Genomic DNA, 134949 nt, shown 5'->3' with positions numbered 1-134949 from the left:
TCAGTACTGCTTAAAAACAAGCTGTTAAATTACAACTTGAACATAAAGCTGTTTTGCCATGGTAACTTTCTAATAGAATTCCCATGTGGAAGTTCAGAAACGTTGTTTTGGGTATCAAACATGTAACCATCTAGATGCCAGTGGATGCTAGTATTTGTACTGTTCATGACATTAAAGGAATTGTTCAGTGTAAAAATAAAAACTGGGTAAATAGGCTGTGCAAAATAATAAAAATTCTAATATAGTTAGTTAGCCAAAAATGTATAAAGGCTGGAGTGACTGGATGTCTAACATAATAGCCAGAACACTACTTCCTGCTTTGCAGCTCTCTTGGTTTCCACTGATTGGTTACCAGGTAGTAACCAATCAGAGACTTGAGGGGGAGCCACATGCCCCATAACTTTTGCTTTTGAATCTAAGCTGCATGCTGAGGATCAATTGTAAACTCACTGCAGTTATGTCCCATGTGGCCCCCTTCAAGTCACTGACTAGCTCAGAGTTAGAGAGCTGAAAAGCAAGAAGTAGTGTTATGTTAGACAAAAAATTAATTTATAAAGACTGGAGTGACTGGATGTCTAACTATATTAGAAATTTTTTTTATTTTGCACAACCTATCTATTTACCTAGTTTTTATTTTTACACTGAACTGTTCCTTTAAAGGGATACTGTCATGGGAAAAAATAAATGAATCCGTTAATAGTGCTGCTCCAGCAGAATGCTGCACTGAAATCCATTTCTCAAACGAGCAAACAGATATTTTTTATATTCAATTTTGAAATCTGACATGGGGCGAGACATATTGTTAATTTCCAAGCTGCCCCAAGTCATGTGACTTGTGCTCTGATAAACTTCAATCACTCTTTACTGCTGTACTGCAAGTTGGAGTGATATCACCTCCCTCCCTTTCCCCCCCCAGCAGCCAAACAAAAGAACAATGGGAAGGTAACCAGATAACGGCTCCCTAACACAAGATAACAGCTGCCTGGTAGATCTGAGAACAACACTCTATAGTAAAAACCCATGTCCCACTGAGACACATTCAGTTACATTGAGAAGGAAAAACAGCAGCCTGCCATAAAGCATTTCTCTTTTAAAGTGCAGGCACAAGTCACATGACCAGGGGCAGCTGGGAAATTGACAAAATGTCTAGCCCCATGTCAGATTTCAAAATTGAATATAAAAAAATATGTTTGCTCTTTTGAGAAATGGATTTCAGTGCAGAAGTCTGCTGGAGTAGCAATATTAACTGATGCGTTTTGAAAAAAACATGTTTTCTGATGACAGGATCCCTTTAAGTTTACCAGCCTTTGGAACAGATTTGCTAAAAAGTCTATCTGGCATATCATCTACATTGCAGGTTAGTTGTGCAATCTATAATACAACTACCACCATTTAAAAAAAACAAAAAACTTTGGTTATATGTTGACGCATGTTGGGAATTGTTGTCCAGCAACATCTGGGAACCCACGATTAAGAAAAAGCGAATGAAAGAGACATTGCTTAAAAGAAGATAACTACATTTTACTAGAAGTAGACACTAACCCATCCCCAAAAGCTATGTATTGCTTTCCATCTGAGGACAGCCTTGTCCTATGCATTTAGATAAAAATTGTGCGCTTGTCTAAACCGATCACCGAGACCTCCAGGCTGGGTGCTGCTTTTGCTTCAGGAGTGTCTCGCCCCTTGAAATGGCTGGCCATTGAACATAGGAGCATCATTCTACAGTGATCCAGGTGACTTCACACACCACCTAGCAATAATGTCTGGGAGGCGCAGGTATACAGAATGGCTTATTGACGCAATTAACTTTCCTGGAGATCTTGGTAGGCAGTTTAACAGAGGCATATTTTTCAATTAAAAATCCAAAAAAAGGCAACCCTGTGTGCCTGGTTGTAAGTCATGCCCTGTGTTTGGCCACAGGAGCAAATAACCAAATTTCTTCCAGGGGTGAAAGTATGTTTATTTTCCATATTTGTGTCACACTGTGCTTTTAATGTGCAATGCTTGTTTTGCTCAGTTCAGTAATGTTTTGATAAGTTTAATCACTGTGCCTACAAAGTAAAATTGTGGATTTATCTTTTGTATATATAGTTGATAATGCATTTAAACACGGCAAATAGTAACAATGTTTTGAAGCAATAATATCCGTTTGAGAACTGGCAATTTAAGGCTATGGCACACTGGATGTTAAGATATGTGAATTTCTGCAGTTAAGATCACCTTCCACTGACTGTAATGGGAAATAAAGTGAGTAGTCCATTGTCTACAATAATGGCTCAAAAAAAGCACCAGTGTGTGCCGATGTGGGTCACTTAAGATACTGGACTAAAGTCATGCAATTTACATTGTACATATGTGAAGTCATTCTATAGAACAACTTGTTTTTAAGCATTACTAGCCCCTATTTAAGGGCTATCCATTTCCTCACCACGTGGATAAAAACATCTCAACAAAAACACTCAAAACATAAATTTATACAAGTCACAGAGGCCTTATTATATAGTCCCCGTCTGACCATAACTGCTGAAGAGGTATGACCGAGAACTAGTCTCAAAATTGTGTGTACCTTAATAAGGAGAGAGGGTGCGTCGTGTAGGGACTGTAACTCTCAGGGTGTGCGCTGCCCTACTTTCTCTCATGTTCTCGCTGCTTTTCTGTCCGTGCCCTAAAACTGGGTTTGGGATAGTAAAATAAAAAGAAATATTCTCTATAATATATAAATATATATATAAAAATATAATATAGTGTGTATATAGTGACTTGCTCTGCATGGGTTTATGGAGGGGCCAGATTATAACTCAGGGGAATAGATTGTTTTATCTGGCTTCACCTTTCATACTGCAGGAATGGGATTGTGTCTGCTGCTTAAATGGAACTTTCGCATCTGACATTTGATGGATTAGATATTAGCACATGCACATCATTGTTGTTTAATTTTTTAAGAAGGATGAGGAGTATGTAGTTCTTAGGACAGGCAAGCTTTAGAACTTCAGCTCTGGTAGAGCTAGAGTTTACCCAGCTTTCCATTACTTGGGCTTCTGGAAAAACTGGTGTGCCAAAGGTTGCCTGTGACTTGACTAGCATAGGCATTTGGAGGATTTTGTCTTGTAGGGATTATTTTAAAAACAAAATATCCCGCATTTGAATAAAGAAAAACAGACCTTTGCAGATTTAAATGGAATAAAGCTGGTACAGGTATAGGACCTGTTATTTAGAATGCTCGGGACCTGGGGTTTTCTGGATAATGGATCTTTCTGTTATTTGGATCTTCATACCATGGCTACTAGAAAATCATTTAAACAATTAATAAACCCAATAGGCTGGTTTTGCTTCCAATAAGAATTAATCATATTGTAGTTTGGATCAAGTACAAGGTACTGTTTTATTATTACAGAGAAAAATTAAATCATTTTTAAAATGTGGATTATTTGATTATTATGGCGTATGGGAGCCGGGCATTCCTTAGGTTTCCAGATAATGGATTCTATACCTGTACTGTAAAAATGCTGGCTTGAAGAGAAGTGCTATATTATTAGAGCTGGTTACACAGCGATGGGTGGTGCAAACGTGTTTTTCCCTGCTTTTTATAACTATTTTTTAAATATGTCCCTTAAAGTAGTTGCTTGTTTGTGCTACCTGTTTGCGAGGCAAGCCTCTGTTAAGATTGCTTTTCCTACAGTGAGAAGTCATTTTTTTAACCCTATGAGTGTCACTAAGTTCTGGAGTTTGGCACTAACCTTGTGATCTGTGTAATAGAACTCTGAGCAAATCAAATAGCCGACATATATATTTCAGTTTCATAATGTCGCCAGTCCATTCATGTCCACCCAAAATAATGCCTTCAAATAAATGACATCATTAATCAATGTGCATACTGGTCACATTTTTAATTACTCTCTTCCTGTCAGTGCCAACATGGATTCAAGTGGATGTTGTAGTTTTTTTTAAAAGAAATTTATGCTATAAACTATTTCATCTACTACTTAACTGAACAATATAAAAGAGTGTTAGGCATTTGGATGTGATTCTATGAAGTATGATGTATTCTATGTCACATACAAAATATGCACAGTATCTGTATTAGGGATGCACAGAATCCACAATTTCAATCTTTTGAAAGATTCGGCCAAATCCAAACCCTAATTTGCATATGTAAATTATGAGAAAATGAGGGATAAAGAACTGTGCATGCAGAAGTGCAAGCATTCCTTGTTTGTCTGAGGAAAAGTCACATCTGTATTTAGTGAAACAGCGCTGCAAGCCATTATAAAGGACACCTATCACAAAAATATTGCTTATCCTTAATAGGAACTGAAATGTTTAGAACAAATATTTATATGTTTAGAAGGCCGGTGAAGATTTTCTTTTTTTTTTTTTTTTTTTTGTAATGGTTTAAAACTGCCCGCTTATATTACACTGTTTTAATACTCTAGGTGTGTTTTACTACAGACCAGTGCATGGTATTAAATGGCATAAGAGCACAATTCTTACCCTGGCTGGCTGCAGTCTGCACTTTCACAGTGGATAAAGTCCATAGCGAGGTGCAGACTGTAACTTCTGGGGGAGCAGTCCTGCCTGGTCCTTGCCACTTTCCATAAGGAAGGTGGTAAGGACAGCCTGTTATGACATGCACACTCTGCTGCTCCCTAACTAACACATCGCTGTATTTAAAGGAACAGTAACACCAAAAAAATTGTGTTTTAAATAGAATGGCAAAGAATCCGTTTTCTGCACATTGCCTTCCTCTTTTGCAGAACTTCAGAAAGCAAGGACCTGCGGCTATCCCCTTAAAGGAACGGTAATGTATTAAAGTAATGAAAATATAATGTACTATTGCCCTGCACTGGTAAAACTGGTGTATATGTGTATCAGAAAACACAACTATAGTTTATATAAACAAGCTGCTATGTGGCCATGGGGGCAGTCATTCAAGTACAGGATACACCGTAGATAACAGATAACTTCTGAAGATTCCCATTGTATACTACACAGCTGCTGTGTATCCTGTGCCTTATCTCCTTTTTCAGCTTTGAATGGCTGCCCCCATGGCTACACGGCAGCTGTTTATATAAACTATTGTAGTCTTTCTGAAGCAAACACACCAGTTTTAACAGTGCAGAGCATCAGTACATTATATTTTCATTACTTTAATACATTACCGTTCCTTTAAGGCAGTGATCCCCAACCAGTAGCTTGCTAGCAACATGTTTCTCACCAACCCTTTGAATGTTGCTCCCTGTGGCCTCAAAGCAGGTGCTTAGTTTTGAATTTCAGGCTTGGAGGCAAGTTTTAGTTAAAAATCATGTGTACTGCCAAACAGAGCCTCCTGTAGACTGACAGTCCACATAGGGCTACCAACTAGCCAACCACAGCCCTTATTTGCCACCCCAGGAAGTTTTTGCATGCCTGTGTTGCTCCCCAACTATTTTTATTTTTGAATGTGGCTCATGGGTAAAAAAAGGTTGGGGACACCTGCTTAAAGGGGATAGCCGCAGGTCCTTGCTTTCTGAAGTTCTGCAAAAGAGGAAGGCAAAGTGCAGAAAACTGATAAATTGTACCCAGCTTTTGCACACTGCCTTTGGCAGTCATAAATGACCTCTTATATCTGACCTTTGGAAAATATGTAAAGTACAGTATCCGTGCATATTCATGACTTTGGCCTTAAACATTAAATGTTGACTTAAGAATCCAAAATATTAGTTTACATAAATTACTTTTTTAGCACCTGTTAAAAGCATGTTGGGCATTTCTTATTGGTCATTAACCACTGAATGTATTTCCCTATGAAAACACTCCTGGCAAAGAAAAGTCAATGGTAAATAATTACATGCAAACAAGATCTCTGAATTAAATCCTTGAATACGATTACTCTTAGGGGGTTACTAACCCATTATAGGAGCTCTGGTTTGGATGATTGATAAACATAAAAAATATACAAATATATAATAATAATAAAGCTATGATGATGCAGTTTTGCAAGTTGTGGCATATGGCCTTTTTTCATTACTTTATTATTGTCATAAATAGCTTAGGTCTAGGCAAGAACATCCCTTTATTACTAAGGGCATAAGCACCTATTGTAATCCTTCGTTGGTCAGTTCTAACAGTTCACAAGAATAACAGAAGGGAAGGAAGGTAGGTGACGTGTGTTCAGTCAGCAGTTAATGAGGCCACAAGTCAGGCACCAATCAGAAGGAACATGTAAAACACACTTCTGCATGGGACTGTTCACTCATCCAACCTGTTCCTTTATGTCAAGTAATTGAATGCATGATAGCACTGACAGGAAGTAAGCTGAGCTGAGTTCTGTGATTTCATAAGGCTTTCTCATTTCTTTAATTCTAGTAATGGAAAGATTTTCATTCTTTGGCCTTGCAAACCAATCTGCTTTTCTTTGTGTATAGCCACCCACTGCTCTGATACAATCAAGCTAAACCACCCTACATAGATTTAACTCTATATACACAGTAAAGAAATGAGTCCTCTGTGAAGAAGGTGCAACTTTTTGTTGTATCCATTTACACCGGTGTCCAATGTTTTACCTGCATTGTAAGCCTTATTTCTCATGTATCGGTGCTTTGCATGAATCATGCTATTATTGTCCTGCATGCCTTCTGGCAGGCAGCTGAGTTCTGTATCAGCTCATTGTGAATTTCAATTCACTTGCTGGTTGGGATGATTAAAGGGGCAATATAGATCCTGTGTTCAATGTATTAAGAGATTTCCATAGTTTACTTGCACCAATCTGTTCAGAGATGTAACATAGTATGTTTTTTGAGTAGTTTTTTTCAGAATTGACCTGCAAACCTACTGGCAACAATTCTCATAAAGGGGGGGGGGGTAATTCTATATAGCCTCATTATCTATGGGGATGTAGCATCCATGCTTTATTTTATATGAAAAAGGGATTTTATTTTTTTAGCACAAGAAATAGTAAGAACTTATTTTTTTCAGTTTTTACACAATCCCTATTTATATTTCTTGTGTTAAGAAACTGACAATAGTGGCTATGGTTACCATGAATGCTCTTTAATAAGGGATGCAATAAGTGTATTGTTTGTGCCTAGCTGCTTTGAAATAGATAAAGCACTGGCTCATACTGCATTTTATGTGTCCCATAGTAAAGGCAGCTAACTGCAACACCATGGGGCAGATTTATCGGTGTGAATTTAGAACTTGCCACAGAAAAATTCACTTTCTATTCATTCCTATGGGATTTTTAAAAGCATATTTATCAACGGTGAACTCCATTTATATATACGATTCTAAAAATCCCATAGGACTGAACAGAAAGAGAGATGAGTTTTTCTGTGGTGAGTTCTAATCCCATATTTTCATAAATCTGGAAATTTTGAAAGGTTAATTTATGGGCAACTTTGGGGATTTGTGTACCCTAAAGCTGGCCATAGACGCAAAGATCTTATTGTACGAATCGAGGATTCGTATGATTTTCAGACCGCGTGTGGAGAGTCCCAACATTTTTAGTCCGGCGGAGATCGGTCGTTTGGTCGATCGGACAGGTTAAAAGATTTCTGTTGGCTGCCGATAATATCTCTGCATTTATTGCCGATCGTACCATTTTCAGAGGGAGACTGTCACTAGCTTTTGGCGGACATAACGTTCATACGATTGCGGTCAGGGGCAGAACATCGGCTGATCTGTTCTTTTGTACTTTATTTGTTCTGAATGTTTAATGGCAGGTCGGGAGATGTGAAAGTACGATCAGATCTTTGCGTCTATGGCCAGCTTAAGCCTTATAACTCTGTTGGAGAGTAATGCAAAAGGCTCTGTTGGTTTATTACTATGACTTTTCCCACAGACAAGGCTCTACTATTATATGCCATGTGTGCCATAGCCCTAATATTACTAGTACTTGTGATGAACTGCTATTCAGCATCCATTCATATTACAAAGGAACTGTTGACTAGTAAATTTGATTTGTTTGGGCTGGGCTCAGTTTTTCTTAAACTGAGGACCCATTTTCAATTTTCATCTTTAGGGTTGCCTAAGGGAACTTCTGATCCCTTAAAAGAACTGCATTCTGCCTTCATACCGCCATAGTTAGCACACAGCTATATTTGTTACGCATACAATGCCTTTCTACTGCAATTCAGTGCTAAAGCAGCATTTTGTATCTTGGCTAGGAAAAGCGACATTACATGTGCACGTCTTTCCTGGTTTCCTAGTTTGTATTTTGTTTGTATTTTAAGGGCTTAAAAGGGCTGATTTCATTAGTTTAGTAATGTGTTATGTAATTATTTTGTTTGGGTGAGGGAGAATTCTGCTGAATTAAATAAAAAGAAAAAATCCTATGTAGGAGACTTTTCACCACCTCATCCTGTAGCCTAGTTAATGTCAAACCCGGTTTAATGGAAGTAGGGGAGGGGGGAATGGGGTATTCTCTTGTTCTGCATACATCAGGGCTATAGAATTTTGTGGTGAAGAAAACAAACTGCAAATCATTTAGTTACCCCTTCTGCGCGAGAAGTACCTGGAACACTTTGTGCAGCAATATGTTGCAGCCCCTTCTGGAGCAGAAAGGGTTACACTCAGGAATGTCATATTTCTACCTCAATACTCCGTGTGGGTATCAACACTCACAAAGCTGGAATTGTATTTCACAGGTTTTCTTTGTTTTTTTTCTTCTTCAAATCCTTCAGGTATTAAAGCCTTGTGATTATAAATATATTATAATGTTGTAAAAAAAAAAATGGAAAAAAAACCCCCTGAAAGTTTACATTTTATAACATTATGCAGATTGTATTTAAACTTCAGAATATTTAAAGAGGCAAAAAAATGTTGTAACTTTGAGCTGGATGGAAACATTAAACAAATTTCTTTTAATGCGGCTTGTTTGTGTCTTTGGAATGGAGGATTATCCCAAACAAAATATACCCCATCACCGACATCTGTGTATTTTACAGAGGCATTGCATCAGCATTTGAAACTTGATTATGCCATCAATGGCAGGATCCATGAATTTCTCTGTGAAAGAGCAATGCAGCACCTTGTAAGTGACTTCATGCACACAGACCCCAATAATAATAATAAGCCTAACATACAATACACATGGACCTATTAGGGCTAGCTTTACTCCATGTTTGACTATTCTTGCTTTTTAATATTTCCATTTATTAAATATTGAGCACCAAAAACAGCCCTGTGTGCCATTACACTTAAGGGGTTAAGGTAGCAAGCCTTAGTGGTGTACTTTTTACTAACACCAACTACTTAAAGCCTGTAGACAACTAGACAGAAAAGACAGTGTACAAGGGGCCTTACATGCTTTCTTTCTATTATTCCGCTTGTTTTGGCAAAAGATCAGAACAACAGTTCACGGCTGTAGCTCTTCTTCGCCTCCTAATCTGCTAATGCACTGTGCCATGGCTGTCTGACAAGGGGGTATAGACATGACATTTTCAAACCTACCCATTACCCTGTACCAGCCAATATCCATATTACATATATATGTCAAGATGCAGCACCCTCCATACACACAAGCATACAAAACAAATAGATCTCAAACAATACACAAACAATAGTTAAAAAGTTTTATTTTTAGTTACATTATCAACATATATTGGTTAAAAAATATCTGCATTAAAATGTTAAAGCAAATTATGGAGGTGGTTTTATTTAACTCTGGTGACCCCATGTCCATGGTCACAGTAATCTGTGTTGCCATGATATGTTTTATTAAATTGCTGGCTGAATCAAATAGAAAAAGATGTTTTTAATCCTTGTGAGCTTGGCTTTCCCCATCTGAAAATAACCGTTGCTGTAACCCTGGCCAGTATGCAAAGGCACCTGATCAAAATTAAATCTTAATATATATTAAAATATAAATCTTGGCCGATCGACAAGTCAAACCAATATCCAAGTTTTTTGCCAATATTGGTCGTCTCGTCTCCCATCATACATGCACTGAATATCATGTGAAAACTTTGTTTTGTACGATATCTGTGCATGTACTGTACGGCCACCTTTACTAACTCCCTTGTAATCCGCTGAGTTTAGAGACTAGGTTCTGTACAATCATCCCACTGCTTTGTGGTTTACAGATCAATCAAGTACATTATGCAGGGGGTTTATCTACATACTGGTAATCTAATTATCTACTTTACAAGGACCAAACATGTAGTCACTTTAGTTTCTCTGTTAGCTCAAGAAATTAAAAAAAAATCGGTTAAAACCGACATATGTTCAGCACAAGCCCTGTTCAAGGGGGTATACAGCCCCTTTAAAAAAAAAAACCTAAGGGGGCAAAGCTTCATTTCTACAGATTTTCTGGTCTCCACCCCACTGGCTCACCCTGCCTTTTTTTTTTTTAATTAAGTTTTGTTTTTGCAGGCTATGGATTGCATGAAGGAAAAGTGGTCATAATTCAATCTCACAATGGCTAAGGCCAGCCTTACATAAACCCTCCTGTTTTGGGGTTCAGGGCAGACTAGACGTTCTCTCAGTACATGATGTTTCTTTAATCGCTGTGTTATAGATAGTTACGTTACACAATTTATATTTTGCTTTTGGTCCTTGTAAGCTCCTTCCAACACACACATAAATATCTTCTACAACATGTTTCCAAATTAAACACAGCTGTGGATTTTACTGCTCCTAGTAGCTGCAGTTTAAGACTAAAGACTTTATAACAGCAACACTATTTCAATGTAATCTCTTTGTTGTGCCCCAGAGATGGCTAGTTAGAAAAGACATGTTGAAACCAGCTGCCGTTCCATGCGCCTGCTGCAGCCTCAATGGTGTTTACAACCTGATAGAGAATGTTGAAACATAAGACCTTATTCACACAAGACATGAAGCTTTGATCAGAAGCAGATGCGAGCATTTTTAATATAGCTATGTCTAGCTGCTGTAAAGTGTCAGTATGTACTAAGGGCTCATAGTTGGGAAATTATCTCCATCATGCTGTTCGTGAGGGCTGTCCTGACGTGGAACCATAGGAAATCAGAACTATGAGCTGTAATTCATACACAGTTTGTTTTTAGGTATGTTTGACAAAGACGTCATTCACTAAAGAAATGAACTACTTATTGACTTACACTGGCCAGCTATATGTTCACTCAGACATGCAGTATACAAATGGCATCATTCTGTCTGGATGCTTGCCATGTTTCCTAAAGCTTCGGAACCTCTCTGCTCATCTGCTATAGAATGGCACCATGTTACAAATTGTGCATTCTTATTGGTTTGCAGATGTAATAAGGAAAATTTAAATACACTACCAAAACGTTTTAATCCGTTTACTAGTTCATATACATGTGAATTTAATCTGAATAATCATACTTGCCTGATGTCACAGAAAGTAAAGGAAAGGGGAATTCATTGTAAAGAACTTCAGCTTAAAATAATTTAAAGCCCCTTCACAGGGTTTATTTACTGCTATAGTAGTAGCAGTTGTGATATCAATGGCATATGCAACAGGAGATCACCAGTCCAGATGGTGACAAAGTGCCAGAAAATACCTTTATGGGGGAATCAGAGTTGGCTTTTTGAACACTTTCAACGTAGAAGATTTAAGTGCAAAAATGTACAGGAAATTTTGGTCAGATGAAGGTGCAACATACAGCGTTCCAATCCGAAAAGTGTGTGCATTAGATGGCACACCTTCCGTGTAGTTTACACATCCAATTTTTGTACCATTCCCATTATATTGTGATCCATGTGACTACATTTGATTTGTAGGATGCGTTCTGTCCATCCAACAAAACCTCTCATGTCTTGTTACAATTGCCCTGAATTCAAGCACTATACCAAGGAACGAAGGAATTCAATATTGCTCTTAGAAGATCAGGGACACATTACTATTGCAGTAAAATCAAGTTGTAGAACATGAAGGGGCAAAACTCTACCCATTAGGGCACATGCATAAAACGTGTGTGTGTGGCATTGGTCTATAACTGTTGTGCTCTGCATCTTGCAATGGATCAAAAGGTGCAGTGCATAGCGCGGTTGTTCACAAGGAAACCTTGTACATAATGCCTGCCATGGGCAGTTGGTAAGTACAGGGCTCCACAGTAGCTAGTGCCCACTGACAAGCAAGCTAGGGGCATTCAGGGTGGAACCCTTGTCCTGCAATCCCGATCACCTACCAGCTGCATAGCCTGCATTTATATCCCTGTATCCCGAGTGAGACAGAACTCGTTTTGCTCCATTCTAGAAACACGAGGAAGCTGTAGAGCTAGGTGCAAAAAAAAAATCTAGGGTGCTTTGCACCTTGCACAAGGCTACACAGGTCTTTAAATGAGTTGCCCAGGGTCACAAACACTTGCTACAGAAACTATTCTTAGCCACAGCCTTAATGCTATGGGAGTTCTGACTATGCAATCCAACTGTTTGGCCCGCATCACTGCTGAGTTTAGGGTTGCCATCTGAATGGTATTTTACTGACCTGGCCGGTAAAAAAGATGCTTGATCCCAATGTTATTAATAGAGAATAAAAATAAATATATAGTGAGATTGGGCTGCCATATGTTGCCCCTTCTCCTTATTCTTACCTTGAAGCCACTACAAAGAAACTGACTACATTATTTTACCTTAAAGATTTGCTTATGCTTCAACCAGCTTTTCTTTATCTTTAATCAAGCAATCTCCCACTCCAGTTTATTTATGGAATTTGAAAACATTAAACGGGCAATATACCCCCTTGTTCAACGAATATGGCTTGTACCAAACATACTTTTTTTTTCAACTTTGTGTTTATTCAGGTTTAACATCTTATACAAAATGCCACTGAATAGTTGTAATTTGCAAACCTGTATCACAACATACAATAAAATAATATTAAAGTAAGGAAAATAAAATAAAAAATAAAAAAAAACATACATGTTGCATACATACTCTGTTGTCACCGTGTCATCAAGTCAAATTTCCTACATGAGCAGAGAGTAGAGTTATATCACATACAGTGGCAAACATACTTTTATCCTATTAATTTAAAAACAAAAAAAGCCCTATGGTTTTTGTTATTTCTTGAGTTAAACAGGGAAACTGATGCTTCTCCATGTTTGACCTTGCAAGGACCATAGGATTTTCCTCTCTTGCTTTACTACCTCCATAATGGGAGGCACAGCAACTTTTTTATATTGCCTAAGAACCATATAAAAGATTAATGTTTCCTATGCTGCCAGAATGCTAAGACATAGAAAGATCAACTCAAATTCCAACCACCATAGATTATCTACTTAAAATGTCCAAAGATACAAATTTAAAAAGTGTAAAATACAAACCGGGGAGAAAAAAAGTGTAGCACCTATGACTTTATTGGCTTAGTTTGATAGATTCACACGAATACAAATATATAATAGGATGTGAGACCACTGGGAGACCCACCAATAAAACACACAGAAAACGATGTCTTAAAGGAAAACTATACCCCCCAAACAATGTAGGTCTCTATAAAAAGATATTGCATAAAACAGCTCATATGTAAAATGCTGCTTCATGTAAATAAACCATTTTCATAATAAAATACTTTTCTAGTAGTATGTGCCATTGGGTAATCATAAATAGAAAATTGCCATTTTAAAAAAATCGTATGGGATCGTAGGATTCACTGTACTCACAAACATACCAACAAACCATACATGTTAGGTCACATGAGCCAATTAACAGACAGAGTTGTGTCTTTTGCTTCCTCACTTCTTCCTGTTACAGTTAGAGTTGTAGTATTTCTGGTCAGGTGATCTCTGAGACAGCACACAGACCATCACAAAATGGTGGCTCAAGGCAAGAGATGTAAAAGGGCAATATTTACGTAAATATTCCAGTTTGGTAAGATTCTTTAATATGCCACTTAATATGATATGAACTATCTGTTGCTTAAGTGTTCATTTTGGGGGTATAGTTTTCCTTTAAGAACCTGATTCTAAATCATGACAGAACCGACTTGGTAAATGCTGCAGGGTATGATTATGATGCAATTTATTCTGGTTGCAGAACAAACTAAACATAAGAAGCGTGCAAGAAGCATATCGTTTTACTTCTAACCCTGTTTTCCATCCTTACAGCTTTCTTAGTGCGGAACAATCTATTTGACCTATGCTAAATTAAGTCCTATATGAAACATTGTATCTGGTAACTTGACAAATGTAGAATCACACTCAGACAATGTTTTTTTTGCTGTCTTTCCCTTCTGTTAAAGTCACATTAAATATTCTATGTATAATACCCTTCACGGTTAAGTAACAATTGTATGTAAAATACCTCCTAAAACACCTTGCAGGATAAATGTAGTCACAGGTTCATATATAATACCCCAAAGTAAATGATATACAGTATATATATATATATGTATGTATATATATATATATATATATATATATATATATATATATATATATATAGCAAAAGGTAAAGAATGGCACACTCGAGTTTGTATATTATGCAAAAAAGGAGAGTTTATTTAACATGTGCTTTTAGAAACAGCTAGCACTTAAGGATGGAACTACTTTCTGGCAGGCTGTTGTTTCTCCTACTTAATATAACTGAATGTGATGCAGTGGGACCTGGATTTTACTATTGAGTGTTGTTCTTAGATCTACCAGGCAGCTGTTATCTTGTGTTAAGGAGCTGCTGTCTGGTTACCTTCCCATTGTTCTGTTGTTAGGCTTCTGGGGGGATGGGGGATGGGAGGGGGTGATACCACTTCAATTTGCAGTACAGCAGTAAAGAGTGACTGAAGTTTATCAGAGCACAAGTTACATGACTGGGGGCAGCTGGGAAAATGATAATATGTCCCCATGTTAGATTTCAAAATTAAATATAAAAAAAATCTGTTTGCTCTTTTGAGAAACTTGTTGGGTTAGGAATTAAATTTTACATGGTAGAGTCAATTATTTGCAGTGTAAATAGTGACATTTATATATAAAAACTACACCATAAAGAATCCCTTTAATGAATCAGATGAAAACTGGCGAGATATGGGATGACTTTGACGTAGTTGGCCAGCTTAAATATATTGCAATTGCAATATATGGACAGAGAATCCCTGTTTTGTTTAAAGGGTAAGGCATTTTTTTAGTAGATTAAGGCACAAATTGTCTCAATGTCCTAAATATATTTATAATGGGTTAAGTGCAGAGGACCTCTTATATTTGTCTACATATATATAAGAAATCCCACCCAAAATGAGGAGACCTTTACTAGGACTTCCTATCTTCAACAGGGTGTAAGAATGCCACACCTGCCTTATAACCCTGCCCCTTAATCCTCCTTTTGTATCCTTTTATTTAAAAAAAGGGGGGAAGTTTTGGTATACCCATCTGAGTTATTTACAGTTTAATTAGTGGTATGTTGATCAGATGGCAGGAAAGAGTTGTGTGTGCACAGGATGTATGTTTATTGCTGGGAGGGGTAGAAACCCAAAACCTATTAAAGTTTCTTATTTCGGCCTGTTCATCCCCCACCACCACCCAAACATTAACTCTATAATGCCTCAATGCTTACAATATGTTGAAAGAAATGCACATTTGCTGCATATCATTTGAAAATGTTTAAATTGGATGAAAAGTCATGCCCCCTCCCCAAAAATACATTTAACTTTATATTCATTGCTTAGAGTGCCTTGCTGAGCATTTTTGCAGTTTAATTTTATTTTTACTTAAATATTAGCAGTTTTCCAGCTAATATATGGTTGTGTTAGCACAAAAGCCAACTGCTTCAGAAACATCTAATTTATAGGGACTATGGGGCAGATTGCCTAAAGGGTGAAGTGACTAACGCTGGCAACTTTTACTTTTTTCAGCGTTAATTTTTTTTTTTTTGGGTACCCGGGTCCCCCCCATACATTTCCTAACATATGGCACCAAATCTATACACTGGGCTCACGTGTAGGGCATTATAACAACTTTATTTTATAAAATAATTGTGTAATGTATTTGCTGCAACAAATATGTCCATTCAACTTCCACTTCTCGCCGTATGCAAATTAGCCAATGCTAGCGCAACTTTGCCAGCGTTAGGCACCCTGGACACAACTTCCCATTTTAGAGAATTAGCGTTATCCTATCGAATTTACGCCTTGTTGCGAAGTGGGCAAAGTGGTCACTAGCGAATTTGCGCCGCTTAGGGAATTTGTCCCTATCACTTAGATGAATACAGGTAAAAGTGTATTTGATATTATTAAAACTTTACAATATCTTTAGCAAAACTGTTTCCTCCGTGTTGTAACATAATGGAAACTTGCATAAATAGCTGCAAATGGAATGGTATAGTGACACTAGAAAAACGAATGACACACCGCTGCTGCCCAGCAGTCAAAAGGATCACCTGTCACCACAGCTACAGCTCAATGAGAAGTGCCTTGTGAAACACACAGAGCAGTGACATGCATACTTCTGCTCAAACATTCTTATTTGAATATTTTTGAGTGGAGGACAGACTGTGACCACAGCATGTGTCTCCTATACAACGCTACTCATTCAGAAATATTAGCAGCAGTGGTGGACAGACAAAAGCATTCTAACAGTTGCCATGTGGCAGTGGTCAAATGCCTCATGTACCATAAGCCTAAAAAGGCAAAATGCTGTTCTCCGCAAGTAGTAGTTTTTATTTTTTTATATTGGGTTGATTTAGTCCACATCCACAGAGAATTCCAGAGACTATATATCATTTGTATCCCCAGTGGAGCTTACAATAACATTGCTATCACATTCCCACACACTGGTTAATTTGATCAGTAGTCAATTATCCTTTCTGTATGTTTTTGGAGTGTGAGAGGAAACCCAGGCATGTACGGGAAGAACATATAAATGACCACCTTTCTAATGCTTGCTCCACTTTCCCTACCCCATGCCACTTTCTTATGTACTCTCACCATCTCTTCGTGAATTTTCTGCTCCCCCCAAAATTCTGTCCTGCTGTAGCTAATTCCTTTTTGGTGTGTTTATAAGCTATTTATTTTTAAAAACAAACTCTTGGATGCTAGCAGATTGCTTCCTCTGCACAAACTGTCTACATTAGCAGAGAATATACAACAAGTAATCAGATATATCCTTAACCTTTGCCCAGTTTTGATGTGGCTGATTTGTGCAGGGCAACCAGGCAATGTCATTCATTTACAGAGAAGCAGGCAAAAGGGCTGCAGCATGTCAAACCTATCACAAGTACATGTTGGAAACAGGCTTGGAAGGTCGGGGGGGGGCTGATTGGGCTGCTATATTTGAGTAATCCTTGCAAATAATTATTAGTGTTGGAAAGTGGAATAATGTAACAGTAAGTATTTATATATATATAATACACAAAAGTCATGAATATCTTGTAAATTATATCCTTATAAACGGTGAGTTCTGATGTCATCAGTTATAAACGGTGAGTTCTGATGTAATTTCTGTCACATGACTCCCTAAAACATGTGTATTATAATAAATAAAGTACCCCCAGTTGCAAAATATGAGGATATTAGAAGTTACCTCGGAGTTCCATGACCTGTATAAAAACACTCGGCCTTCGGCCTCGTGTTTTTATATGGTCATGAAACTCCTCGGTAACTTATAATATCCTTATATTTTACAAGAGGGGGTACTTTATTCACTATATAAAGAGAGAGATATATTTTATATACATAATACCCAAGAGTGATTAATATCCTTATAAACAGTGAATAATGATGTCATCGGTTATATCTGATCTTAGTGATTTCATTTCTGTCACATGACTCACTGAAACTTGTGTATTAAAATAAAGTACCCCCTGTGGCAAAATTTGAGGATGTTAGAAGTCACCTTGGAGTTCCATGACCTGTATAAAAACACTTGGTAATTTATAATATCCTTATCTTACAAAAGGGGGTACTTTATTCACTATACACACACACACACACACGTATGGGATCCTTTATCAAGAAAACCCCTTAACCAGAAAGCTCCAAATTACGGAAAGGCCCATCTCCCATAGACATTTTATAAAAATAATCCAGATTTGTAACATCTATAACATCGACACAATCCAAGAGGGTACCTGACCAAAATGTAGGTTTCCTTTGTGGGGGTGGGTTGCTTGCAGATGAAAAGCCTAAAACCCTGTGATGCTAGATAAACATTACTTATAGTTCTCCAATATTTGCCTTCAGTTATTGCAACAGGGGTTAGGTTACTGGTTAGTGCCCTGGAATCTCTAGTTCTGCTTTGTTTCTGGTTTTGCCCTGATTGATTATTTCCTAATGCTAGCATTTAGCTAATAATAACAGCAATTTTCCTAAATAATTATGGATTATCCAGTGCGCTCATTTAGAATATCTTTCCAGAAAGGCAAATATGACTATATGCAGTTGCAAGTATAAAGGTATTTCAAAACATGTTGGGGGGATAAAAGCAATATTAAAATAAAATCAAACTACACCCTGATGTTCCCACAGCCAGCCACTTGTGAGAATTTGTAGCTAGTTCTGTGTAATGTGGTGTAGGATAAGCGCTCCTTTGAGAATGATCTAGGACTTAACAAGAGATTTGGAAGCATAACATATGCTGCGGCTGATAAAACCTTGTAAACGGCTTCTGTTTGGTAGCTATGTGCAATTTAGCTAAAGGAGAGAGGGGCAGGGAGTGGAGCAGAATGAGAACGAGTTTGTCAGCAGGAAGTATTCATTGGGGCCTCTTTATTCTGGGGCATAAAAATGTGAAATATGCTAAGTTTATTGTAGCTTCTATTTAACTTAATGATCTCAACAACACCACTTCAAAGGCACAGAGAGAAAACCCACCTGAAAATCTCCCAACCCCTTGCCATTAACTCCCCCCATCTGTGTATCTCACACTCAAAAGGACTCAGCACAAAAGTTAAAGGAACATAAACAGAGGTGGTGGGGAAGCATTCAAGATTTCACCCAGCCCTGACTTTCCAAGAACATTATAGTAACAGGGAGGGGCAGTGAGGACTCCCAGGAACCACAAACAACATTTTCCTAAAGTATCAGTACACCCAAGAGTAAATACCAGCAATGAAAACAGTTCCACTGCAGTTCTAGGAATTGCTAGACACACACAGGGAATATGAGACAACGGTGGGGTGATGAGCACTCCTCCTATACTATTGTTTAACCACTGTGCTCACAGCCTTTTCTGCTATGGGTAATTTAGAGTAATCCAATACTGGCATGCAAATGCTCTCTACTCCAATTATTTTCTTACCTTATGAAAAAATAAAAGGACTAAGACACACAATAATACACTCCTATCAATGTCCCTTAATGTTGATATGACACCTGTTTTATCACACACACCCTGCCCTAAATCATTATAACAAATGCACTCATAGTACCTCAGCAGTGATTTACAGTAGCATTTTTTCCTCACTACGACTTTTTCATTCACAAAGAAGCAAAAAGAATTTGCCTGTTTTTACAAAGATAGTACACAATGTATGAGGGGTGGAGAGAATTTGTGAACGTAGAACTCTGTTGGTTTTACAGAAGCATTCCAGACAATAACCCTGAAGGGAATTAGCACAACTCAGCAACATGCTGCTAAGGCTAAGGTTGTACTTGGGGTTTTCTCTGCAAAGAAAACATCAGTACCCCAGATACTCCATGTGCCTGTTGCCATGGATTTAAATTGCATCAGGTGGTCATTGTTGACACAGGAGGATTTAAAATCAAAACACTTCTGTACATTATTTCCAAACCAAAATCCACACCATGTGTGCAGTAACAGGTAGATGCCTTTGAAGTTAGTGACATCAGGAATTGGAGGGTGTTGGTGCAAGGTGTGATATTAGCCTTAAACTGGCCATACACAACAAAATCTACTTGTTCGGTAAGCTTTTACAAAGTGTCTCTTTGCCTGATCTTGCCACCCATACGATGTCAATCACCCAGATTGATCTGCCATTGTAGTAGCCTAGGCAGGCCTGTTGTGCACACCTTCAACAACCCAATGCAGTTGGGTCCAATGGAATTTCTCAACCTGCCCAATAGATATTTGACTGGTTCCATCAAGATATTTCTTTGGGCATGCCATCGGTTTCCCACCAAACATAGGCCAATAAGCTAATAAATTGGTCTGACTGAGCCAGTAGCTATTATCCACTCATGTGTGGCCAGCTTTTGACTACACCTGCAATGAGAGACACTGAGAGTTTGTGGTACAGGTATGCCATCTGTTATCTGGAAACCCGTTATCCAGAAAGCTCCGAATTGATGAAAGGCTGTGTCCCATAGACTCCATTTTATCCAAATTTTTAAAAATGATTTTTTTTCCTCTGTAATAATGAAACAGTACCCTTTATTTGATTCAAACTAAGATATAATCAATCCTTATTAATGATATTCTAGTAGACTTAAGGTATGACGATCCAAATTACAGAAAGATCCATTATCCAGAAAACCACAGGTCCCAAGCATTCTGGATAATAGGTCCCATACCGGTACCAGTAACCAAGCACTAAATCAAATTCAGCAAATGTGTGTATATGCCAAAGACATGGCACTGGAAATGGTGCTTAACATCAAGGTTCATACTATAGGTAACCCACAGGAGGATCTCCTTGGCCATCTGGACTGCACCTTAAAGTAATGGAGGTAAGTCAAGTCTGTCCCTTCCACAAGGTCCATCCCATTAGGCCTCATAATGATCATCTTGTACTTTTTTTGTAAGATCTTTAATCATTTCCATAATCTTATAACATAGGGACTAATGTTGTCCCACCTGGCAATTTCTCCAACAGTAAATATTCATGGACATCCAAACATATCCGCTAGCAGCGCAGGAAGACGTATCCACGGGAGACGGTAGGATTAATATCAATATCTGGCTTTATTTAAACATACATTGTGGTATAATAGTAGTGGGAGTGCCAAAAACTAACGCGTTTCGTGCCCCACACACACTGGGCACTTCTTCAGAGTAGTGCCCAGTGTGTGGGGCACGAAACGCGTTAGTTTTTGGCACTCCCACTACTATTATACCACAATGTATGTTTAAATAAAGCCAGATATTGATATTAATCCTACCGTCTCCCGTGGATACGTCTTCCTGCGCTGCTAGCGGATATGTTTGGATGTATAGGAGTGCTCGGTTGAGTGTTGCCGGGATCCCGCGATAGCTGCGGAGGACGTGGGAGAGAGGAAGGAGTGGGGAGAGCTCCGCCATCAACTCCTCTTTTTGTTATCGGAGTAAATATTCATGGGCAGAGAAATTCCAAAAAAAAAAACAAACAAAAGTCAGAGCAAATAAGTTGTAGATACGAAGAGATAACTGTGGTGGGTGAAGCCAGAATTGAGGAAAGAAGAGTGAGAAGAAAAGACCACTCTCCCCCCAGTGAGACAAGAAAAAGTATATTAGAGGTGAATTTTGCATTTTCCAGACAAGCATCTTTGGCTGTAATTGAAGCTTGTTTATTGTCTAGTACAAATGGGTATTTGTGGTTTCCCAAATTAGGAAAAAAATGCAGGCTGTGGTCTGATAAGGGTGCATCTTAACACATTCCTTGCCTGTCATCAGAATGTTTAGCAATGTTTTGTTTGACTGGTGGCCATTTTTTGAAAGGTTGCAGAGTACAAACCAGCCACAATCCAAGCTTCATTTTGATTCAGTAACTAGCTCATTGACCACCAGGCAGGTGATAATTACAGTATTTTCCATACATCTGAAGTCAACTAGAAAGAATACATGCTTTGCCAGTGTGAAATGGTTATCTTTGGGGCAGCGTTTCCGTTCCTAATGATCCTACTGCCTGATGTTAAAACTTCAACTAATTCAGATAAAAGGCTTTGCAATTAACCCCAGTAACTAGATCTAATTAGAAGAGTAGCTTACATAGTATAGGAAAATAGCATTTGCACACCCACTACCAGTACAGAAACATTCCCTCCTCCTGTAATTTGGGCAGAGACACACGCTGCGATTCAGGGAGATTAATCGCCCTGCGACAAATCTCCTCTTTTTGAGGCGACTAATCCCTTCCGAAAATGAAGCGTTCCGAGTGCCAGCCGGCGGGAAGGCAGTTCGGGGAGATTAGTCGCCCCAAAGAAGAGGAAATTTTACTCCGGGCGACTAATCTCTGCGAATCGCAGCTTGTGTCTCTGCCCTAATACATAGCCACGTACTTAGAGTTTCATATGTGTACAAAAACATTACAGAAGGCGTGCTTCACATGGAAATCAAAACATTAGGGAAATGGGTGGCTGTTTATACTTTTCAGGCCAGTTCCATTAGTATTGTCTGTAATCCAGTACTAACCCAGTATTATATGTTCTGTCAACACACAGGTAAAGTAAATCACTGCTTTAACTACGCAAATATTGTGATTGATGTATGGTTTTCCACTTTACAGCAAGGTAAGGCATATCCTGGATGATATGCTTTTTGACAAAACATATGTTGCAAGTAAATACAACTGTGGCAACCATTCCGTTCCTTTTATATGGTAAGATGAAAGCATCATCTTCTAAATCTAAGAATAAGGGTTAGCAAGATATTAGGTTGATTTTATTAACCACCATTTAAATTCTTACCTGTTTAAAGTGCTGATTATGCACTTTGCACTTAATTCCCTAGAAAGAGGGAGTTGTATTGAATTGTACACATTTGCCTTCTACATTGCATAAATATAAATAGTAACATAATAAGCTCAGGTTCTGTAGTAGTGTATAAGATGTTGACTATGCTGATTTGTAATCTATACAGAATGCAGATTTCCGATGACCTCAAGCACAGCATTTTCTTTTCTTGTATCTCATTTTGCATCCTTGAACCTGGCAACACTGCAAAAAAGCAAGAAAAAAAGTTAAAAGTGGAACTGTCTTTATTAAGAAAAAAATCGATTAAACTTCAATTGAAATTGAATAACACTTCATAAATTATTATGTAATTTCAGAGTTGTCATTTATATATTTAGCAATTTATATGTGAGTTCTATTACCTAACCCTTTTTTTTCCAGATTGCAGACAACACATTGTCGTTGTGAGTTGCTGACAGATATTACCTGCCACGAGTGGCTGAATCCATCACGAGTTGTTTGCAGTAGAAGACAGGGTGCTTTGTTGAGGATGCACATTTATATCTCAAATGTCATAGCTAAGCATAATGAAAAGGAACAAATAACAGTCCATTTATGACATCCATCATTAAGCTAAAGTGGGGAACACATTTTCCCCTTAAAACTGAATTTCCAGTGTTGGATGTATGCATTATTTTATTTATATAGTGCTATAAGTATATTCAGAGCTGTACATTTTTATAAAACCATAATAGTAGAAACAAGGTGGATAAACATTGCAATGCATACATATAATTATAAACAGTTACAAGACATAGGCAGGGACATAATTACAGAGGAAGCAGACCCTGCAGCTTCAGTGGGTACCAACAGATATAGGAGTCCCATGAAGCATTTTCCCATGAGCATTTTCAATACATACAGTATATTGGTAAAACCAGTGATGTAACTACCAGGTGTGCGGGGGTTGCAACTGCACCAAGGCTTGCCAGCGGTACGCACGTGAGCTGCAAAATTCGCTTTTGATGGGGGAGCATGCTGTACGGCCTGCACCCGGCCCCTGCGGGGGGTAGCTGATGCATGCTGTTTCTGGGTTTGACGTGCACGTTAGTCTTTTCACTTTGGCACATCTCATGAAGTCATGGCGGTTGAGGGAAAACAAAATGATATTTAAAGGGACTACGTATAATAACTCATTGCCCAGCGTAGGTCTATTTTCATAGTTCCTGGTTGCGTTTATATATTGTCTGATTCTTGTTCTTGACCCTGCCTGTCCCTAACCTTCTCTTGACTTGACCCTAGCCTGTTGTTGACCACTTCTTTTCCTGACTGATAACAGCAATTTCCGTGTAATTTCGCGCACGCGTAGTTGTCGCAGACTGCTCCAACTGCGCATGGGCAGAAATACCGATCTCTTGAAAGATGATCTCGGAAGATGGATTTGTGCAACTCCGCTGGAAGAATCTGCGCCGTGGGGTAAGTGTGGAGTATGGGGCATTTCCCCGGGGGGTTGTTAGCCTGGAGGGAGGGGGGGTCTACCAGGGGTGGGGGGTACGGGATTTTTCTCAACAGGTTGAATTCTCCTTTAAGACCTGGTTGCATCCAACTGAAGTGAAAGGCGGCTGTTATAAGAGTGAGCCTTGACGGGACCTTGGTGTTAGTTCTAGTTCTGGGTTTGGGATTCCTTCTGTAACACCCTAGTTTAAAGTATTTTCAATCAAGGAAGCCTAATTTGATTCTACAGTACTAAGTCACTTTATACCATTTTTACTGTTGTCTATTTCCACCCCTTTATTTGAGTTCATGCTTTGCCAGTAGATCCGACAGTCAAATAAGGTGCAAGCACAATATGTTTGGGCCAGGAATTCATAACTGTGCACAGAACAATAGTGTTCCTACAGTTTCCTATATTTTATCATTTTGAAGTTTGAAAATGTAGAATCTATATTGCTGCCACCTAATGGGTTAAGGGTACTAGGGCTAACTTTTTAATCATGTGCAAGGGCAGTTTGTAAGCAAAGATATCACTCTGATAGTTACATAGTTAAATTGGGTTGAAAAAAAGACAAAGTCCATCAAGTTCAACCCCTCCAAATAAAACCCAGCATCCATACACACACCTCTCCATACCTTTACATAAATTACATGAACCCATATCTATACTAACTATAGAGTTTAGTATAATAGCTTTTGATATTATGTCTGTCCAAGAAATCATCCAAGCCATTCTTAAAGGCATTAACAGAATCAGCCATCACAACATCAGCCGGCAGTGTATTCCACAACCTCACTGTCCTCACTGTGAAGAACCACCAACATTGCTTCAAATGAAATGTATTTTCTTCTAGTCTGAAGGGGTTGCCTCTGGTGCGGTGATCCTCTTTATGGGTAAAAAGGTCCCCTGCTATTTGTCTATAAAGTCCTCTAATGTACTTGTAAAGTGTAATCATGTCCCCTCGCAAGTGATGGTGAGCCTGGATCAACAGCTTTGAGCCTAGTGTATTTGTCTGTTGGCTGGTAGGGATTTTGATCAATTAAAGACAGTGGTTTAGAAAGCAAGAATGTACTTAATCAAAAATCACCCATAATTAGGCAATATTTATTCTTCATTATCTTGAATTTCCCTTTTAATGTTGCTTGTTGTTATTATTAATAATGTACATTGACTTGTCTCTAAAGCATGTGTGTATGCCCCTTCCTTAATTCGTGATATCTGCATGCATAAACTGTACTAAGGCCCTCAGTCAATCTGGAGCTATGCTGCCCCTCAGTGGTGAACTTTACCACCACACAAACAAGTCAATTAATGTGAAAAAACTAATAGTAAATATACATTTGTCCAGGGGTTGCAGTTTTGAGGATGTTTTGTTAGATAACATTAATGTGTTGATCAGTTCCATCATTACCTCACGTATTTATTTCATCATATAAAATTATGCATATAATTACTAACATTTCAAATGCTTTGCTTCTGGACCAGATTTACTCTACAGCTGTACAGTTTGCCAGTCTCACTATAAAAGACATGCCAAATGGACATCATTATTATCATTTTATGAATCAATTGCCCAAAATGATGAGTTTAGTTTTGTTTCTTCTCCTGGGGACGATCTCCCTCTCCTTTCACTTGTAGGGGCAGAAGTGAAAATGTGAATTTGAATTTTCTGCTGGGTGAAATTATTTTCCCCAACCAAAGGTGTGGCTCTTATTCTCTTATTCAATTCAGTGCTTGGTTGCTAGGGCAATTTGGACCATAACAACCAGATTTCTGAAACTGGAGAGCTGCTGAATAAAAAGAGAAACAACTCAAAAACACAAATAATAAAAAATGAAAACCAATTGCAAATTGTCTCAAAAGAGCACTCTCTACATCACACTGATACTATAGGTGTGTGTACACTTGTCAGTTTGTGTGCTGTGTCTGCTGTGAGTTTGAAACCCCCCTCCCAAAAGAAATTGTTTGCGTCATTTACCTGTGTGCAGTAGACATATAACTGCCACAGGTAGTGATGGAATAACTCCATATGGTCCAAGTTCCCAAGATAATGGGGGTGGCATGAGGCAGATACATGGTTTCCATGCCCAGTTATTCATAACTGATAGTGGTCAGGCAGATCAGGGATGCAGTGCAGTGCAAGGCACCCTCAGCTTTGTTAGGCCCAGGATTTCAGGGTAGCAACTGGAGTCGTGAATACATTTATATATCTTTTATTCATAATTTTTTCTCAGAAATGTATGTATGTGTTTGGTCTCAGTAGATGAAAAACATTTGGAATGGGTTAACTGTCTGAAGCCTTAAAGGAATTGTTCAGTGTAAAAAAAAAAAACTGTGTAAAAAGATAGGCTGTGCAAAATAAAAAATGTTTCTAATATAGTTAGTAACGTATAAAGGCTGGAGTGACTGGATGTCTAACATAATATTCACAACACTACTTCCTACTTTGCAGATCTCTTGGTTTCCACTGATTGGTTACCAGGCAGTAACCAATCAGAGACTTGGGGGGGCATAGGCCATAACACTTTGCTTTTGAATCCGACCTGCATGCTGAGGATCAATTGCAAACTTACTGAACAGTTATGTTCCATGTGGCCCCCCTTCAAGTCACTGACTAACTCAGAGTTAGAGAGCTGAAAAGCAGTTATGTTATGTTCTTTTCTGCTAGACCTCCAGTCACTCCAGCCTTTATAGATTACATTTTTGGCTAACTAACTATATTAGAAACATTTTTATTTTGCACAGCCTATTTATCCAGTTTTTATTTTAATACTGAACTGTTCCTTTAATACACCTTATTAATTACTGCATAGGCTTCAAGTAGCACAAACTGTACGTCAGTAGATATGCTTATGTAACTTCAACAAACACATGTTTAGATAACTTTAATTCTCTATAGACAGAACAAACTTCCCTTCCAGGAGTGCTACATTTATCATCTAAAACATGCACCCAATCAACCTGAACTGAGAGTTGTCTAACACGTGGAAATATAAAGGTGATATACTTGCAGCAACACATGATCAGGGTCAATATTATTAAAGAGAATTTACATATTAGACAGAGAAAATGTACTGTAAACCTCTCACAAAGTATTAGGTGCTGTTTGCTATACACACTACAGCTTAAAGGGCATCTATAATTACAAAACATTTTTCCCACAAGAGGTTTGTGTCTCTGGCATAGGTAAAGCTGAGCCAAGTAGTATCTGCACCCAAGGTGTTTGGCGCAACCCCCAGCTGTTGCACCCTACCATGCTTTCATTCTATTAAATAATATTGGGCTGGGGTGGTAGAATTTCTGGGGAAGTGTTTGTGCAATAGTATTATCCAGCATATATAAAGTATATATATATATATATATATATATATATATATATACACATATATTCCACAGAGCTATACAATACAAGGGTATATACAGAGCTGTCATCAGGGATAAAGGGGCCCCACACTACCAAGTTTGCAGGACCCTTCCCCCGCAAGGTATACCACAACTAACGTATTTTCACCTGGGCCACTGGACAGGGCCATGTCTATGAGATGAATTGTGCCCCAATGAAAACAAAACCCCTTGTCATGTCCCATTTGCTGAACCCATGCCCACAATCTACATAAACCCCACCAGTCCTCCTGCAAGACCCACCCCCTTTGTGCCCTTTTTTACATCTCTCTGGGCCCAGCCGACCAGGGGGCCCCCAACTGCAGTGTCTCCTGTACCCCCCCCTGATAGTGGCCCTGGGTGTATACTGTACATCAAACATACAGATTACATACAAATATTGACTAATCCAAGAGGTAAAGCTTTTTTCCAGGTTTATCTCCCAGGTGTATACACCAAACATACAGTTTATATACAAATATTGACTGATACAAGAGTAAGAGTTTGAATAGAGCTACATTTTTCCCAGTTTCATCTCCCACTTCCTCATGTACAGTGACCCTAAGAGGGTTCATTTCACTGGGTAATTGCACCTGGGTGAGAGAGTTTAGAACTGAAAGCTGTGAGCTGTAAAATAATAGCAGTAAAGAGTGCTGCTAATTTCCAAATATCAAAAGGCATCTGAAAAGAAATCTTTGGGTCTAGAAACTCCAAATACCCTTTTTTTACAGCCATTAATCCCAGTAGGAGGGGGGCAGTCATAGTAAGGGATCCATCTCCTATATTAGTTAGTTAGTAGCAAGAGGTTTTTTTTTTTGTGCACCTGAGATGGTCTCAAAAGCTAGATTTTCACAAAGTGGACATTTTCTCTTTTTCACAAGAACTGCCTGGCCATCTGATCCCGTGCACACCCTCCAAAACTGTATAACTAGCTAATACTTGTTAACAATATATTGCCCCTGATAACATTTATGGCCATGAGCACCACACAATTATTCAATAACATATGGGCTGCATGGTGGGAGGCTGAATTGGGGACTGAAAGGCAAAAAAAACTCCCTATTTCATGAGCTAAACCTCACTAATGTTATGTAAGTCATGACTCCATCGGGGCGTACTGGTAGAAGTGGCCTCAAAAGCAGGGCTGTATTTAGCTTTGGTGCCACCCAGCACCCCCCAACATATGCTTATGACGTAATTTCCAGCTACATGACTTCCGGTCAAGAATATGCTGAGGCCCTTTACCACTCAGACCCTCAGCTCTGCCAGCGGATTTAGAAAGTACGTATATGTTCTGCAGTGGCTCTTTCAAAAATGTATATAGACAACTGAGGGTTGCCCCCCCAAAAGTTGCTGCCCTAGGAACAGGCCCTTGAGTGCCTCTATATATAAATACACTTCTGCACAAGAGACTTAAAAATGTAATTTCAGGTTGTGAATGGAAAGCTTGCAAAAGAGTGGGCAGGGTTTGTGGATGGGGTTTAGTATGATGGGTTTGTCTTGCATGGATCAGCAGTGTTTTTTTTTATCATTGTGGCCCTATTGTATTTTATTCAAGAGACAAGAAACAAAAGACAACATTACACGAGAAGCAGGGGAAACAACAACACAATGGTAAATGGAGGATACAATGCAACATTTTTGGGCAAGGATTGAATTACGGATAAGCCACATTTCACCCACCATTTTGTTATAAAGAATCGTTACACAATTAATTTGGTTGAAAAATTACAAAAGTCCATCAAGTTCAACCCTTAGAAGTGTGTGTGTGTATACTACTTATACAGATCTATATACTCACTTATATAAACTCTATACACGGACACCTATACTAACTGTGGATATTAAGATATTATGCTTGTCCCTGAAGTCATAAACAAGTAGAAAAGCTTTTTTACCACTGATGTCAAACTAACAGGCCTATAATTTTCAGGCTGGGATCCTGCTCCCAGCACCACATTGGATACTGGCCAATCTCTTGGCACCATGCCAAACTACAAAGAGTCCTGGAAAATTAAGTAAAGTTGTTTGGCAATCACAGAGCGAAGCTCTTTTAGTACCCTTGGGTGAATACCATCAGGTCCTGAAGTTTTGTTTAGTTTCACATGTTCTTGTATCTTTTGAACTTTCTCCTGAGTCACACATCCATCATTAGTTATATTATTACTATTGGGTCTATGAAAAAGGAATCATTCTATCATGGCGTACCTCTCTACACACCTGGCTCTCTCCTTCCTGCTGTCCCCCCACTGCTACATAGCCTGTGTTTTTGATGGAGCTACAATGGGCAAATTCCAGAGCCTTCTTGTCTCAACTTTGCTTTACTATGCAAAAAATGTATAATTTTTCTATAAATGGGCCCTAAATTATCCACAAAGAGGATTCAGCTAAAACTGGTGAATGGGATGCTTCCAGTAATTAAACTCACCTGCATATATATAAACCCTAAACCCGAGCCAACAACTTTTCTTTATATTTTACTCCCTTATCTATTTATTTCTGGAGAGCAGCTCTCCCCAAACCCAATCTTATCCACAAAAAAATCACCTACCACCCTCAGGAAATGCTCAGAATTTTTGGTGATGGCTAATTCTTAATATATATGTGGTTCTAACTACAATCTTAAAGTGAGTCCTTGTTCAAAGGCTATTATTTTCCACAAAGATTTCTAAATCTAGGAACGCTATTTTTTGATTACTCAATTAATATGGAAAATCGAATCCCTCTGTAGTCATATTTATTCTTTCAAAGAAAGGTTTTATTGGTGAAATATTTGTATCCCATATAATCAGCAGGTTGTCTATATATCGACAGTATACTTTCAGGTCTGAGGGGGACAGGCGGCACCCCAGATGTTATAGTCCTTCCACTACCCAAATTTAAATTTGAGTAGCTGGGAGCAAATCAGGAGCCCATAGCAGTCCCCAGGGTCTGAAGATAAAACCTATTGCCAAATTTTAAGGCGTGTTTCACCTTTAAGTTAATTGTTAGTATGTTATAGAATGGCCAATTCTAAGCAAATATTCAAATGGTCTTCATTCATTATTAATTTCTTAACATTTATTTAAGTATTTTCTTCTGCTTCTGACTCTTTACAGCTTTCACTTGGGGGTCACTGACCCCCATCTTAACACAAATACTCTGAAAGGCTACACATTTTCTTCTATTGCTACTTTGTTTTACTCATCTTTCTATTCAGGCCCTCTCCTATTCATATTCCCGTCTCTTATTTAAATCAATGCATGGTTGCTAGGGTAATTTGGACCATAGCAACCAAATTGCTGAAATTGCAAACTGGTGAGCTGCTGAATAAAAAGAAAAAATAACTCAGAAAGCACAAATAATTAAAAATGAAAACCAACTTGTCTCAAATTGTCTCAGAATATCACTCTCTGCGTCATACTAAAAGTTAATTTAAAGGTGAACAACCCCTTTAAAATAATTATGTTGTAAAGTAAACATCATACTATCTGGCCAGTTTTCTTTGTTCACTGATTGTACTGATAAAACATACTTGTCATCTGACTTAAGCCCTTCTTCTAAGATCATCAATAGAAGTATAACGAGCAGATACTAATATCCAACCTAATTCCCAACTGCATTTGAATCTTTTAAGTAAGATGGTATACAGGGGACAACAGACTGTAGAAGTAAATCTGTATATAATGACAACCAATGAAGTTAAGATATCGATCCAGGGTCGGACTGGGAGGCGTGGGGCCCACCGGGGCTATTGCCCCATGGCCCCCCTCCGGCCGCTGCTGCCGCTCCGGAGTGCTGCAGGTGTGCTAGTGCGCAAGCGTGCGGCACGCGCGCGGTGCCGCGTTTGTGCGCGGTGCCGCGTTTGTGCGCATGCGCAGATATTTTATTCTTCCGCGACCCCGAACAAAGTGGGGTCGCGCCGCCCCACTAAGTAGCGGATCTGGGCCGGCGGGGCCCACAAGAGCCCGGGCCCACCGGGGTTTTTCCCGGTGTCCCGCCGGCCCAGTCCGACACTGTATCGATCCCAGATATTATTAGTCAACCTACTGGGTTTATTAAGCCCTTGTATATCTTCGGCAAGCGATCTTCTGTGAAGCAGGTAAATTTAAACCTGTAAACCTTTTATTGACTTTTAATATTAAAGAGGTGAATTTTTAACAAAGTATCTAAGTATTTGTAGATAAGCGCTAACCCAATTGGTGACAAACTCTCCAGCCAAAGCAAGTTCGAGAAAATATGGCAACATTGGTTTAGAAGGATTGATTCTCTCATATGAATACAATGCAATGTGATTTTATTGTGGCTTAATATGCCTTACCCTCATAGGCGGTGGAAAATTCTCTCCCCCATCTTTTTCCTATTTATGACCCTCCCCATACTACTAGGGTTGGCACCTGGCCGGCATTTTAGCGGCCTGGCCGGTACAAAATGATGGATGATCCCAATGTTAATAGGGAAAAATATAAAGGAAAGCTGGTATTTTTTTCCAGAAAAGGTGGCAACCCTAGTTGCAGGCAGGGCAGCCATCAGGGGGGGTTGTAGGGGGCCCCGAGGGTAAGGGGGGCCAGGCCACGTCGCACTTTCTTGATTAGTCGGACCCCCTGCTTTCTGAGAGCTGCTGACTTCGGGAAGGCAGGAGCACAAGGGGAGGTATCTTCTGTCCATTACTTCCCCATATTGGTCACTGAGTTTAAGTCCCGTTTGAGCTGCTCAAGGATTGGATAGCCGAGGTTTGAACTTCTCCTTCAGCTCATCCAATCACCATGCAGCTTTTCCAGGACTTGAAATTCTGTGACCAATAAATGAAGAAAATGCTGTCACTGGAAGAAGATGCAGCCACCTGTGCTCCCCTCCTCCCTTCTGTAGTTGGCAGCTCACTGACAGCAGGTGGGTCACACTAATCAAGTAAGTGTAACATGGCAGGGCCCCACTAAAGGTAACCCTTTGTGGTCCCTGTTGTGTGGTGGGGCCCTGGGCACCAAATTTTTTTAAACTTCTGGGGGGGGCAAGTTTAAGGGGGGCCCTGGGCACCAATTTTCTTATAACGTGGGGGGGGCCCTGGCCACCAATTTTTTTTTTAATGGGGGGCCCTGACCACAAATGTTTTTTTTAATGGGGGGGCCCTGACCACAAATGCTTTTTTCAAGGGATACTGTCATGGGAATTTTTTTTTTTTTCAAAATGAATCAGTTAATAGTGCTGCTCCAGCAGAATTCTGCATTGAAATCCATTTCTCAAAAGAGCAAACAGATTTTTTTATATTCAATTTTGAAATCTGACATGGGGCTAGACATATTGTCAATTTCCCAGCTGCCCCAAGTCATGTGACTTGTGCTCTGATAAACTTCAATCACTCTTTACTGCTGTACTGCAAGTTAGAGTGATATCACCCCCCTCCCTTTTTTCCCCCAGCAGCCAAACAAAAGAACAATGGGAAGGTAACCAGATAACGGCTCCCTAACACAAGATAACAGCTGCCTGGTAGATCTAAGAACAACACTCAATATTAAAAACCCATGTCCCACTGAGACACATTCAGTTACATTGAGAAGGACAAACAGCAGCCTGCCAGAAAGAATTTCTCTCCTAAAGTGAAGGCACAAGTCACATGACTGGGGGCAGCTGGGAAATTGACAAAATGTCTAGCCCCATGTAAGATTTCAAAATTGAATATAAAAAAATCTGTTTGCCCTTTTGAGAAATGGATTTCAGTGCAGAATTCTGCTGGAGCAGCACTATTAACTGATGCGTTTTGAAAAAAACATGTTTTCCAATGAGAGTATCCCTTTAAGGTCGAATATTGATGGTTAATTAACCCTCGATATTCGACTGTTGAAGTTAATTTCTTCGACTTTGAATATCGAAGGATTTAGCGATATTCGTTCGATCGAAAAATCGTTCGATCGATTAAATCCTTCGATTCGAAGGATTTTAATCCATCGATCAAACGATTTTTGTTTGACCCAAAAAAACTTAGAAAGCCTATGGGGACCTTCCCCATAGGCTAACATTGACTTTGGTAGCTTTAAGGTGGCGAACTAGGGGGTCGAAGTTTTTTCTTAAAGAGACAGTACTTCGACTATCGAATGGTCGAATAGTCAAACTATTTTTAGTTCGAATCCTTCGATTCGAAGTCTTAGTCGAAGGTCGAAGTAGCCCATTCAATGGTCGAAGTAGCCAAAAAAAAAACATTCAAATTTGAAGTTTTTTTCCCTTTATTCCTTCACTCAAGCTAAGTAAATGGGCCCCATAATGTCAGATTTATCAAGGGTCGAATTTCGAAGTTAAAAATACTTCAAAATTCAACCATCGAATTAAAATACTTTGACTTCAAATATCGAATTCGAATTTTTTTTTCATCGAATTTGGGTATCCTGCAGTCGAAGTAAAATCGTTCGAACGAATGATCAAATCCTTTGAATCGAACGATTCGAAGGATTTCATCGATCGAACGAACGATTTTACTACGACTTCCAAAAACTTAGAAAAATGCTCTAGAAGGTCCCCATAGGCTAACATAGCACTTCGGCAGGTTTAATTTGGCGATGTATTGAAGTCTAAGTTTTTTTTAAAGAGACAGTACTTTGATTATCGAATGGTCGAATATTCAAACTATTTTACTTCAAATCGAATTCTAAGTCGTAGTATCCTATTCGATGGTCGAAGTATCCAAAAAATTACTTTGAATTTCGAATTTATTTACTTCGAAAATTCCCTCAAATTCACTTCGAAAATTCCCTCTAATTCATTTTGGCCCTTGATAAATCTGCCCCTATAAGTAAGTATAAGAGAATTAAGAACAATGTGGCACATTTTCAGGCAAAGTACAAATAAAGGATCAGCCACGTGTGGGCACCATTTTGGTGAGCAAATCCGGAAAAACTAGATATCTCGTTTGGCATTCTATCCACGTATACGCAGCTTTACTCGATATTACTGTTTATACAAAGTAACACAAACAATGACTATGCAACTCTAGCCCACGCTTGCATAAGATAACCGGCATCGTAAGAGCTGTTTACTGAATAGAAGAACCCATAGCTTTACGGTCACGTGGTGTGAAAGACGCTCATCCCTTGTTAGCACGTGACTTTCCGTTCCGACTAAACATGGCGGCGCCCTTGGAGCTAGTGCTTAGCGCTGACGCTGCAGGACAAGTTGCGAACTGCACGGTTTGGGAGCCGGTGACAGGCTCTGTGCTTCTGACTTATAGAGGGGGTAATACTTCACATCGGGGATTGGCTGTACTCGGCGGTCAGTACTTGCTGGGCGGACAGCTTGGAAAGAACTACATCAATGTGTGGGAACTGCAGAGAAGGGTAATGAGCCAACCTGGGCTTCTGGTTGGAGGATGCTGCAAATAATTGTATCCTCTTTTACTGATTGAGTCATTAACTTTAGAGCTGTTTGTTGAATGGCTATATTCTGATATACAGATTACAAGCCTGTGCTACTTGTGACTCCCCATTCCAGCTATGGCTAAACTGCATCCCTTCAGAGGCAAAGGTTAACTGTTATATATGTGTGTGTTGCAGCAACTTGGTCCTGGGGACTGCAATATATTATAGGAAATTAACCCTGTATGTCCGAAATACAAAACTGTAGAAAACAAACTATGCATTGCTTTAAAGTAGTGGCTCACCTTTAAGTTAGCTCTTCGTATGTTATATGCCATTTTCTTCTGAAAAAAAAATCTTTTTAAATGGGGGTAGGGTTGCCACCTTTTCTGGAAAAAAATACCGGCCTTACTATATATTTATCTTTTTTCCCTATTAATAACATTGGGATCAACCAGCATTTTTACCAGCCAGGTGGCAACCCTAAATGGGGGCACTAACCCCATCTAAATAAAAAATTCTCTGTAAGGCTACAATATATTGTTATTGCTCAATTATTACCCCTCTTTCTATTCAGGCCCTCTCCTATTATATCCTCCTACTGATTCGTATCAGTGCATGGTTGCTAGGGTATATTGGACCCCAGCAACAAGATTGCCTAAATTGCAAACTGGAGAGCTGCTGAATAAAAAAGCCAAATAACTCAAAAACCACAATTAATTCAAAATTAAAACCTACTGAAAATTGTCTCAGGATGTCACAATCCGCATCATATTAAAAGTTAATTTAAAGGCGAACAACCCCTTTAACAACAGGCTTGTCAAAAACGCCACATTTGTAAAGGGACCATATACCCCCTTGTTCAACATTAGATCAATGAATAGGGCTTGTGCCGACCATACGTTTATACTTATTGTTTTTATTATGACATTTCTTGCTTCAAACAATCAAAATCAATCAAAAAATTTTGAAAATTAAGCTTTTCTTTAGACTTTTCTTTCATTTTCAAATAATGCCCCATTTAGAGCATGAAATCACAAACTGTAGATATTACCTGATTAAAACATGATCCCTCAATACTGTGAAATGACTTCTTACAACAGAAAATAGTAATTAACACAAGGAGCACGACTGGTTCTAATACAATGGGACTTACCTTGGTTTCCGCAACTTAATATGTGTTCTCCAAGAACAAAGGATAAAAAACTCTGCACTATAGAAATATTCACTCATCTAGAAATGTCTGTGGGCCACTTTTGCATTAATGGACTCTTCAAAAATCTGATTGAAACTTTGAGGCATTAAAGGGGAAGTGAAGTCTAAAATAGAATAAGGCTAGAAATGCTGTATTTTGTATACTAAACATAAACATGAACTTACTGCACTACAAGCCTAATCAAACAAATGATTTATGCTTTCAAAGTTGGCCACAGCACATGCTGTGTACATGCCATTTAAATAGCCAGGGTAATGGTAATAGAAAACTGACTCTAATGTGGTAGTGGTGGGAACTATGTATATCACCACCTATGAGCAGACTGAAGATTTATAGTCATAGTAGATCATGTACATCTTTTCCTGTCTTAATAGTGCCCTAGTTTTGCTTACTACAGCGTGATGGAAATGTCATCGGGCTTCAGTAGTCATGGATCATGTTATGGGGATGCCTGAGATTGTTATTCATCAACGGCTTCAGTGTACCAGTGTCTTATTTCAAGATAATTGAGTTTCTAGGGGCCCCATGGTGTCTATACTAGCTTCTTCTAATATTTTTATGTTGTCTTCCTTCTGATGTTTATATGAGATCATTTAGCACCCTCCATCATTGTTTTACCCTTTTCTATATATTTAGGACCAGCTGCAGCAGAAGATTGTATGCCCAGGTCCTGTTAACTGCTTGTCTGCTTCTCCCAATGGACTTTACCTAGTGGCTGGCATTGCAGAAAGTATTTACCTTTGGGAGGTGAGTTGCTTTTCTGTAAAGCCCAGTTTCTACAAGCATTAAACAATTAGATAATTAGAGGCTCCATAGCTCTTATTTTTTTTAATTGTACACATATGTTTATAGGTAATGGCAGTATGTCCATACAATTCTATATTGCTTGTCTTTACTGTCTCTGTCAGGTCTCCACTGGACACCTCCTTGCTATACTAAACAGTCATTACCAAGATGTCACGTGCTTGACTTTCACAGATGACAGCAGTCATATCATATCTGGAGCCAAGGACAGCTTAGTTCTGGTGTGGGGTCTTTACAGGTAACCAAACTCCTTTCTTATTAGATTGTGTGTCTTCAGCAGCGTGTACAGTTGCCAAAATAAAGTATATAAGGACTATGAAGATGCAGCGTTAAGGCATACAAAGGTAACACTAATAACCAGTGATAGGGTACTGCAGCTTCAGGAGATAAAGCTTCCAATATATTGGGGGATAGAGGCAGATACCTAGTTTGCTCTGCACATTACAAAATGTGATAAATGTTTTAGCCAGCTTCTTGTAAGAAGATTGGAAGCAAACTTTGATTTTCATGAGATACTTCCCAGCTGCAAATTCACCCAGTGCTAATAACTGAGCCCCACATATTCATGTTCACATATCTCTTCTAAATGAAACGTGTTAGTCCGTTATCTAATACAGCTGCAGCTGTGTGCAGTATAGGTCATGAGTGTCATTTCCACATAGAAATATATTTTATAAATAAGTATTTAAATGACAATGCCACAATGAATATGTCATGAAGTCTGGGACTTGCAGCTTTTCAAGCAATGGTCTTTTCTATTGTGCTAGTACAATTGTTTGTGTTCTTTTAGTGTTTTGCAGGTGGAGACTTCCCGAGGGCCTGAACCTCGCTATGTATGGTCTCGTCACAGCTTACCTATCACAGATGTGCAATGTGGTATCGGAGGTCCACAGGCCCGAGTAGCCACATCTTCTCTAGATCAGACGATCAAGGTTAGTGTGCATGCATGTATTGTGCAGTACACATTTTCAACATCTGGGTGGCATAAGTATCATAGAAATTCAACCTTGCAATTACTATGGCTAAACCGTTCTAAACCACGGTTTATAAGGTAGTACAGGTATGAGCGCCCTTATCCTGAAACCCATTATCCAGAAAGCTCAGAATTGTGGGAAGGCACATTGACTGCATTTGCAAATAATTCTAATTTCTAAAAATAATTTCCTTTTCTCTGTAATAATAAAGCAGTACCTTTTACCTGATTCTAACGCTGCATGAAACTATATTGGGAGCAATAAAATCCTATTGGGTTTATTTAATCTCTAATGATTTTTAGCAGACAAAGGTATGGTGATCAAATTATGAAAAAATCCCTTATCTGGAAAATACTAGGGCCCAAGCATTCTGGATAATAAATCATTTACCTGTGTTGCCCTAAAGAGAATGTCTACCTTAAACATGTAGTCTGTTGTATTCTAAGGACAAATGCAAATGATTATTATGTTTTATTATTTTTTTAATAAACTTTGTTCTGCAGCTGTCCAGTCAGGTTGCTAGGGTATGTGGGCCCCAAACAAAGATTTTTTTTTCCCAACTTTCCTCACTGTATTATTAGTGGAAGCAAGCAGAAAATGTTGTGTCTTTTATAAACTAGTGATTATCATATAGAAGCACTGAATGCCTGTGGCACATTACCCAATGTATTTCTGGCTCATAGTGTTTGCATTGAGTATTGGAATCTTCAAACTGCTTTCAAAGCTTTCTAGGTGGTAAACTATTATCAACCCTTTAAGTGCCACAGAGGTTCTTCAGCACTTTTGGGTGGAGGAGTGGCTTTTAAAGATGCTCTCAGAAGCCCCTAGGCAATTAGCGGAGCCGCTAAAAAAACGTTTTATTGCCATTGCGAATAGAGTATTCACCAACCTCACTGTGCAATACCTTTGGCATGTTTTTTTGGTTATTATATTCAGTTTTTGGTGATTGTGCCGAATTTTGAGCATTTTTATTAAATTTTTGCCATTTTATTGCATTTTTCAGTTCTGTGTAGGTGTTGTTCACTTGTTTCTGTCTGTTAAACCTATTTGGCCAAGCTGAAATACCCAAAGTGTGATTCTGACTGATTATTACACTTGGTTTATTTAATTCTAGTGATTTAGTGATATTGAATGCCGCATTATTTTGTTACTTTTTTTCCCATGAAAAATTTGGCCTGCTGTATATCCAATTAGGGGTCTCTGTTACATAGTTACATAGTTAAATTGGGTTGAAAAAAGACAGTCCAAGTTCAACCCCTCTAAATGAAAACCCAGCATCCATACACACACCCCTCCCTACTTTTAATTAAATTCTATATACCCATACCTATACTAACTATAGAGCTTAGTATCACAATAGCCTTTGATATTATGTCTGTCCAAAAAATCATCCAAGCCATTCTTAAAGGCATTAACTGAATCAGCCATCTTTACGCCACATAGTTTGGTAAATCTATGCATATTGGGCATCAAAAAAGCTTTCATATTTAGGATGCTTTATGCTGGTGCATTAGGAAATGTGGCAAAATTGAAGCTTTGTGACAATTTTTAGAAATTTCATAAAAAACGCTACATTGGGCATGGCTTCGCAGTTTTATAGTTTGTAGTAGAAAGAGGTATTTTACCAATTTTGGATTAGTCAGAATGTGTAGTTTCGGAATATATATAGTTTTCTATGCTCTCCCTACTGTTAGGGGGTCAGTACATAATACACGTACCGGGTGCTTATATTGCAGCAGCCATAGTGTCAGCTGTGAAAATTCAAATGCACAGTTTTCATTTGCATGCCTCTGTACGCCACATCGTTTGATGCACATTGGGCATCAAAGTGTTCAGTAGACCCCTGGCATTCATATTTAGGATGTTTTTGCTATGTACCTAATGCTATGTGGGAGATAAGATGCTAGAAAGAAGGAGCTTTGAGGCGATTTTCATGTATTTCATCAAAACCCATTTTAGGTTTTGCAGAATGAGTACTTTTCAAAAAGATATGGTTTCCTGGGGTAACTTGACTGTTCTAGGTTTTTGTTCCTTTGGAATGTAAAGTATGCCATATTATGCTTTGAAAATTTAGTAATCTACTGCTGGAAGTTTTGATCTATAGAAATCTCCATAAAACTATACATATCTGGTATTGGCACTTTTGAGACAAATCAGTATAATTTCTGTGCATAAAATAAAATATTTTTCTGGTTCCAATTCCTATATCATGGAATAATAAAAAAATAAATATATATATATATATATATATATATAATTAATTTTGTTTTGGTATTAAGAGCTCTAAATCTTGTTACAGAAGGGTAAATACACAAAAACTCATATTTAGCTCTTCTGCAAAAAAATATATAGTATTAATTCCTAAAAATCCCCCCCAGGAATTGCCTCTTAAAGGGGTGGTTCACCTTTAAGTAAACTTTTAGTATGCTAGAGAATGGCCAACATTATGATTATGATAAAGGTTTCTTTAGGCTAATGGAAAATGTGTCATTTTCTCTGCTGGAAAAATGACTTTTGTGTCATTAGCCTTAGACAGCATTTTCATGCAACTGTAGCCAGGAATGTTATATAATCTGAAAAAAGTGCCATCCCCAGATTAATGTGCCCTGGGTAGAAGTCACTGCAGAATTTTCTAAATGCTATTAGAATCTCTTTTGTTTTATGGGTTTTTTTAATATATATTTTAATTTTCTTTTTATAAATCTTGTGTGTATTTTCTAGCAAACTCTTATCTTCATAGTGTCTGCATATAAGCAATGTACAGAACTCTATTTGAAATTCACTCTTCTCCGCAGCTGTGGGACATTTGTTCAGGTGACCTTCTGGTCTCTGTCCTCTTTGATGTTCGGATCACGTCGGTGGCATTTGATCCGGCTGAATATCATCTGTTCTGTGGGGGCAGCGATGGCGTTATATACCAAGTTGACCTTTACACTACGGTTTGTTTTTAGTTTCCATAATGGCTTTTATAGAAATACACATATAAACACATAACTGAAAAGTAAAAACACACTTTATTTTGCAGCCAGAGCAGAGAGAACGGCCATTCCATCCCGAGCAGGAGATGGTGTTTAAAGGACACAGGTAGGAGCAAGAATTATAGAGGAATCACCAAGTCTATATTAATTTCAGATTCCTGGCACCAAAATATACAGCTTTGTGAAAATAACTGATTACAAATTGAAAAATTGAAATAAACTATTTTCTAATAGTTTCTAGCTTATGCTGCTAAACCCCTTGACAATGTGTCTCAGAATGCATCCTTCATTGAAAATGTGTCTGTTCATACTTGCCATTATTGAATTAACCTTAATGAACTAATTTTCTGTCACTTTGCTAGCCAATTGTACAGTATATAGAGCACCAGGTGTTCTTGTGGACTTGTATCCTCACCAGAGCTGAGTGTCCTTACCCTTAATCATCACAGTTATCGGTTTGTTGTTTACCCACTTTCAACATTCTGGACATGATGTAGACATCAGGAGCTTACTACATTTTTATTAGTTTTCAAAAAACTCGGGAGCAGATTTACTAACTGGAACTGGGGAATCTTTCAGGCTTCACCGCAGTATTCATTTTTAATTTAAGCAGGAACTCTGTTGCCCCGGAGTGGTGAAACGTTGTGTAGTAATAATACTAGTATATAAGTTTCCTGCTGTCCGTGCTATAAAATAATACATTTCAGTATGGTACAGAATGTTTATCCGACATCTTTGCTTCTCATAATATATGTCTGTTTTTCAGGAACCAGGTTACATGCTTGTCCGTGTCTCTGGATGGGAGCATGCTGATCTCTGGCTCTCATGATGAAACTGTCTGTGTTTGGGACATTCAAAGCAAGCAGAGTCTGCGTTCTGTCCCCCATAGAGGTGGTATTTTTTATTTTTGTGATTTTTGTTTGAGACTTTTAACAGTATTGGGCAGCTCTGTATTTAGATCCAGTACCACCATATGTACCTGCTCTAACAGTGACCCCAGTTTGCAAAAGTGACACGCTCACAATTGCCTGTGACTTCACTTTTTTTATTTTCATCTTTGTGTTTAATAGAAAATTTTTATGTCTGGCACATCATTTATATTACATTTCAGCTTCTATCGCCTGCACCAAATGTTTTTATGACATGCCTTTTTTTCTTTTCTAGGGCCTGTGACAAATGTATTTATAATAGCTGCTCCAAGTAACATGTTGCGAGCAGAAAGTAAGCCAAGCTTCCCTCTACCACACTTCAGCAAACACCTGCAGGGGGCTGAGGGGTGTGAGGGTCCAGAGAGCGGGGGGGTGATCCTGCGACTTGGGAAGCAGCAGGTAAGTATTGTAACTGGGATGGAGTTATACAGCTTTTTATACAGTTTTTATACAGTCATTCCTTTCTTTATCTGTGAATGTATCCATTTGCCTTAATGTGTATTTAAAATTCTAGGGATCTAAGGAGAACACATACCTGCAGAGAGCAGATCAGTTGCAGTCCCTCCTTGGTGAAAGTGAGGGCAAGGTAAGTACATTCCGTTATATCCCGTTTTACTTAATTATTTTACCCACACGGGCATTTGTTTTAATTGGGTTCTATTCTGATGGGCACAACAATAAAAAAAAAAAAATTGTTTGGATTTGGCTAGTGTTTAGTATAAACAATATTCTCAGCTTTCTGTGCTTTGCTTTCAACTGCAAAGGCAGGAATTCATTCTGGTATGTCTGTATTTTCAGCCTCCCTCTAAACCATTCTACTTAATTTCTCTCCTGACTCTTTTCTTGCAGAACCTTTCAGGACTAGTTGAACAGCTTCGCTCTAGAACCTCAGAGCTGGAAGAGGAACTTAATGTGGTACGAAAAATCAACAAGGATCTCTTTGACTTTTCAGCCAGAATTATCACTAAACAATGATATGCTTGCTCACACATATATTTGCATTCTATATAGCAAGCATTCAGAACACACAGACTGAAACACATGCACAAGAATTTTAACATGCTATTCCAATTTTTGATCAACATCCTTGCTGTTTGTAAGTTTTGCGTTACACTTTCTGTGTGATCTACCTGTTGTAGTACAAGGAAAAATAGGTATCTGGCACTATGTAAATCCACAAGCAGGTCAAATTAGAGATGCGATGAATCCAGGATTCAACCTTTTACAGCAGGATTCGGATTATGCCGAATCCTTCTGCCTGGTCGAACTAATCCTAATTTGCATATGCAAATTAGGGGCAGGGAGGGAAATCACGTGACTTTTTGTCACAAAACAAGGAAATAAAAAATGTTTTCCCCTTCCCACCCCTAATTATACAAAAGATGATGCGATCCGCATCGGAGCTCACCCAGTATCGCTGTGTTCTCCTGGTCGCAGCCTGTGTGAGACGCCAGCCACTTCCCGCCGGCATTCAGTATAAGACACTCGGTATTCTCATCACGTTCGGCGCTGATCCAGGACACGATTTGCAGACTACAGCATCGGTGTAAAAGGTAGGCTTTATTTCAACACACACATGGTTGGGGGTTACAGCGGTGGGTATGCAGCCCTAGTCTGCAAATCGTGTCCTGGATCAGCGCCGAACGTGATGAGAATACCGAGTGTCCTTCCCACCCCTAGTTTGTATATGCAAATTAGGGTTTGGATTTGGTTCGGTATTCGGCCAAATCTTTCTCAAAGGATTCTGGGGTTCGGCCGAATCCAAAATAGTGGATTCGGTGCATCCCTATCCCAAATATTAGTAAAACACTTACATGCCCACAGGACACTTAATCATAGCTATGCTACAAGGCTGTCGGAAAGCTGTTAGTAATAATGTAAATTAAAAAAAAAAAACTAATACTTTTGATTACATGTTTGTGGATTTCCAGAGTGTCCAATGCCTACTTTTTTTCTTTCTAAAGCTGAGGGTATGTGGCTGGAGCACTTGGACCACTTTGTCATGTTGGTGAGTCTTTAAACTGTAAGTTGTGTTTTATTGCCCTGTTATGACAGAAAAAGATTGACTTGCTATTTAAGAATATTAATTCTTCCACACACTTTTAATTCTTCCACACACTTTTATCAAACTTAAGTGCATCTTCTGAATAATGAACCTTGGGCATTAAATGGTATTTACTAATGACACTGATACTTCCCCAGTCTTATTATTATGAAGATGAGGATCTTGTCTTTTGTTAAGCCATGACAGCTCTGTGATATTTATAATAGGTCACGGCTAAACTATGTATGCACACAGGTGAACTGTTCTGACAAAGTGGCATATAGTACTACATGTTTTGTATTTAGTACTTTTTAATAGTTTAATAAAAAAAATTGTATGTTTGCTCGGATGTCCATCAATACATTCACTGTATTCTTTTTGAATCTATGGTACAAGTGATGCAACAGCGATTTGAATTCAGCATCACTGAAGTTCCCATGGGATGCTTTCAATTCGTTACTGGGTTGGCCTGCAAAAAAACTACTGCAGTCTATTTACAGGATATTTTGAAGTATTGTACTGCATTTTCTGTTAAAACCAGTCCTATTTGCTCAAATTGAAATCAGTTTCTGTGTGACTTGTCAATAATGCTTCCTTAGTCTTCCTCACAAGTTTGTTAAAATTACTCTATCCTATGATCATTCCAAAGATCCATATTGAAATAGGTTTTTTTACCTGCTAATAAGAAAGTCTGGTTCATATGATCTATGGGAAGCAGCAACCTTAAAGCAAAATGGTGTCCTTAAAGGAGAAGAATTGCTACGGAGGCATTTTATTGCCAATAGATTAGCTGCTAGAATGCTATATTTATTCTGTAGAATGTTTTACCATACTTGAGTAAAAAGCTCTAGAAGCTCTCTGTTTGTTTAGGATAGCAGCTGCAGTTTTAGCTTGGTGTGACATCACTTCCTGCCGAAGTCTCTCCCTGCTCACTTATAGCTCTGGGCTCAGATTACAGCAGAAAAGGGAGAGGAGGGGAAGAGGAGCAAACTTAGCATGCTCATGCCCGGGCAAGGAGGTTTAAGCTGAAGGCAGGACGTCTGATACAGAAGTCCATGTGTACACAATAGAAGGAAAGAAATGGGTCACAGTTTATGGGTTAATGTTTTTTCAGTGGAAGTATCGTGGCTGTATACTAACGTTTCAAATTGGTAAATTAATAACTAGCTGTTAGGGACAATGTGATAGCTGTTTATTTTAAAGGAGAAATAAACTAATGATAAGGTGACTGGATGTAGAGACCATTCCCATGTGTTGTTGATAAAATTGGCATGACTATCGCAAATTTATTTTAATGAATGTCTACTGTGTTTGTCTCAGGCTCAGGAGTGCAACTTGCTGACCAAGAGGCCCAAGGGAAAATGCAATCCTCATATTAAAGTGAGTTTTGTGCACTACTTTAAAGTGAGTTGTGAACTACTCAGATTTGTTTTTGAGTAAAGAAGAGCAGATTCAGTCAAAATTCTCCACCAGTGTTTAAATACATTTACATGGTTAATAAAAGCTTCTTGTTTGATGAAGGAACCTCAGAGATTGAAGGGCTGCGGATCCAAGAACTTTCTGTCACAACCAGTGGCCAGATCATACTGACACTACTACCAGGATGCCATAAACAGAGTCTCAAGAGCCACCGATCTTAGTGTTTGGAGTAGAGAACTTGGAGAAGGCTGGGAGTTACATAAAATAGCTTTTATCCAGCAGAAGAAAAAAAGACAGGCACAGGAAGGGTTAACAAATGATGGGCACTGGCACATGAAGTCCAAGGCTAACCACAGCAACAGTGAATAAAGCACAAGTTCAATGTACAGTTAATGCACTGTAGGACTGGCTAAACAGGCAATGGTTAATATAGGAACAGAGTAAATAATCACCTGCCATGGGCAGAGTGACCAGTAGGGCGTGGTACTGGCAATGAAGGTTGGCTATACATCTTATATTTATCTGCTATTAGGTGGTGTGCCTTCATCATCACACATTCCCATTTTCTTGGAACAGTGATGATCCAGACATCACTGAGCTCTTGTGGCTCAATTACGTCAAGTGCCCGGGTCAGAAGAGTGCACCCTGACACTTTCAAGCAAGAGGATTGTGTCATGAGAAATGGAAACTTAATACCCAAATGCTCAGTTTAGATTGTGAAGATGTATGGTCTGGCTCAAATAGACTTAATGTAATTTAAAGGTTAAAAATGCTCCCTGAAAGGAAAGTATCCGGCAGCAGAAATGGGAGGTTCCTTTGGTGGTGGACGGGACGTCACAAGCAGGTACCATGACATCACATCAAATGTGCCAATGGGTGCTCACAGGTCCAGGGCAGCACTGGACCAAAATATTCTACTGGCCATAATTAAAGGGGTGGTTCACCCTTTCAAAAGTCTACCCTGTTCAGGCACGGATTTGTGGAAAGGCCACCAAGACCTGGGCCTAGGGAGGCAGGATTTTAGGGGGCGGCATAAAGCCTAACAACACCCACATTGGTTCAGAAACATTGGCAATGCGCAAATCCCCATTGCACTGGTCCCAATGATGAAAATTTGCTTGAATAAAGGGGAGGGGATGAACGGCAGCGGGCCTTGGGGCGCCTGCTATGTAAATCCGGCCCTGATCCTGTTGCTGTGCGTATTGCATTAAGCATTTTAGAAACACATTCTAAAAGTTATTTCTAACTTACCCAGTTCGAAGGTAAAGTGATCTGCTGGAAAACGGTCGAACAGTGCAGGTTTCCCCTATTCTGCAAGTCTGACTTGTCCAAACTTGTTAAATAGTGTGACTTTAAAGTTTTTTAAATACAATTGCATATAAAAATCATTTGATTTATACTGCAATGGCAATTTTATATGCTAACTAAAATATTTACGAGAATACCTCATTTGACAGGAAAAAAACTCGGTCATAACTAAAATTGCAATGTTCCAATCATTTTTACAAATTTGACGTGTTGAAAGATGTTTTTTGACTAAACATGCTGTGTTGAAAATAAATTTAAATTCAGGATAATTTGAGTTGTTCACAGCAATATTTTTGGAACTAATGTATTCTTGGATTATAATAGGCTCCTTAGTATCCTGTGGACAGTAAAGTTCACCTTCTTTTTGTATTTTTATAAAAAAAATAAGTAATTTTATTTTCTTACAGTAACATTTAACTTTCATTTTTGTATTTAGAAGACTTTCTATCCTGTCTGTCACCAATTTGAAGTAAAATATGTAATTCCCCAAGAAACCAGGTCCTCTTATATTAATTTTCCAGTCTGCAATTCAAACCACTGTTAGGGCAGTGAACCTTACACCCTGGAGAACAGCTGAGCAAAATGATTAAATAAAATGCAAGAAATTAATAAATGAAAGTCAATAGTAATTTTCTGTTTGAGCCTCTGCCAGACAATTTTTAAAAAACAAAGATATTGTGAAATAGTATAAAAAAAATGTAATTCATCTTATAACTGTCAATTATTTTTATTAGAAGGTGAACATTTTATGTGAACGTCTCATGGCTTTTGGCATTCTCTAGGATAAACCATGGGGTAGGATGCCGTTTTAAGATATATCTATATATTTCTGTTTAGAATACAGGGTGGTTGCCCTCTTGTGCACAAAAATGACCAGATTACCCCAGGTCTGGTGATGAAGTATTGCATATGAAATAAACTTTTATAAAATTTTATATACAGAAATACTGGTCAATTTCAATTAATCCAGCTTGTTATGGAGCAAACATTTTGATAATACATACTAATGATCACTGTTTAATCTCTTAAACTTCTGGCTATGAGTTGTTGTTCAAAAACAAATCCTCTAGACGCCAATATTAATAAATAAAACCCCTTCTCTTTGTTCCCTTACCAAAGTAGAGCTTGTCCAAATATTACAATACATTCAAGCTGGCCAATAAAAACCAATAAAGCCTTTTAATTTGGATTTAAAGATTCCCTGTAATGTGATCTCAAATTAGAAACATGCACAGAACCTCACATCAAACATTTATTTGTGCAAATTCACCAAAATAAAAATACAAAGTCAATACAAGTGTTAATGCATAATATACTGTGATAACTCACCCTGGTGGTTTAGTGGTGCGGTGCGGACGCCCGCCACGCCGCTCCTCTTCGACTGCGCCGGTTAACTAAGGTGCGCGCGGTGCGCATTCCTCATATTTATTGGTGCATGCACGACAGCGTGCAATGGCGCAAAGTTTAAAGTATTTAAAGTGCCAGGTTGGATTTTCTCATTGCCCGTTATAGGATCATATATTGTGAGATCCTGGTGCTTCTGAGCTATAAATCTGTCTATTATCTGAAACCTGTTTTGACCCCTGCCGCTTTTGACGATTCTGACTTCTGTAATCCTGACCCTGCCTGGTAACCGACTCTTCTGTACTCGTACCCTTCTGATTGATCTCCTGGTTTGACCCTTGCCTGCCTGCACCGACCCGGCCTGATTTGACTACGCTTTCTGTCTATGCCTTGTACTGTGACCTTCTGCCCAAAAGACTTTGCATTACCGTTGTGCCCCTTTGCTCATCCAGAACCCTTAGCTTTGCACCTCTCTTCATAAGACCTGGTGGCATCCGATTAGCCAAGGGCTCCTCCCGAGGTGAAAGGCGGCTGTTAATGGCAGAGCCAAGAACAGGGTGCTTAGCATTGGTTCTGGATTTAGGGTGCCGATTGTGACATTATAACGGGCCATGGACGCCGAAGGTCATACTGCCGCTGCTCCTCCCACTACGGAAGCTCTCCTCACCACTCTTCTGCAATGCTTGGAGGTACAGGAGCAGAAAGAGGACTACCTGGTGCAAGGCTTGCACAACCTGTCACACAGATTGGACGCTTCTGAACAGATGCCAAAGCCGGTGGTCCGATCTCCTGATGCCGTGTTCTTCTGCTGAGATGGGTAATACTCAGAAATCCCATGAATCCAACATTTCTTTCCCTGAAAAAGTTAGTGGGGATAGAACCAAATTCTTTGTCTTTCAGGAGGCATGCAAATTATACCTGAGTTTTTTCCCTCACTCCTTCACTACTGGAGAGGAAAAAGCGAGGTTTATAATGACCCTGTTACAGGATGACCCTGTTACAGGATCCTCTTCTGATCCTGCCTGTTTTTCTCTTGAAACTTTCGTTAGCACTATGGCGATATTTTACGATGACCCAGATCGTGCATCAACAGACAATACCGAGATTCGTAAATTATGCCAGAGAAAACGTTCCGCTGGTGGGCTGTAGAAACTGGTTGGAATGACATGGCTCTTCGTAGCCAATTCCGGGTTAGGGCTCTCTTATACTTTAAAAGACAGCCTAGTAAACTACCCTCTATTTACTAATTTGGGTGATCTAATGTCTCTAGCCATCCAAGTAGATAGAAGACAGAGGGAGAGAAGGGGTGAGAAGGGAACTTCATTTCCTATTGGGTTTACTAATATTAAGCCATCTAACCTGTCTGTGCCTCTACCTCAGGAGGAACCCATGCAATTGGGTATCACTCATTTAACTCCTGAGGAAAAAGCCCACAGGCGGTCTCAGGGTCTGTATATTTACTGTGGGAAAAAGGGTAATTTTCTTAACCAGTGTCCCAAGAGGCCGGGAAACTTCAAAGCCTACATTGAGAAGGGGAGCTCCATTTGGGTCGAGAAGTTTCCTCTCTCCAATTTTCCTCTAGGATCATGGTACCTGTTAATTTAACCTGGCCTACGGGCTCTGTTAAGGTTTCTGCTTTTGTGGATTCAGGGGCGGCGGGGAATTTTTTGGATGCTGCTTTCGCAGTAAGGTTTAATATTCCTCTAACACTTTTAATTCCTCCCATGAGAATCTTAGCCATTGACAAAATTCGGGGTCAGGTTTGGTAACTAAAAAAACTGTGCCATTGTCCATGTGCACTAATAACTTGCACTCTGAGGAATTATACTTCTATCTTATCGGGGTCTTCATCTTCTCCTCTAATTTTAAGTTTACCTTGGTTACAGGTACATAAGCCACATATTGACTGGGTAACTGGGGAGATTCTTCAATGGGGTAAGAAATGTAAGGGCATAAGTGTTCCTCAATTGGTGGCAGTCACATCCCTAGAGGGTTTACCTGCGGCTTATGCTGATTTCTCTGATGTGTTCTCTAAAAAAGCCGCGGAAACATTACCCCCACATAGGCATTACAACTGCCCAGTTGACCTCATTCCTCGGTCTACTCCCCCTAGAGGGATAACTTATCCTCTTTCATTGCCCGAAACCCAAGCAATGAAAGCGTACATCAAAGAAAATCTTAAAAAAGGTTTCATTAGGCACTCTAGTTCCCCTGCTGGTGCTGGGTTCTTTTTCGTGGGCAAGAAGGATTGGAGGTCTTTGCCCATGTATTGATTATAGGGCCTTAACAAAATTACCATCAAAAAACACTATTCCCTTCCACTGATTTCTGAGTTATTCGATCAGGTCAAGAATGGTACTATGTATTCTAAACTTGACCTTAGGGGTGCATATAACCTCATTCGTATCAGGGAAGGGGATGAGTGGAAAACGGCCTATAACACCAGGGATGGCCACTACGAATATTTAGTTATGCCATTCGGTCTTTGCAACGCCCCCGCAGTGTTCCAGGAATTTGTTAATGACATCTTCCCTGTCTTGCTGGGGTTATTCGTAGTGGTATATCTTGACGATATTCTATTTTTTTCCTCTAACTTGGGTGACCATCAGAAACATGTCAGGGAGGTTTTGCTCTGGTTAAGAAAGAATAACTTATTTACAAAACTGGAGAAATGCACCTTTGAGGTTTCTTCTGACCAATTTTTGGGGTTCAATATCTCTGGTAAGGGTCAAGAAATGGATCCCGGGAAGGTTAAGGCCTTATTGGAATGGGCCTTAACCCAAAAAGTTCTTAGGTTTTGCTAACTATTATCGTCAGTTTATAAAAAAAACTTTTCTTTGGTGGTGTCTCCAATTACGGATCTAACCAAAAAGGGTGTGGATCTAAGTATGTGGCCTCCCGAGGCTATTCAAGCCTTTGAATTCCTTAAGAAGGAATTTGTGTCTGCTCCAATTCTCCATCACCCTGATACTACTCTTAAAGCAAATCAATGAGCAAGCTCAATATTAGTTTCAGGCAGCCACTGCAAAGGCTAACAAGATTTAGAGGTTGATGCCTCAGAGGTTGGGGCAGGGGCTGTCCTTTCTCAAAGGTATCCGATAACCAACAAGGTACATCCATGTGCATTCTTCTCTAGGAAATTTTTATCTGCGGAAGCCAATTATGACATTGGTAATAGAGAACTGTTGGCTATCAAATGGGCCTTTGAGGAATGGCGACACCTGTTGGAGGGGGCTAAACATACCATAACGGTCTTTACTGACCACAAAAACCTGTTATACATCGAATCTCCTAATTACCGAAATAATCAATCCTTCCTCTGTTCGTCTCAAATTACCTGACAATTTTAAAATATTTAACTCTTTTCATGTGTCTCTTTTGAAACCATTCCTCATATTTATTTATTTGTTTAAAAAACGGAAATTTGGTTCTTAAATTTACCGGAGGAGGCTTTTTGTGCTTAGAGTATGAAAAAATACCCTTTGGAAAATTGTATTACTTTAAGGACTCTCCATCTGTGTATTTCTATGTTCTGTCTTTCTTTATACAACGCTCTGTTACTGTGTCCAGACACCATTTTTTAGTGCTAAATTCTGCCTCTAGATGGTGCTAGAGTGCAATGGCCTTAGTCCATGAGAGTGGAAAACTGCACTCTAGCACCATCTAACAGCAGAATTTAGCACTAAAAAATGGTGTCTGCACAGGGTGCAACAGAATGTGAAATACTGATGGCTTCATCTGTATACGCAACAGCTCAAATAAGCTTCTGTGATTCTTGATTTTGTCTCACACACGGTAATTATATAATCCCACAGCAAAAAACTTTTGTTTAGTTGTTTATGGGATGAGAAACGTGTGACTTACCCTGAAAGAATAACCAGCCTGCTAGTATCAAGGTTGTGCATTTTACCTATGTCCTTTAATTTCATTTATTCTGTTTTGCTGCCTGGTGTACCAATTAAGCTAATGCATTTCAGCCTGCAGTTCTTTATCTCTTAAGTAATACACAACAGAGTCTACTGGCATGGTCTGGGCATGTTGTAACAGCACAGAATAACTCTCTAATGTTTCATGGGTGAGAGTTCCTTGATATCATATTGTTGCACAGTGGGGTAAAGCTCCCTACAATGGGGTAAAGCTCCCTTGCTTTATGGCAGGTATTAATATAAACAGATTTAATTATAAAAATGACAACAAAGTTTCCATATTTACAAACAAGGTTTTAATTGATGAGAGATAATCCTTTTTAATCAACAAAAAGATTGATTGTGCAGGGAAGTGACAGATAAATAGTGGTAGCTAAATGTGCGGGTGTGCATTTACGTCATAGGAAACCAATGTATATGGAGTTGATTAAAGCAAATCAATGAGCAAGCTCAATATTAGTTTCAGGCAGCCACTGCAAAGGCTAACAAGATTTTTCATTCCCTAATGTTAAAAGCTTTGTTAAATTAATAGCTAATGTATTTGTATTAATGTATTTATGGCACCCAAACCTTTTAGACATTGATCTGTTTAACAAATGTATATAGTAAAAGGGACCTGTTATCCAAAATGCTCTGGATATGGGGTCTTTCCATAATTTCGATCTCCATGCTTTAAAGGGGGTGTTGACCTTTAAATTAACTTTTAGTATGATGTAGATAGTGATATTGTGAGACAATTTGCAATTGGTTTTCACTTTTTATTCTTTGTGGTTTTTATATTGTTAAGCTTTTTATTTTCGGCGGGTCTCCAGTTTGCAAGTTCAGCAATCTGGTTGCTTCAATCCAAATTACCCTAACAACCATGCATTGATTTAAAACTGAAATATAAATAGTAGAGGGCTTGGATAGAAAAGTAATGAAAAGTAGCAATAACACTAAGGGGCAGATTTTTTTATGGTCAAAACTCTCAAATACGACTAAGGAGTTATCCAAACTCGATTCAAGGTTGTTTTTTTTAAATTTTAATTCGATTTTTGAGATTCATCATACTCTGGCCCTTTAAGGGTATGAATTTGTCTATTCAACCATCTAAAACCTGACGAATTGCTGTTGGGAAACGTCCAGGGATCAATTTGGAAATGTTTGCAGCCTTCTTGAAATTCGGAGAAAAAACTCAAATCGATTTTAATCTAATCTAATTCAATTTGAGTTTTCAGGTCATTCAAATTCTTTCGAGTCGGAATAATTTGATTTTATTAATACATTTCGATTAGTCAAATTTCAAATGGATGGGAGTTTAAAAAAACTTCAGCCAAACGAAATGCAGATGCACACCTGGTCCCTCTTTCAACGTCCACGGTGCATGGACCATAGGAGGACGGCACCCCCAACAAATGGTACGTAATAGAATTAATCCAGCACACGAAATCTGCTCAAGGGTTATTACCCGTGTTTAATGTCAAGCCAAACAGGTTACAACGTTTCGGGGGCGTCAGGTTACTGACGAAGGGGTACGCCCCCGAAACGTTGTAACCTGTTTGGCTTGACATTAAACACGGGTAATAACCCTTGAGCAGATTTCGTGTGCTGGATTAATTCTATTACGTAGTTTAAAAAAACTCACACGAATTTGAAACCCAACCCATTTATTTATTTTTTTTATATTCATGTCGAATTTCGAATTCATGTGAGATTTTTAACTATAATAAATTCGAATAAAATCGAATTCGAATGAAATTTGACTAAACTCGAATCAAGTTTTTTCTCTGAAAAAAACTTGAATGTCAAGAAGGCTAATAACATCATCAAATTGGTCACTGGACCTCTCCCATTGACTGATACATGAACTCTGCAGGTTTAACGTGATGAATAGTCAAATTCGAATTATTCCCAGGGTATAGGTTTGATAAATCTCGAAATTCGAATTAAGACTTGAATCGATTTTGGAAAATTCACAATTCGAATTTGAGAGTTTTGACCAAAAAAACTTCGAAGATTTGAATTTGAATTTGACCCTTAATAAATCAGCCCCTAAATAGGGGTTGTTTACTAAAATCAGATTTTTTTCTCATTCTTTTAACAAAGAAAGCTCAAACAAACTCCCATCCAATATTTTACCTTATTTATCATTAAAATAACTCGAAAATTTGGATCTCGGAAAGAATCAATAAAATTGAGTGAAATCCATATGTATGATTTTTTTTTTCAGGACTTTTCTACCGAACCGGTCAATTTTTTTTTTCCGGGTTAGTGCCCAAAAACCCCAATTTTTTTGTTGCAGACCAAAATATCTTTAAATTGGGATATGGACATCTACCATTGGCTTGACCCTCACAGGTTTGAGATGACAGATTTTCGGATTCTGGCTTTTTGCATCATAATAATAATAATATATAATAAAAAAAATTCCATGAAAAATTTTAGTTTTTGTCCCAAAAACCCTGACTAGAAAAAACTGAGGTTTAATAACTCCCTAAATGTGTAGCCTTAAAGAGCATTTGTTTTTTAGATGGGGTTAGTGACCCCTATTTGAGTGCTGGAAAGAGTCAGAAGAAGAAGGCAAATAATTAAAAGAACAAGAAAAGTTTTTTAGAATTGGCCACTCTATAACATACAAATAGTTAACCTAAAGGTGAACCTGTTATAAATAATTTAAACATTATATACATCCAATAGGTTTGTTTTGCCTGCAAGGTACTGTTTTATAATTGCAGAGAAAAAGGAAATATGTTTTAAAATTTTGAATTATTTGATTAAAATGGAGTCTATGGTAGATGGCCTTCTTGTAATTCAGAGATTTCTGGATAATGAATCCCATACCTGTGCCGCCTCCTACTTAATTGTCTGGGTCCAAGACTACCTGCACCAATTATAGCAACTGTAGCCCTACCCTTATCTTACAAACAAAAGAAGAGAAAAGATCTCCTTGCATAGACTTTCTGATTTATCAAAGTATTGTCTTAAAAAGGATATATGGGTTGTGTGTATTCTGCATCTATCTTATCAGATTAGCTTTGTATCCACTAGCAAATTGATTTCCCTTGCTGCTCTGCTAGAAATAATTATACCTCTTGACATACAGTAGAGAAATATCTTAATCTTATGTCCCTGTCTTACTTACATCATTCACTCTGCTAAGGCAATTTGACCCAAAACCTCACTGGGTATTAACCAGTTTTGTGAAACTTGTGACCTTCAACAACTGTAGTGAAAGATTTATTATTCTATAGATGGGTATAATAAATATATTTAATATATATATATATATATTATATCTAATACTACATTCTTTCTGTTTTATTGACAAAGCCATTATTACAACATTAAGCACTATGATATAAAAGGTTTTTTATAGTCTGTAAACAGCATTTATTTAGCCTAAACAATCATTTGTTTTGCTAACTTAAAGTACTGCTTTATTTGAAAGCAGGCAGAAGTTTATTCCTCCCTATTATAAAAATATATTAACACTATCTGGAGTTCAAGGTGCATTGGCTCTTTCTATTTTAGGAAGACTACAGTCGATTAGCAATCACAGTCTCGAGCATTGTCTCCAAGGTTTCATAGATGTTTTATGTTTTCAAATAATTATTTTTGATTTGGTTGTTTAGCAAGACCATGGAGACGCAGAAGGTAGTGTCAACTGGGAACAGTTCCTTATGGCATGGGAGCAATTATGAATTTGACTAAAACTTCTTGTATAGGTCCCTGGTAAGGCCTCATCTGGAGTATGCAGTGCAGTTTTGGGCTCCAGTCCTTAAGAGGGATATAAACGAGCTGGAGAGAGTGCAGAGACATGCAACTAAATTGGTTAGAGGGGTGGAAGACTTAAATTATGAGGGTAAACTGTCAAGATTGGGGTTGTTTTGCCTGGGAAAAAAAGGCATTTGCTAGGGGACATGATTACATGATTTACAAGTACAATATAGACAAATAGGGGGGACCTTTTTACCCATAAAGAGGATCACTGCACCAGAGGCCACCCCTTCAGACTAGAAGAAAAGAACTTTCATTTTAAGCAACATGGTTGGTCATTCACAGTGAGGACAGTGAGGTTGTGGAATGCACTGCCAGGTGATGTTGTGATGGCTGATTCAGTTAATGCCTTTAAGAATGGCTTGGATGATTTCTTGGACAGACATAATATCAAAGGCTATTGTGATTCTAAACTCTATAGTTAGTATAGATATGGGTATATATATAATTTATGTGAAAGTAGTGAGGGGTGTGTGTATGGATGCTGGGTTTTCATTTGGAGGAGTTGAACTTGATGGACTTTGGTCTTTTTTCAACTCGATTTAACTATGTAACTATGTTGTATAAATAGTTCCCTCCTACCACTTTAGGATAGTGACTAGCAACCTGTTTGGAAACCGTCATGAAAGGTCACTAAAAATATCATCTTTCATTAGATCAATGACTCTAAACTCAAATAACACTAGAATAGCTCAATGTTTTCTGCATGCTCTGTTATGTGGATGAGTAGAAGGGTTGCTGCTGCCTAATATGTATATAACAAGCAATTAGAAGTCTCTTTAATCAAGGGCAGGGAACTACAAAATCCAAAATATATTGTGTAGTGTAGTAATATATGTAATTCAGAGACACAAGAAACTGAAATCCTTAGACATATGTATAAGCTAACCACTTTTAATGGTGGGTCTGGGTGCTCATGCCCCAGAACTTCAGCAAAGGGGAGTAAGTCAGAAGAAATTATAATTGCAGGCAGGCACCAATCTCAAACACCAAAGAGTAGAATCCAGGAGCCCAAAGTTTAAACAATACAAAAAAAAAATTATTTGTTTCACATTATTTAAAAAATAAAGGCCTTATGCATTTCGTGTTCCAAATAGACACTTAATCATGGGCTAACTTTCTTCAGACAAACAAGCCCGACACAAAACGCATAAGACTTTTATTTTTTACATAGTGTAAAATGATTTTTTTTTTTTGTGTGTTATTTAAACTTTGGACTCCTGGATTCTACTCTTGTTCCAGATTGGTGCCTGCCTTCAATTATAATTTCTTATATTGTGTAGTACTTTTAATAAATATAAACACCTTTCTTGTGCTATTTTCTTAGCAATTTTTTCAGGGGGTTTTTCCAGCACAGGAAATTTTCAGGAAAATGTATTGATAAATAAGAGGGAAAAAAACCTGCAGATTTGGTGGGAGTATTTTTCAGAAAATACAGTAATGAGATAAATTCGGAGTTTGATAAATGGGCCTCCCCAAGTAACCTTTTTTCCCACTGCTCCATAGAAGATTAATTACAGATATAAATCTGATCATAACCACCTTAAATATACACCTGTTCCGATGGGTATCCACAAACCAATATACTAACTGAAAATTTGGCCTACTACTACACTACTTGGTCCTCTTGTATCCAGTTATTTATATTTATGCATAATTGTATTATCTTTTCTTCTATATAATGTTTATAGTTATAATTTATTCATGTGTCTATTATTGTTTTCTGGATCTCCCCCCATGGACTATGCCATCCTATCCATTAGATAAATGGCCCTGCACAACTGAAAATCAATATCACAGTCCAACAGCTTCCACCAATAGTTACAAGGTTTGCCTGCCTACCAGCAGGTAAGTGCCCTAAGAGTGAAATCCTTCTCTAGATCACATAGTTTCATACAAGGATAACAAGCAAAGTTTCTTTTCTCCTCCTACTTTGAAAACAGACATCATTATGATAAAATAGGCAGAAATATCTCATATACTATTTGCTTGTTGTGTGTTTGCGAAAACGAAAGCTCATTTACTGTGAGGATGGTGCAGATCCTGGAATGATATGTGGTGCACAATTGTGCCCCATACTCTAAACACTGTTATACTTAATGAATTGGCAGTTCACCTTGATTAGAATTTATTCTAATTATAGCTAAAAATAAATATTACCCTATAGGCAAAATTGTTGTTGATTTGAAAAAGACTTGCTATGATAAAATAGTTAAAATAAATGCCTGTAAGAATTTCATGGCTGTGACAGAAATTTCCTCAAACATTTTCATGCCATAACAAAAATGCAGCAAGCTATAATACTACAAAAATGTTACCCCTGGAGAAAAAAAACATGGAAAACTGTTTTTCCCAAGTGAGAAAAAGTAATGGTATATTTAAATCACTACTGCCCTGCAAGGGGAATATCCAAAATTGGGAATGATCAATCAGCCATGCAAATACCCCCACAGCTGTCAGCTCCCTTTTTTAATGGTCCATTCCAAGTTTTGTCAAGTCATTTACTGCTCTTTACAACTTGGTAAAAATTGCCAGGTCATTTACTAAGGCATAGAAATGCCAGGATTGGATCATTAGCTCACTGATGAGATGGAGCAAGATTATATTTCTGAACCCTTTAGAACTGTTTTAATTTTTATTCATTTCAGTCCATCTGCTCAGATAAAAGATAGAAGTGTGTGCTTTCCAATAATACCCTAATGAAAAATGTTTCATGCTGCGATCTTCTCATCATTGCACAAGTTTTCACATAAAACACTGTGGACAATGTTATCTCTATTTTCTTCACGGCTATGTGCACACACAAAAAAATATTTTGTGCGCACATTTTAAACTTGAGTGTGCAGTTTTTAAAAACCTTGTGCTCAAGTCAGAATTAATTCTAAATGTTGTGTTTTCTCACAAAATTCTTTGTGCGCACCAGGATTTGTTGTGTGGCCTGGCTTAAAAGAATGTGTGTGTTTGCATCCTTACACACACCTTAGAGGGTGTAATATGCCCATTAAGGTACCCAGAGTAAAGATCTCATGGGAGGGGCCCTGCAGACAACCCAACAAATCTGTTGCAAAACTATCACCAAACAGGTAAACTTGAATATAATGTAACACTAATCTGGGCTATCCAGACCACAGATAGTTAAGTGTCCAGCTAGTGATATGAGCATGGGTTACATTGCGAGGAGGATGATACAGCAATGAAGGATGTGACTCCCATAAGGCATTGTAGTCAAGCGTACATCAATCCCCTCAGACAGGCAGATACACCTTTAAGTGGTCCAGATCCCATCCATTTGAGTGGTTAGGGAAAAGAAGTCTAGCCTAACACGCTATCCACTGTGGTCCCTTCACTAAAGGCATACAAGGAAGCCTTTTTGGGAAGCTACTCCCTGCTTTTGATCCTCGATGGAGCACACAACTGCTCTTGCTATATAACCTGTCTGTCTCACTCTCCTCGAGAGTCTATGAAAGATCTATCCTGCTCCTACTAATCTTCATTCACGGGTAGGGTTGCCACCTGGCTGGTATTTTACCCGCCTGGCCAGTAAAAATGATGGCTGATGGCCGGTATTTTTTTCCAGAAAAGGTGACAACCCTATTCACGGGGTTCCATGGTCTCTCTCCGACTTGAATCTCTAAAGGTGCTGTCCCTTTAGGGCGGTGGTTTTACTGGGCCTTGGTGTACCCAGGCTCAATGGGAACAACCTAGCTGGAAGGACACCAGGAGCCAAAAAGGAAGATCCACCCCTTTCCACACACTATAGTGAAGTGTGGTAGGAAGTGGTCATTACACCCCTTGGCCAATAACTACTGGTTATGCAAATAGAACTAGAAATTAGATACAAAGGGTTTTGCCTAGTAACTAGGGAAGTAAAGGAGAAGGGTAGGGATTTAAAGCCATAGGAACATTGTAAAACCTATGGGTCCCTACAATAATAACAAGAAATAAGGCAGCAATCAAGGGAGCTTTTTTTCATACTCCATTGCCCCTCCATGGTGACCCTGCCTTACTGACATTTGCTTCAAAAGAGAGTTAAAATAAAAAAAAAATTATGTTTATATTGTAAAATGAGCCATTTTTAATCGATACGTCATGTAAAATACCTGCCAAGGCCGGGGCCGGTATTACAAATTTACCGGCAATGTAGCTGCCGGTAAATTTGTAATACGATCAAAAGGAGCCCTCGGCCTGCCCCCAATCCCCTGCAACTTACCTTTTTCTTTGCCTCTTCTAGCGTCCGCGGGTCTCCGTCGCGTGGCCCCGCCCCTTATAATGTAAGGCCCGGCCCCTTTGACATCACACCTGCCCCTTTTGAGGCCCTGCCCCCCAGCAGCCGGTAAAAAAATTTATAAAAGGTGGCAACCCTAGTCATGCGTAAGGTATAGTAAATAAAAATTTTAATAGGGGGCCCACTGTCCTGTTGGGCCTTGGGCAAATGCTCTTTTACTCATTTATAAAAACAGCCCTAGACTTTGGTGTAGTGTGCAGTGACTGTGTCTTAAAGTGATTTATAAATAATTGTAACTTGACGTTCCTAAACCTGACTGTTTTGCCAACCTGACTGTCATTTAACAACTCGTCAGTTAGAGTTTTTAATGCTAACAGACTACTAAAGCTCAAATATGGCAGCCCCCTCATAGGGAAAAAAGGGGGTAAGAAAGGTAATGTAAAAGCATCAGGCAGAAACTTTTATGGCAAAATTATAACTAGCATTCAAAGATAATGTTATTATAGATATTTTTTTCTGGTGTCAGTATCTCTAGCATGATATAACATTTACTACTTGCACATGCTGCAAACACACACACATACACACAGGTGGTAATGTAATAACGGTGCAAAGTTTGCTGCTGTTCTAATAGTTCCATACACTGTGTGCAAAACAACACCAAGACTACTGAAGCTCAAATATGGCAGCCCCCTCATAGGGGAAAAAAGGGGGTAAGAAATGTAATGTAAAAGCATGAGGCAGATGTGCTAAAAATCTTTGAACCTCACCAATGATGTAACTAGAAATCCCAGCCACCAGCCAGCCATCGGGAGTCACTGTTGGGGGGGGGCACCGGTACATGTTTACCAGGCCCCTCTGTCTGCAGGGCCTGCTGTGGTCCATTTGCACTTAGTTACACCACTGAGCCCACGTTAGAATGTTTTGTATTCATTCTGCTTTAGGACAGTACTTCTTGAAGCAGCAATCAAAAGCAGTTCAACAGAGTGCCATGACCCTGTAGAAGGAGATTTCTGTGGCATACGTTATGTAGGGCTGCAGAGATTTTAGTTAAGTCCTGCAACATAAAATGTTCCTGTTAGAACTATTCAGACCCTTGTGAAAAGATGTGTCAAAGCCATGTTCTCAACCCAGTTGAGGATCTATAGCACTGTTTGAAGAATGAGCCAGCCAACATTCAAATAGTGTACAAAGCTGGTACCTACATATCCCAAAACAATTAACTGTCCTATGCAAAACAGTACATTTATATTTTTTTTTTAATTTTTCTCTAGATATTTTGCTAAGATGAAATCAGTGGAATAACTACCGGTGAGTGATGGAGTGAGAAAGGGGATGGTGTTAGTGGACTTGAGTGGCAGCAGGATGCGCCCAGCCAAATAGTATTGCTCTCAGCACTAATACTATTTAGCCTCTGGCCCACAGCACTACAGCCAAAAAGCCCCATTAGCCCCCATGGGTGTGGGCTCATGCTAGCAATATACAGTAGTTATATAATGGTGGGTAGATGAGCTCTTTGCAAAAGTGGGGCCCTGGACACTTGTTTTGTGCATACCTGTATTGAAACCTATAAAATATGGTTTAGATTTATTTCATAAGCTGTTATGGTTTGATATCCTGTGCATCATGTGGCAGCACTAGATGAGACAGACCCAGAAGAGATGAGATTGTAGGATTACAATAGCTCTGTTCCTTGATAGATTTAACATTTTTTTTATACATAGGGAAGATGTGGGGTGCATCTGTTATAAACAAAAACACTTTGGTCAGACACAGTGCAGACATCCTTATTAAGACATTTAAATGTCTGACAGTTGAGAGTGACTAAACCTGATTGCTGACAAAAAAACAAGGTGGTAATCTGATTACTGGTTGTTTCTACAATTGTAGCACAATACTGTTGCACAGCATGAATTCTCAGAATCCCATACTGACATGTTCAAGCACTCTTATCTGGCAGGGACAGAGTTAATATTTCAATGAGATGCATTTGCCTAAAATCTATCACTCACACAGTATGTACCCTCCCACCACTGGCTCTTTCAGGAGGATGATTTAATTTCTGGGAGAGACTCTGCTGGCAGAGCCTCTCCAGAAGCTTTTAGTTTAATAAGTTGCATTTCTTTTTTCGTATAGGAATATTATTAGGGGAGTTAAAGCCAGCACTGCAAATTATGGGCCCTAACATACTGTAATTATCACAAGAGAAGGGCTTTGTCTGCCTGGATGTATGGCATTCATTTGCAAGGCGTTTCCTTGAATTGAGTAAAGAAGTATTTTCTCAGACTGTCGAGCATATCTTGCACATGGAGACAGGATTCGGTTCCTGTGTAGGCTACCGTCATTACTGGGAAGGTAAATTTATTCAGGTCTCTTTGGCTAAAATAAAGAATTGCCCTGGTGCTATAAATCTTCAGCACTGACAGGTAACAATGTGCTGGGGCGTTAATTCAGTCAGCCAAGATTTACATCTCAGGGAACATTATTCATATATAGAATAGAAGGTTCTTGCTTCATATTTATAAATACATAAACATTGGTCTGTGGCTACTGCAGTCTCCTTTCCTAACACTATAATTAGCCTCAGGGAAATGAGTATGCCAGTAACACAGGGGTTCCCCAACTTGTCATTTTCAGCAACACCCAGAAGGAATGCCAGGTTCTTGGTGCAGAGAACACAGTCTTGGACATGTCTGCTCTGTATCACACAAGCAGGGGGGAGCTCTCCTCACAGTCAGCCTTGCATATAAAAAGGAGAGGCGCCCCGCCAGTATTCATTTGTGATATATCATCTTCCGTCTCACATGAAAATGGGGGCTTCTCAGTTGTCAGAAGCACATACACGCAATTTTAATGAAAATGCTTAGGACCCCCCAGGCTTCTCCTTGGCACTAGAATCTACACACTAGACATCTTTCAATGTGCTAAACCAGCTGACAAGGAGGGGATTCCTCACTCCCTCTGTCACAGTCACAGTAAAGATTCATCCTCCGTGTCACACGTACAAAAGACTCATTAAGCCCCCTATCAGTCTGGCTCACCAGTTGACTAATTAATCTCAATAATTATCGATGTCTTTACTGGAAAAGATCAACAGTTTTCTGTTTTTGTGTTTCCCTTAATAGCCACAAGGGCTTTAAATGACAGATTGGGTAATTCTCTCCTTGTTCTCCTAAAGGGAATAGTCTCACATTAAATACCCTTCTTTCAAAGCTCTACTAATAGCAGCATTGTGCCTTCTATGGTTCTATTTGTATAGGCAAAAATATTTTTTTATACATACTACATCACCTTCCTTAATCTAACTAATTGCCCTAAGCTTTCTTGCAGAGGTCCAAGACTAACAGCTCTATGGCTTTTTTTTTTTTATAAAAACTGCCAATGGTGTTCTAGTCCAGCTCCTAGTTTGTGCTTATGACTTTATGCAATCTCATCTAAATGAACAGGGGTGAAAGAAAATGAATTTTATCTCCTTATACTCTCACAGCAAGATTCAAAACAGTGGCTTCTGAGAAACATGTACACTAACATGAACACTAACTACTTGGATGTTGCTCCTAGTGGCCTCAAAGCAGGTGCTTGTTTTTTAATTCCAGGCTTGGGAGCAAGTTTTGGTTGCATAAAAGCAAGGTGTACTGCCAAACAGAGCCTCCTGTAGGCTGCCAGTCCAAACAGGCAATTATATTCTGGGCACACCCAGGAACTATTTTCATGCTTGTGTTGCTCCTCAACGCTTTTTTTTATATATTATATATAGTAATAAAATATTTTAAAAACTCATGGGAAAAAAAGGTTGGGGTCTCCTGCTGTAGCATATGTGTGTTATACAACTAATATCAACAAGACCCCCCTCCAGAAGCTTTAGGCGTTCCTGTGAGGCTTATAACTGATCTCCCGAAAGATACTGGGAAGATTTTGCTGATGCCTACAAATTAGGCAAATCAGGGTTGTCTGTTGGCTAATGTAACCACATGCAATGCAAGGAAAGCAGATAAAAAAAAGAAAGTATAAAAAAAATGAGCAGATAATTACATATAAGATACCTAATAATATAATTTTTAAGATAATAATAATAACACACGAGAAATAAATTCTACATTTGGTGTGGACAAAATTGCTATTTTAGCAAAAGATATATATGCCTGCAATTGCTTCTCTTTACACTCCATATAACTGTCACTGGTCTTCGGTCTTTACTCCACTGAGAGGAATTCAATTCCGTATACTGTTGTTTTAAAGTCTCCTAAATTCTATTCAACAGCCACATTACAATGACAATTCAGTTACCACCAGTGCTGCTACTACTAGTAGGGCCAAGAGCATACAACCATTTTACCTTAGTGCTGCCTTACTCACAATGCAGAGCCATTACATGTCAAATGAACCAGGATTCACTTCTCTTCTGTTTTGCCTGATTTCATTATCAAGCTTTGTCCTTTTCCTGCACAATGAGTGTATCCCTAATTATACACCTTCCAACACAGTAGATGAGGTTGAAAAATACATGTCTATCAAATTGATCCATGCAATTTGGATTACTTCTAGCTTATCCAAAAGAATGTGAAAAAAAAACTTCCAAACTCATCTAAAATTTGCACCAGAAAGAAAAAACCCCCAACCCTGTATTTTCTCCCCTACTAAAACAGCACCCAAGTCTGCATATCTGCTAAAACAGCTGCTTCACGGAGAGAATTCAACAGCTTCACAGTTCCATTTCTGAGCCTTCAAAGAGAAGCCTTCTTTGTTCTGATATCACTCACCTGACCTTGATGAAAAGAAAATTCTGTGGCACATACTCCATTAACCACTGCAGTTAGTGTTAGTTAGGAAGTGACTTGCAGCTTATAAACCAGAGACTTTGTGGTTTGATGCATAATAAAAGTCTCACTAATTAGCTATGCTACCTAAACAGTGTGTGTGTGTGTGTCCTTTTCTACATTCTGTGAAATTGTCAAATACATACTATCGACATGTTGTAAAATTCCACAATCCTACATTTCTGCTGTGTTACCAATTTCTGTTGTGTTAAATATAATAGTTTAACATTATTGCATTGTTTTTTAGGGAGCAATATAATTATTTAATTATAAGGGAAAAACATATTTTAATATTACCTTAGTGGCAGTGCAAATATAAGTCTGAAATGAATGCAAGCTAGTACATTTTATATTTAAGAGCATCAGGAGCATTTAGCAGATCTGGCTGAGGATGTTTGGAGGCACTGGGTTTCATGACACCCATGACACAATATAGAGATTACAGTGTATACATTACATCCTTATACTGTCTCCTTATTAGTTCTTCCCTATAATAAAATGTTCTTGCTACTCTGGTCATTTTTTCTCTCTTGTCTCTGATTACCCCTCCTGTCTGTCAGTCCTGTGCCACTCTTCTTCCCCACACCAGCATTTCCCTTCCTTTCCACCTCAATTGTTCTCCTTGGCTATGTCTCCAACTCTTATTGGCAGTTTTCCTTTGAACCAATTAATTTTTATTTGGACACAATTCAGATTTTCCCTGCACACACTCAGATCCAGCCTTATTGCTTTTTGGGGTGTACTAATATCATTTTTCATTGCAGTCTTTTCCTGTTCATGAATTCTTATTATTGATATGGCCAGTCATCTTGCCTTTGCAATAATGTTGTGTGTACAGTTTGGGTAATTTTTTCTGTTTGATCCACCCCAGTAACCCCCCCCCCCCCATATATAGTGATCACAGCCTGCCCCTCTGTTTTGCCCCTAGGTTATGGGTATACTCATATACCTTATCTCCATGTTATTCTGCCTGTCAGCCCATCATGGTCATTCTCATTACTCTTATTGCTCCCTTCCTGCTGCTTGTCCTTCCCTTGTACTCTGCGCTCCAGACTGTCTCAGATATCTGGCAGAGTCAGGGGACCAATCTCCCAGCTGATGGACTCAGACGCATTGATCAGAGATAAACTCCCTGTTCCTGACTAACAGACGAAAGGCAACTTTTAAGGTTTATACAGACTACACTCTCCGTACCTTGCATTTACTTACTACAGGTATTCTTCTTATCTTGTATCTATCTACCTGTTTATACATGCTGCCTGTCTCTCCCTGCTCTTGATCTGAATCTTTCTTCAATTTCTGATCCTTTCCCAGGCTGACCATTTCACTCTGTCTTCTCCATCAATATTCCACTACTTTTTTCTCCATTTTCTCCCTCTGTTCTCAGAAATTCTTATCTCCTTCTTTTTGTTTTCCTTCTCTTGTTCATCAACATTTTGACCTGCTCTCCCTCTGGTATTTCTCTCTATCCAAAGATTTTCTCTCTCTCTTTCTCTCCCTCCCATCTCTCTCCTCTGTCAGTATCACCAGACTCCAGCTTACAGAAACAGAGCAGATCTCAACTCGACATTAATTCTGAACCGTCCTGCATGCATTGCTCTCCTTTTCTGTGACCTCCAATTAAATATATTTCTGTTTCATTATGTGATTACCTTCCTGCCTTGGCACCCCCCTCATTTTTCCAATTTGTGTTTCCGCTTTCCTTTCTGTTAAAACTCATTAATTTATCCTGTTATTATATTGTCTGTTTTCATTTATTCTCTGTTTATCTCTGTTGCCTGTTGATTATAACCTCCCCTTTATATTGTACTCTCCAGTCTTCTCTCTTAAGTTTGTCTCCTCTATTGCATCTTGGATACATCCCATGGATATTCTGCGCTGGTTATACCTGTACTTGGGGATATTCTGCAGCCTGGTGCCATGTTGCGGCCACCCACAACCTTGCCGTATCCTTGCACGTATAGGGCATACCGTTCGCCTTGGTGCTCTTCTACCCTCATATGGTCACACGCAGACTAGGATTCAGAATGTTCTCTCACGGATCAGCCGCACCAGTTGGCTTCCCTATAACCTAAGTTTGGAGGTAGTCTCTGGAGCCCCTCGAGACAGGAACCCGGCTTCACTGACAAGGTGGTTGTGCCAGGTGCTGGTGGCACAAGGGATTGCAGCAGTGTTGGCATTCCCCCAGTCACAAGAGGAGCTACTACAACTGGAATTTCTGTCCAGTGTTTTGGAAATCCCTTTTATCAGTATTCTGGAGCAGGAGCAGATTTTACCACTGACTACCAAGGTAATTTAGTTTCACAGTATTTCGGTTTTCACCTCCACATGTTCCAGTATATATTTAAATCCCCTGACTGATATTGCAAAATAAACTAATATAGGCTAATCTTTTCTCTTTTCCTGTGCACACCTAAAAGGCATACCAGCCTTTAGTTATTCACGAAAGAACCCAATACTGGCTAAAAGACTTGCATCTTTAGAAAATACCATTCATCTTTTCCACAGACCAGTGCAGGAAATTAGAAGATATATTAATTTGTTTTGAATTCTCATTGTGCATATTTATATGATATCTGGACCTAATGTAGAAAACATTATATTTATTTTGTGTAACTGGTAAGTGTCAGCATATAGTAACAAATGCATATTGATACACATGGTTCAGTATAGGTGTGATTTTTACATGATCTACTTTGCATATGTTTTTGTTTATATATGTTCTAGAAGATGCTTTATATAAATCAAAAGTTGTGGCTATCATAGATGTGACACTGTTATAGTCCACTAATCAAGAATATGGTTATATAACTCACCTCCATGTAAGCTATAGATTTAAATAAATACACAAACACATCTTTTATCTCTGTTTTTTAATAACCCTCCATCACATTTATTTCATAAAACAAAAAGGGTTTTAGCTGACAAACTTTTTAGTTTTTTTTAAAAAAACTGATCGACAGAATCATGGAAAAAGAAAGAAGAAAAAGAAATTTGAGGAAAATAATCACTAGGCCCTTTTTACACCTAAACTCTTGAAGAATAATAATTCTGCCCCATACAGTTAGTATTTATAAAACTTTATGAAATAGGGGTACTCAATGATCTCTCTGCTGTTTGTATGCTGATTTGAACTTTGTTTAAAAAAATTGTCAAATTTGATTTTATGAGTGTGTGTGTGTGTGTGTGTGTGTGGAACACAGGGTGTAACCTTCTATATATTTCTTAGGGGTAAGACATGACCTACGGTGATTAATGAAATGTGGCAGAAAGCCCTTTCAGCTATAACCTTCTCAAATACAATAAGAAAAGACCTTTCAGAAAGTCAAAAGACGACCTCTGTAAATTGACTTTGATTCATCAAGAACTACTAAACATAAAAAAATATAAACTGGTGTTAATACAAATAAAGAATAGACAGATGTTTTCTGTGTGAGATGACTTGTGTCAGTTTTGGAAATTGTTAACAATCGTGTGACATTTTTCAGAACCCGTTTCACCTACAAATGGATACACAGAGCTCAGTGGAGAACCTCATGGACATTTTCTTTAGTGTCCTGCAGAACAGTAGTTGGGAGGAAGTGGACATCATTACCTGCCATCCGTGGGATAGTGCCAGCATACAAAGATACCTAACAACCAACACTACCTTAGTGTGTAGAACCATACTTAATATCCATCCTGTGGATGAATCTGCTCTGGTTCCCTTTTTACAACAGCATTTTGAGTCCACAAAGAACCCACAGGTTCCTATGCTACTTTATGGTTGTGATGCCCGACGGTCCTCCTTGGTGTTTCATGTAGCCAGAGACTGTGGATTGGAAGCACATGAGTTTCACTGGATGATAGGTCAACCCCTTAATGTGGAAGAGATGAAGACAGAGGGGATGCCTCCAGGTCTCCTGGCCTATGGAGAGATCAGTCGGCCGACCGTGGAAAAATTTATACGTGATGCTGTAGGCCTTGTGACTCGGGCCATCTCTGCTGCTGTGCATGTCAGGCCAGATCTTGCCCTCATACAAAGCATGGTGAACTGCAATGACAAGCAAACTAAACAGAGTGAGTCTTCAGGCATGTACCTATCTAGGTAAGGGGGCATGAATATTATCAGTTCTAGTGATTTGTGCAAGATACTTTCTTTTTTTTTTCCATAATCCTAGATGTACGATACATGTAAAAAACCAAGCGACTTTATGAAACGCTAACAGTTCTAATTAAAGTAAATGCAGCATATGCTCATTTGCAGTTCTGCAAATTACTCCTTAAATTTGCAGATCTATATGAATAAGCAGCAACTTAGGCATTAATGATGTAATGGATGTTACAATTCTGCACGATCAGAGAAAACTGATTAAATTAATTCAAAATGAATCCCAAGAAAAGTTATGAGTCACCTTAAGAATATTACTGGATTCATATAAATATCCATATAGCTTACTTAAAATGTCTTAAATGAGATGTCCTGAAGAAAAATCTCAAACAAATTATTCCCATCTCCAAAAAAATGACAATAACAATCTATTATTTCTCCAAATTTGGAATGTTTCATGTAGGAGATGTTTCTCTTGTATCTTAACCATTTTACAGAGCAGAGATTGCCACAGGAACATAAAAACAAATACAGGTATGGGAACCGTTATTCAGAAACTTGTTTTCAAGAAAGCTCCAATTACAGGAAGGCCATTTCCTTTAGTAATGTTAAAACAGCTCCTTGTACTTGATCCTAAATAAGATATAAATAATCCTTATTGGAGACAGAATAATCCCATTGGGCTTAATTAATGTTTACATTTTTAGCAGGATTTAGGTAAGGAGAGCCAAATTACAGAAAGTCCACACGAGCAGTGCCAGCGACAAATCGCCTCTTCTCCGGGACGTCAATCTCCCTGAAATGCCTTCCCCCTGCCCTCCGCCGGCTAAAATTAAAATCGGCTGCGGCAATGCACAAGCGGCACTTTGTTTTCCAAAGTCGCCCGAAGTTTCCATGTGAGGCAACTTCGGGCGACTTCGGAAAACAAAGTGTGTGCATTGCCGCATTGCAACTAATCTCCCTTAATCTGCTCATGTGGACTGACCCTTATCCGGAAAACACCAGGTCCCGAGTATTCTGGATAATAGGTTCCATACCTGTATAGCTGTACCATAAACAGAATATCATATTTTAATAAGATTATCAAGAGGAGTTATTGGATTGTGGCACATGATGTAAGGGTAGAATATGGTAAAACACACTTTCTCTGAGCCTATTACAAAATCCCCAATCTAGCAGTTCACCTTGGCTGGAAGCTAAACAATTTTTTAATGTGGCCCACTTACAGCCTTTCATGCAAGTATGTATGTGTCATAGTTGTTTTCCACTGTCACCAACAAAATGTTGCACATTAAACAATGTATGTACTGTAATTCTTCTTTCATAATTTAGAGAATTACTTGTAAGGGATGATCGTAAATAGTGTCTAGGACAAACTAGCCAGAGAAGGGACTAGAAGGGAATACATCTTTTCTCTTAACACTCACTGACACCAAATTAATGGGAATTGAGAAGGTTACATTAGGTCCCAGACAGGAAGTAATGTTGTTTATTCCTTTTTCTCTGTTTGTTTTTAATGGAAACTATTATCTATATAGTTGCTTAGCATGGTATCTTTGCTATGAACTATTTAATTTACTGAATATATTGTTGTTAGTCACTTGTCTTGATTTTTTTAGCTTTACACACCTTATAATTTGCATTTTAATCAGCCACGTACAAAAACACATAAGGCATATATGTTCAACTACATTCTTCTGATAAACAATAAATGATCTCCCCTACAACTAAATATACATGCAGGTAAACATATGTCCATATCCAAATGCAGATAATAGCTACAGGTATGGGATCTGTTATCCAGAAATCCATTATCCAGAAAACTCTGAATTATGGGAAGGCCATCTACCATAGACTCTATTTTAATCAAATAATTATTTGTTTTTAATGATTTCCTTTTTCTCTGTCATGATAAAACAGTACCTTGTACTTGAGCCCACAATCCACTTAGGTTTAATTAATGTTTAAAGGGATACTGTCGTGTATCAGTTAATAGTGCTGCTCCAGCAGACTTCTGCAAAAAACCAAACTGATTTTTTTATACTTAATTTTGAAATCCAACATGGGGTTAGACATATTGTCAGTTTCCCAGGTTTCCCCAGTCATGTGACTTGTGCTCTGGTAAACTTTAGTCCCTCATTACTGTAAGTTGGAGTGATATCACCCTCCTCCCTTCCCCCGCCCCCCCAGCAGCCCATCAGCAGAACAATTGGAAAGTAACCAGATAATAGCTCCCTCGTACATATAAGAACAGAACTCAATAGTAAAACCCATGTCCCACTGCAACCCCATTCAATTACATTGAGTAGGAGAAACAACAGCCTACCAGAAAGCAGTTCCATCCTAAAGTGCTGGCTCTTTCTGAAAGCACTTAACCAGACAAAATGATCTAAGATGGCTGCCTACACACCAATATTACAACTAAAAAAATACACTTGGATTAGGTAGGCCCGGTTTTGTGGCAACAGAGGAAATGTGCATGTGTGAGCGCGTCCGCGTGCTTGCACACCAGGGGACGGGGCAGACAAAGTGAATTATTTGCAGTGTAAACAGTGTAATTTAGGAAAAAGTCTAGTGACACACGCTAAGATTCGGGGAGATTTAGTCGCCCGAAGAAGAGGTGATTTGTAGCCAGGCAACTACATCTCCCTGAATCTTAGCGTGCGTCACTAGCCTAAACACTACACCATAAAAATTATGACAGAATCCCTTTAAATTATTTTTTATAGATTAAAAATCTCTAATCTCAATAACAGATCTCATCCCTGTATTCAGCTAATTGGACCTGAGACAAGTGTACTTAGAATGTGTGACAACCACTACTGATAATTTTGCCCCTGACTCTTGTGCAAGAGAAAATATTCAGCATTAAAATTCCAACCCTGTTTCTTCCATTTTCAGAATCAATACAAAGAACTGCTAAGGTGAAAGCTCCAGAGTTCTGATTATTTTGTGTTATCTAAGTAATCATCCATGAGCCATGCCTATCTATCACAAATTGGCAAATGATTGTTCCATAATTGTTATTATCGTTATTCCTTATATTGCCCAAAGAGGCATTTTAAAATCAGATATTGAACTATACTGATATGCTTTGCGTTCTATATAGGTATGGGGAGAAAAAAAAAAGTAATTAAAAGACTAGAGTCAACAGAAAGCCTTGTCCTATGTAAGGAGTAGTGGTGACTTAGCCATCTTATCTCCTGCACCTCAGTTTATGGTACCTCCGACTCGGGGCAGCCATTCAAGCTGGAAAAAGGAGAAAAGGTACAGGTTACATAGCAGATAGCAGATAATAGATAAAACACAATTGTATTGGACAGGCCTCATCTGTTATTTGCTATGTAACTTGTGCCTTTTCTCCTTTTTCCCAGCTTGAATGGGTACCCCATGGCTACACAGCAGCTTATTTATAGAAACTATAATAGTTTTCTGAAGGAAACATACTTTAAAATGCTTTTTATCTTTTAGTGTTACTGTTCCTTTCCTGTTCCTTTACTTATGTATTTTGTTGACTGACAGAAGTTAAGTATACAACATACATATGGGGTGCCGTTTGTCCCAAATACATTCTGTATACAAAACTATCCCTAATACACAGAATGAATGTCTCTCATGTTATATAAGTATTTGTGACCATACACAGAGAAAAAAATATACAAAAGACTTATTTCTATTAAAGAATGAGAACAAAATCTGGTTAGTGCACAAAAGGATGTCATATCACAAACTCCATTCTGTACAGTTTAACAAGCAATCTGTCAGATTTGACTGACAAAAAAGCAAGATTTTATAGTACAGGATTCATTCTTTCCACAAAATGACAGTTTTGTTTCACAAAACAGATAAAATAACCATTCTGTGAAGCAACACTGTCAGTCACATTCCTGAACCAATAAGAACAAAGCTTATTGCCATATACAAACAAGATGAGAAGTGGCCAGCTCTGCTCCACATGGCTAAGGCAAAGTATCTGACCTGCTATAGAGGGCGCCCTCTAAAGTCCCCTGTGCTGCATAGTAATAAACATGAACAAACCTTTCCTAAAAGAGCTGCTGTTAAACACTACAGGTTCATGAATGGAAGTTTTTACAAATGGCTGAGAAAAATAATGCTGCACTTATAATGATTGTAGAGAAAGAAAAGTATGCAAAACACAAATATGATCATTTTAGGTGATATGGCTATTCTTATTGTAGTAACCTGCTTGTGTGGCCATTTTGGTTAAGGGCATTCCTGCTGTTTTGCCATTATCTTATGACTCACTCCTGTTTCCCTCTTCCTGTCTAAGCTGAGAGCAATAATAGGACAGGCCACACCCACCTGCCATGTTGTATTAAATGTACCAGAAGTTACTGGGCTTGTCTGGCTGCTTTGCCTGACTCTCAGAGACAGTTATAAGTTTTGTATATGATAGTTAGACTCCAATGTCTCCTCCTAGCTGTAACCAATTTAGCTTGTAGTAGTCTCTTGATAATGTGCTTACCTATAGTTCAACTACTACATAATAGCTTTAGCCAGAGACTTGGGACTGATCATGTGCATCACACATTGTGTATAGTATGATGTGTAGGTTATATGAGCAGCCACTTCTGTACTGTGTACTGAGTACTGTGTGTAAACAAAAGGCTTCAGGACTTCAACTTCACCTCCTTTCGTGAATTCGGGTCTTTTCGCCACTTCAGGACTTCAGCTTCGTCTTTTCGCCACTTCCACATTCGGTAATATGCGAAATGGCCGCAAGGCTTGGGCGCTCGTAAATGGGATCCAGCTCTTTGAAAAATGCAGCACTTCTGGGCCCCCCTTCAGGCCCGGAACACTTGTCCCCCCTGTCCCCCCCTGCTGGCGGCCCTGGACATGCATGTGACATGGGTGCAGTTGTGCTCTCTGCTCTAGTGTTGTGCCCCCCCTCAACCCACTCTGATGTGAAAGGATTAAGCATTGGGCAGGTAAAGGGACGGCATCATTAGAGTCTTTTGTTATAAATAAATATAAAGCATTGTATAGATTGTTGCTTCTATATAAATAGATTATGATCCCCTAAAATTGCCCCTGCCTAAATGACCCCCTTTTGTTTACACACAGTACTCAGGAGTGGCTGCTCATATAACCTACACATCATACTATACAGAATGCGTGGTCATACCTCCCAACATTTTGGAAATAAAAAGAGGGACAAAAATTTTTTTGTCATGTAGCTCGGCAAAATGTGTTTGACCACACCCATTTTTGTGGCCACACCCCGTAATTACCATGTTCATTTTACAAAGTTTGGCAGGTCATAAAAGTTTGAAAATATTTCTCCTTATCTAAACTGTTAAAATTACTTATTTTATTATCTCAAAATTGTTAAAAAGTATCTTAGTTGCACCTGTTAGCTGTACTGGCCTCTCTGCCAAAAGCCAATTAAGTTAGAAACTTTGTTTCTTTTTCTGGCTGTTCAGTGCAGAGAAAAGAGGGACTCAGGTTGAGCTGTCAAAAGAGGGACTGTACCTCTGAAAAAGGGACAGTTGGGAGGTAGGTGTGCACATGATCAGTCCCAAGTCTCTGGCTAAAGCTATTATGTAGTAGTTGAACTATAGGTAAGCACATTATTAAGATATTACTACAAGCTAATTGGTGCAAGATTACAGCTAGGAGGAGACATTGGAGTCTAACTATCATATACAAAACGTATAACTGTCTCTGAGAGTCAGGCAAAGCAGCCAGACAAGCAGAGTAACTTCTGGTACATGTAATACAACATGGCAGGTGGGTGTGGCCTGTCCCATTATTGCTCTCAGCTTAGACAGGAAGAGGAACAGGAGTGAGTCATAAGATATAATGGCAAAACAGCAGGCATGCCCTTAACCAAAATGGCCACACAAGCAGGTTACTACAATAAGAATAGCCATATCACCTAAAATGATCATATTTATGTTTTGCATACTTTTCTTTTTCTACAATCATTATAAGTGCAGCATTATATTTCTCAGCCATTTGTAAAAACTTCCATTTATGAACCTGTAGTGTTTAACAGCAGCTCTTTTAGGAAAGGTTTGTTCATGTTTATTACTATGCAGCACAGGGGACATTAGAGGGCGCCCTCTATAGCAGGTCAGATACTTTGATAAGCCATGTGGAGCAGAGCTGGCCACTTCTCATCTTGTTTTTATATGGCAATATCTTTGTTCTTATTGGTTCAGGAATGTGACTGACAGTGTTGCTTCACAGAATGGTTATTTTATCTGTTTTGTGAAACAAAACTGTAATTTTGTGGAAAGAATGAATCCTGTGCTATAAAATCTTGCTTTCTTTCGCAGATATCTATTTTGTCATTCAAATCTAGCTTGACATGCACTAGTTAGTTACACTATTATATATTATGTCCAACTTTGTTTTTACATAATTCATTCTGTAAGTAACTTTGCACATAAGTGCGTCCGTTACATGGAGGTTATACATTTGTGAGACAGATTGCTTGTTAAACTGTACAGAATGGAGTTTGTGATATAATGACATCCTTTTGTGCACTAACCAGATTTTGTTTTCATTCTTTAATAGAAATGTCTTTTGTATATTTTTCTTTCTCTGTGTATGGTCACAAATACTTATATAACATGAGAGACATTCATTCTGTGAATTAGGGATAGTTTTGTATACAGAATGTATTTGGGACAAACGGCACCCCATACATACAAGGCATTTTATCACTGCCAAAGCTCAAAAATATAAACCACATCCTTTGGTAATTCTAAACCATAATCATGGTACAACTAAATTCATACGATTTTTGTACCGTGTGTGGAGAGTCCTGTCATTTTTCTTCCGGCGGAGATCGGTCGATTGGTCGATCAGGCACGTTAAAAGATTTCTGTCGGCTGCTGATAATATCTCTGCATGTATTGCCGATCGTACGACTTTCAGTGGGAAACTGTCACCAGCTTTTGTCGGACATAACTATCGTACGATTGCTGTCAGGGGCAGAACATTGGCTGATCTGTTCTTTAACTACTTTATTTAACCTGAATGGTTAGTGGCAAGTCAGGAGATGGGGAAGTGCGATCATACGATGATTTGTACAATCGGATCTTTGCGTCTATGGCCATCTTTATATATTTATTGAACCTGGCATATAGCTGTAGAATAGCTGTTAAATACAATCCAAAATTGACTAAATTGTTGTTCTTAGATATAGAAATGCTTCTGCCATATCCTTCTTCATAGACACTCTTAAATCTGATTTGATTATTTTCAGAGCTTGTATTTAAAATTATTAGGAGACAGTAAATTTTTGGTGACTCCGACTCCAGATACCAAAAATGACCTTTGGCCTATGGACCAAACCTCCCACCATCTCATAGTCAATGTTTTTGAAAAACGCATATGCAAGTTTATGTGTTGACATCCTGTGAAACCCAATTTAGGTTAACTATTAACAATAGTGATGAGTGAATCTGTCACATTTCGCTTTGCGAAACTGCAAAAAAAAAAAGCAAAATGGCGAAAAATTTGGGAAACGCATTGAAGTCAATGGGTGTCAACATTTTTTGCGCGCATCAATTTTTCTCACTCCAAATGCATTAAAGTCAATGGGAGTTTTTTCTTGAGGCTACTTTTTTGGCTGAAAAAATTAGCTCATCACTAATTAACATTATTATTTATATTCCATTTCATGCAGCACTTTACTGAGTAAAGGGATTCAAATACAAGACCAAACATTTCTCTAAAAATTACTCACAGTTACAATGGGGCATTGTTAGGAGACAGTAGAGGGGTGGCTCTGCTTGTAAGAGCATACATTCTAAGAGACCTTACTGCACTTCCCAATGTGGACACCAAAGAGGCTGTCCACACTATTGTTGTGTTGTTCTTAATTAAACAGAATTATAGACCAGCACAATTCTTGCACTCTTTCCCCCAAATAGTAGCTCATGAGCAACATGTTTCTCAGCAACCCCATGGATGTTGCTCCCAGTGGCCTCGAAGCAGGTGATTAGTTTTGAATTCCTGCCTTGGATATAAGTTGTGGCTGAATAACCATGTGTACTGCCAAACAGAGCCTCCTGTATTCTGCCATTCCACATAGAGGCTACCAAACACACAGTCTTTATTTGGCACCCCCCTGGAACTATTTTCAGGCTTGTGTTGCTCCCGGAATGTTTTTAAATTTGTATGTGGCTCACGAGTTAAAAAGGTTTGGGACCCCTGCTCTTTTCTCTTTTTACACCTTGCAGTACTGGAGTTTTGTCTTACTGTGCTAGGATTTTTTTGCCTATATAATTCTAATATATACTTATTCCTAGAATAGCTCAAACGCCTCCTCCTTCTTTAAGAACAATATACAAACAACATCACAATAGCCAAGGGCACTTCTGCCCAATTTGTTATAGGGTAACTGGAGGCATAACAATCCATTACAATCCATAGTTTATCTTGTTACACATCTGAATGTAGCTTAATAGGGTTGCCAACATTTCTAGATAAAAATACCAGCCCAGTGAAATACTAAATAGATGAGACAAAAAGAGAATATATTTTAAATGTATTAATGTTTGTCTTTCAAGGTTTATAATTTAGGGCAAGGCTAGAATGGAGGCATCTGTGACAAGAAAATTGATAAGGGATACGTTTGGATACAATTTTTCCCAAAGGCTGGGGGAACCAACTTCTGAAATGATCTATGGCAGCTCAAACGCTGTGTACACTTCTGTCTCCTTCTTTCCCCCTAGTAAGATCTTAATTATAACTGCATAGACTGATACTTAAAGGAACAGAAGCACCAAAAAATAAAAGCGTTTCAAAGTAATTAAAATAGTATGTACTGTTTTTACTGCATTGGTAAAAGTTGTGTGCTTGCTTAAGAACAGGGTAAATGAACCTCATAGCCTGCTTCTTCTACTATATCCTGTAGAGAGCCATGAATAACATTTGGCCCTTGTTTATCTTCCAGTGTAAGAACTAAACCCCTTGTATTCTACACAGCGTATCTGTTATCTTCTTTGTAATCTTTGTCTTTTGCCATATTCAGTTTGAATGGCTTTCCCAATAGCTACACAGCAGCTTATTTATATAGCTATGGGTCAAACCCTTTGTTTCACTAATGGCTTCTGGGATAGAATGCACAGGGCTGGATTTAAAGAGCCTGCGCCCCTAGGCCCCCACCACTACTCACACCATACCCCCCACTACTTGCTCTGCTCACAACCTGACTGTTCCTGCTCGCATACTACACCTTAAACCCCCCCCCCCGCTTACATCTCTGCTGCTCGCATTTCTCTCACCTCCCCTGTCGGCTCTACTGCTTCTGGCCAAGCACAATCCATGTAAATGGGGACTGGGTGGACTGGAGTTTTAAACCACTCTCAAAATCTCATGCCTAGTCCCCGACAAAATGCCACCCCCTAAACTTTGCCATCCTAGGCCCTCGCGTTTGTGGTCTGCCCACAAATCCACGCCTGGGAATGCAAGCTTAAAATTAAAGCTATACGGGTGCTTTTTGGACAGTCAAGGGCCAAGTTTATGACAAGATTTATCATTTTTGGCTTAGTTGTTACTGTCTCTGAATATGGACTGCCTAACAATTAGTAAAAAGTTGAAACCCCAAGCCCTCTTAATTTGGCATTTTGGAGTCAGGAAGGAATTCATTCCCTTATGAGAAGATTAATTAAATATCATCGGAAGGCTATGTAGCCGCAGCATTCCTAGAGAGATAGGAACACAGCAACAAACAAAAAAAGCACCACTAAGCCCCAGAAACGTAATTACAAATGCACAGCAACCCTATACAAGTATTATATTAGTTATCAGGAAACCTATTTATGCAGAAAGTTCTGAATTACAGAAAAGCTGTCTCCCATAGACTCCATTTTATCCAAACAACCCAAATTTTTAAAAATGATTTTCATTTTCTTTGTAATAATAAAACAGCAACTTGTACTTTATCCAAACTGAAATATAATTATAATCCATTTTTGGAAGCAGACTTGAGGTATGAAGATCCAAATTTAAAAAAAAAGATCAGTTATCTGGAAAACCCCAGGTCCTGAGTGAAGTAATCAGCTTTTGTGGCCATTTTGGTTAAGGGCATTCCTGCTGTCTTGCGATCACCTTATGATTCATTTCCTGTTCCTGTTTTATCTCTACCTGTCTAAGCTGATAGCAAGTGTGGAGCAAGGCTGTGTTACCTGCCATGCTCTAATAAATGTATAACGTTCTTGTGCTGGTCTCACAGCTTCACCTGAACTACACACAGCATCATCATTTAACCCACTGCTAGCCAAGCAGTTTATCACACTGAGCATTCTGGATAACAGATCCCATACCTGTATGGGAGTAATGACATGGAAAATAATCACTTCACCATCAATCTACTCTGTGTGTCATAATATACATCCTTAAATGGCCTATTTATTATGCTGTGTAGATTGATTTACACCAGAAAAATTGCATAAAAACGGTGTTAAAGAAATATTGTTTTCATCAAAGTATGTATTTTATTTTTATGCTTTTATTTTACACCACTGGCATTATTCATTCATGTCAAAGATAAAAAATTCTGTGTCAATCAAGTTCCGGCATAAGTTCTGTAAAAATATGTAAAAAGCAGCAATACACATAGCATAGCCATTCAGGCGGCGATATGTTACCTATTTCAGCGCCAGTTTTTTACACAGAACGATAATTAGTCTCAAAATTCTGACTTTGAAAGAAGGTTTAAATGACTGCTGTGCCTTTTGGCACTCCACGCCCAAGGTTTCCTTTTTATATCAGCTATAAGGCAAGGTCTGGTAGAGCATGGTTGTTATGACTTTCCAAAAAGTGGTGCTTTGTAGTAGTAGTAGTAGTGTGGTTTGTCATTACTTAATGGCATAGTGTTTTGCTTGGTGTCTTTTTTTCAACCTAAGTTACGTTTGCAACAATCATTGCCCATGCATTATTAATTGTTAGGTTCCATAAATACTGGCTTATGCTCAGTTTTATGCCTGGATAGTGACATAAGTTATATGGACAATATCAGGGTAGCAATTTGAGTGTAACAGCAGATATATATATATATGCAACCTCCGGCTGTTTGGCGATGAGACGGGATGCATCTTTTTTGCAGATGGACAGTAGCAGATGAGATTCAGTGGGTGAATATAAGGTTATCCACTTAAGATTAAAAAATATGCGCTACTTTTACCCTTACTGGGAACAATTCTTCCACTTTATAAAGCATTAATAATATAATATGGCCCTTTTTTGAATATGTTGTGCAGTTCTGGTCTCCAGTATCAAAGATGATATTCTTGAAAATGAGTCACTAACCAAATAAGCAATATGGTAGATCTCATTTATGAAGAAAGGATGGCCAAGTTGAATTTGATCATGTTGAAGAAGAATGGAAGTAAGACATCAGGCTACTGGCCTTAATAATCATTGAAAAACTAGGGTTACAAATGGGTTGTTTGCACATTTCTTTGGATCAAGTTGAAGCTTGGTAGAAATTGTATGAGCAAAAGGTTTAACTTAATTAACCAGTCCCTTCAACTGATAACATTCAGTTCCCTTCCTTTATGGTCACACTTGCTGACACTGTACCTCTAGGCTGTACGGACTACCAGTCCCTTGGGTAGCTCTGTGCTTAAAGGGATCCTGTCATCGGAAAACATGTTTTTTTCCAAACGCATCAGTTAATAGTGCTACTCCACCAGAATTCTGCACTGAAATCCATTTCTCTAAAGAGCAAACAGATTTTTTTATATTCAATTTTGAAATTTGACGGGGGGGCTAGACATTTTGTCAATTTCCCAGCTGCCCCTGGTCATGTGACTTGTACCTGCACTTTAGGAGAGAAATGCTTTCTGGCAGGCTGCTGTTTTTTTCTTCTCAATGTAACTGAATGTGTCTCATTGAGACATGGGTTTTTACTATTGAGTGTTGTTCTTTGATCTACCAGGCAGCTGTTATCGTGTGTTAGGGAGCTGCTATCTGGTTACCTTCCCATTGTTCTTTTGTTTGGCTGCTGGGGGGGGAAGGGAGGGGGTGATATCACTCCAACTTGCAGTACAGCAGTAAAGAATGATTGAAGTTTATCAGAGCACACGTCACATGACTTGGGGCAGCTGGGAAATTGAAATATGTTCAGCTCCATGTCAGATTTCAAAATTTAATATAAAAAAATCTGTTTGCTATTTTGAGAAATGGATTTCAGTGCAGAATTCTGCTGGAGTAGCAATATTAACTGATTCATTTTGAAAAAAATGTTTTTTCCCATGACAGTATCCCTTTAATGCTGTGTCAACACAGAGAACCATTCATGCTTATGTAACCCTTTCTTGGCAGGAATATCCAGGGCCACACTGTGGCGCTAACAGTATAGATCCCAAGCCTCCGCTAAGTGGGAGATTTGCGGGGTTTGGTAAGTTAAGTGCCTCCACCCTGGGCTAAAACCAGATATTGGTGGAATACAACTCCCTGGGAACTGCAATAACAGTGATTTCGGTACCAATTGTAGCAGACAATAAACCACACAATAGGCAGATATGCAGTAATATGTAATATTAGGAATGCAATATATGCAATGCAATAAGAACAGTAAAATAACAATAATACAATGAATATTAGACAATTTAAGTATCACCCTTTTGTATGAAAATGTCTACTGTCACTTTAAGAATGGTGAGTGTGCACACTAGGGGTCTGAGGGGATATACCAAAGTAGTAATAGAAGAAGTATGTGTTGCAACACTAGATTGATGCACACCGGGGTGTGTAAAGTGAAGGTCTCACCAACTCCCAGTGATAATGAAAGAAGAAAGAGATCCTGTGAGGCAGAGCAGATACAGGGAAGCAGTCTGGCAGCTTTAATCCACACTGAGCTGTGGATGCTGGTGTAGGGAAAGGCTTCCTGAATTCCTGAGGAGATCCACTGTCACGGAGGCTGGTGGGAAATCCACAGTCCAGATCCGATGTACACGCTGGCAACTCACTACAGGGCTGAAGTCCTATCTATCCTATAGGGATTACTTCCCTAGCAATAGCTCAGGCAGCTGCACTAGTTCCAGTCACTATGATGGCTGACTGGAAAGGGTTAACTAACTCCCTGTGCTCTGACTATGGGATTCCCTATATGGGTAAATATTCTATAGGTGAAATCCCTAGCTTCCTACTCAGATAAATCAGCAGGAACACTCACAAGAGAGAAGGAGAGTCAGTGTATTAGTCCATGCTTTCCTCTTCTCTTCTTCCTGGTTGACCTAAGCCTCACTTTCATTTTGGCTCCAAACTTCTTTCAGAGAGGTCACAAGGTCAGAAGCAAATCCTTCTTGCTGATTGGCTAGGCTGTGGCTGTGGCTGAAAACTGTCTCACTGCAGTGCAAGCAGCAGCCATGCTTTTGGTGGATCCAGATTTAAAGTCACAGGGTTATGCAGTTAGGGAAAGGGCAAATAACACTTCCCTACACTTATTTGCTTCTGTGTTATATCTCTTTAAGGACTATTATTTTCTTTTGCAAAATCCACTTGAAATTTGGCTGTTTTGACATGATTTTGTTCCCTGGTATCTCCTTAGTTTTATTAAAGGGGAATATACTGAGAATGTGTACAGGGAAATGGTAACATGCCTGAAAAAAGTAGCAAGTTATATCAAAACATATGTTGTGCACAGTTTTTATAACAATTGCAGGGTAATGGGTGGCCCTCTGCAACCACTAAATTATGTGTGTGCATAAAGAATTTCCAGCATATTACAATTTGATTTTATAAATTGTGTCTATACAGACAAGAGCACAGTTCATAGGGATTATTGCTTTTATTCTAAGATGCAGGACCAAGACAAATTTCTTGGGAATGGTACGGTATCTTACATTTAAATGACCTTTCCCAAGATCTCAATAAAAGCTTTTAACAGGTCCGAGAGCCCTTATAATGTACAAACTGTAAGACCTTTGACAAAATGCAAAAATCTAATTTTCCCATTGACCCAAAAAGAAATTGGCATGCATTGGAGCACACGCTGTTCCCATCACTAGGTCCTATATTTTAAGATAAATGTTATCATTGAAGACAAAATAGTGCGTATAGTGTCATATAATATAAACTATGTTAGTCTGAGAACAAATTCATTATGCTCCTTTTCATTGTTAAATTATAATTTGGATAGATTTTATAGCAGTAGCTCTCAGTGCTGGTGGTATTTATCTTTCATAACTGATAATTAATTTCACAATACTACATCTGCCTTCATGCAAGAAATCTGTTAATCATAACGTTGAATGTGATAATGCAACCTGATTTTTTTGGTTTACCCTTTCAAATTTGTTTCCCCAGTGGCGTAATTACCGGGGGAGCAGGGGGTGCGATTGGACCAGGGTCCACACCGCCGCAGGGCTCCTCCCGGCAGATTGCAACCACTGTAGCTGCAGCCACAAAGAAAATCAGGACAGACCCGGGCTGACTACACAGAGTTAGGCCCTTTGGGTTAGGCCCTGTAAATGAACTGTTTCTCTGTTTTTGTTATTCATTATTGCTGTAGGTGTTGTCTAACCAGTTACTAGAAATAGTAGTCCAATAGGAAATAAGAGATGATAAGAGATGATAAATAAAATATCCTTATCAGTTTGGCCATATTTTTTATCCATGACATCATATGATGCATGATAAAGGCATCATGCCAACAAATGATCTGGAACTACCGTCAGCAAATGCATACACATACACACAAAGTTATCTATTGGTACCTACAGTCTGTGCATGCAAGTGCTGATGCTAGTTCTGAATATTTTGCTAGTTTGACATGCCAGCACAGCCTTGACCATGGATAATATGATACGTGCGCTGATATGTATTACCATGTACAGTATTATAATGAATATTTTACAGGGATGAGGAATTGTACAATATTCTTATTTAAACGTACCCTCCATAAGTGTGATTTTGTTCACTGCATGGGATAGTTCTGCTATCATAAACATATGTATTCATGTTCCTGCAATATAATGTTTTACTAAAGGTCCCTGTGGGTCACACAGAAGACAATTTTAAAATAATATCTTGCTATTGATGACACTGGGTGTTTAGAGTCCAGAAATCCAGTGTGCCGATGCTATTGTTATATGTAACATCATCAGGTCACCTTTAAGGGTGTGCAACTCCCACCTGCTTCCATTGTGATCCAATCACTTAGCCTGCTAGCCAAACAATTGGGTTTGTGCAGTTGTGCATGTTGAAATTACACAAAGTTCAATAACTTGGCCCACTGGTCAGACTACAATCACTCTATATTTGTCAACAGGCTTGATTGGTTGGTTGGGTAAAGCAAGAGAACGTCTTGAGAAATTTAGAGATATCTGGGAATTTTCCTAACTTAAGTAGATGCAACAGTATAGCTATAAGATGTTCAAAATATGATACTTGAACTGAAATTGACCATCCAAACGTAAATTCTTTTCTTCGACCTGAATATTGAACATATGTGTTGCACTAAAGTGACCTGATTATTTGGTAATTTCACAGTAAGTGCTTTCAGATTATTACTACCAGCACAAGCTGATATGATCTTCAGCCAACCAGATCTTATACCTTGCCTAATAGACTCTTGTTCAAACATCTTAATACTTATCTTATTAAAATATGTAGATAGAACTCATTCAGTAAAGATTAGGTTAATTTAGAAAATATAAAAGGTAGAGAGCAGAAAAGTTCACTGTTCGTAACAATTTGAATCAACTTTACAAGCCACTTATACCCTTAATGGGACTGCACTAGGCAAATCCATTATGGAAAAGGACCTTGGAGTCCTTGTAGATGATAAACTTGGCTGTAGCAAGCAATGCCAGTCAGCAGCATCAAGGGCAAATAAGGTCTTGAGCTGTATTAAAAGGGGCATAGAGTCACGGGAGGAGGGGGTCATTCTTCCACTGTATAGAGCACTTGTAAGGCCCCATCTAGAATATGCCGTACAGTTTTGGTCTCCCTCACTCAAACAGGACATTATTGTATTAGAGAGGGTACAGAGAAGGGCAACTAAGCTGGTAAAAGGTATTGAAAATCTTAGCTATGAGGAAAGACTGGCCAAATTGGAGATGTTCATGCTGGAGAAGAGGCGCTTAAGGGGTGATATGATGACTATGTATAAATATATAAGGGGATCATATAACAATCTCTCTAATGCTTTATTTACCAGTAGGTCTTTCCAGCTGACACGAGGTCACCCATTCCGATTAGAAGAAAAGAGGTTCCGCCTAAATATTCGGAAGGGGTTTTTTACAGTGAGAGCTGTGAAGATGTGGAATTCTCTCCCTGAATCAGTTGTACAGGCTGATACATTAGATAGCTTTAAGAAGGGGTTGGATGGCTTTTTAGCAAGTAAGGGAATACAGGGTTATGGGAAATAGCTCATAGTCCAAGTTGATCCAGGGACTAGTCCGATTGCCATTTTGGAGTCAGGAAGGAATTTTTCCCCCTCTAAGGCAAATTGGAGAGGCTTCAGATGGGTTTTTTGCCTTCCTCTGGATCAACTGGCAGATAGGTAGTTAATAAACAAAAAAAAAAAAAAAAAAAGGTTGAACTCGATGGACATGTGTCTTTTTTCAACCTTACTTACTATGTTACTATGTAATACATGTGACTAATATTGACCTTATATTCTATATTCAGGTTTCTTGCTAACACATCCTTCTCTGGACAGACTGGTCAAATTTATGTGGCAAATAATCAGATCCACACTGAACATCACTACAGGATTTGGAGCCTGGTAAGAGACTCATTGGGAGATCCAACTTGGGTTACTGTGGGGGGCTGGCGAGAGGGCAGAATGGAGGTGGAGGAAAGCTTATGGCAGAGCAGACTCCAACAATGGGAACCAGTACCAGGTGGCTTTGCCCGCACTAAACTCAGAGTGGTGACTTTGGTGGAACACCCTTTTGTCTTTACTCGTGAAGTGGATGCAGATGGCAGTTGCCCAGCCGGTCAAATGTGTCTTGACCCACGAACAAATAATTCAGCTGTTCTAGATGTCCTTTTTGAGGAGCTTAACTCACCAAATGGCTCAGTGCCACTGGAGTACAAAACTTGTTGTTATGGATACTGCATTGACTTGCTAGAAAAGCTCTCTGAAGACCTGCAGTTTGATTTTGAATTGTACATTGTTGGCGATGGAAAGTATGGGGCACGAAAAGGTGATCGATGGACAGGTCTTGTAGGTGACTTGCTGAGTGGGGCAGCTCACATGGCTGTTACTTCATTTAGTATAAATTCAGCTAGAAGCACAGTTATAGACTTTACAAGCCCATTCTATTCTACTAGCTTGGGAATTCTTGTGCGCATGAGGGACACTGCCTCTCCCATTGGAGCTTTCATGTGGCCACTACACTGGTCCATGTGGGTGGGTATCTTTGTTGCTTTGCATATCACTGCTCTGTTTCTTACCTTTTATGAATGGAAGAGTCCATTTGGAATGACTCCACATGGCAGAAACCGGGTGAAAGTCTTCTCTTACTCCTCAGCACTTAACCTTTGCTATGCTATCCTTTTTGGGAGGACAGTGTCAAGCAAAACACCCAAATGCTGTACAGGCCGCGTTCTCATGAATCTTTGGGCCATATTCTGCCTTCTAGTACTGTCCAGCTACACTGCCAATCTTGCTGCAGTCATGGTGGGAGATAAGACCTTTGAAGTACTATCAGGAATCCATGACCCCAAGGTAAGCAAGCTAGTACACACTGGTCCCATAAGAACAGCAGTTTTATATTTGTGATATACTACATATTGAATATGTGTTTGTGTCCTTATAGCTTCATCACCCTTCTCAGGGATTTCGATTTGGAACTGTGTGGGAAAGCAGTGCAGAGCAGTACATCAAGAAAAGCTTCCCCGAGATGCATAACTATATGCGCAAGTTTAGTGTCCCAGCAACATCTGATGGTGTCCACTTGCTAAAGTAAGGAGCTACTTCATAATACAATGCTCCTTTAACATAGTAGGTTTAATGGGTTTATTCTGCTTTACACCTTAATGAACTCTATAATGCTGATAGTTGCTGTCTTTGCCTATTAAGATCTGCTAGATGTTGCCCCTAACACATGAAGATGTCTGAATAGAGTTGTGTCCCAAGCTCAAAATCAATTAGTTACTTGGTTTCACTGCACTCAATAAGAGAACAGGAACAAGTCTGAGTTTTTATTTGTATAACTAAAAAGAATGCAAAAGATAGCTCAAGGCTCATTTCATAAGAGCTTTTAGTGTTGTGGAAGCAGTGAAAGCACAAGCTTGTAATAATTCTGCACAATTAAGTGAGTATTGAATGAGAAGAAATGAATTAGACTAGAATGAGATATGGCTAATTTATGAAAGTGGTTTTGTCTAAAGATGCTGCAAGGGTAGGAAGGATTAATGAAAATATTTTAAGACATTTTAGGGGCCAATTTATGCAAGTTCATAGAATGTTCCTTTCCCTTTCTTAAATTTTGGCGCGAACGAACACATTTTTCATATAGTTACTTAATCCTCAATATTTTCGTAATTTAGCAAAAATAAAAACCATAAAATCTATGAATACAAAAGAACGACAAGTAAAAGCTGTCAAGGTCATGTAGATGTCAATGGAAGTTCCCTTTCTTTTCTTGCAAATATCAGCTTTTCGTTTTTATTTTTAGAGGTTTTCGGAGATCAAAACATTTGTTGTCTTTTTCATTTGTTCACAAAAAATTTGGGGTTTCAATTTTTTTCACCAGATATTTAGGTTTGTATGTTTTTATTCTGATCTTTTAATAACTTTCATGGCATTTGTGATTTTTTGAGAAATAGAGTTTAATAGTGGTCTCAAAAAGTTCAAATACCACTAAAATTCGATCTTCAGTAATTGGGCCTCCAAGTGTCAAAATGCTTGTGTCTAAAAGCAAACGTTAGAAAATTCTCAGACAGATAGTATAACAGAATTACAGTGTACAGCTTTGGAAACCTCTCGCAGACAATGAAATGAATAACTGGTTGAACTCTGAACCTAATTAATTTATATGTAACGATTAGAAGAAGCCTTTGTGTAGGTTACTGATATTTTACAATTAATGCACATGGGAGAAAGTGGACCAATCAACTTTCAGTATTGGAGATTCCCATGACAGTGGGAAGCAATCCGCCAAAAGCAGTTCTACCAGTACCGTTTTTATTTAAGATACAATGATATATTCCTTTAACGTAACAATACAATCTCAAATACGATGTAGACATAGGATACTTTTAGTAAGGTGCTATTGATTCACCATGCCCTGCATGTAGTCAATTATCCTAGTAGACTTTTGCACCTTGTACCTTGCACATATAAGTAAATATTTATTTAAAAGATTTGTCTTGTAGGACAGATCCTCCAACGCTGAATGCTTTTATCATGGACAAAGCACTGCTGGATTATGAAGTTTCCATTGATTCAGACTGCAAACTGCTCACTGTTGGCAAACCCTTTGCAATAGAAGGTAATGCACAGAGTGTAATATGGGTCAACTGCAGTGGGGATTAGTAGAATGCTAATGGCCTTTTTTCTGGTACAGGATATGGAATCGGACTTCCCCAAAACTCTCCTCTAACCTCCAACATTTCAGAATTCATTAGCCGCTACAAATCTTCAGGGTTTATGGATACACTACATGACAAGTGGTACAAGATGGTGCCTTGTGGCAAACGGGTTTTTGCTGTGACAGAGGTAATTCACAAGGGATGGGGCCGTGAAACAATGTGATTAATGCAGTACCATTTTGTTACATGATTTGGCCATTTACCAAAAGATTTGTGCAATTCGGCCTACTTTTGTGTGTAACCATATTGCCCACAGATCTGAGTATTTGTCATAATGCCTACACTGTATTATTACTCCATTGTATGATATACAAAGGAACTCATATCTATTGATAAGTATTTTCCCTGCAGACTTTACAGATGGGAATCTATCATTTCTCTGGGCTGTTTGTTCTGCTGTGCATTGGATTCTGTGGGTCACTCCTCACATCACTATTGGAGAGGGTAGTCTATCACCTCATCATTCCCCGGATCAGGAGGAGACGCAGATTCAAGTACTGGCTCCACACTAGCCAGGTAAGAATGAGTAACCACTGACTTGTTTTTAAGAACTTGTGATTGCAGTTCTCTCTTCTAATTAATTTGTTACCACCAAAATGTTAAGAGCATTATTTATTTTTATTTTCTATTTGTTTTTACTCTTAAAGGGTATGTAAAAGCAAAACATAAAATCCCATTTTTACTTTCTTTAATGAAAAAGAAACCTATCTCAGACCACACTGAGCATGTGCACAGTCTTGGTCTTGCAAAGATGTTTAACAAAGTTACAAGATGGTGACCTCCTGTAGCCAACTTTGAAAGCATAAATTATTTGTTTTATTAGGCTTGTGGTGCTGTAAGTCTATGTTTATATTTAGTATACAAAATACAGCATTTCTAGACTTATTCTATTTTAGACTTTACATGCCCTTTAAAGGGATACTGTCATGGAAAAACATGTTTTTTCCAAAACACATCAGTTAATAGTGCTGCTCCAGCAGAATTCTGCACTGAAATCCATTTCTCAAAAGAGCAAACAGATTTTTTTACATTCAATTTTGAAATCGGACATGGGGCTAGACATTTTGTCAGTTTCCCAGCTGCCCCAGTCATGTGACTTGTGCCTGTACTTTCTGGCAGGCTGTTATTTCTGCTACTTAATGTAACTGAATCAGTCTCAGTGGGACTTGGCTTTTACTATTAAGTGTTGTTCTTAGATCTTCCAGGGAGCTGTTATCTTGTGTTAGGGAGCTGTTATCTCGTTACCTTCCCATTGTTCTGTTGTTAGGCTGCTGTGGGGGGGGGGAAGGGAGGGGGTTGATATCACTCCAACTTGCAGTGCAGCAGTAAAGAGTGATTGAAGTTTATCAGAGCACAAGTCACATGACTGAGGGCAGCTGGGAAATTGACAATATGTAACCCCATGTCAGATTTTAAAATTGAATATAACAAAATCTGTTTGCTCTTTTGAAAAATGAATTTCAGTGCAGAATTCTGCTGGAGCAGCACTTTTAACTGATGCATTCTGAAAAAAAACATGTTTCCCCATGACAGCATCCCTTTAAGCTTTTATGAAGGTATTACTGGCTCAGTTTGGAGTTTCAGTCTTGCCAATGTTGCTATTGTCTCTCTGGCTGTCTAGCAACAAGCCTCCCTAAGGCCCCATGTTTTATTCTAATCCAATGACAAAAAGTAAATATGGCCTAGTAGTCCAGTCTACAAATCCCTTGGTTATTCTCATAGTGTGCAAAGAGGCATGCCAAAAATCAATGGCAGCATGGGTATACCACTGTTGGAAGCACAAGTCTGAATAAAGTTTCCTATTATAGAGGCCCTTTAAGGAAATTACATGGGCCTAGGAATATTCGTACAATTGCTGTTTCGCTTTAAATTTTTTCTTTAGAAGAAAAGCAGAGATTTTCTAGCTGATTGAAAAGAAACGTCTGTCATTTCTGAGTGATTCGTTGTTCAAAAATTCAATTTCAAACATCAATATTTTATCTTCAGCACAAATCAGGGCTTGCCAGATCTGTCCTGAAGGAAAGTACTACCTCAAATCACTGCAGATGACAGGTTTTCAAACCTAGTTTTTCTAATTCAAAAACTTTTGATTGAAGTGCAGGTACCGGATCCGTTATGTAGAATCCCATAATATAGAAAGCTCCAAATTACAGAAAGGCCGTAACTCATAGACTCCATTTTATCCAAATAATCCAATTTTTTAAATTGCCATAATAAAACAGTATCTTTTACTTGATCAAACTAAGATATAATGAATCCATTTTTTAAGCAAAATCCGACTACTGGGTTTATTTAATGTTTACATTGTTTTCTAGTAGACTTAAGTTATGAAGATGCAAATGATAAGATCCATTATACAGAAAACTCCAGGTCTCGAGCATTCTGGATAACAGGTTCCATACCTGTATTCCCCCAAATTGGCAGATACCTCGTTTTATACAATCCACTTGATCACAAGTATCACAATGCAAAAATGTTGCTTCCTCATTCTCAGGGGCTGATTTATATTATATTACTAAGATGCACCAAACCCTTATTTTCTTGGTTCTGCCAAATACTTGGCTATGGATTTGGCTGAGTATGGAATTCATTTGAGCCCTTGCTGAATGGAAATTTCCAATGATTGAGTGGAGAAAGCTGCTACGCCTGTGGAAATTTTTTTACCATTATATAGGGTCAGGATTTGGTTTACCTAGGCTCTTGGATTCAACCAAATCCTGCGAAAAATTGGCTAGGATTCAGCCCAATCTGAACCAAATCCGGGATTCGGTTCATCCTTATATATACTGTATTACAGATTTAAGTAGTTTGCTTTTGATCTTCTTGCTGCTCCTTCCTTCTTTGCATTTGGTGTGCATGCGCAGTAAAGTGGAAAAGCAAACTTCAATCATAAAGCTGTTGTCCTTTTTTTACCTTTGAACTATTTTACATCAGTTGCCTATATGTGGGCTTATTTTGTCTTCACAAAGCTCCTTATTCTCTCACTGACAGAAGATCCACAGAGCTTTAAATATGACATGTGAGGATAAAGATGTGCTTTCACCTAAGTCAAATAAACGGTAAGTAACCGGTAAATGTAATGGTAATAACCTTTAAAATAAATTGAGGCTTAAAAACCTTTAAAACAATGGGACAAAGTTTTGAAGATCCACAATATAAAAAGACTAGTGAGAGCTTGTGTGACTACAGCAATGCTTACACATTCTATTTCTCGATGCACTTAATTGATCTTTGATCATATGTGCATTCAGGACTGGTTTAGTAATTGTTATGCCATTGAAGTCATCTTTACCACTGCTTTTCCTGCTCCTATCTTTGACTACTATAGCGATGATTTCCCTGTGGGCATACTTTTAAGAAATTACTCACCAGGCATTCTCTTTATCTGCTCTTACCTTGCAAGCAGTCACTTGATCATGTCCAAGCATTATATGCAAATTCAAAATGTGCATATCTTCACCAAGTGCTCTAATACTTGCCTTGTAACCCTACTTGTACTTAGCTGGTATGTGTAAATGTAATTGATCAAATGTATATGGATTAAAATGCATTGCTGGTTGTGAAGTATTGTTTAGTAAAGGAAGATTCCTATCCAAACATAGTTACCTAGTTAATTTTGGTCCATAACGTTCTATGCCTCTAATTGATACCCCATATTTATACACTGCCAAGAAGAAGTCATCTAAGCCACTCTTAAATGCATTAATAGAATCTGCCATCAGCATGAGTAACTATGTGCCCTGCTTAAAGTTAAAGTTTTGTTCATTAAGTCTAAAAGAATAGCCTCTGGTTCTTTGTTATATCAAAAAATCCCTTACCATCTGTCTGTAATGTCCTCTAAAGTATATTTAACAAGTAATCATATTCCCCAAGCACTTTTTCTCAACAATCTCAGCTTTGACAGTACATCCTCATAGTTAATCTTTCTATTCCATTTATCATTCTAATTGCACGTCTCTGAACTCTCCCCAGCTCATTTATATCCTTCTTAATGAATGGAGCCCAAAACTGCACTGCACAGTACTTTATTGACTTTAGTAGCCACTGACCCACACTACCCAGAGTTGCATTCTCGGTTATACTAAAAGTCAAGCGAGATACATTGGCAAACACATTACATTTAGAAGAGATTAAGCAGGGGTTGGATAGCTTTTTAGCAAATGAGAAATTGGAAATAGCTCTTAGTACAAGTTGATCCAGGGACTAGTCCAATTGCCATCTTGGAGGCAGGAAGGTATTTTTTCCCCCTCTGAGGCAAATTGGAGAGGCCTCAGAAGGTGTTCTTTGCCTTCCTCTGAATCGATCAGTTAGGCAGGTTAAAATAGAGTTAAAAGGTTGCACTTGATGGACATGTGTCTTTTTTCAACCAAGCCCCCCAAAATCCTTTCCAGTTATAGATACCCCCAACACACTACCATATAGTGTATTACTAGCATTTAAGTTATTTTTACCCTGCATAACTTTGCATTTATCAAAACTGAACGTCATTTGCCAATTTGCTGCCTAGTTCTCCAATTAAGTCAAATCCCTCTGTAAAGCATTAACTTTCTGCATGGACTATCGTTTTGCACAATTAGTTATCATCAGCAAAGATATACAGTCGGCATGCACAATGGCAACCTCAAGGTCATTTATGAACAAATTAAAAAGCAAAAGACCAAGGAAAAACCCTTGTGTTAGTGCATGCAAATGTTCTTTTGCATTAATATATATATATATATATATATATATATATATATATTTTTTTTTTTTACATAGCCCTTTTTTTTTTTTATAAATCAGAAGGCTATTAGAAGTTACTTCGGCATCACAGACACAAGGCAGCATAAATAAACCTAATTGAAACTTCAAAATTGAGACTTGAAATCCAGGGACTACGGCAAATACCTGTTTGATGATAGGGTCCTGCTGCTTTATTCATTTTAGGACATGTTGGTGCTCTTGTTTCTATTTTCTTGTTGAGGATGTCCACAGGGGTGTTTCTGGGGTCCCTGCTGCCCCCTCTCACACCTAATGGATCGGGTTAAGGGAGTGCAGAGAGTGCAATTGTGTTATCTGCACTAGAAGAGACAAAATTGAAATTTAAAAATTGGAATTTCAGATCTTAAAGTTACTAGGAGCAACTTTTTGCCACCCGAGGCAACTTGCAGGCTGCTGCTGCCTGAGACGAGTTTCTCAACTTACCTCATGGCAGCAGCACTCCTGGATGTCCACTTCTCCCTTGTACCATTACAAGGTAATGAGTTGGGCAGTACCATTTGCGAACCCACACCTGAAAGAGAGCTCTTGATAAGGGAGCAGGGGCAGGTGGAGGGCTGTGCCTAGGGCAGCCCTGGATAAACAATTAAATAGAAATAATAAAGGGCCCAAGAAAGATAAATGACATTGTTTATAAGATAAACAATAAAATGTAAGCCTCGCCATACAAAACAAATAACTCATACAAACTGGAAATTTACAATAGACGCATCTATAACATAGGAACATTTTATATAAATTTGAACATACCCTTTAAATGTCTTGGTAACAGATAAAGGCGTTGAATAATTTAACTTGGAATTACTAATAACAGACTGCTTTCTGTGATAACAGTTTTGATTATATGTTGATATAAGGTAGTACATATATCTGTGGGGAGGCTAAGCATTCTGATGAATAGGATCCTTTGGTACTCCCTGTTTGTGCTATTGCTTTGCCAAAGCTTCTACCCTTCAGTTAAATTTCAGCTGCATCTACACATTGTGTCCCTCTGGCCACAATTCCTAATGTGGAGTAGTCACTGGCTGTCCTCCAAACCTTTACAGCCTTTACTGTATCTGTACACCTTATGACCACACTATATTATTTTTGTGCAGGTCAAGATAAACCTGCCCCAACCATAAATTGAATTGCATACTTGGAACCCCTAGCCAGTTTGGTTGGCAGATACACATTTATCCATTTACAAAACTAACTGGGAATTTGTCCAGAGGACCAATCAAAATGAACATTTGGCAGGAACACTGAAAGTTCACAGTCTGAAAATCAGCAAAGCTGAATTGGCAATGGCTTCTTGAAGGGTTTGTTCTCAGTATTATTTGTCAACTCGGTTGCATTATTTCTTTTCTAAACCTAATGTACTAATAGAGGTAACCAAATTAGTAAAGTTTCAACCAGGTGTACAAATCAATAGAAACCAATGTCAAATGTAAAGCTTATATTTAATTGCCTCTTAAATTGCTATGCAAAAACCTGTTGGGCCTGCCGATATAGATGGAATAATAGAGTATTCATCACATTATCATAAGATATTGATTATAGATAATAAGACGTTTTCCCTTAAGGTTTAGTTTCTATTCATTATTTCCTCCTTATTCTGAATTCTTACTAACTCTTTTGACATATAGCTGCAAAGTACTGTACATTTATCAAGCCTGTGGTGTTTATACAAATGGCCTGTAGATGTCACTGTGCTCATACTTATACTGTGCATACTTCCTGGTCGCTTAAAAGTGAAAGCTTACTGTTGTGTAATGCCTGCATGAGCCTGCTAATAAAGCACTGTTATACTCTACTCATCCTCGGCTACCCAAAACATAACAAACCCTTCACACAATTCTTGTTTAGCTTGTAGTTGTTTCAGAAAAAGCCCCCATTTTTAAAATTGCTTTTCAGAATAAAGCAGCATTGATCTCAATTAAAATCATGTCAAATTATAATCAATGTCTGACATTCTGTAGCTAAATGCTTTGATATAATTGCATATTTGGATGATGAAGGACAAATATTACTTAAAGCTGTCTTCCGTTTCAGCGCATTCAAGCTGCCGTCCCTTTTAGCCTTTCTGCTATGGGGCAGTTTTGTGGGGGGGGGTTAAGTATTAAAACACGTTGGTGTTACTGTTCCTACAACACAATATGTGGTGTGTAAATTCAGGCTTGATAAAGGGCCCAGTGTAGCACAAAACATTGCCAGAATTAATGTTTACTTTTGAGCCAATAAAACACTTTTTGCACCAACAATTTTGGATCAGTGTGCTACAGCAATTTTGGATTCTTTGCAGCATAATAAGGGAGCATTTATTAACCCTACCGCCTTCCCTTTTAACCATTTATCATCTGATTTTTCCTGCCTGTCTAGCTGTAACCTGCAGAAAGATACCACAGGGCCCCCCCAGTCTGTGTGGAATAACCTACGTCGGACTCCTGCTCACCAAGAGAAGAGAGTGCACTTTAACTTGGAGATGGCCAGTGCTAGAGAAGGTCTCTGTGAGAATGGGCTCCCCCAAGGAAACAAACAAGAAGAGTTAAAAGAACTTGAAGTGAAGATTGAGGGTATGAAGGAACAGCTGAGAGCAGCCCTGGTGAGGAAGAGCCAGCTTATGGTCATCCTACAACCTTCCTGCACTCACACTAAGACAGACACCTCAGAGAAGAGATGATAAAAGATATTGCCTTTGCAGAGAAAAAGCAAATACTTTTTAAAGGCTTGCATTGTAATCCTTTAACCTTTACAGTGAGGATTGCTGGCGGTTTGTCACTTAAGGGTTAATGCCAGAGGCACACGAAGCAACACTGACTTTATTCCTATGCCATTACAATAGGAACACATGCACATGCTTTTCATTGTTTTTTGAGATGCTGTAAAAACTAACAGATGATGAAGTTGGCAATTCTACTGAGGATTAATCAACATTAACTCCACATGAGCAACAATATAAAATCTCTGTGATGCCAAGTATTTCTACACTGCCATATCTTACTGCCACTGCCATACCCTCATCGTATCTGAGAATGACTTATCCAATGAGAGAATTTGTAAATTGGGTCATGGGGTGGGGTCAATGGGTTAAAGGGGTGGTTCAACCTTTGGTTAACTTTAAGTATATTATAGAATTGTTAACTTTTTAATTGATATTCATTTTTTCTTTTTTATATAGTTTTTAAATTATTTGCCTCCTTTTTCCAGCTTTCACTGACATCTAAAACAAATGCTATGTAAGGCTGCAAATGTATCGTTATTGCTACTTTTTTATTACTCATCTTTCTATTCAAGCCCTCTCCCATTCATATTGCTGTCTCTTATTCAAATCAGTGCATGGCTGCTAGGGTTATTTGGACCCTACTTTATTTGCCTCCTTTTTCCAGCTTTCACTGACATCTAAAACAAATGCTATGTAAGGCTGCAAATGTATCGTTATTGCTACTTTTTTTATTACTCATCTTTCTATTCAAGCCCTCTCCCATTCATATTGCTGTCTCTTATTCAAATCAGTGCATGGCTGCTAGGGTTATTTGGACCCTACTAACCGGAGTGTTGCAAACTGGAGAGCTGCTGAATAAAAACATAAATAACTCAAAAACCACAAGTAATAAAAAAGGAAAGCTAAATGCAAATTGTTTTAGAATATCACTCTACATAATATTAAAAGTTAACTCAATCGTGAACAACCCCTTTAAAGGGAGTGATTAACGAATATATTCAATGAATTATAAGATGGGATGTAAATAGAGGGGTTGTAACCAGCATATATATTGTTTTGTGTTCTAAAAGTCAGAGTAACAGTGAGGATTAGTATGCAGCAGAAGCAAGATGTAGCACATATAAACTACATCAGTAATACAGACAGATGCAGAATATCAAGTTTCCTCAAGCCAAATGAATGGCTGCGAGTTGGGGCAAACTGGCATATAATATCAAATCCTCAAGTTGATTTTGCCATCATACTTAAACTTTCCACACTATCTGACATAGGTGCCTATATAAGTGTAAATGTATACACATTTGGATTAGACTGCACACTATTTAGGGCTTTAGCACACGTGCAGATTTAGTCGCCTGGGCGACAAACTCCCCGAACTGCCTTCCACTTGCTAAAATGAAAAATTGCCTGCTGCAATGCACTCGCGGCACCTCAATTTCCGAAGTCGCCTGAAGTTGCCTCACGAAGAAACTTCGGGCAACTTCGAAAATCGAAGCACTATTAGTGCATTGCCGCAGGCGATTTTTCATTTTAGCAGGCGGAAGGCAGGGGGAGGGCAGTCACCACAAAGAAGAGGCGATTAGTCGCCAGGCGACTAAATCTCCCCGAATCTGTCCGTGTGCTAAAGCCCTTAAGTGACCATACTGAGAAAACATCTGCTTCTTTGAAGATCTGACTGCAGAGCAAACCTTTGTCTGTATAGATAACAGTTGTTTGCAGGCTCTGATTTCATTCTTGTGCTCTGTGAAGTCAAAAGGCAGATGACGAAAGCTGGCCATAGACACAAAGATCGGATTCGTATGATTTTGAGACGGTGTGTGGAGAGGCCCGACATTTTTTGTCCGGCAGAGATCGGTCGTTTGCCGATAATATCTCTGCATGTATTGCCGATTGGACGGTTTTCAGAGGGAGACTGTCACTAGCTTTTGGCGGACATAACTGTCAGGGGCAGAACATCGGCTGATCTGTTCTTTTGTACTTTATTTGATCTGAATGGTTAGTGGCAGGTCGGGAGATGGGAAAGTCCGATCGTACGATGATTCGTATGATCGGATCTTTGCGTCTATGGCCAGTTTAACTTGGCAAGTTGCTCCAGACAACCACTTTTTTCCCATACCAAAAATACTTTCATTCATTTTATTTTACAGGTTTTTAATTCACCCATAAAACTGATGGAAACTATATGTATATTAAAAAAAAATATTTCCCTCCCTAATGGTTGAGATTTCTTTGTATTATTTGTATGGTTGAGATTACAGAGTTTTAGCTTTAAGAAGAGAGGCTTTCCCCCAGCACTACATTATATGATGTTGCCACCAGCCCAGTTGATTGATATGTACATGTATACAACAATCTCCGGTATCTATAGCTCAGCTCTATACACATTTTTTGAACTTGTTATTGAAGATTGTACATGTCTTCCATTACACAGAATCAGAAGCCTATTTGCCTGTACCCTCCTGCATTCTTTGTACTTACTACTAAAAAGCAAATGACTGTAATAAAGGTGCAAGGATGGCTAAATCAAATCTGCCCCTTTTATCAGACATGTAAACTCTTTAAAGTGAGACCACATGTAGACATAATGAGTTACCACATTACAGACACAAGTTTAGCAAAGCTAAGGTGGTGACACTTTGCATCATAACCAGGCAGCGTTCTCCCATGTCTGTATCAGAGCCACCTACTGCTGTTCCCGGGAGCACTCACTCCGCACTGGAATCGGAGTTATATTAGAGGTTGACTTGTAGCATTGAAATAGCCTGCAAATCTGGGAAGGGTAGCCTGCTCATTGTGCATGGACTGACATGGCCCTGTGAAGTGGAAATGGAGAAGTGTAATATTAAAGTAGGAGACAGAAGGGCAAGGTGGCTGGTACACAGCAAGAACTACTGAAGATGTTGAGGGTAGCTCTGAGCTAACATGTATATAGTAAGCTGACTCCTAAGACATTTGGGGTGGTCTGCTGTCATTTGTGATTGTGGGGCCCAAGTGGCAACTTGGAGCAAGACAAATACAAGAAGTCCTCTGCACTCAACCCATTACCAGTATATTAAAGACATTGAGACATTTTGTGCATTAAGCTACTAAAAATCACCTACCCATTAAACAAAACAGAGATTGTTTGTCCATATATTGCAATGTATTCAAGCTAGCCAACTACGACAAAGTCATACTTTCAAATTGCATCTGATACATTAAAGGAGAATTCAACCTGTAAAAAAAAAAAACCCTCTCCCCTACCCTGGGTAGACCCTCCCTCCCTCCTCACCTCAGCCTACCTGCCCCCCCCCGGGCAAATGCGACTATTTTTTTACTCACCCCTCCGTGCAGATTCTGGCCTCGGAGTTCACAGGAGCCATATTCTTCTTCTCCTCCGGTAATCTTCGTGTCTTGACAGAAGTTTTGGCGCATGTGCAGTTGGAGTACATTTCCGGTCCCGAACCACTGCGCATGCGCCGAAAGTCACGAAAATTTCCAAAAATTTGTCGTGATTTTCGGCACATGCACAGTGGTTCAGGACCAGAAATTTGTTTCAACTGTGCATGTGCTGAAACTTCCGAAAAAGACCGAAGAAAGAAGATGGCGTCTGTGAACACAGAAGCCAGAATCTGCACGGAGGGGTAAGTAAACAATTAGGGGCATTTGCCCGGGTGGCAAGGAGGGAGGGGGGTCTACCCAGGGTAGGGGGGAGGTTTTTTTTTTTTATTACAGGTTGAATTCTCCTTTAAGAATTCTATTGCTTCATTATATTTTACACAGGGATTAAGTTTTACCTGCAACTTACTTGCTGCTTTCAAGGTTAAAACTCTCAAACATGATTGCACTGACAAGTAGGGTTGAGAGTAAGTGGAGGTGGTGGGGGATTTGGCCTGGCACTGCTAAAAAAACACAAAGTTAAATAATTGAAAAACTCAAAGAATACATATATTAAAAAAACTGAAAACTTTTAGGATACCACTGACTACATCATAATAATTTCTCAAAGACAAAAAATCAAATCAAATGATGACAAAAAAGGCTTCCTATACCAAGATTATATTAGATAAATAAATTATTAAGTACATTAAATCCACAGGGGGTCCATATGCAATAGTAATCTGTTTGATGCTTTCTTTTTTTATTCCTGAGTTTAATTGGAAACAGGTACAGATGGGTTTTCAGTGTCCCCCTGGATTATCAGTTAGGCAGAATTTACTTTGATAAAAGGCTCTATGCGATGGATGAGTCTTTTTCAATACAATCACTATTGTAACTCCTACATTTAAACAGCGAACAACAGGTTGGAAATGACAACAAGGAGAGATCATTACTTGTGCAGTGTCTACACAGGATGAATGACGAGCTTGCCTGTATCAGTTATCTATCTCATAAGGACCAAACATGGAGAAGCTTACTTTCCCTGTTTAGCTCAAGAAAGAAGATAAATATTTTTTTCATTATTAAGGTTACAGTAGGCACAAGCCCTATTCATTGCCCTGAAAATTTTCCAGGGGGGGGGGGGCAAGGAAAAAAACATATTACACAAATTACTTGTACCCACATTTTGGTTTCCACTCCAACCTAACAACAGCTTTCCAATAAATATGTAAAGTAGTAACTGTTGCACATGTATATCATTGTCATTCTGTTAGTGACACAAACTCCTTGTTTGCCAGGACAGCACTTGGTCTTTTCTACTTTCTTAGCACAATTACTCTAGAGTTCTAGTTACAGCTGGATACTTACAGTGAACAGTGTACAGACCCTCATTTTCAGTTTTTCTATATGTTATATCATTTTTTGTGTCCCACCAATATATATAATGCATAATACATTTCCCTAACTTTGCACCATTTTTTCTGGTCCCCTGAAAAATGTGAAATGGGGTTTCTACTGTACATAAAGTAGAGTAACAACAGCAGAAAAAGGTTGTGCACAACAAAATGTCACTAGCATAGAATCTATGCTTATACATTCTATTTCAATCTAGGGGAAAGCTGCTTTCTTCCCAGAGTGGCAGAAAGATTAAAAGATAAGTCATCCAAAAATAAACAATGAGGTGGATACAGGACAGGAGGAGAGAGGGGGTGAGCATCTTCCTGCTCAAAGGGGAAGTTCTCTTCATTTGTAAGACAATAATCAATGTCTGTGATTCTTGAATGTGTTTCAGTGTAAGACTATATGATGAGTGGTCAATTGGTAAAGTAGAGACCACAGACTGTACCTATGAAATAGTATTTTAAGTTTCACCTTGAAACAGGCTGAAGTAAATTACTTTAATCCGCAACCAGACAACAGTTTATCTACTAAGTAGGATAAAGTAGAAGTACATACATGGACATTGATTTATAGTATTTCTTGGTGCATGTTTGGACAATTTTGCCCCACTGAACTTTATTTACCTATTTATGCTCGACATGCCTGATCTATAGTAAGTCTCTGTACTGATAAAGAGGAAGCATACTGTTCTGTTACACAAGGGTTAATGATTTGAAATGCATATTAACTTAAAGTTGTTCCTGTTGCTCTTTTGGTAGTCCTTTATCACTTGCTACACAGCCATTACATATTCCTTACAGAAAGGGGCTTTGGTTAGACATAATTCTAATTATAGGACACAACAATATAAATTCAAGTGTACAGCAAACTCTATCATAAGGAAATTCCTGCAAGAGGCATATGCCTTTTTTACATTTTACATTTATGAGCTGTAAACCTTCTTAATGAATAAATCCTATGGTGCATGAATGCCTCAGAGGCCATGTAAAATGTGCACCTGTGTAAAAGAGGAATAAGAAGAAAAATGAATCAGTGTTCACATTGAGTTACATTGGGTAGGAAGCTGAAGAGATTTAACATTTCTGCTTCAGTGAGAAGCATCAATCACTTTGGCATTATAAGGAACGACTGTGACTCTAGGACTGGAAAATGGCACTTGAGCATGTAATTTTCTAAATGTCTGTGGAATCAATGAACTGTGTTTGATCAATATAAATGTCTGGAATGCACCATGTAATATATACCAAATCATTTGGAATAATAACCCACAGGATACAGGCAAGATCAGGGCTTCCATCAGGGATCAAAGGAGGTATCAAATAATTAACCCATTGAACTCCTGGACCCTTGAAAGGAGGAGGACCCTGCCAATAAATAGAATGGAGTCACAGTGAAAAAAAATAATGGCACACAAACAATGCCTTTTGGAGCCCCCTCTTAGGGCCCCTGACTGCAATACACCATGTACCTGGTGACACCCCTGGGCAAGATAGTGTTCATGCAAGAAATGAATATTAAAACACAAACTTACCCAAAAATAAAGAGGCAATTTAAAGAGATGCCTGAAAGATATGATATACAGAATCATTGTGCAGACTGGTGCGAGTCATATGAAACATAACAGTACAATTTACACCACAATTTGGCATTTACTCACAATGCTGCACTTTTTCTGATTTGACTAATTTGACACAATTGCGTTGAACATTTTGCAGAGAGAGAACTGCAAAGTTATTTTTTATTGTAAAAAAACATTGCGCAGTTTGAAAAATGTTGCACACAAAAAAAAAAAAAAAACACCCATTGACTTTTGGCAAATTTGTTGCCATTTTGGGAATTTTTGGTGAATTGAACAGGTCAAATTCGCCCATCACTACCCCTAAAAAGAGTGTGCTACCCCAGGATTTCAGCTAGAAGATTAATAAAGCCTCCCTGCTAGTTTTCCCAGAGCATATCACAAAGATGCTACACTGACCTAGTGTCCATTGATTACCGGGAAAAATTAGACATTCAGCCAAGGATGGGTGTGGGCACGCAGTACAGTAGTTATATTGATTGTAATGCTTTAAATATTAAGGGCTATGGCACACTAGTATATTAGTCTCCTCTTCTGTGGGCAACTTATTTCCTGTAAGTGTTAGACATCCAGTCACTCCAGCCTTTATAGATTACATTTTTGACTAACTACAGTATACGCAAAACATATTTTAATTTTTCAAAGCCTATCTATTTACCCAGTTTTTGTTTTTATACTGAACAAATTATTTTAGCTCCTCGGGTGATAAAAGTGAATCTCTGTTGGTATAACATACAGTATGCAGCAACTGGTTTTGCCAAAGCTGCCTAAAGTTTCCTCTCAAGGCAACTTCAGAAAAATGAAGTACTGCATATGTTCTACCACCGGCGATTCACTTCATTGCCAGCTTAAAGAGCGAGCTCTAATACATCTTCTAGGCAAAAGGAGACCCCCTATAAGGGGATATTAGATCATTCATCTGACACCCAACTCCTGAATGAAGACAGAATGAAGAGAAACAGATGCGAAGAGGAACAGTGAAGATAAACATACATTTACCAACCTAGACCATGACCTTTTAAGGGCCACCCACTATAGATTCAACAGCACTACTATAAAAGTATGGCTGGCGCTACAGGTTGAAGGTTGCCTTTTGAACTATGCCAGGATTCCTGCGTACTGCTAACACATCAGATTATATATTATAGCCTGTTTGGAGAAGTAAAAAATGTAATAGCCATAGTAAAATCTACACTTACAGGTCTTCATTTAGATGGTACATATTTCAGTTCTGCAACCTGGATCTGGGAAGCTGAATATTTACGTGACTGGTTGAGACCCATATAGTCCTAATATAATCTATGTAATGAGCACTTTACTGCATTGATTGTATGTATGTATGTATGTATGTATGTATGTATGTATGTATGTATGTATGTATGTATGTATGTATGTATGTATGTATGTATCTATGTATGTATGTATCTATGTATCTATGTATCTATGTATCTATGTATATATATATATATATATATATATATATATATATATATATATATATATATATATATATATATATATATCTATATATATATCTATATAATACACAAAAGCTATAAATATCCTGTAAATTATATCCTTATAAACGGTGAGTTCTGATGTCATCAGTTATAAACGGTGAGTTCTGATGTCATTTCTGTCACATGACTCATTGAAATTTGTGTATTATAATAAATAAAGTACCCCCAGTTGTAAAATATGAGGATAATAGAAGTTACCTCGGAGTTCCATGACCTGTATAAAAACACTCGGCCTTCGGCCTTGTGTTTTTATATGGTCATGAAACTCCTCGGTAACTTATAATATCCTTATTTTACAACTGGGGGTACTTTATTCACTATATATATATATATATATATATATATATATATATATATATATATATAAATTTATCTCTATATCTATATATATATACACACATATATACACACACACATATCTATATCTCTATATCTCTATCTCTATATATCTATATATCTATATATACACATATACACACACACACATATATATATATATATATATATATATATATATATATATAGTGAATAAAGTACACCCTATTGTAAAATATAAGGATATTATAAGTTACCGAGGAGTTTCATGACCATATAGAAACACGAGGCCGAAGGCCGAGTGTTTTTATACAGGTCATGGAACTCCGAGTTAACTTCTAATATCCTCATATTTTGCAACTGGGGGTACTTTATTTATTATAATACACAAGTTTCTGTGAGTCATGTGACAGAAATGACATCAGAACTCACCGTTTATAACTGATGACATCACTAGTCACCGTTTATAAGGATATAATTTACAGGATATTCATGGCTTTTGTGTATTATATATATATATATATAGCACAAATAAGGTCCGCACTCTCAGGACTTAGGAAAAGTTAAGAATTTTTTTATTCACATAGGAGACGTTTCGACCTCTTCAGAGGCCTTTCTCAAAGTACTGACAGAGATTACAGAAATGCTTTAAATACACAGAAATGGCGGGAACATTAGTCAAATTGGAATAGACGTGTCAGCATGGTCATCAGTATACGTCACATAATTAATCTACACATGTTTCAAACAATACACTCATCTGGTGTTTCACTTTTGACTATTACAAAACACACTAACATTTAAATTAAACCTCTCCTACACTCTACACTGTTAAAATGGTTAAAAACAATACTATGTAACATTTTTGTTGCCCCTCTATGGCCATTTCCTATTTTGTTCTGCAACAGCTGTTCATTTAGATATTTTATGTTACAAATAGTATCCAATAAGAGATAAGATTCAAGGTCTGTGTGGACTCTATAGTGAGCTCCCTCACAAGTCCATTCTAAAAGCCCTTAAGTAATGCAGTAATGTGGCCTTCAGTTTCGGCCGAAAACATGCATATTGCTCTCCCCTCTAATAATAAATCTCCCTAAATGCGGGTACTAGCACTTCCATTCTGAACCGGATGGTTAATAAAAGTGAGAACTCTGTTCATTTGTGTTGGGACAGCTGCTTCTGGGTATATATGAGCCTGCAAATGTGTACTTAAACTTAATTAATTTATGCTCAGAGGGGAGAGCAATATGCATGTTTTCGGCCGAAACTGAAGGCCACATTACTGCATTACTTAAGGGCTTTTAGAATGGACTTGTGAGGGAGCTCACTATAGAGTCCACACAGACCTTGAATCTTATCTCTTATTGGATACTATTTGTAACATAAAATATCTAAATGAACAGCTGTTGCAGAACAAAATAGGAAATGGCCATAGAGGGGCAACAAAAATGTTACATAGTATTGTTTTTAACCATTTTAACAGTGTAGAGTGTAGGAGAGGTTTAATTTAAATGTTGGTGTGTTTTGTAATAGTCAAAAGTGAAACACCAGATGAGTGTATTGTTTGAAACATGTGTAGATTAATTATGTGACGTATACTGATGACCATGCTGACACGTCTATTCCAATTTGACTAATGTTCCCGCCATTTCTGTGTATTTAAAGCATTTCTGTAATCTCTGTCAGTACTTTGAGAAAGGCCTCTGAAGAGGTCGAAACGTCAGTCTCCTATGTGAATAAAAAAATTCTTAACTTTTCCTAAGTCCTGAGAGTGCGGACCTTATTTGTGCAATATTGAATCTTATTTTGGACACTGCACCCAGGCAACTGTGAACCTTGTGTCGTGAGTGCCGACTCCTCCATTGACTGTATATATATATATATATATATATATATATATATATATATATATATATATATATATATATATATATATATATATATATATATATATATATATATATATATATATATATATATATATATATATATATATATATATATATATATATATATATATATATATATATATATATATATATATATATATATATATATATATATATCTCTATATATATCTACACACACACACATATATATACATACATATATATATATATATACATATATATATATATATATATATATATATACACATATACATATATATATATATATATATATACACACACACACATATATACACACAGATTATGGGAGCTGTTATTCAGAATGTTTGGAAACTGGGGTTTTCCTTAAAAAGGATCTTTCTGTAATTTGGATCTCCTAAAAAAATAAACCCAACAGACTGGTTTTGCCTCCAATAAGGATTAACTATATCTTAGTTGGGATTAAGTACAAGGTACTGTTTTATTACTACAGAAAAAAAGGAACTAATTGTGAATACATTGATTAAAGGAGTCTATGGCAGATGGGCTTCCCATAATTTGGAGCTTTCTAGATAATGGATCCCATACATATGTATTAATAGACACACGGTTTCCCCAACCCACAGACAGCACTATGCATTTTACTTAGGATATTAGATTTATTATCATATATACAAACACCATTTATCACTTTTCATATAGCTTCTCTGGTACAATTAAATAGAAGAGGGGGTGGGTGGGAGCAAATTTGCTTGCCTTTACCCCATTATTCACTCAATTTACAATAAAAAATAAGCTATAGTATATGCACATAATCAACAGGCTCAGTGCAGGAGATAAGCCACATTCCCCCCATTAGTGACTTGTAGGGAGCAAAGTGGTAAGGTTGTGGCACACAGGGTGTGGAATAGCTGGTGGTCTCTGCCCACTAAATGCAATGGGTACACCACAGCAGCCCCCAGAGGCCCACTCCCAAAAATATGCAGATTCTGCAATGCCCCTGATGTGCCGCAGCCCTTAAGGAAGCCAGTTGCCTATCCCATACACTGCTACAAGGACAAACAAAGTTTCTCCTCTGATTTACTCTGATCTACGTATATTAATCCTTACCTTTTAAGCCTTTAAATATTGCAACATACAGACATTTTGCTCTTTGTATCCCAGCACAAAATAATTAATGACCATAGTAATTGCAAATGTGGAAAGGAACCAGCATCCCCCCCCCCACAAATATATATTAAAAACTTGAGGCATATAGCTCTGTCATCATATAGATTGCATTTGGTTAACATCTAGATTTGCATACATACATTGTGTAAACATATGTATACATTTACATACAGGCAGCACCCCCTCTTCCGCCATATAAGGAACAAAAAGTGCATTGGGGGAAGAAAGATAAAAAGGTTTCACACTCAATATACAGAGTCTCTCTCTATGGCCACAGATAGAAAGGCACATATAATTAATACACACTATATATACCTCCTGCCTCTTTAAATTAAGACTGCATTGAACCAAGGTGACTCCCCACTAAGGTGATACAGACCATCCTGCCCTTTCTTTGTAATACACTCTGACATTCCTAAACGTTTGTAGTGCATTTCAGATTCTTTGTGTACACAGTGTCAATTTGAGTTACATCCCTTAAACAGGATGTGAGAATATGCAAGAGTATAGACTTGCTTCTTGCAGCGGGTGCAGAGCTAACGTACCCCATACCCTGTGCATAATGGGCAGCAAAACAACTCCGATAATTAATTTATTTATAACTAATACACATTTCTGTCCTAGGGGATGTTCCCTTCCAGAGAGACATTTGATTCTTAGAATTCTACAGAAAGCACTCGCTGGTAGTGTGATGTACGTATACATGGTATAAATTCATATATACATACATATCCCAAAAATCTGGCTTGGTTTTTGTTTCCTTCAGAGTATGGAAATGTGAATATTTCATGTACCCTTGTATATTGCTAAAATGTGAATAGTAATTGAGGAAGATTCCTATTACAAAGTGAATGAGAATATCTTGTTAAGCAAATGCGAGTCAGCCTAAACCAACTCATGCATGCGCTGGTGTGACTTTGCTCCTGGCTCCATTAGCAGGATTTTGTTCCGTAGAATTCTGAGGAAATTTTATCCATGGCAGTAAGGGACTACCAGCAAAATATTTTGGTGCAAGTCTGCTTACAAGTCAACAGCAGGGTGCTCTTTATCATTTGCACTCTGGGAGGTGGTTTCTCCACTCTGTAATGCAGAAGCAGCTATAGTGTGATTGCTCTGCTCTGACTCTAAACCGATTGCTAAGGATCTCAGAGAACTACAGTCTATTATGGGAGATATGCCCCCCTGAAGCTCAGTCTGATCTGTTAAGCAGGAATTGTGGGACACATGCTGAACAGGGGGAGGATCTCCAGTTTGTGTTACAGCAGCAATTTCTGGTGTAGAAGTGCCAATGTTAATTCCTTCTTGGGCTGTCTCTTCTGATCTCAGGGACACAGCAGGTGGTATCCCAGTTACCACTTGCTGGGAGGTTCCCGTCACCTCTTCAAGCAACGCACCACTTATAGCCCCTTCAGTAGTGTTGTAGTCACTCGCTACTGGCTGCTGGCTGGGATCTCCTGGAGCTTGTGGAGGTGCTGCTACTGCTGGCTCTGATGCAGTATTATTGTTGAGATTGTCCTGTAGGCTGGTCTGATTTTGCCCAGCTTGCTGGTTTTGAAGAAGCATCTCTTGGATTCTTATCTGTTGCAAGATGGCAGGAAGCTCGTAGTGATGGAAGAAATAGATCATTGAGTGCTAAAGAGATAAAATCAGCAAAGTGCTATTACTATACAATTTGAAAATACCAATACTCTAAAAATATATCTTTGCAGTATTCTTAACTACACAATTACTGTCCCAACATATAACTTAGTTTCTCAATAAATCCATTTAAAAAAATCCTTATGGATTTGCCTAATGGAGATATTAACTGCACCGTGTATATTTATTTTCCTTTTACTTTATTTACACTTAATATCTTTGAAAGTATTATAGGTATGAGATCTCTTATCTGCAAACCTGATATCATGAAACCTCAGAATTACAGAAAGGACATCTCCCATAGAGTCTATTTAAAGCAAATACAGTGATATAAAAAGAGTGGGAACCCTCTCAGGCTGCATAATAATTTACTCCACTTTTAACAAAAAAGATAACAGTGGTATGTTTTCATTTCCCGGGAACATCAGAGCACTGGGTGTTTCTTGAACAGTTTTATAAAATTAAATCAAATGTGAAAAACTGGCTGTGCAAAAATGTGGGTACCATTGTAATTTTGCTGATTTGAATGCATGTAACTGCTCAATACTGATAACTGGCAACACCAAACTAGTTGGATTAGCTTGTTAAGCCTTGAACTTCATAGGCAGGTGTGTCCAATCATGAGAAAAGGTATTTAAGGTGGCCAATTGTAAGTTGTACTTCTGTTTGACTCTCCTCTGAAGAGTGACAGAATGGGATCCTCAAAGCAACTCTCAAAAGATCTGAAAACAAAGATTGTTCAGTATCACGGTTTAGGGGAAGGCTACAAAAAAGCTGTCTGAGGTTTAAATGGTCAGTTTCAACTTTAAGGAATGTAATCGGGAAATGGAAGGTCACAGCACAGTTGCTGTAAAACCCAGGTCTGGCAGGCCAAGATAAATACAGGAGGAGCATATGCAGAGGATTATGAGAATGGTTACAGACAACCCAAAGACCTGCAAGAACATCTTGCTGCAGATGGTGTATCTGTACATCGTTCTATAATTCAGCGCAATTTGCACAAAGAACATCTGTATGGCAGGGTGATGAGAGAGAAACCCTTTCTGCACTCACGCCACAACAAAGTCGCTTGTTGCATGCAAAAGCTTGTTAAAGTCGAGGGTCGGATGAATTCAACCCAATAACAACAAATTCTTCAGGATAATGTTCAAGCATCAGCTACAAAGTCGAAGTTACACAGGGGTTGGATATTCCAACAAGACAATGAACCTAAACACACTTCGAAATCTACAAAGGCATTTATGCAAAGGGAGAAGTACAATATTCTGGAATGAAATTTTTAACATATACAGAAAAGTTACTTAGAATTAAAGGGATACTGTCATGGGAAAACATGTTTTTTTTCAAAACACATCAGTTAATAATGCTACTCCAGCAGAATTCTGCACTGAAATCCATTTTATTTCTTCCCATTCTTTTGTACCGTAATTTTTAATTTTGTCAATCCCTTAACTAAACTCTTACACTGAGCATGGCATTCCTGTTCAGTTGGATTCTAAGAAATGTATCCGCAAGTATATTTTAATGGTAAAATTGTGAGGGTACTGCTATACTGAGCCTTTAGTGGGGGGGGGGGGCACATTGGGGGGGTGGGCGAGTAGTATTCCAATTAATGCATTGCAACATCTAAAGACATCACACAAACTTGTGGGCCTCTATAACACACATACAAAATTCGATTTTTTTTTCTTGCAAAGTACTGACAACGGTAATGGAAGCCATAACTGCATTACACAAGATGATCAATATCTTAATTTGAAAGAGAGTCTTTTCTGCATTTCTCATCAGTTGCCTCTTTTGGATAATCAATAAATTGATACAGGATGCCCCTTTGATTCATCACTTTTTCTGAGGTCACAGAGAGGGAAGGGTTTAATAGGCACTGTATTCTTAAAGGCATCAGAGGTATTTATGGGAACGCCAGATGCTTACTGATCATTTCATTTACAACTACTTTGTGTAATATTTTGTTTCCTACGAAAAGCACATTGAATGTTTTGTACATTACATTGTTAAATATAGGACTACAGTAGAACCCCCATTTTAAGTTTTTCAGGGGACCAGGAAAACGTTATGTAAAATCCAGGAAAATGTCAAGTCAGGGAAATGAGTTAAAGGAGAAGAAAATATTAAAAGTAAGTTAGCCTTATCAGAAAGGTCCACCTAAATATACCAGTAACCCCTAAAAGTAGTGCTGCTCTGAGTCCTCTGTCAAAAGAAACACTGTATTTCTTTCTTTCTATTGTGTACACATGGGCTTCTGTATCAGACTTCTTGCCTTTAGCTTAAACCTCCTTGCCCCGGGCACGAGCATGCTCAGTTTGCTCCTCTTCCCCCCCCATCTCTGCTGTAATCTGAGCCCAGAGCTATAACTGAGCAGGTAGAGACTCAGGCAGGAAGTGATGTCACACCAAGCTAATACTGCAGCTGCTATCCTAAACAAACCGAGAGCTTCTAGAGCTTTTTACTCAGGTATGGTAAAACATTCTACAGAATAAATATAGCATTCTAGCTTGCACTATTGCAACTAATCTATTGGCAATGCTTTCCTTCTCCTTTAAAGTAACTTTTTATTCAAGTACTGAAAGGGTATAAACAAAGGAGTATATGTTACGTTGAGATACAATATTTACTGTGTTAATAACTAGGATTAAATATTGCAGCGTTCGTGTTACACTATGAAGGGCATGTTCAAGGCCTCTCTGTCAGTCACACAACCTAAAGCAATACGTAATTAGTGCAGGATTGTATAAGGGGCAAACTAATTGGAATTGACAATTTAGAGGCAGAATCATGGCAAAATATACATCTAGTTAGTATTTTAAACCTCTTTATTTCACAAATAATAACATTCATAGAGGGAAAAAAAACAGTTTTTGGGAACATCAGAACAAAATTTTGATGTAAAATCCAGGAAAATATTACTTAAAATCAGGTAAATGCACCAATTGAAATGTATTATAAATTGGCGGGACCATAAATGAAAAATGGAAAACGTGGGAAAACGTAAAATCAGGGGTTTCACTGTACGGTATAGGATTAGTTATCCGGAAACCAGTTATCCAGAAAGCTCCGAATTACGGAATAGCTGTTTCCTATAGACTCCATTATAATGAAATAATCAAAATTTTTAAACGTGATTTCCTTTTTCTCTTTAATAATAAATCAGTACCTTTTTCTTTTTCCAAACTAAGATATAATTAATCCTTATTGGAAGCAAAACCAGACTGTTGGGTTTAATATTTACATGATTTTCTAGTAGACAAGGTATGAAGATCCAAATAACGGAAAGATCAGTTATCAAACACCAGATCCCAAGCATTCTAGATAACAGGTCCCATACCTGTACTATGCTACTGTAAAAAAATGGATTTGATGTAACATGCCATCACTGGATAAAGTTGACTAGCAAGCATTTGTTTTTTTTTAAATTTCCCAATGAGTTTTTATTCATTTATTTATATCTATTGTATATCTTTGTTTTACCTCAGCGAGTTTCTATATAGGTACCGGCATTGTCTCTCTGGCAGTTTGCCTACAAGATTATTTTTATCAGAACCCTTATGCCTCCTATTACATATTAATCCCATTACAAGAACTTGCAATGAGGACTATATTTACCATAAAATTACTGAAATAATGGAAACAATGCCAAATTTTAACAGCCAAACAAAGTGGATGAACACAACAAAGACTACTGCAAGAATTTTATATGTCGCATAAGGAAAAACATAGACTTTCATTGCCTTTTCTTATTGAAAGGTTAAGGGCAATGAAACACAGTATTGTATCTGTAGCCTGCATTTTTTGTGGCTACAAAAGCCAGAAAATACTGGGAACTGTATATACTAAAACACTCAAATTGCATAATCGCTCAACAATCGTGTTTTAGCAGAGATGATTCCCAGCAATGACTATGGCAGGGTATCTTCCAGGCATGACAAAAACACGCCAGACAAATAGAACCACGTGTCATTGCTCTTAAACTAAGGCTGCCATATATACCTGGCAAAAAAAATTAGTATAGTCATCTGGCGGACTTCAGTGCACTTGAATAGTACGGTTGTGCTATTCTATGTCTGCTGGATGACAAAGGTAAGTCTTGACTAGAGGTGTAACAATAAAAATCTTGGTCAGCATACAAGGACAGAGAACCAGCTTCTTATTATAGAAGATCATGAATATAGGTATTATGATATGTTCCAGATCAAAGGTGGCAAAAAAAGGTTTGCCAGGGTTAAAGGAGAAGGAAAGCTACGGAGGCATTTTATTGCCAATAGATTAGCTGCAATAGTGCAAGCTAAAATGCTATATTTTTCTGTAGAATGTTTTAACATACCTGAGTAAATAGCTCTAGAAACTCTCTGTTTGTTTAGGATAGCAGCTGCAGTATTAACGTGGTGTAACATCACTTCCTGCCTGAGTCTCTCCCTGCTCTGGGCTCAGATTACAGTAGAGAAGGGAGGGGTGGGGGAAGAGGAGCAAACTGAGCATGCTCTTGCCTAGGGAAATGAGGTTTAAGCTGAAGACAGGAAGTCTGATACAGAAGCCCATGTGTACACAATAGAAGGAAAGAAATGCAGTGTTTCTTTTGACAGGGGACTCAGAGCAGCACTACTTTTGGGGTTTACTGGTATATTTAGATGGACCTTTCTGATAAGGCTTACTTAGTTTTAACCCTTCCTTCTCCTTTAAACTATGGATGTAACCACATACTATATTAAAGTAAGCTCAGATAAATTAATGAAAATATGCTCATTGTGCTGGTACTTTGCAATATGTGGAACTACTGGTGGCAGTTGGTTTAAAGAGGACACCTGGTCCTCCAGAGAACCTCGAATATGAATGATTTTGCCCAGTTACTCCTGAAAACAGTAAAGGATTGAGCCTTTCCATACACTCAAGACAAGGATTCTTTTCACAACAATCAAGAAATAATCAGATTGTGAGCCACTTTCATCTGCAGTATAATTACAATGTTCACATTTTTTGAGCAATATTTCTCGGTATTGACTATAGCAGAGTATTTTCTGGCATTTAGTAGCCATAACAAAACGCTGATCGCCAATTAATACAACGTGCAATTGCCCTTAAGCTTGAGCAAAGGGAAATAAGGGGCTACGCTATAGTACTAGCAATTCAGTCATACAAATTAATTAGAAATAGAAAAAATTAACATTAGATCAATGTATTTGGATTACTTTTTTTTTTTACTCTCGCTAAAATTTCTCTAAAAATCCCCCAGAATGACATATCTTTTGCCCTGCGATTCTTATTTGGTTTCTAAGTTACAAGCAGCTTAACTTCAGCTGTTTTAGCTACTTGGGGGGGGGGTTATTAGAACAATCTTAGGGGATTTACAATAAAGCCTTACTTATCCTTTAACCACAGGATGGAAACCACTTACCATAATAAGGTTACGAATACTAAAACATATCAAATACAAAATTGTATTTTAACCAACAAAACTAATTTGCAAATGCATTCTAAGCATCATTCAAGTATGGTCGAATTTTAGTGATCCAATTAACAAGCTCACAGACACATGCAGCGTTGAGTCCTTGTACATGTACCCACCATGTACAATGGTCAGCCCAGTTTATGGTTTTAATAGATCTCCTGCAGTGACAGACCAAATTACTCAGAAGGTGAAACATTTGCTCTTTGACTTACTAACACAAATAATAAAACTATATGCCTGGGGTACACAACCCCTTCACTGGGTATATGTAAAGCAAGGAACAAAACAATTATAGTTACCTGAATGAATAGCCATGATGTAACAAGGGCAAGGCTGCTGTATTGTCCATTAAATCGATAGTGATAAGCGTAGAATGCAAAGTGATAAAGATAGAAGAACCTGTAGGGGTGACAGCAAAATAATGGAGTGAGAAAAAGGTGAAGCAATTACACCAGTAAAAAGCTTAAAGGTACCATGTATATAAACACCTATGTTCTATATGAGCCAAATAAGGCTTATAATGAAAATGCTGTCATTTTTTTTTTTTAATTTATTTTAATATAAAACATTAAAAAAGGTACATATACACACCCACACAAGGAATGGTTAATTGCTCAGAGTACTCTGCAAGTTATTTTTTTTAAAAAATATTTTCACAATATTAGCAGTTTTTCGACTTCTAATATGTATTTGTCACTGGAGTACCCTCTGCTATTTTGTCTAAGCTGGACACTGCATGGGAAAAACTTTAATAATTAAGATGAAAATCTTCAGAAACATCTTCAGATGCCTCACTGCCCAGTTCTATCAAAGGTTTTTTCTCTTACTACCTTAACCTGGAATCAGGGGCGTTAGTCAAATAGAGATTAAGAGTGTTGTAAAAAGAACCCCTTCCTTTTTCAAGTTGTTACCTGAATTTCAGATTGACAGATGACAAGATTTTATTATATATAGGGTGTGTAACGGAGAAAGATTCCTTAGAAAGGACAAAAGATTCAGGTCATGTCAGGAACTATGAAAATTATGTTTTTTGCTTTCTTACCTGAGCCAGTGTCTCTTGCTGGTATTTGTATGGCAGCAGATGGCATCATACTGATCAGCTAGCCACACAATGAGGATTATATAGAAAGCAGTGGTGGTATCATTAAAAAATTCTGACATGATGGCTTCCATCCCTATATTAAAAAAATCAAAAACAAATTGTATTAGTCTGTATATATGAAAGAGAATTAAAACACCTTTAAGAATCAGTAAAACCAAAAAATGAAAGTTCTTTATATTTAATTTACTACCTCATACTGGGAAAAAAAATTGTATTCTTACTTCAGAAAAACTACTATAGTTTTATATAAACAAGCTGCTATATGCTCTGTAGAATACAGTGGTTTTAATTTACACAGAAGATGAACAGGGGCTAAATTCCATCCATGGCTCAATGAAAACCACTCTCAGTTTATTTGAAGTGCTGTGCTTACCAGATAAAACCGTAAAACTAAATATTTTCACTTTTTGTGGTTACTGGTCTTTTAAAAATAAGTGGCCTTACCGACAAGAGCCAAGATCACAGTGAGCAACGGTGCAGCAGGAAACGCAATACTCATATTCATCTCTAACATCTGCAGCAAGTCCACTGTGCAGGAGAGAAAATAAAATAGGGGTTAATTCCCCATGTTTTCAATTATATTCCAAAAACACCAAATCCCAGGGAGAGGCATTAAGGTGCATCATAAATTTGCAGCTCACAAAAACACTGGGAGCCTAGGAGAACACTGGCTTGACCGTGCTTGTAACTCACTACTATTTAAAATAAAACTGCAACACAGACACTTCAGGAAACAAGCAAGCCAATTATGAATCATGATGCCATTAAACAAACACACAATTTCAAACACTGACAAGGAAACTTGCCCAGTTTGCAATGGATATTGGAAAAACAACCTCATACATCTCTAATAAGCATTAACACAAATATTTACCCTGTTGTTACAATAGTCTTTTTATTAAAATGAAATGAATGAAATCAAATACTATGCCAGTACAGTTTCTCAGCTGCAGTAAGCATAAGTATGCAGATGAACTGTCGGGCACAGTGGCATCTGACGTTAAACATTTTTAATGGGGCAGACCAGGAAGAAGAGCATTTACAGTATGGAAGTAATGTCACTTACCAATAAATACAAAGATCTGATGATGAGAATACCGCAGGAGCATTGAGACTGAGAGTGTCTATAGGGAACAAAAATAATGTGCACTAAAAGAGGTAGTTATAACTTATCTATACATAGACACAGTGCTCAAGGTTTTCAGAATTTCTCCTCTGTGTGCCAACAACCAATTCCCCTACATCAAACATAAACTTGTTGTGGGATAAAATACATTTGACCTGCTCTTGTTGTAAGAGTCAATATACAACAAGGAAAGTATATAAACTGTATCAAAGAAATGTCCACCAAAAAACAAAAATCTGTCACCCTGACACACTTTCATAAAATAGCATTGTTAAGTGCATTTAAACAAGTCCTACCAGGCCACCTCATGCAACCTTGCATCCCCTCCCTACACTGCAGCCAGATGATTTTACTTCTATGAATCCCCACTGGATGCCTAAGAACACAAAATGACCACCATAATAGACCACTCTCACACACAGAAAGCAATGCCCAGGTCAGTCACTTCTGGGGTCATTTTGGGGACACTGCTGATAATGCCAAGATGTCCCCCTCCTGTTTTCTCCACAAATGGACTACTCTCTGAAATCCAACCAGCAACCTCACTGCCACCAATACTGTCACACACAACTCCTTGGGTTATCACTAGGATGCACAAATCCCAGCAATAGTTGCCTTCCTTACTAATTCCCTAACAGTACAGCAGAGACAAGAATATGTAAAAGGTTGAACAGGGGACAGCACATAACAGCTAATAACAAAATAAAGGATATGCTATAAATTAGATGGCAGGGGGGAAAAATGCACTTTACTGACAAAAGGAGACAGCATGATACTGAGCCTGGACACATTTGGAAGAAGGGGGATTAGTTATAAACATGTTTGTTGAGTGGGAAAGGGAGGGTGGAATTTTATTATTTATTTGAATAGAAAATAAACTGTGTAACAAACTAGCCTTGCACTTGAAAGATCTGACTGAGGTGACACAAAATAGCAGAGTTTTCGCTCAAAAGAGAGCTGGAATTACACAAGTATCCAGTAAGACCAGCAGAAAGTATACAACCAGCTAGGTTTTGTGTATAATGACTGTTGCCTATTATACATGCACTATGAAATCTTGGCATTGGATACAAGGTTAGGCAAAATAGGTAGATTAAAATTTGTTCTTTAGTGGACATCCCAAATATTAATAAAAAAGTGCATGTGTAATAGGCTACAATCATTATACACAAAACAAAACCTAGCTGGTCTTAAAGGGATTGTATGATCATTTAACAACAATGGATATGCTGTATGCCTGAATTCATATCTAAGTATTAAACACTGGCCCTGTAAAATTGCAATCCAATCTGAAAAAAAAAGTTTCTGGTTGACATTTCTGCCGATAGTGGTACTGCCACTTTTTATATCATTTATATCATCTATTTTTCAGCACAAACTTTTAAATGAAGTATCAAACAAATCCCTGAATCTAAAAACAATTTCAATTGAGAACAGGTGAAACAAATCTTAAAAGTTTGCATCCATATTATGTATTTCTTGAAGTGTTTTTAACTGATATATATTGTATGTAGTGCATGAACCTACAAATATAACCATGATGACGAACGCAGCAAGGTAAGAAGTACGAGCCATCCACATGCTGACAAATCGATAATGTTCCCCAGAAACCACATTCCTTAGGAACCCTAAGAGAGAAAAAGGTGAATGCGTCATATACAATGGTTAAGTCTTAAAGGAGAAGCAAACCCAAAAGTTAAAAAAAAAAACAACCCTACTCGCCTACCCTACATAGATCCCCTCCCTCCAGCCTAAGTGTTACCCTGGGAAAATGCCCCAAACTTTTTAGTTACCCCTCGGTGCAGATTAAGGCATCGGAATTCACAGGCTCAATCTTCAGCTGCTTCGGTTATCTGCGGAATGAGACCGGTGCTTCGACAGTTTTGGCGCATGCGCAGTTGTCGTGAAAACAGGATTTTTGTTACTCACCGTTAAATCTGTTTCTCTGTAGTCGAAAGGGGGACACAGGGACCGATGGGGTTAAGCTCCATCCTCCAGGAGGCAGGACACTTGAAGTAATTAAAGGGGCGTGGCCAACGGGCTTTACCCCTCACACTGTACATTCCTATTCAGTTTGTTCCAAAGCTGCTAACGTAAGTATTAAAACTATCAACAGACAGAAAGTAAACCAAGGAACTATTCAAACGTGACCAAGCGGTCACCAGCTCGCCGAGGCGGGAAGCCCTGTGTCCCCCTTTCGACTACAGAGAAACAGATTTAACGGTGAGTAACAAAAATCCTGTTTTCTCTGTCGTCTTAGGGGGACACAGGGACCGATGGGGACTTAACAAAGCAGTCCCAACAACAGCAGGGTGGGAGCGAGCTGTATATACATATATGAATTTATTTGATTACGGATTGCAACACCATCCGTCCAAGAGAAGCTTCGGCGGAAGAATATGTGTCGACTTTGTAAAATTTGGCAAATGTATGAGTAGAGGACCAGGTAGCCGCCTTACAGATTTGCTCTAAGGAAGCTGAGTTACGCCATGCCCAGGAAGCACCCACCGCTCTGGTAGAGTGAGCCCTGAGTCCCTCTGGAGGAGGTTTTCCTTTTGCAGAATAAGCTTGCTTAATCGATTCTCTGATCCATCTAGACAAGACCGACTTAGAAGCTGGCTGACCCCTGCAGGGACCAGATGGAAGAACGAACAGAGCAGGGGATTTCCGAAAGGATTTGGAACGATCAATATACCATCGCAATGCTCTGACAACATCTAACTTGTGTAGTCGGCGTTCCTTATCATTCTTCGGATCTGGACAGAGAGAAGGAACTACGATTTCTTGGTTCACATGAAATGCAGAAACAACCTTGGGCAAGAACGTCGGTAACGTTCTGAGAACAGCTTTATCTTTATGGAATATCAAGTATGGAGGTTCACATGAAAGGGCGCTGAGTTCCGATACTCTTCTAGTAGATGAAATTGCCACCAGAAAAACCACCTTATAAGTAATCCATGTATCAGAGACTGAACTTAATGGTTCAAACGGTGGATCGAGCAATGCTTCCAGCACTAGATTGAGGTCCCAGCCTGCCACGGGTGGGCGGAATGGTGGCATGATGTGTGCCACTCCTTGCAGAAACGTGCGTATAATATCTTCATTCGCTAGGCGAGATTGAAAGAGGATTGACAGAGCCGACACTTGAACCTTTAAGGAGCTAAGCTTGAGGCCCATTTTTAAACCTTGTTGCAGAAAGGAAAGTATTCGTGGTAACTGTAGTTCAAGGAAAGGAAAGTCTGACTCCTTACACCAATTGTAGTACGAGTGCCAAACTCTGTGGTAAGACCTGGACGAAGATGCTTTTCTAGCCTTCAACATGGTAGGTATGACCTCTTCATCTAATCCTTGGCTCTTCCAGATGGAAATCTCAACAGCCATCCCGTCAAAGAGAACAGTCCGGGGTTGTGGTGTGTTATGGGCCCCTGCTGCAGAAGATCTGGTCTGGACTCCAGCCGAACTGGCTGAGCGATTGACATTTCCCATAGATCGGTGAACCACGTTCTCCGAGGCCAGTATGGTGCTACCACAATTACCGTCAATTGAGATTGTTTGATCTTTTTGAGCACTCTCGGTAGCATAGGAAGTGGAGGGAATACATAAGCTAGATTGAAATTCCAGTGCTGGGTCATGGCATCCACCCCCAGTGCCAACGGATCCCTGTAGCGGGCGAAAAACCTTGTTACTTTTCGGTTGCTTCTGGAAGCCATTAGGTCTATGCTGGGAATGCCCCATTGATTCGTGAGTTGATCGAACACTTCTGGGTGTAGTTCCCATTCCCCTGGATCCAGATGATTTCGACTGAGGAAGTCTGCCTTTGTATTGGATATTCCCGGAATGTGAATTGCAGATAGCTGTACTGAATTGATCTCTGCCCAGTGTAGAATTTGTCTTGCTTCCGTCAGTGCTGCCCGACTTCTCGTGCCTCCCTGACGGTTTATGTACGCTACCGTTGTAGCGTTGTCGCTTTGAATGCGTATTGGTTTTTCTGCAAGCTGTCTCGTCCATTGAGCTAGGGCTAGCTTTACTGCTCTTAGTTCTAGGATATTTATCGGTAGTCTGGATTCCTCGGGAGACCATAGACCTTGTGCTGACTGATTGTAGCAAGTCGCACCCCATCCCTGAAGACTGGCATCCGTTGATATCACAACCCAGTTCGGGGTTGCCCAGGATTGACCTACTGCTAGGTTCTTCGGACTCAGCCACCACCGCAATGCTTTCTTTGTCGGTTGTGATAATGAAAGGAGTCGAGATAGCGGACCCCCTTTCCATGAAGTAAGAATGCTTGCTTGAAGCGGTCGAAGGTGTATTTGTGCGAAAGGTACCGCCTCGATGGCCGACACCATCGTCCCTAAAACTTGCATTGCCCTGTGCACCGTTATCCATTGGCTGGATAAGAGTGACCGCACCTGATCCCTGATCCTGATCTGTTTTTCTGCGGGTAGACTTACAGTCTGCGAAATCGTGTTGAATTCCAGACCCAGAAACAACATGTTGTGGCTGGGGTGGGGATTGGACTTCGACCAGTTGATGGTCCATCCGAAGTCCTGTAACAACTGTACCGCCTTCTGTAAATCCTCCTTGGCCCTCATCTCTGATCTGGCCTTCAGGAGGAGGTCGTCCAAGTAGGGGGTCACTGAAATCCCTTGTAGCCTCAACGTGGCCGCTGTTACAGCCATTAACTTCGTGAACACTCTGGGGGCGGACGATAGTCCGAACGGAAGCGCCACGAACTGATAGTGCTTGTTTTTGAATGCGAATCGGAGATAACATTGATGAGGAGGCCAAATCGGTACATGTAGGTAGGCATCTTTGATGTCTAAGGACATCATCAGTTGACCCTGTTCCATCCCCCGAATTACCGACCTCAACGTTTCCATCTTGAAGCGTATCGACCGAATGAATTTGTTGAGACCCTTGAGGTCTAGTACTGGCCGTAGTCCCCCATCCTTCTTTGGTACTGTAAACAGGTTGGAGTAAAACCCTGAGAATCTCTCCGTGTAGGGTACTGGAACTACAACTCCGGATCTCTCCATCTTGTCTATACACTGTAGAAAGGCTTTTGCCTTCTGAGGGTTGTGGGGTACTCTGGACATGAGGAACCTCCTGGGTGGAACAGTTGTGAAGTCTAGATGATATCCTTCCGTCACAATTTCTTTGACCCAAGCATCCGTAGAATGCCGGGTCCATTCCTCCCGGAATCGAAGTAACTTGCCCCCTATCCAGTCCAACGATTCCGGAGGGAATGCCCCGTCAGACTGACGTGGGCTTATCTCCTGAGGGCTTGTTGTGAGGTCTATTGGTCTTCCAGGTTGGCCGACCTTTATCGTTGGATTTAGGTCGAAAGTGAGATCTTTGAGGGGAACTGTTACGTCTTGTATATCTGCCGCTGTGGCCACGAAAAAATTTCCCCTTTCTATGTGAAGCGGCCGCTCTGCTTTTGGCTTGTGGTAGGAAAGTGCTCTTGCCCCCTGTTGCTTGCGAGATGATCTTTTCCAGCTCTTCTCCAAAAAGACGTTGACCTTTAAAGGGCAGTGAAGTTAATGACTTTTTGGAACTAAGGTCCGCAGACCAATTTTTGAGCCACAGTGTTCTGCGTGCTGCAATGGATAAAGCTGAAGTGCGCGCCGTGATTTGAGATGTATCCAAAGTGGTATCACAGAGATAACTAGAGGCCTCAGCTATGGCTTGAGCAGAGGATAACAATTCTTGTCTGGACGTTCCATTCTGAATGTCCTTAATTAGGCCCTCAGACCATGCTTGAATAGCTCTGGACACCCATGCTGATGCCAAACAGGGACGCAACGTCGACCCTGCAGAGGTGTAAATTGCCCTTAGAAAACCTTCGAGCCTTCTGTCCGAAGGGTCTTTGAATGCTGCCGAGTCAGTGACTGGAAGAGTGGTGGATTTTGAAAGTCTAGACACTGGAGCATCAACTGCCGGTGGGTTAGACCATTTTTCCACCAATTCCTTTGGGAATGGATATGACTTTGAGAATTTTTTGGTAGCTTGAAATTTATGTTCGGGGGAATTCCACTCCTCCTGAATCAAACTCTGTAATTGCTCATTATCTGGAAAGCATACTGTTGATTTATGCTGTCTTTTAAATAGCGTAGGTGCGTTATCAGTCTGTTTGGGCTTTTGAGAAATATTCAGTACCTCAAGCACGCCCTTGATAATATTGTCTACATCGTGTAAATTTTCACGGTCTCTGCCCTCATCCTGATAGTCTTCCTCACCCATAGAAGAAGCCCCAGAAGAATCAATTTCACCTTCAGAATGAAATAATTGTCGCTCAGGAGATGACTCATCAGATCTAGTAGAATTGGCATCATCATCTTTTGTGTCATCTGACCGTTTGCGTTTAGTACTGGATTTGTGACTAAGTCTGACTAGAGCCTTTCCTAGGTTGTCTGCAATGGCAGGTAACCCCTGTAGAGATGCTAGGGATTGGGACAATTGAACATCCCATAGAGGGGGCGGAGGTTCAACTGGAACTCTAGGATTTGGTTCCTCTGTGTCACTTCTAGGAGAATTTTCCACTTGTGCCGGTGGAATACTCCCTGAGGCGCTGGCTGCACCCTGCCCCTGCGTGCAAGACCTGCACAGCGACTCCCCCTGGCCCCCTGAAAACTTATTCTGACAATTTGTACAAGCAAGGTATCTCACCTGTGCTGAAGTAGGGACCTTACCCCCCGACCTCGTGAATATTCCCACTGGCCTACCTTCTGCCATGTTATATATGAAGGTATAGTGTGTGGGGTATCGCCAGTAGATCACAGAAAGTGTTTCTCTTGGAGCCTGTCAGTAGCGTGCTTATCGTTGCGCTGTATGCTATAAAATGGCCGCCTGGAACGCATGTATGCGTTCCAATACGTGCGCGCATGCGCACCAGCGCGTTAATTCGCGCCGAAAAAAGATGGCCGCCGGAGAATCAGAAGGTGGAACGCATATGCGTTCCACTCTCAGGCGCTCCCGGCTCAGCGCAAGTAAGTGCACAACCAGCGCTTCCATCCTCTGACACAGAAGACGGACCATGCGCCCAACACACACAGGCTATAGAGCGGATACTGTGGCCAGCACCCCAGAAGGGCAGCGTCGGTGGAGGTCAGGGGGGGGGAAGTGGAGGGGGGGGGCAATGGGGGGGAAACCAAGGTTAGGCAACGTTCCTGTTAACAGGTAAAATGCCACTTACCTTTCCCCCCACACCGGCTAGACCCTCTGTACTGGTTTCTGCAGTACAGGCAACGTCTAGGTGGTCTGTATAGCTTTATGCTAGAGAATGACCCCGGTGTGTATCACCACGTAGGGGGCTGCCATACAAAAAACAGGTAACCCTGCTTTTTCGGCCTCACCCCGGGTATCAGACAGAGCTGAACGTAGCGTCAAACGCAGATCCAGCCTCCCGGTAGCAGGACACTTAAAAAACTGAATAGGAATGTACAGTGTGAGGGGTAAAGCCCGTTGGCCACGCCCCTTTAATTACTTCAAGTGTCCTGCCTCCTGGAGGATGGAGCTTAACCCCATCGGTCCCTGTGTCCCCCTAAGACGACAGAGAAACAGACAATTGCTCCAACTGCACATGCGTCGCTCCGCCGGTCTCATTGCAAAGATTACAGAAGAGAAGAAGATGGTGCCCGCTGGAACTCCGCTGGACAGAATCTGCACGGAGGTGTAAGTAAAGACTTAGCGGCATTTGCCCGGGGTAACACTTAGGCTGGGGTCTAAGTAGGGTAGGGGTTTTTTCTCCTTTAAAAAGAAAGAGGTAAACGCAGAATACCAGTCTGTAAACATCTGTTACCTTTATTTTCCTCATTTTCTGCCAGGGCCTTCACACTTGACATGAGAATATCATCATATCCCAGAAACTCATCCAGCAAAAAGCGACTGAATCGGTCTCCAAAGCAGAGGTCTCGAGTTGGGTCTGTCACAGATAGGAAAAGAACCACAATAATATTTTTAGGATTACAATTCTTTCTTTATGCAAAAAAACACCATCTAACCTGAAACTTCTAAATGTTATAATCGTGTTGGAACATCAGACACTGCATTGGAGTGTAGATTTTTATGTACTATGTATTTAAAGGAAAACGTTACCCCAAAAATGAACATTTTAGGAACACAGTTTATATCATATTAAGTGACATAGTAAAGAATCTTACCAAACTGGAATATATATTTAAGTAAATATTGCCCTTTTACATCTCTTGTTTTGAACCACCATTTAGTGATGGTCTGTGTGCTACCTCAGAGATCACCTGACCATAAATACGGAATAATATGGAAGCAAAAGACAGAAAAGAACTCTCTGTTTTTTGGCTCATGTGACCGAACATGTATGGTTTGTTTGGTTGGTTTGTGTGCACTGTGAATCCTACGATTTTCTATTTAGAATATTTTACCCAATAACACATACTACTAAAAAAGTATATTATTTTTTTTTTAGTTACATGAAGCAGGGTTTTCCATATGAGCTGTTTTATCAAATATCTTTTCTATAGAGACCTACATTGTTCTAGGGCTATAGTTTTCCTTTAACTTAGTTTAGTGCAACATTCCTGTTTTATTCTGATTGTAATGCAAACAGGATGAGGCTGAGGCAGAGATGAAGCGGTTTGGATGCTCCTTTGACCACACTCATACAGCACCACAACATGTTCTTTCCTTCTTCTGTTCTATTACAAGTACATTTGGAATTATGAATAGACTGGAAGAGTTCTTGCACAAAATGTGTGATTAGCAATAAATATTGATAAGCAAACTTACCTAGTGTTACCACCATAACAGGGATGTTCAGCCTCTGTCTTGTGCTCTGTGACAGCCGCAGGAAGCCATATTCTAGGGAATACTCCACTATGTACTCTTCTTGTGGCCACACTAAAAACAAATATTTTCTTTATGGCAGACCAGATCAATTGATATGTTACAGCAGATATCATGGGAACTTTAATTACAACTGTAACGCCAGTTCAGAAAAACAGTTTAGTACAACTCATTTAGTTCGCATTAGTGCTCATAGTAACCAATCAGCAATTTGTTTTAGCCAACTTTTTAACCGTTAGAAGATGAAAGCAAAGGTTTGCTGCTTGCTTTCAGTAACTACTGCAATAGTGAGATTTAAATACCTAGCTTAGTAAATCCACTCAAGTGTCTCCAGTCACATACATCAAAGATTTTTTTTTTATTATATAAATCAAACAGAAACATACCTTTACTAGCAGCATCACTGAAGGACAGCGTCTGGCTCTGATTTTCAGAGGCTGGTGTAACACTCTCTAGAGATGGCTTCAGGAATACTTTGGGCTCAATATCTAGTTCAAACTACATAGAATACAAATATAAAACTGTGAAAATGTGAGCATTGCATCCAAAGCTAATATCCTCCTCTGTCTGTCACAACTATGGGTTTACTATATATGCTATTTCACTATATCAACATGGATAAATAAACTTCATTGTTATTAATAGCAATATTTGCTTGTGGGGTGGGTCAACCAAATAGCTGACATTCATCACATGAACAGAAACAATGTAACTGTTAGCCTGCAAGAAACGAATTGTTCTGTGTGACCATCTACTTGGAAAGTACAAGTTTGCAAAGCTTTGTAAAACAGAGTACACAACAGAATTATTTGACTGCTTTACAGGCAGCAACTACCAAAATATAGGAAAATTGTCTCTTCATTTAATTGTGAGGCAGGAAAAAATGCCCAGAGAAATTGCTCAAGTGTCACGGAAAACCCCATTTCAAACAATAATGAAAACACAATACCTTGATGGAGCTATTCTGGTACATTTCCACACTCATCTCTTCCTCCTCCTCTTCTTCCTCCCCAGATGGTTCCTTCACCAATCCTGGAAATGTATCACTGTCATAAAATTGTAAAAAGATGGGTGCTCGGCTTGAGTTCAGCTGAATCTCTACTCGCAAGATTCCATCCCTTGGCCATTTCTCTCGAACATGCTCCAAGCAGTTGATTGGTGAGCGTGAGAATGCAATGTGAATATATGCAAGGATAAACAGTACCAGGAGGGCCTAAGTAACAAGAAAACAAAAATTAAATATGAAAATGTATTTAGTAAAGTTGAAAGCACTCTTAAGTGCTGATAACTAGTAATAAAAAAACTATCAATAACCAGAAATGAATCACTGAGCAATCTGTTGCATCAAGCCTATTACAGAAGGATCTTTGCTCATTGTAATCAGTGCAAAGCTTATCAGTCTAGAATAGCCAATATATGTATAAACTTGATATGTTCTAAAGTCCTAATGCAAAGGTATCATGCAGTGAACCAAAAGCATAAATACCCATTGACCACACAATGATATATACAACCCAACCCTCTATCCTCTGAAAAGCAGGTACTTAATTCACTCAGGAGTACTATTTATGTTAAATACTTAATAAGTGAGGTGAAATATAGGTGACCAAGGTGAGCACATTACTGTCTAACAAATGATATAGGATACAATAGCTACTGCTGTAATTACATCCTTCGGTACTCACAAGCAACTATCATCTGCAATTTGGAACTACTTATGCAGGTCACAGGCGGAGATATTTCAGAGTTTATTTAATTTCCTAATGAAATATAGGATTCTTCATCCATGTGCAGGCCCCCATACCAACAAACTTGGTGGATTAAACACAAACCTTATCACTAACTAAAACCAATTAATTTGCACAATTTCTCTATACATATCTGATTAAGTGGCTCTATATTATATATATATATAAACAATACAGAAACAAAAGTTTATACTTGTGTTTCAAATGTGTAATTTCTAGTAGTAGAAGATATATTGGTTTAATCCCTGAAAGACTATTAATTAGTTCATGTGTAATTAAGTCCCCCGTGCAAATGTCAAAATGCCCAAAAAATACCTCCTCTGCAAACAATGTAATTTGCTGCATGCAAAAACAGTTGTATCACAGAATCAGTCAAAAATGTGGAAGGAGGCTTTTTAACGTGTCTGTGTGATTCAAATGCTTTGCATACAGTGACTGACATAGATTGCAGTGCATTTGTATTTTTTGGGCATTTTGTTCTCATATGAGAATAGATTTTGAGTAGACAACCTATAAATGTCCCATTTGACATTTCCCTTACATTCTCTTTTTGAAAACTTTATGAAAATATATTTAGTAAATGATAAGTGCACACAGCCCTAGCTCTAATCAGAAGTAGATACAGATGAAAATTAAATAAAATGAATTATAGCATTAAAATGCCAAGTAAAAGAATAGCTAGACTTAAAGAAGAACTAAACCCTAAATATTAATATGGTTATAAATGACAGATTTCATATCATGATCTTATTGTACCATCCTAAAATTTCAGCATCTCAATAGCAGCAATGATCCAGAACTTCAAACTTATCACAGGGAGTCACCATCTTGGAAAGGGTCTGCTACACTCACATGCTCAGTGGGCTCTGAACAGCTATTGAGAAGCTAAGCTTAAAAATGAGGTTGTCCTGTAATATAAGCTGATGCTACAGGACCGATTATTCAATTCTGATGCTAGCTGCACTGGTTTCTGTGCTGCCATATAGTAATAATCTGTATTAATTACCAAGCAGCCTGATATTGTGACATTTATATTCATTTTATTGTGTGTTGATCCCTAAGCTCAGTAACTGACAGCAGCACAGAGCATGGGACCTACTGGGGCATTTTTGGAAACACAGATCTTTACTGCTAAAGGGCTTTGGGTGCCTTGGGCATAATATACAACATTTCTAGCCTACTTCTTTATTGAGGCTTCAGTTCTCCTTTAACCATCCTTAACATGTTGCAAAGCACGGATGTTTATAAGGGCCATATGAGAATGCACCAGAAGAAGGACCCATGTGATCTGAAACATGTTGTACTATGTAGCTTGAATAAAATTACTTGAAAAATTTCAAGACATCTGCTCTCCAGTGAACCTTCATTTTCCACAAGTTGTTAAGGGAATTGCTGGATTTATTAATAACATTGACTTCCATGCATATAGAAAAGAGGAAACAACCCTTCTCTCACACTTAAAGTGTCAAAAATATTTTTGTGGTATAAGTATATAAGTATTATCTGTAGAAAGAAGTCAAATTAACTGGATTTGCAGTGGGTTTTTTTCCCCTTGAAGACCCTTCACCAGGCATCCAACTGGCTCCCTCAATTCAGAATAACTTTTTATTCTGAATTGAGAAACTATTATTCTGATATGAAAAAGACAGTTGGATTACTGGTGAAACGTCTTCAAAAAATAAATAAATAAAAACACAGCAAGTCCAGTTGATTTGACTTATTTCTACAGATAAACCATGACTTGGATGAATAAGAATCTTCACAAAGTATAAAATGAAAAAGCAAGTAAGCACCCAATTTCTCTGCAAGAAAATACACTGCCCTTTGCTTCCGCCTTCCTGCACCAAAAAACAATCTACAGAGCTGTGCGCACAGGCCAAAAAACAATACAAAATATATTTACTTCATTGACACACAGTAGACCTGGTGGAAACCACATATTGCAATAAGAGAAGAACTCTTCAGGGTAACATTGGTATGAATACCATAAGAGATATACATCCTATCTAAATTAAGAAAAAAGATATAGCTGAACACCTAGATTTTCTTATAGCCTTTTACATGACAAAAATACTTACTTCAACATACGTTGAAAAACAAAGAGATCGATTAAAGGGCACCTGTTGGGTAAAAATGTTATCCCCAACAATTCCAGATGGGTGGGGTTAAAGGTAGTTTTTGTTTTTTTTAAAAATGTCCCCCCCGCAAGTGCAACGCTATCCGCACCGGGAGGGAGCTCCCGGTGCGAGCAGCCATGTTGTGTTACTCGCCTGCACATAATGCACGTGTGACGTCATGCACATAACGAGTAATTCTGGGCCCATTTTTATTATGAGCATGCGAGTGACTGAACATGGCTGCTTGCACTGGGAGCTCCCTCCTGTTTAAAAAAAAAAAACTACTGTTATCCCCAACCAGAATGCGGGATCTATTAGCCTGCACCAAACAAAAGAGGCAATACCGGAATTGAAATTATTTATTTCCTGTTGTAAACACAACACAGACACATTTTTGAAGCACTTTAGAGATTAACCATCATTCACATCAGTCCCTGCCCCAGTGAATCTTACAGTCTAAGGTCCCTGCCACATTCTCACACACTGTAGTCAGTTTTATCAGCAGGCAATAAGCCTATGTTTTTGCAGTGTGGGATGAAACATGAGTACACAGAAGAAACCCATGCAGACATAGAATGACCACAGCAAAAAAAAAAAAAAATAATCTATAAACTAAAATGCCTTTCTCATTACCTTCAGAAGTACAAAGAACTCAAATATTCTACGAAAGGAAGGGGGAAACAGTCTTGCATAGGTCACAGCCATCTTGAAGAACAATGCATGGAAGAGACGATCTCGAACATTTATCAGGGGATTCTGATTCAGGTTTGGAGTTCGAACCCGGTTTCCATTAGCATTATTGAGAGGAATATTACCCTGGTTCTCAGACATTTTGATGATGGTTTGGGGTAATCAATCAGGTGCCTGGAAACAAAACAAAAATCAATATCTTCATCAAATATGGCCAAACATATAATAAACACACATGTGTGTATACATATATAATACACAAAAGCCATGAATATCTTGTAAATGATATCCTTATAAACGGTGAATTCTGATGTCATCAGTTATAAACGGTGAGTTCTGATGTCATTTCTGTCACATGACTCACTAAAACTTGTGTATTATAATAAAGTATCCCCAGTTTGCCTCGTGTTTTTATATGGTCATGAAACTCCTCTGTAACTTATAATATCCTTATATTTTACAAGAGGGGGTACTTTATTCACTATATCTATAAATATAATGTACAGACAGCACACATCACAGTATCATGGTCTGCATAGAGTGCGTGGGTGCAGGGTAGCCCTAAACTCTTTCCATATGGCTCCAATATGACTTATTTTCTATATTCTTCAGAACAAGGACGTGTATTAATAAGACATTTAGGAGCAGTACAGTGACACTTACTGTACTTTAAAGCATACCGCCCAGCAGACCACTTTTGCCGGGACAGTCTCGCTTTTCTTAACACAACACTGCAGTCCCGGTTCGCTGTTTAAAAGTCCCGCAGCTCCGTTAACGTTTAGCTCCTTGACTCCTGCCGGACAGCGAATCCAGGCGTCACAAATCTCATCTCGCGATGGCTTTGACGTCACACTGCACGTATATAAGCGTAGTTACGGTACGCGTTGCCGCCGTAGGGGTCAGGGGGAGTGTCGAGTTAAGGCGAGGGGTATCAGTGTCACGCAAGGATAAACTGATAGTAAGGCGCTGCAGCCTGTACCCAGCTAAATTTTGATGTTAGTTAGGTCACAAATTGTTTTCTCCTGTTTGCAGCTACTACAACAAATTGCTACTTTTGTAATATCCCAGTAATACATTTCTCCTCTCACAGCTACTTGTGTCAGGAAGGAAAGACAAAAACATACATTATTTTCCTGGTTTCCACCATTACATTAGCCTCTGCTTAATATTTGTCTTTAGCCCCTAGTTTTGTTAAGAACAAAAAAATTAAAATCTTTTGTCAGCAGAGCTGTTCCAATTTGACCTAAATGTAAAGAGTTTTTGTGCAAACTAGGGCCTGCTCAAATGATGTAGTCCTCAGTTGTTTTTGTACTTTGAGGGACCTGGAGGTAAACAAGGGCCATGTTTTTCACCGTTTAGGGACAAAAAGTGGCTAGATATTACAATGATTGAAATTTAATAACAGGTTATATCTTGAGTTTTTAGGCCTTTTTCCACATAGGGGTGACACAGGATCCAAGTGTAATGCATGAAAAATAGGGTCAGATTTTTCATAATTGAGTAGGAGATAATTTTGAGGTTTACTCTGGTCCTGTCAAGCGAGCAGGTTCCCCATCAGTTTTACTGCAAAAAAATGATGTGGCCCCCAAAAAGGCATTGGTGAAGACAGGTGCTGGCAGGGGTTTCTCTTTTTCAGTAAGGAACTGTCACCTACAGTTACCCATAAACATGTTACAGTTATCTTGAGTTCTGGAAGTAGAGTACTGGCTATTATGTTAGACATCCAGTCACTCCAGCCTTTATACATTACATTATTGGCTTACTAACTATATTAGGGACATTTTTTATTTTGCACAGCCTATCTATTTACACAGTTTTTATTTTCACACTGAACTGTTCCTTTAAGGGCAAAATATTGGATAATTTAGGAAAAGACCATGGGTGATATTGACTTTTTCAAGCTGATTTTTTGATGAGTTAAATTTGTGGGTGGGAGTAAGGTAGACTTTGTTTTAACTAAATACCCCCCTTAGTTAGAGATTGCCTATGGTGTACAAAAATAACTAATAGTGTGATTAAAACTGCAGTGTTATGAATGCTGCAAGGTTAGTGGATGGTGAATTGGTAATGAAAGAAAGAACACTAACTGCTGCCTGATCATAATGCCATATCAAAGATATTAAAAACATTTTTGTAACAATATTTTTAATTGATTGTTTACATTTTGTGTATATCTGGCCTACTAAAGGCCTTCACAGATTTGAAAATCTGTTGTACAACAAACCACGAATTAAAACATCAAACAGGGAAAAGCCCCTGAATAAATGAGTTAGAAAACAGTGGAGTTAAGTTGTCTGTAACAAGCCACGGTTGCCAGATTTCTTGGAATTTGGAATATTAGGAAGCTAGTATGGTTTTTGTTTATCATGATCCAGTCAATCTTGTGTTAGAGGGCTGGAAAAGGTATTGAGTTCGTTTTCCATGCCTTAGCAATAGTCTGCCCTGCTGCCAAAAAGATAACTGTGAGTAATTTATGTTGAAGTTTGGTAAAACCAGTGCATTTACCATTTAATAAGGCCGACGATAGATCCTGTTTTACATTAAAATGAAAAGCATAGAAAATAATAATATATACACTGGTCCAAAATCGTACCACCTTATGGCACATTCACCAGATGTGATACATGGAACCAGTTTGACGGTAGCCTCTTAAGCAATTGGGATCGGCTAAAACTGCATTTTTGTCAATTCTCTTGTCAGATACCATTAGATGCCTCTAATAAAATGGTGTTGATTGAGCTTGATTTGGTTATATCCCAACAAGCGTTCCAGATTTCAGGCTCATGTAATTTTCTGATCTCTTTCCCATGCCTGAACATATGTATGTTCTCTGGGGTTAAGTGTCTTGTTAAATGCTGATGATGTCCATTCCTTGGAGCAGATTTATTAAGGTTCAAATTGTAAATTCGAATTTTCAAGTTGGATTTTTGGTCAAAACTCACAAATTCGAATTGGGAATAATCCAAACTCGAATTCGAGATTTATCATATCTTGATCCTGGGAACAACTCAAATTCGACTATTTGCCACGTTAAACCTGCCGAGTTCATGAAGAAGTCAATGACAGAGGTCAAGTGACCCATTTGAAGATGTCAATAGCCTTCCTGACATTTTAGGGTTTTTTTCGGAGAAAAAACTCGATTCGAGTTTAGTCTAATTTGATTCAAATTTGATTCGAGTTTTTGAGTCTGTAATAAAAATGTTTTTTCTTAAATAAGATACTATTCGAGTTTCGAGGTCATTCGAGTTAATTTGAGGTAAAAAGAACTCTTAACATTCGACCTTAAATAAATCAGCCCCTCAATATTAAGCAGCACAGCTTGTCTTTATTTTTCTTCCAGGATTAGCTGCCAGTTTGCCACTAGTGCAATAAAATTGCACAATCATATATATTTACTACAATCTAGTTTACGGTCACACCATCACAACCAATTCAGTTGTTTCTAACCATTAGTGTAGGGCCAAGCCTGATCTCCAGGGGAACTAGAGTACCTGTAATAATAATGTAATCAGAGCACTGATAGTGAGATTACTCACAATATTTGACAGTGGGAGATAAGCTGAGCAGATCAGCAAGCGAAACGCGCGTCAGGCGCTTGGATAAAAACCCTTTTTTAACTGTTAGGCAGGGACGGCGCATTGGGAAAGACCGGTAAGGGTGGAAGGGTGGTTTGGGGTGCTATGATACGCCAACACGTGTCCTATTAGTTTCGCTAGTTGGACACTTTCGTGCAGCGTTTGGGGCTAACCACAAAGGAAGACTATAGGGGGAGCAAGCCGGCAACTGATATTATACGAGGGGTCTGCTTCTCCCTCGTTAACGCCGAGACTGTAATGCCGAATGGGGACGAGCAAGCAACCTATTGAATACCGGCAGTTCCGCACGCTAAGCACTAATGCTGAGCTAATTTAACAAGTCAGGAGCAAGTGGGCAGACATAATATCGGCAGGTATGATCGCCTCCTGAAAACATCGCATTAGCTATCAAGAACGGTGTGGACAGACACATGGGATCAGTCAGAGTACGACAAATCCTTTTTTGTCTGTAAATCCACCTCAAGTGATACTGATGCTTAGCATACCTAGTTGCAAATGTATCTAAGAGCTGCTACATTGTGAGAATAAGTTGTGTGGTGCATCACTCAGGTCCATTCATAACCACACTTGATATAATATACAATACAAACCCGACCCTATATTCCACCAGTCCGTCCACTAATTGTGGGTTACCAGCACTTCTCTACTGTTGGGATAGATGTGGATAAATTGCCACCACTGTAACTAAATAACCCACATCGTTATTCCAACTTTCAAGTACCGTTTATTAGCTGTTGACCTTGAGTCTATTCAGCTACCTCACCTAACCTTTGTTTTAACATACACCTTACACCAATTTCGTTTCATATTAATTTTAGGATGTGATCAATAAAAGTTATGTTTTACCTTTTTCTTTGGGAACTCAGATAACAAGTGTGGGAAGGTGCAATAATATAGGTCATACTTTCTCTTTATTTATGTGTAATCATATATAGCTAAGTGACCTTGCACACCACCATTTTGTATGATATCTCTATCAATGGATGGTGCTACCTACTTTTTCTCTAACATACACAAAAAACAAATGTTATCCACATCAGAATCAGCTATCATATCTGGTATTGATAAGTCTAAACTAGGCATCCCCAACCGTTTTTAACTGTGGGCCACATTTAAATGCAAAAAGAGTCGGGGGCCAGGTTGGGGCTTACTGGTCTAAACCAACTGGACCTTGAAAATGTTTCACAACTCATCCAAAAGAATCTGTAGAGCGTTATGAAATCCCCAGTATTTTGAACCCTTTGGTAATATAGTCACCAACATTCACCCACAGTGATTTCATTGAACTATTGATGTAGTTAGGTTCATAAATATTTGGACAGACAACTTTTTTTTTCTAATTTTGGTTCTGTACATTACCACAATGAATTTTAAATGAAACAACTCAGATGCAGTTGAACTGCAGACTTTCAGCTTTAATTCAGTGGGTTGAACAAAAAGATTGCATAAAAATGTGAGGAACTAAAGCCTTTTTTAACACAATCACTTCATTTCAGGGGCTCAAAAGTAATTGGAAAAATGAAAAAAAGGAAAATAAAATGTTAATTTCTAATAGTTGGTTGAAAACCCTTTGCTGGCAATTACAACCCGAAGTCTTGAACTCATGGACATCACCAGATTCTGTGTTTCTCTTTTTTAATGCTCTGCCAGACCTTTACTGTAGCGGTTTTCAGTTGCGGTTTGTTTGTGGGCCTTTCTGTCCAAAATTTAGTCTTCAAGAAATGAAATTCATGCTCAATTGGGTTCAGATCAGGTGACTGACTTGGCCATTCAAGAATATTCCACTTCTTTGCTTTAATAAACTCCTGGGTTGCTTTGGCTGTATGTTTTGGGTCATTGTCCATCTGTATTATGAAACATCTCCCAATCAATTTGACTGCATTTAGCTGGATTTGAGCAGACAGTGTCTCTGAACACCTCAGAATTCATTCTGCTGCTTCTGTCCTG

At 38.7% G+C, this 134949-nt stretch overlaps 3 protein-coding genes across 5 annotated transcripts; 2 read left to right on the top strand and 1 right to left on the bottom strand.

The window, feature by feature from the left end:
• Positions 1–34296: 34296 nt before the first annotated feature.
• On the top strand, positions 34297–47193 carry wdr18.L (WD repeat domain 18 L homeolog). 2 transcript variants are annotated; one of them, XM_041585222.1, is made up of 12 exons: positions 34297–34627; positions 36498–36608; positions 36770–36903; positions 37456–37597; positions 40435–40578; positions 40665–40723; positions 41384–41508; positions 41782–41945; positions 42061–42132; positions 42396–42461; positions 44911–44970; positions 45112–47193. In XM_041585222.1, the coding sequence occupies exons 1-12, from the start codon at positions 34418–34420 to the stop codon at positions 45178–45180; spliced, it is 1356 nt and encodes a 451-aa protein (XP_041441156.1). In that variant the 5' UTR covers positions 34297–34417; the 3' UTR covers positions 45181–47193. The 2 variants fall into 2 exon arrangements, with proteins under 2 accessions (XP_041441156.1, XP_018080674.1); XM_018225185.2 differs by lacking the exons at positions 44911–44970; positions 45112–47193 and having other exon boundaries at positions 34320–34627; positions 42396–43932.
• Positions 47194–66043: 18850 nt separating this feature from the next.
• Positions 66044–95821, top strand: grin3b.L (glutamate receptor, ionotropic, N-methyl-D-aspartate 3B L homeolog). The gene is made up of 9 exons (XM_018225168.2): positions 66044–66675; positions 67874–68472; positions 85096–86140; positions 86232–86377; positions 87793–87908; positions 87984–88135; positions 88360–88524; positions 91000–91067; positions 95128–95821. The coding sequence occupies exons 1-9, from the start codon at positions 66250–66252 to the stop codon at positions 95426–95428; spliced, it is 3018 nt and encodes a 1005-aa protein (XP_018080657.2). The 5' UTR covers positions 66044–66249; the 3' UTR covers positions 95429–95821.
• A 10349-nt stretch (positions 95822–106170) lies between these two features.
• On the bottom strand, positions 106171–130251 carry tmem259.L (transmembrane protein 259 L homeolog). Of its 2 annotated transcripts, NM_001094163.1 has the most exon segments (12): positions 106171–108333; positions 114100–114199; positions 114843–114975; positions 115347–115430; positions 115969–116026; positions 117556–117656; positions 123830–123952; positions 124795–124905; positions 125238–125349; positions 125801–126064; positions 129350–129580; positions 130070–130231. In NM_001094163.1, coding segments are annotated over 11 exon segments (1896 nt in total). In that variant the 5' UTR covers positions 129548–129580; positions 130070–130231; the 3' UTR covers positions 106171–107721.
• Positions 130252–134949: the final 4698 nt, after the last annotated feature.

This window comes from Xenopus laevis, chromosome 1L, assembly GCF_017654675.1.
Source record: "Xenopus laevis strain J_2021 chromosome 1L, Xenopus_laevis_v10.1, whole genome shotgun sequence".
NCBI classification, from domain to species: Eukaryota; Metazoa; Chordata; class Amphibia; order Anura; family Pipidae; genus Xenopus; species Xenopus laevis.
Note: the sequence above shows the minus strand (reverse complement) of the source record. Positions and strands in the feature narration are given on the sequence as shown.

Excerpts from the sequence above, each read along its gene's own strand:
- grin3b.L (XM_018225168.2), top strand. The coding sequence starts at position 66,250 with ATGGATATTCTGCGCTGGTTATACCTGTACTTGGGGATATTCTGCAGC. Across the intron at positions 86,378-87,792 it reads GATGGTGTCCACTTGCTAAA|GACAGATCCTCCAACGCTGA; the intron begins GTAAGGAGCTAC and ends TTTGTCTTGTAG. Across the intron at positions 88,525-90,999 it reads ACTGGCTCCACACTAGCCAG|AAGATCCACAGAGCTTTAAA; the intron begins GTAAGAATGAGT and ends TCTCACTGACAG.
- wdr18.L (XM_041585222.1), top strand. The coding sequence starts at position 34,418 with ATGGCGGCGCCCTTGGAGCTAGTGCTTAGCGCTGACGCTGCAGGACAA. Across the intron at positions 37,598-40,434 it reads CTCTAGATCAGACGATCAAG|CTGTGGGACATTTGTTCAGG; the intron begins GTTAGTGTGCAT and ends TCTTCTCCGCAG. Across the intron at positions 41,946-42,060 it reads TGCGACTTGGGAAGCAGCAG|GGATCTAAGGAGAACACATA; the intron begins GTAAGTATTGTA and ends TTAAAATTCTAG.
- tmem259.L (XM_018247873.2), bottom strand. The coding sequence starts at position 129,547 with ATGTCTGAGAACCAGGGTAATATTCCTCTCAATAATGCTAATGGAAAC. Across the intron at positions 124,906-125,237 it reads CAGTGATGCTGCTAGTAAAG|TGTGGCCACAAGAAGAGTAC; the intron begins GTATGTTTCTGT and ends ATTTGTTTTTAG. Across the intron at positions 116,027-117,555 it reads TCGTCATCATGGTTATATTT|ACACTCTCAGTCTCAATGCT; the intron begins GTAGGTTCATGC and ends TGTTCCCTATAG.